Below are 144179 nucleotides of genomic sequence, written 5' to 3' on the forward strand. Positions count from 1 at the left end.
GAAGAGTTGAAAATGGACTTGCAAAACACACTGTGAGTTAGATCCACAGCTGGCTTGAATCGGCACAGCCCTCAACTTCCGTGGAGTTACACTGATTTACCCTAGCTGGGATTTGACCCGGTGTTTTTTCCCTCCTGCCTATCTGCAGTTGATAAGTCTGATCCTCTCCACTGGCTCTATCCAAGTTGTCCACTGGCTTCAGCAGGAGTACTAGCTGTACAAAGTAGAATTTTCTGTTTCGAGGGAATCCTCTTTGCTCTTCTTACCACAGCTCGACATGATTCAAGTTTTTTTTTTTCTCCATGTCTCAGTGCAGTGTGCCCTGGAAAAGTTTGGAAGAAACCTGTTTGATTAAAGGAAAGAGTTTTGTTTTTTTAAGGATATTGTTAATCATGCAAACCTGTGGGGGAGGTAGTGCTTACACAAAGACAAGATCTTAATGTCTCGTACTGGGTTGTCCATGTCAAGACAAACCTCTCCTGATTGCTTACACAAACTGATGTTTCATTGTAGTCCATTGCTGAAATTGGGGAGTGTCAGAACATTACTGAAATGTCTCCTTCACGCATGTTTTATTCTGTGACATTTTTAAGGTACGTTTATCAGGTTGACTTCTAACCATTGTTTTTCCTCTCGCAGACTGGGTGAACTCCTGATGACAGGCTTGTAGTTTTCATAAGCTGGCAGTAAACCATGTGGATGAACAAACAAACAAACAAAAATCCCCAACAAATTCGCAATGAAAATCTCTGGGCAAACAGCCCTTCCTTGTGATATTGTCTAAGCTAAGCAGAAGCCTGAGGGGATGAAGGGAGGAGACTTTTCTGCCAAACTTAGTAAAATGTTGCCCCGCAGTTACAGAGCATGCTCTTAGTTCTTACTATTAAAGTCCCAGACAATATTTCAGTTACTTATCACTGAAATCTTGGCCTTTGGATAATAACATTTAATTTTTTTACTCCCTTTTAAAGTGACTAGCAAAGGTATTACGACCAGACTGGAAGGATAGGTGGGTTAAACCTTCTGGTTTTGGACTAACCTCTGGACTAAGGATGTCTTTCTTACTGTCTGCTCTACCCAAGAAGAGGAAGTAGAAGCACATTCCTCCCTCCCCACCCTTTTCTGTAGGCTGCTTAATGCTTTGGCAGCATCCAGGAGTTTCAGTGCACACACGAATACATTGGGTGGGATGCTGATTGGTCAGAGATTCAGGTAGCAACACCGAGTAAAGTACACATTCAAATCAAATGCACATTTGAATTAAGAAAGAGCAACCCAGAACACACTTTTCTTGGTAATCTACTGAATAATGCCCTTCTGCACAGAGGCAGTCTAGATACTGGTGCTGCTAGCTGTTGAGTAATGCAGTTATTAGGGCATCCTGAGCACCCATGCTTAGGCATCATACTTAAATTCTTGAACAAGAAGAGTTGCATCTCTAGATGCAGTAAGTAGAAGAAGGTAGTTGCATTTCTAGAACTGTTTAAAAATAACAGTAAAATAAAATAGCAGTAAAAGTTGTTTTATGAAGAACTAATACAAATAAACAGTATGTATAGATATCAGTAGTAAGCATTCATTGTATGGGGGGGTTTATGCTTAACTTCTGGGATTGTACGTGCAGTGTTGTTCACACAGTAATTTTCATGCTGAGAGACCACACATCTACTACTTTTAACTATCAAAAATTCTTAGGCCTGATCTCACCATTTGCTTTATTTTCTGAGGGATGCAAAAGGCTCGCTCACTGCTGGAAGCTTCCAGTCCTCTAGGCATGAATTAATGACCATTCTTTCAGCCTGTATAAATTGGTGTATGATCTTCTGTTTCTGTTTAGCTTACCCCAACTCAGGTGCAGGTCTTGAAATAATTTCTCCCTGTGAGTAATTTGCTACTCAAAACTGATGATGGAAAATGCAGATAATTTTTGAAAAATGTATTTTCCAAATACAGTTAATTGCCCATATCAACACTAATAGCATCCCCATAAGATAAATGGGGTGACAAAGTCTGTTCTTGGTAACAATGAAGGCATGAATTCTTTGCTAACTGGTTTGGTTTTGGTTCTTTTCTTTAACTAAAAAACTGACAACCTGTGATTTAGAATTCACATGATGCCCATTTAAAGGCTATTCATGGTATCCAGCAATTTCTGAGTAAAAAATTTTTCAGTTGCTACAGTGTGGGAGTCCAGGTTGAGAGAGGTGGTGCTGGGTTAACAGTTGGACTTAATGGCCTCAAAGTCTTTTCCATCCTAAACAATTCTGTGGTGTTGTGAGTGTTGGTGATCATCTCACTGACAGAGGCCAGTGATTTACATCTCCCGTTAGCTTACATGGGTCCGTGTCATCTATTTTATGTCTTAGATAGATCCAGCTCCCAGACAATGGGGTGTTTTTTTTGGTGGTTTTTTTTTTTTTTTTTTTTTTTTTTTTTTTTTTTTTTTTTTTTTTTTAAATGGTATTTGGGAATACCAAGGAAGGGAAAGGAAATGGCTTTTGAGAGCACTAATTTCTGCCAAGCATATTGGCGAGTTATAATATCTACTGTTTGAGCTTGTTTTCCTCCCCTCCTTTTTTGGTGACATACTTGAGTCCCATGAGGTGGAGATGTGGATATGTTTGTAGCTGGAGTAGTGTTCTGCCAATTTACCTATCACTGGACACTTGAATAGTACCTAAAAAGAAAGTGAATAAAATTTCTAGTTGCCCAAACAAATTATATGGTTGATGCAGACAAATGGCAGTTCTCAGGTGTGATTCAACTCATCATGTTAAGCTGGGTGGCTGAACTAAGGGAGTCTCATTCTGCCCTAAAAGTACCTGTTTCTCTTAGTTTGCCAGAAAGTGGGGCAGCATCACTAAATCAATTACGAGATTTACATATTGGGGGCCATGGCAGCTTAAACCCCCTGAGAGTCCCTCCTCAGCCTTAGTCCAATACGAGCCCTGTAGCTGCTCTGCTCCATCAGTTATGTCCATCTAGTTCCTCAGCTGCCTAGGTTTATGTGAATCACCTTTTTTCTTGCTTCTTGGAGTGCAGCAGGAAGCAATTTTTAGAACAACGGGCACTAAAATTAGAAATAATTCAGTGGCACTTTTATAGTAGCCACATGCAGGAGTACTTGTTCCGTAGTAGTTTAACCTTCACAGTATCATAAAATAGCTGTAGAGCTGGCTTTGGTGTCAAGATGAAATAAATTTATAATAATGTTTAGTTACCACATTTTGAGACCATTACACAGAGCTATTCCTGCCAGTAGCTTTTTTCCTGACTCCATTAGATATCTGGACTGGGAGAGCTGGCATAAAAACAAAACCCAAACTGTTTTTTTGGGAGTGGGTTTTGTCTGATAATTTTTTTTCTCCCTGGGAATATTGTCCATAGTTGATCTGGATTAATACCCAAAATGTAGTATGTTGGCCCTTTTTTCACTTCAGGCATTTTAAATCTGTTCCAGCAAATATAATCTTTTCTGGGTTTTGCAGCACAGCCAACCTTATGAACCTGTTCAGTGTTGATGGTTCATTAATTGCTCTGATATTTTCATCCCAACCACCTTCTTAGCTTATTTTGTTAGATTTTTTTTCCCCAAAGGCTGCAGCTTCATGATTTGTGTGATTTAAAGACAATGAGAATCTTTATTTAAGACAGTTCCTAGCTCCCATTGTGGCAGAAGAGTCTGAAATAGTAATCTGACGACACAGAAATGCTCAGAAACTGGTAAACAAATGGAATTAAAGCCATTTTTACTCTCGTGATTTTTGTTGAAGGGTGGGGATGAATGATTCATTATGTTCTCTTTTTTTCTTTCATTTTCCTAACACTTGGAATCGGCAATATTGCATTGTAAAAGCCTCTAAAGATGTTCTCTATTAATATTATGACATCCAAACAGAAAGCCAAATCTTTTCTCTTTCACATGGGCTTAAACCCAGAAAAACACCAGTTATTTGTGTACACTGATGGAACAGAATAAACAGACAGAAGATGCTAAAACTGCTACAGTGATCTGTGGATTTGTCCTTTCAGGTAAAACCAGGGATTCCCAATCCCAAATTTTGTCTTGCCCAGTCTGTGTTTTGCTGATCCATTCCCAGGTCAGAAGGCTTGTGAAGCTCAATTGACACATGGAAAAATTACTTTTGGTGAGCTATGGAGAAGGGCAGTTCTAATTCTGGGAGCAAGAGATATGAAAATGGGTTCCCTTGATGACTCTGTTGCCTGGGGACAGAATTCATAAGCACCTGGCTCCAGGCAAAGGTGGATTTGTAGCAGGAATAAGTGGCTCTGTGCACCACAGCCTTTCTCTTTCCAATGTCTAGAGCTTCCTTCTGGATTTTCTTCCCTGAAGATCAGCTTCTTCAGGTGTATGATGACTTTTGTGAATCATGTTCCCTTTAATCTCCCCAATAGATGGATAAAATCTAAAAGGTGATTTAGAATTAAGAGGAGGTCAGACAGGATTTTTATTTCAGTTTGATCCTTCCCCCCTCACTGCAGCCTGTTTGTGAACTTGCCTCACCAGGCCATACTCTGCTGTGCCACATTCACACACCGGTTTCTTTGGGACCACTTTTGGCTTTGTACCTGGGCAGCACAGCGCCAAGTACTAAAGGTCAAAGTGGTGGCATCCCAGGCTCCCCCTAACCAGATTCAGATGCACAATCGTAAAAGGCTGTTTTGTGCCCATGTCAAATTAAAGAATAGTGTTTTATTGTTTTCACAGACTCAAAGTTTGTAAGGCCAGAAGAGGATAGTCACATGACACCAATTTTAGAGGTGGCATGTGTGGGAGGCTTATCTTCCCAGACATCTCCAAAGCAAGGACAGAGGGCTTTGTAGGAAGGCTCCTGAACAGAATCTCCTTTGCTATGGAGGGAGTGTAGAAGATCTGCTTGCCTCAAATGCATGTCAGGAGGCAGTGGGAATGCTTTCCATTGGGATCATCTAGTTCCTCCTCTTTCATAACACTGCTAATAGGATGCCCTTGGAATATTTATGGTTTAGGGTGGAACACATCTTTAACAAGGACATGTGGTCCAATTGAAAAAATGAGGCAATTTCCAGACTCTCTAAAATAAACAGGAGATTCATCACATATAATAATGTTGTTCACGTCTTCCCTCTCTATTTTTCTTTCCCTAGTAAATACAAACATATTTTTCCTGGCTCTTCTTATGCATTCCATTTGGTAATGAGGGTTTAAAGAAAAAAACAGAGTGACCACACTACTTTGAAGACAAGCACTGGATTTTAATGTTTGTGCAGACTGTGTATTAAGGACCTAATATTCCAAGGAGAGGCCAGCCTCCTGCAAAGTCATGCCTTTCCAGACCCAAAGACTAAACTAAGCTCCAAAATTAATATTTAGACTTAATTTTAAGTGGTCTATAAAATCAACATGGAAGATACTGCATCTTTCAGCCTCCAGGAGCTGATGTCAGCATCCAGGAACACAGGCATTTCCAGTATTTATGGGCTGTCCAATACTCATCACATCTGGGCTGAAGTCAGTCTGAACCATACAACTGTGACTTTAGATGCTATTTAGTAATGCTATAGTGATCAGTGAAGAGTGTTTCTTTCACACAGCCTGTGGACTTGGCTCCATGAAGTTATTTATTATTATTAATTATTATTTATTGATCAATAGAAACAAATCCAGAATGTGTTTGAATAAAAGTGTATTTTTTTGACAGAGAGAACTAACCTGGCTTCAGGTGGCTTTCTACTGACAGCACCTATCAATAGTCTTCCACGTACCACAAGTTCCAGAAAAAGCAAAATTATTATAGTCAGCTTTTTATATAATGTCTCTTGAGAAATTTTCTGAATATAATGCTAATAACAATAAGTTGCTTCCCATCTTCCTTTAAGAGCTGACTTTTCAGCATGGCTGAGCATTGTGCAAGAGATACCCTTTGCTGCTGGTTGCAGCTGCTCTGTCCTGGGACAGAAGTTCACTCGGAGACAGGAGGAGACACCTGTGGGCCCTGTAGCTCCTTTGCCACATTCAGCTGTACCAGCAGTCATACAACTGAGGCAGTTAAGGAAAAAAAACCCCAGACTACAAGCTGAATTGTAATGGCAAACCATCCACTCCTGTGCCTCTCCTTCTCATATGTGGGTGGTTAGTTAAAAAGGGAAGTGGCAAAGGGCCATTTGGTGGTAGCATGTCCTGTGTCACCCTATTTGTTCAAGCTGGAACCATTGAAGTCCCAGTGCTGTAGGCTCTAATCTGAATGCCTGAGATCTTTCATTTGAGTGCTTTCAGTCATGACTTTTGGGTCACTAATGTTGATAAAATGGAAACTATCATCATCTTTGCCAAGGTAAATAAGCAGTATAACCAAAGACTTTACTGTTGTCACCATCCCGATAGGTGTGAATGACTCCTGAATGGCTGGGAGTCTGGGAGAGTATGTGCAACCTTGTGTAAACTGGGGTTGTTCCTGACTGTATACTAGAAATTGAGCAAGATCTATTAAGGAGCTGAAAATAATAGGTCATTGTGGGGCCAGGAGAGCTGCTGTGTTGCCAGAGCAGCTGACAGCTCTTGCTGTTTGTGGAGCAGATAAATGGTGGCCTGGCAGTGGGAGGATGGGTATCTCGCTGCAGGATTGGTGTGGGGAGGTGCTGGCCTAGGAAAGCAGCCAGGCAATGTGTTTATTGTCCTGTACTCAGCTCGTGCTTGATAAGAGAGGTAAAAGGAAGGCAAGAAGGGGATGGATGCCCTGGTATGGGATTTAGGATGAATCTCTTAGCAAAGGGGTAGAAAAGAAAGTGTCTTGGGTATTCATTTATTTTGTGATCTTTTCCAACAAAGGTTTATCTCTCTCTCCCTCAGTGAGGTATCTTCCTCTGTGTGGGAATGCTAACTTTTGTGCTTCATCTTTGCTTGCTTTCTGTTTCTTTCTCTTTTCCCTCTTGTCTCCTTTCATCTTCATGCCTCTTTGTCCTGTGACTGTATTCCCCAAATCGCATCCCACTCTAACCTCTTCCTCCACTCCTACCTGCCAGAAGGATCACCAGAGGAGAAGGCAACCTTTGTTGCTCAGATCTCTTGCTAGATTTTCCAGGTTAGACCAAGTTATGGTTTAGTTAGCAGAATCAGTGAACCAGGGAGATTGCCTCTCCCAGTTATTGTTTTAGTCTTTTGGAGATGTGTCTGAATTCTGGCCTTCCCCACTGGAAACAAACTTTTCCTTTGTTTGAATGATCAATTTGCATCTGTTATGGGATGGACTGTTTTGTCTCGATGTGTTTAGCAGAGTTGGCTGAAAGCTTCTCAGCTATGCAGGGAAAAGAACCAAAATTTGACACATTGCCCTATAAATAAAGGTATTGGCCAGGTGTCTTCTGCAATAAGAAAGAAAAATACTGAGGAGAAGATTCTGGCTTGGTATCCCTATAGTTGTGGTGGAAATGTGATTGTATGAGGGCCAAAAAGATCTTCCCTTTTTCCACAGCAGGGTCCTTACCTTCTGGCCTGGTTTTCTAGAGCTTTGGCAAAGGGAATAGAGGTGCTGGAGCTCGTGGTCATTTGGCCATGTCTGGTTGCCTGCTGCTCTAGACAACTGCTTGCTTTGCCAGTGGCTGTAGCTGGTTCTGCTCTTCGTTTCCCCACTGTATGTTGGCTCCTGGCTCAGATGGCCCAGAGATACATTGGTAAGGCTGTAGGAGCCTCGTGTGCCAGTAGAGTATTGCTAGCCTGAAAATGTCTGGGTCAGAATGGGTACAGAGGGAGTGCTTTTCCAGTTTAGGGAACCATTTGTAGTTTGAACTGTCATATTTTGCAAGAACCTGTCATCACTTTTTGTGTCATAGGCTCTCCAGCAATGTTTTCCATGTGCAAGACTGATTCTCTCTCACCCCCTTTCTGCCTTGTTTCACAGAAAACTACATCAATTCTCCTTTTCTTCCTCAGGCTGTCAGCACCCAGACAGTGGTTCAGGTCTTCACTCTTTCTATCCTAGGACAGAGAAAAGACAATATACAGGCAAAAATTCAGTGCCAATAGATGAATAACTAGAAAAAGAAGGTTTTTCTGAAGAAGATCAATCAATTAATTGATTAATTAATTAATCTAGCCACTTGATTTTAAAACTTCCTTTGTAAAGCACCTTCATGCAGGATGGGGTGGGGTGAGGTGGGGAGGGAAAGAACTATTGATGATCTGCTGTTTATTTATTGTGCCATTGTGGATTGAGAACTGGCTGAATGGCAGGTCTCAGAGGACTGTGATCGGTGGCACAGAATGTGCTGCTGTGTCCAGCTCTGGGTTCCTCATGGGGGAGCCATGGAGCTCCTGGAGTGAATCCAATGGAGGACAATGACAATATTTAAAGGACAGGAGCATCTCTCTTATGAGGAAAGCCTGCGGGAGCTGGGCTTGTTCAGCTTCAAGAAGGAATGACTGAGAGGACACCTCACCAGTGTATGTAAGTATCTGACGGGAGGGTATCAAGAGGATGTAGCCAGGCTCTTCTTGGTACTGCTGAGCCATAGGATGAGGTGCAGTGGGCAGAAACTGGAACACAGGAACTGCCCCCTGAACTTGAGAAATAACTTCCTTACTGTGAGAGTGACTGACCACTGGAACAGGCTTGTCAGAAAGGTTGTGGAATCCCCCTCACTGGAAATATTCAAAAGTTGTCTGGATGGCCTCCAGTGGCCGCTTCCAACCCAAACCGTTCTGTGATTCTGCGACCTGTGCTTTTTGTGAGGACCTTTTCTAACGTGCAGAGCGCAGGGTTGCGTTCCCGCAGTGCCACGCCGGCATTCCCGGTGTCCCCCGTGCCGTGTCCCGGAGCCCCCGAGCTCCCACGCCCCGCTCGGCGCGGCCCGGCCGGTTCCTGGCGGGGCAGCGCCACCTGCCGGGAGCGCCCGGGAGCGCCGCGGGGATGGATGGATGGATGGATGGATGGATGGATGGATGGATGGATGGATGGATGGATGGATGGATGGATGGATGGATGGATGGATGGATGGATGGATGGATGGATGGATGGATGGATGGATGGATGGATGGATGGATGGATGGATGGATGGATGGATGGATGGATGGATGGATGGATGGATGGATGGATGGATGGATGGATGGATGGATGGATGGATGGATACTTGCTGGTATGTGTCTTTCCCCAGGCTTGGGAATCCAGCGCCCCGGTGTAGTTCTCAGGATTCCCACTGTCTTTCAATCAAAAAGTTCCTGCCTGTTGCAGCAAGTGGTATCTGCTCTGATGAGCCACTCAGCTGATGAAATATAATCACCTGCCGTGTTCTGCGCCTCTCACTGGCAAACCAGCCTCTTTTCAGCTGTGAGACACAATTTTCTCTTTTTAAATAAATATATTTAAAATTTTTATTTGGGAAATTATTTTGGTTAAATGATTAATAAGGTGCTTGGCTTTGGTTGGGGCCGTTAGAAAAATGCACTCAAGACTTGACGGGGTGTAGGAAATAAAACCAGCAATTTCTCCAGTAAGTAAGTTCCATTAGCATGACCTGAGAAGAGATGCAAGATGAGGCCACACTGAGCTCTCTATAGGACATGTTTTGACTTTGTTGCTTGGGATATAATCTTGTGTAGGAGAGGATAAGGGAGGGAAAGAAGCTTCACTGCCAGGCTATGCATGGCCAGCAAAACTGAATCTTTCTGCTGCAACTCCTTGGATATTCTCATGTTTGTTGTGATGCTATTTTACCTTTGATGGAAATATGGTTGTGTAGACGCTCACTTTTAAAGGGAGTATTTTGTCACAAAGCAGACTGTCCCTGGCAATGCCTCTATGTGCCCTGCTGGGGAGATGAGGAACTCTTTGATTAAGGCCAGAAGTCAGCGCTGGTTTGTTCCCTTTTTCTTTGCCCTCCTCCCTGCATGAAGTCTTGCCTAGTTCCTGTGTGCTGCCCAGGATTCTCACAGCCCCTCAGGAGAGTTGTCCGGCCATCCAGAGTCACTCTGCTAATGTGAGGGAGGGCAATGTAACTTGGTCAATGCCAGTTCACATTTGCCCCTGCAGCAAAGCCGAGTTATCCCGTGGCACCCTAGAGCTGGGCAGTGCAGGGCTGCTTCCTTTTTTAAGGAACAGGTGATTTCCCTTGCTTCTCTCACTGTTGGTGCGGGCTTGGTAACGCAAACCTGTCACGGGACAGAGCAGAACAATTCTCTGAGCTCCACTTCTGCGGGAGCCTCTGTCACCACCAATCCCTCTGCCACGAGGACACTGAGCCACAGCGTCCAGCTGCTGTCAAAACCTCCTTTCTCTGTGTCATCTGTCCCTCACTGAGGCGGAGTCATGCGGGCATCTCCCCGGTTCCCCCGCAGGGGGAGCGGCCGCTGGCGCAGGGGAGCGGGGCCGCTCTCCAGGGTGCTGAATCCCGCCCGCCTCCCGCTCCAGCCTCGGGAGACGCCGCGGGCTTCCCGTCCCTGCCGGCAGCACGGGAAGGGGACCAGCCTTTGTGCTCACCCCCCTGTACTGCACAGCCGTGCCGGGAGTCCCCTTGAGCGTGTCCCGCACCGGGGGAAAAGGCGGTTCTAAAGTGGCAGGCAGAGCACGGAAAAAGTAATTCTCCCTCCTACCCTCCCCTTTAAAAATCCCCCAGCCAAACATTGAAAAGGAGGCAGTTGTGGGCTTTGGGATTTTTCGTTTTGTTGTTTTTTTTTGTTTATTTCTTTGTTTTCCACTCTTACGGGCTGTGGTGTCTGGGCAGAAGTCATTGGAACAGTATTGGAACCCCAAATCTACGGTGCAAGCAGGACACTACTAATGTGCCTGGGCAGGCTGTGTCACAGAGATGGTAGCTAGGGCTGAGCATAACAAACACGTAGGCAAGCAATTGAGGGTTAAACTGGCATGATTAGGGTGACAAGAAATTAAACGTGAGACCATGGATGGCATACTGTCTCTCTTTATGACTTGCAAATTAGAATGGAAATTAAAAAGCTTGAACACAGAGATCCCCACGCCTCCCAGACACGGACAACTGAGCAAAAGATTGTCTGTAGCTGTCTTTCATTAAGTGGGTCAGGCTTTCCTTCCCCTGACCTTCACCAGTTGTTTACAGGAGGGTTTTCCATCTCCTGTTGGAGATGGGTCATGAAGAGGCAAGAGAGCAAGACAGAGCAGACCCGAGATGAGCTCTGAGCTGCCAAGCCCAGGCAGAGACAGGAGAGCCCTCGCACCAAGCTGTTTTACCCAGCCCTCCCTATGACGCAGGTCATGACCTGGGGTTTACTAAAGCCCCTGCTTTGCTCCAGGCTTGTGAGATCCACGTTGTGGCCTGCATTGCCCTAAGTGCAGGTGGGACATGGTTTTGGCATGGCAGGGAGCCCCTTACTGTGGTGGGAACTGAAAAGTGGTTTTGTAGGCTGGGCTGGGCCCTGCAAGACAACAGGTGTGGTGACGAAGCACTGTTGAGCAGTAATGAGCAGATGGGCAGAGCTCCACACAGAGGCACCCAAGTGCAGAGCTGGGAGGACAGCTACCCAGAGGCAGGACGGAGTTGGCTAGCCCGACTCACCTCGGGGATAGAGAGGAAATCTGCCGCTGGGGGTGATTTTCGCCACTCTTCTCTGTGTGTTCTCCCTGCCCCTTCTGGTGCAGGCATATCCCGCCTGCGGAGTCACTGCTGGGCCATTGCAGAGCCAGCCCGGAGCTGGTACTGGTATGCTCCTCACTGGTGAGAGGGAGAGGGCCGGGGGCTTCTCCAGACGCCCTCCCCCGGGCACCAGGGGTGTCCCAGGCAGTCGGTCCAGCCCTGCAGCTTCAGCCCAGCATCCCCAGCTCCCCCGGGGTACGAGGTGCGAACACGCGCGGGGGAAGGCGCGGGGCTGTGTGTGCCTTGCACGCCGGTTTCACCGATACCATCGTTACTTTCTCCGCAGTCTGCAAGGGCTGAAGTTTCCCTTGATGGTCTCGGCTGCCCGCCCCGCAGATCAATTAAACCCAGAGCCGGCCTGATCAACATAAAGGGGAGGCCACACAGCAAACAAACAAACCAACCCAAAACAAACGGGCGCCCCCGCGGCTCCCAGGGGCCCCCCCGCGCCCCCCGGGCAGCCCGCGGTGGAGAGCGCCCGGGAACGCCCCGAAACCTGCAGCGCCCCGCGGAGAAACAGCTCCCCTCTACCCGCAGGGAGCGGGTCCGGACACCCCGGAGCCCCCCGGCTGCCCCAGGGGCCTCGGGATACCCGAGAAGAACGGGGCCCGGGGAAGCCGCCGAGGGGTCCCCGAGGGGTCCTGCTGCCCCCTCTAAATTCCGGGCTCCGCTTGGTTTGCCTCGGGGTCGGCTTTGAATCGGGCTGTGCCCGCCTCCCCTGGCCACCGTCCCAGCCCGCTTCGCCATCGCTCTCTTTAAAGAACCACTCATTTATCGTGTTTTCCTAATTATGTTTTATTTAGCTATTCATGAGCTATTTGGTGTTACACTGACTAGGGTTATTCCTGCTCTGCTTTCCTTTCTTTCCCTCCTCCTCTTCCCTCTCTTTGATGTCCTCTTGCATATTATACAAACAAGATCAAAAGCTACTTTTACCACCTCCGCCCACCTCATACAATATTTGTTACGGGAGAAAGTGTGTTTCGGGTCAAAACGCTGGCTTGTTAGAGAGAGGTACTACCAGCTGAAACCGGGGGAGGGAGGGGAGGACGGGAACGGGGGGGCAAAACATCAAGTACATGAACTTTAAAGTGAGCCCTATTACCACGTTGTTTAAAGGTCTGATCGTGTCAGGCATAATACTGAAGAAAAATGTTATGTTGGACAAAATGCTTATATTTTCCTGCTGTATTAATGAGAAGCTTGCCCTGGGCTATTTCCCCATCTCAGAGGGCAGCAGATGCAGAAAGTCCTTGGGGAGTAGATCTTTGAAATTTCATCAGCATTCATGGGTGACCTAGCCTTTTCAAGCACAATGATAGACATGATAAATCATCTTTGCAAGGAATTCTAATTATCCTTTATATGGCCAGGTTGCCTCTCAAAAAGCAGATATCTAACATTTTTCCATATTGCTTCCAGATTTCAGTGAGGGTGTCAAAAGCCTTGTGCCATCCTTCTTCCCTGTTGCTGACCATGTTATATGACATCAGCCCTAAACCCCAGTGTGCTGGAGTCAAACTACTCTATTAAGTTACACGCTTGCCTGTATTGAACTAAATTTAATTCCTTTCCTCTCTTACCCAATGAAATTATGTGGTGCAGTGTAAGATAGGATTAGAAGTATATCATTATAGCAATTAATACTATAATGCCTCCATGATTAGTGTGCTACATTGAATTTCATGGATTTTTGCTCACTCTTGCCTAGATTTCCCTTGGGTCCTCTAGCCCAAACCATTGTATTCTTAGTAAATTAAATGTGAAATCACAGCAATATACTTAATAAATCCACTATCACCTGTATGGTGTATTAATAAAGGGGTCCAGTGCAACCTGTACAGTGTCACCTTGCAGCCTGGGATGCACACACTGGGAAGGCCATTTCCCTCGAGGTGGGAGCTGCCTGCCACATCCCTCCTCACATCCCTCCTCTCCTGCCCAACTTTCTCTCTGCTTGCAAAGCAGACTCAGGGGAGCAGACCTGTGGGAGCCCAGCACTGCTCACCCCAAAGCAGGGCACAAGGTGGATGGATTTAGGCTTGCGGCTAGCAGGCAGAATGCCTTGCTCCATGGTTATTTGTGGAAGGGAATGCATTGCAATGCAGTAACCCCACACTGTGCTTGGGGACTTGGATTAAATCCCCCACCCAGGGAGGTTCAAGCCTTTTCCCACTCCCCTGGGGGAAGAGGTGGGGGTCTTTAAAGAGAAGCTTGTTTGAAGTGGCCCTGATGGAAATGGGGTTATTTCAGAGGTACAGTAATGGCTGTCTGGTTATCTGCAGCCAGGGCTCTGTGGCAGGGAGATAAGATATTTATTAAGAGACCCGTTTTAATGCTCAGGGATTGCTTTCAGAGGACCCAAGAAAAATGGACTTTATCTAGTATATTATTATGTACAGTCACCCTGTTGATGTTTTACTTTAGTTTAGACACCATGAATAAAAGGTAATAACTTTCCCTTCAGCTTGTTTATCGGCAAGACACCTGAGGGCAGTGAGGTGGGGAGATATTTGCTTTAATAGGGGTGATTAAAGGGAGACTCTCCAGGATTAGGGGAGAGGCTGGGGTTGCACAGGACCCTCAGTGCCTGACATTCAGGGCATATTTTAGACCCAGACCTTCCTAGGAACTTTGCCAAGAGTCAGGGAAGAGGGATAAACTGTGTTGGGGAAGGAAGGCATGGTGGGCTCTAGGTGCCATTAGAACAGGGAAGGCCTGGGCTGTCTCTGAGCATGGTGTGAGTGCTTAAATTTGGTTGGTCTGAAAATGTGGGGGGTGGAGACAGATGCCTCAGGCCTTCTCCAGAGCAGGCAACAAGCCTTCCTGACCTGGCTGAGTTTTTCTCTGCTGTTGAATGTTTCCAAGCCAAGGTGGGAAATACTCCAGTGACTGGGAAATGACATTTCATGCTTCTGGTTTTCTGGTTCTGGTGATGGGCACTGTTCTACCTCATGCTGAACAACTGAACTGCGTGCCTGGGTGGGGACACGTTTTAGCTGGACCGTTGATGTCCATACCACCATTTTGCTTGAATAGCTTTTCCTTCTGCACTCCTCTTCACCCACTTATTCCTACTCCCTTGGTAATGAGAGACCTTCCAAGCACGGGGATCTTCTGTGGCTGGGGAGCATCCCACTTGTGCAGGGGAGGGTGGTGAAAGGCTTTGAATGCATAGTGGTGCACAGCAAGACCGGAGGCTGAGACAGGGGTGGTGGGGGGTGAGAGGGTGAGTTTGGGCAAGGTGGCCCAGGGATTGAGTCCCTTCAGACACCATTCCCAGATAGGTTCTGGGACCAGCTAACACACTGGCATGTCTCTGGTCTGATAGCTGGACATCAGGAAGGAATGCAATGAGGAGCCAAGCAAAACCTTGCACCTTTGCTGTAAGCATCTCACCACTCCCACCCTTCTCCCTCCCAGCACTGCTTTAGTGCCTGCCTGTTACATCTGTACACCTCCATCCCACAGAGACACCCATTAACCCACTTTCTTCATCTAACACACAGAATCATCATGAGCTGGGAAGCCCAGAATAGACAATTGAATAAATTCAGTATAAACTACGGCGACCTTTCATGGCCATAGAGACTTAAGACTTCTCTCTTTTGTCTCTTCTCTTCCTCTGTTTCCTCTTCCTCCCTCCCTCCCTCCCCCCTCCTCCTTTCCCTCAATTCCCCTTCCCCTTCTTCATTTCTATCCCTCCTTTCCTCCTTCCCTCCCTGCTCCCCAGCAGCAGCCACTGTCCCGCAGCTCCCTCCCGACGTGCCGGGTGCGGTCGGGCCAGGTTTCGGGGCAGGACCTCAGCCCTGCCCCGGCCGCAGCTGCAGTGGGAGCAGCGGGTCCGGCTGTCCCCCGGCCCCCGCCCCGCAGCAGCCGGTGTCCGGGCGGGGCAGGCGGCGGGGAGCCGGGATAAATAGATTATTCACCTCCCTTGCACTGCAGGCCATATGAAGCTTTTGTCAGGGGGGGGATTATTTGTTTAGCGGGAAAGTAAGTGAGAAGGGATTAGCGCTTTGCCCGGAGCCCCCTCCCCGCTTCCATGCATCCCGCCCGCCCGACGGGATGGGCCGCGCCTCAGCGGGGACCCCCGAGCCCTGCCCGGCCCCCAGGCTGGGACACGCAGGGAGGCCGGGCAGGAGAGGCAGCCTGCGGGGAGGGCTGCCCGATCCGGGAGCAGCCATCGGGCACCTGTGTCTCGGCCCCTCGATGAGGAGGAGCTCGCTCCCTCCCGCCGTCCGCACCCACTGCAAATACAATTAAGCAGTAGGGAGAAAAGAGGGGGAAGCTTTTTGGAGGAGTGAAAGACCGCGTCCCTTCCGGAAAGTGCTTTACTCTGCTCCCTCAGGCTTTCCTATTTTTTTTTACCTTCCCCTATTTTTTTTTCCTTTATTTCTGCGCGCGTCTTTCTTCCTTCCTAAACTGACTTCCACTGGCAGCTTTTCCCTCCTTGCGCTCACCCCGGAGGAGGAGGAGAAGGAGGAGGGAAAAAACAGCCCACCAACCCAGCCACTAAACCCACCCAGCAGTGGATGGGGGGAGGCAGGAGGCTCGTAGTGCGGGTTCCTGGCCAGCGGGCGGTGGGAGCCCCCTCGCTCGGCGAGCTGATGGCCGGCGGCGGGGGAGCAGGGCGCTGCCGGCCCCGCGCACCCAGCGCAGCGCCGGCCCCGGCCGCGGCCCCGGCGCCTGCGGGGCGCTGAGGGCTCCGCGCCCGCGCTCGCTCGTCAGGCAAGGTGCGCTGAGAGGGGGATAAAACGGGAGGAGGGAGAGCGGCGGAGAGCAGCAGAGAGGCAGGGAGACTGGCGGGTCTGCCCCGGCTGCTGGCTACCGGCTACCTCATCCCGGCGGCGCATCCTGGCACATGACGGAGTAACTCACCCGCGCCTGGCTTTTTTTACTTTTCCCTTTTTTTTTTTTTTTTTTTTTTTTTTTTTTTTTTTTTTTGGGGGGGGGTTTTTTTTTTTTTTTTTACTTTTAAGGGGGGGGGGTGTTTTCTTTTTTTTCCTGTTTTTTTTTTTTTTTCTTTTTTTTTTTTTTCTTTCTTTTTTTCCTCTGTGTGCGTGTGTGTATACAAATACATCGCCTCCGCTCAGGGAGCAGGATATTTCAAACCCCAAACTATGGCTTTTCAAAAATCGCCCGATGCCTCCAACGCCACGAGGAAAAATCCCAGCCTCCTGGAGATAGGAGCCTTGTGCTTGGACTCGGAGATCATCTTCGGCTTCACCAGCCACCTCCTGCGGAGGAAAGCCAGGGTAAGGGGATCTTGCCGCGGCCGGGGCAGCTGGGGCCCGAGAGGGGGTCGGGGGCCGGCTCATGGGAAGGGGGTGTCAAACTTGGCGGTGCGAAGTTGCGGGCGGCCGTGTCGGGCAGGTTTCAGCACCACGAACAGTCCTGGCAGCTCCGCGGAGCGGCGCGGGAGAACCGCGCTGCCAGACCCCTCCTGGGGCTTCCCGTGGGGACCGCGGCACCTTATGTGACCCCGGTTTCAGATGGCGAGTGGCGGCACCGCATCCCGCTGTTTCTGAGAGGGTTTTGTACTTACTCAGAAAAGGAGATGCTCAGCCCCGTAGCGCGGCTCAGCCCAGCGTCGGCCGGGGAGCCCACCCCTTTACCCCCCGCCCCGTCCAACCCGAGCCTTGAAGCCGCGGGAGGATTTTGCAGGCGTTGTTTGGGTACAGGAAATTTCGGAGCAACTTCCCGGAGAGCAGCATTACCCCGAGCAGGCGGGAGAAGGGAGCCGGGGCGCGGCGCCCTGGTGCGTGTGTCCGTGCCAGTCCCGGTTGCCCGCCAGCCCCAAGAGGGGCACACGGCAGCCCCCGGGTGCCAGCCCGCTGTCTCCGCTGCGCGCCGGCCCCGCCAGCGCCGCGCGCGCGGGCCCGGCCCCGTGACAGACAGCGGCGCGCGCTCCGCTCTCTGGGGGGAAAAAACTAAAAACAGGAGAAGAGTGCTAAATATACGAGCGGCAGCCAAGTAGACAATTAGCTGCGAACGTTAATTTCTCCATCTGTCAGGTCAATTTTCGCGTGTAGGAGCATCCCGTCGCGCCCGCCAAGCGGCGGGAGAGGCTGTCCCGCGGGGCCTGTGCCCCCCGGCACCGCGCATCTGCCCGCGGAGCGGCGGCACCGCATCCCAGCCCGCGCGGGAGGGCGGCAGCCGCGGGCCGGAGCGAGGGGAGCGGACCCCGGCCGGACCCTTGACCCTCGCTCCCCCAGCGCCGCTCTTCTGACTGCGCGCCCTGCGGCGGGACCGCACCCCGCGCCCGGCCCTTTATTCCCGACTCCCGAGGAACTTGGGTGTTAAGAGTGTGAAGGAAGCAACGACTTAAGTCACACTGATTTATCACTGTTCCCGTAGGGTCTCTATGAAATGGCATCTTTCTCCCCGCGCCGCTATCCCAAACCTAAACCCGAACCCCAGCCCGCCCCGGCCGAGGCTCCCCCGCCCAGTCCAGTCCCTCCTCCCCTGCCCTCGGAGCACCAACTTTTCCCGGGGTGCCGGCGGGCGGTGCTGGCAGGCGGGGGTAGCGATCACAGTGCAGGGGGGCTCTCTCTGCCCGCGGTGCGGGGCGCGCCTCAGGGCTGGGCTTGTCGCCCACGTCCCCAGGGCATGCACCCTTCGGGGTGGGGCCGGTGAGGCGCTTCACACACGTGCTGGGAGAGGCGGAAAAGTTCAAGCGGTGGCGGAAAGGAGCTGCCTGGGGCGGGATTATTTTTTCCCCCCATATATATGTGTTTTCCCACTCTTTGTGCTCGGCGATGCCCACTTCACCACAGACGCTGCCCCACGCGCCACCAGCACCCACTCGCGCGGTGGCGGGGAAGGGGCCCAGCAGCCGCGTCGGCATCTCCGGGGAAGCGGCCGCCGTCACCCGGCGTGGCCCCGGGGGCCCGGGCTCCGGCTCCGGCTCCGGCTCGGCTGCCCCGTCCCGGGCGGGACCGCGGGCGTAGGAGCATCCCGTCGCGCCCGCCAAGCGGCGGGAGAGGCTGTCCCGCGGGGCCTGTGCCCCCCGGCACCGCGCATCTGCCCGCGGAGCGGCGGCACCGCATCCCAGCCCGCGCGGGAGGGCGGCAGCCGCGGGCCGGAGCGAGGGGAGCGGACCCCGGCCGGACCCTTGACCCTCGCTCCCCCAGCGCCGCTCTTCTGACTGCGCGCCCTGCGGCGGGACCGCACCCCGCGCCCGGCCCTTTATTCCCGACTCCCGAGGAACTTGGGTGTTAAGAGTGTGAAGGAAGCAACGACTTAAGTCACACTGATTTATCACTGTTCCCGTAGGGTCTCTATGAAATGGCATCTTTCTCCCCGCGCCGCTATCCCAAACCTAAACCCGAACCCCAGCCCGCCCCGGCCGAGGCTCCCCCGCCCAGTCCAGTCCCTCCTCCCCTGCCCTCGGAGCACTTTTCCAGCTTTTTTTGCCGACGTGCTGCGGTGCTCTGGGTCCTTCCCCGTGCCGCCGTGGGGAGCTCACTCCTCCCTCTCCCATCTCAAACTTCGTTCCCGTCTCAATATGGGAGGCAACATCACCTAGAGCGGCAGCACGGGCGGCGGGGACCCGATCACTGTTGGCACCCCTGACCCCCGCCCCGCTATGGGCGCCCCGGGCCGGCCGCGCCGCCGGGCACCGCGCCGCCCGCACTAGCGGAGCGGGGCGCGGGGCAGGGGAGCATCCCCCGCTATCATGATCGCGGCCGCCGGCAGGAAGGCTCTGGGACTTGATCCCTGGGCGCCGGGGGTAAGTTCCTACAACACTCATCTCCTCCCCGCGGTTGAGCTTTTCCTTAGTTTTTTTCTTTTTTTCTTTTTTTCTTTTTTTTTTTTCCTCGCGAGGAGGGTGGGAGCAGCGTTGCCTCCGCGTCCCGCGTTGCTGAGCTGTGCTGTCTCCGCAGGTGGCGGAGGGGAGCGGGGTGCGGGAGCTCTCCCCGCGGAAGAGGCCGCCGGCCGCCGCCGAGGAGGAGCGCTGCGCCAGCCGCCCGCCGCCCGAGGGAGCGGGAGCCGCCGCGGGGACCGAGCCGCGGCCGCTGGAGCGGGCGGCGGCCGGGGGCTGGTGCCGGAGCTGCCAGGCGCAGCTGGCCGAGCTGAGGAGGCAGGCGGCACGGCTGGCTGCCGGCGGCTGCCCGCCCAACGCCCCGCCGGTAAGTGCAGCGCCCAGCCCCGCCGGGGGTCGCGGGGGGAGGGTGGGGGGCTGGAGCCTGGCCCCGGCCCGCACGGGGTCACAGGTACATCCCCAAAGGATTTGGGAGGGGAGCGTGACGGCAAAGCCGGTGATTTCCAACCCGGGAGGGTTCTTCAAAAGTTCAAGGATTTCCCCGTCCCGGACTTCTATCGAAAAGCGAAACTGTGCGGCTGGACGCTCAGCCGCTGCTACAGCCACCGGCTGCCAGAAACAGTTAAAAATGAAACAGGGAGTTTGGGGACAGGAGAGAAAGAGCCGAGGAGCGGCTGTGCAGGTGCCGTCCGGGACGCCCCGAGAGCCCGGGTGCCGGGGGAGCTCCGTGTGCCCCCGCAGGACCCGGGGCCGCCCAGCCCTGCTGGCACTGCCCCGGGGATGCCGGCTCGGTGTTACGACTGGGATTTGGCTTCATCCTTACTAAGAGAAGCTGCCGGTGACAGGCGTTCAGCTCCTCCTTCCGAGAAGCCCGTAAAGTGCAGCTGAGAATCAAACAGTTGTGTCTGTGGCGCTGGAGGAAACTTTGAGTGGGATGGATGATTTTTGAGTGGGCTGTGCTTTTGCCCTCTGGGTACTTGAGCGTGCCTGCATGGCTGCGCTTACTCCTGTCCTTAATGTCCCTCGGGCAAGCACTGGCTGTGTCATTTTCCTCCAGTTTGTGCTTGCACGGTGGCACTTAATGCCTGGTAGGGAATGGAAAGTGCATGAGGATGCCAAGAGTTTCCCTCTTACACAGGTGCAGCTTTATTAGCATGTATTGTAATTGTCTGCAGGGTTTTTTTTTTTGTTGTTTTTTTGTTTTTTTTTTTTTTTTTTTTTTTTTTTTTTTCCTGTCAGAGGCTTTTGTTATCCTTGTTGCTTTTTCTTTGTCAGAGCAGGTAGAGCAAAGATTTTGAAAGGTGAAAAAAGACAGTCTTGATACAGAGTCTTGCCTAGACATCTGAAGAGATCCTGAGAATTAGCTGATGGGGCAAAATGCAACAGAAGGCCCGGAGATTCTGTTTCAGAACACACAAAACCTGTGTTGGGGTTTTGATAACATTTGGAAGTAATGTATTGTTTTCTAAACAATGCTTATCTGGATACTTGCAAGAATGGGGGGGAGGGTCTGAAGAGGAAGCCAAACCCTACTGACCTTCGTTTTCATTCAGAGAGTTCCTGTATGATCTACAGAATTCCCATTGAATCTAAATATAGTTTTGTTTGGAAGTGCATTGTGGAGCAGTGTCCGAATGCACAGTGAGGTTTGCATTTTCAGGCCAGATCCAAAGCCTTTTGAAATCGACAGGAATCTCTCTTTTGGCTTGTTGGGCTAGGAGTAGGCTCTTATTTCTGTACTGTAAAAGGTCACATATCTTATCTCATTGGATTCAGGGCTGTTGGACCTTTTGTTTTCCGAATTGTTGCAGATGGTGGAAAGAAGTTTAATTTCCCTTGTGAAGTGCCTGAGATAGGCTGCTTCAATGAGGGGCACAGAAACCCCTGTTCCTGTGTTGGGGTGGGCCTCTGCCATAAAGAATTGGGTCCTATCTGTGAGCGGATCTCTGCCATGGGAAAAAAAATTCCCAGTGTAGGAGTCAGGGGCCTCAGCAGGTGTTCAGGTGAGGAGACCCGTGAGCAAAGGCCTGTTTGTGTGGTCTCCTTCCTGCAAGTCTCGGGGGACTTCCTTGATAAGCACTCGATGATGGGTAAATGAATCCCCGCTTTCTGCAGGGTTTCAAAGCATGCCCAGGAAGGTAATAAAATAGGAGTTATCACGGTGTCAGACCCTGGGCAGCCCTGAGCACGGAGTAACAGGTAGCCAGAGTTCACTCGCTGTGCAGCATGCAGTAAGGCTTGGTGGTTGAAATGTCTTGAGAACTGCATTCTCTGACACTTGTGAGACCTACTTGCAGGCTCAGATTCCCTCTAATCCTGGCGTGGTGAGCGGCTCCTCAGGAAGGAGGATGCAATAAACAGTTGTCCTTGCTGCCTTGTGAGTGTGAAGTAGGCTAGCGGGGGATAATAGGCAGGGGCTCGGCTACTCAGCTGCTGTGAATTGGCCGTGCGGTGGGAATCTGATGCAATAGGCTGGCAGGGTGAGCACTGTGTAATGTTTGTGCCAAAAAGGCAGCTTGCTCGATCCCCCCCCCCCCCCCCCCCACCTTGGTTAATTATATAACAAGACATCTGAAAAAGCAGCTCCTCTCTGTTAGAGTTTCATGCCCATGCAATGCAAGTCCCGAGTTTCCTACAAGCTCTTCTAATGCGCTGTCAAACTAAGCAACTACTGGATGAGTAAACACCAGAAGGCTACTGCTTGGAGCATGCTGCTCTCAAAGGATTTACCTCCTTTGCCTTAATAATTAAGAGATCTTTCAGCACAGATTCAGAAAGGCTTCCACACCTGGTTGCAAACCCTTTGGAAAGGTGGGTGGGTGCCTCGGAGATGAAAGAAGGGCTAGTTTCCTGCTGTTGATATCTTTCCTGATGAAAGAGTGGAGGTGTATTCTCATGCGTGGGGCAGCTGACAAGGGGTTGAATTCACATTAGAATAGAAAACCAACGTACTGTTTGCAGTCTGCAGGGATAACAAATCTAATTACTTGAGAGGGCTATGATTCATACAGTTTGTGTTGTTATCCTTTCAATTAGACTTATTTAAAATATATAAATAATTTAAAGTTTCACTGCTCAGATGATGTGCATTGATTACAGAATACTGTTAGTTGTTTGTGTGTCTTCAAAGTCCTCCAAATCTCTGTGGACAACTGATAAAAAGATACACCTCTTTGCTTATGTTAAAACTCTTTAAACAGTCTCCCAAACACAAGATTTACTGCATCCTACACTCTCAGTTCCCTGCAGTTTACTGCTGCTGCCTTTACAGTTTTCTACCACAGTGAGGCCTGTGTGTGAATCAAAATGTGATTTTCATTAAGTGTGGATGGGGCCAAGTAAAGTTTAATCTGAAATTATCCCAGATTAACATTTTGGTATTGCAGTGTTGGCATCAGTTACTGGGTCATGTACTGAGCTAATGTAGGAGGGAAAAACAAGGTGCTTTGGTTTATCCCTAATTGAAAGTTTTGCAGGCTGTGTCCTTGGAGAGTTGGTAATGGGATACAGCATCTCCTACTGCCAGAGTTCTGGCTGGAGTGGGGAGCAGGTTGCTGTGCCTGGAAGTTGTTGCTGTTGGCAGCTGTGGGACAATCCATGGGAAATGAGTTGGTGGTCTGTGTTTCACTCCCAGTTGGCAAATAGCCTTGTCACAAACCACAATTACCACTAATTAGCACCATTGTTGGCAGTTTCAGGGAGACACTGAGGGCTGAATGGGATGTAAATTAAATTAGTAATAATATTTCTTAGCACCTAAATTCTTCATTGTGTTTCACAAATGCTAATTAATCAATTTGTGTGATTGCCCCTGTTAGGTAAAACCCAAATATGCTGTCATTTCTGCAGAGGTGTGTCAGACTGAGGTGTGTGTCTGCACAAGGAAGGGGAGAGGCAGGGACTGTTCAATATGAGAGATGTGCTCCTGTAGCTGCATTTCTGGAGGTAAACTCTGTGCTGCCTCTGGCACAGGCAATAGCCTTAAGGATATACAGCTACTATAAAATAGTTTTAGCTAATCCCTTATGAGCAGAGGAAAAAACTCTCCTGGAGTTAGGAATATGCACACGGATGCAACTACATCCACAGAAGGGATTTATACTGGTGTGAATATTTTGGTTGTAGCAAAGCAATGTTTGTGCCCAGGTGTACTGTATTGGAAGAATTTTTTATTGGTACTGAAAGGAGGCCAAGACCAGCAGAAGTTCACTTTGAAAGGGGTTAGCTTTGATCATCAGCCCAGGGGTTCAGACACCACATTTCACTTGTCCCCACTCCAGACACCCCCAGTGTGAGCAGTTTATACTGTACCTACTGCCAGTGCAGGCAGGTGCTAGAGGCAATATTAAACATGGCAGAAACATTAATTTTGTGTTATAGCTTGGGCTCAGGAAATTCTTTCTGTCTTAGTTTTTAAGAGCTTATTTTCTTCCCTGTTCCATTGTTTTGTTCTAAATTTTACCCCTGTTGCATTATCTGCACTGTGTTACATGAGGCACACCACTGAACAGCTTCCAAGGGCCTGAAGGACAAAGAAGAGAGAGCGTGGCTGAATTGCTGGTGGAGTTGGCAATTTTTTGTTCCTCAATACCTAAAAAAGCCCTGTATTCCCAGCTGCTCAGGTAAACTGCAGTTGGGTACAAAGGATCATGCTGCCAGCTCTGGTCTGCCGGGAGCCTCAGTGACCAGGACAGGTTATGCCTTTGTTGCTGATGAGCCATGAATCATTTGAGGGAGCTAAGCAAAGTCCCAGCCTGCTGTATCCATGTCAGGGCTCATTGTTACACCAGCCAGAGTTGGAGGAAGAACTTTTCCAAGAGCTGCTGCTCTTGGAAAAAAGGGAAGATGACAGTGGCTTTAGATGTACTGTTTACATGGATTTGTCTTACCTGTGCAGATGCCAGACAGTGCTGGACTGAACTCCCATCACTTCTCCTTCTGCTCAAAGTGATGGTCTGGTGGTGGCATCACCTGAAGGGGAGATGAAGAACAGAGTTTTGGGATGGGCAGGCTCTTTCCTATGGGTTTCTCTTGTGTGCTAAATGACTCCTCCCTGTTCCCACCAGCAGCAGAACTAGGGAAGGAGGGTTTGGTAGGATGGATGTTGACTGCATTTGTTCTCCCCATCCTTCTGCATTAATCCCAGCTGTTCCCTCCTTGTCCCAGATGACTCCATAAGAGGCATCATCTTCTCTGTAGCTGCACACACTGTTTGTTTGACAGTAAGCTTGGACATCTGGCTTCTGCCAAGCAACTAATAACACGTGGATACTGCCCAGTTTCTCTCATAGTTTGTGGAAGTTGTACGAACTTGTTCTGAGCCTTCTGCCTCAATTTTAGATCATTTGCCAGGTCAAAAAGCTGTTAAGAAGGGCTGTAAGTAAGAAGGATGGAAAGAACGACTGTGCAGTAGTTCTAAGTGCTTTGGAAAGCCAGGCTGAGAGGAGAGGCATGGGATTGAGGACTTGATGTGTGAGAGTCAGGGATGCTTTGTAATTCCCACCATGGCCACTCTGATTGCCTGCTATCAGCAGGGATTGAGGCAAGGAGAGCTCATGTGATCCCTGGCTGGCAGTACCTGTCTCCTCACTGTGCACAGGATGTTGGATGCACAGGAGCCTGTGCTGCAAGTGGAAGACCCTGGGAGAGGGCTCTGTGTCCTCAGTGTTTGCCTGCAGGGCTGTGCTTTCCCTGAAAGAACAAGGATTCAGAGCATATGGGGGCTTCTTGCAACACTTGAGGTGCATGTGGAATTGACCTAAGGTTTTAGGAGCAGTCCCCGCTGAATTTTCCTGCCTGTGCTCATTGTTTCCTGTTAGTGTGTCAACCCTTACTACTGGGGTAGCCCTTACTGCCTGGAATTTGGGAGTCACAATGGTGATACAGCTGAGTCTTGGCTAAGTTTGGGGTCCTCTGTTACTTAGGGGCTCTTATTTTCATGGGAGTTCTCTCTGCATCTGGGTTGATATGGATAAGGGGAATTGAGTGGGAGAGCTGTCTTTTAAAGATTGCTCTCTAGAGGAATCCAATTTTCATGGCTCTTCACAAGCACTAAATGCACCTTAAAATGTTCTATATTTAACATTTCAAAAATGTGTAAGTGGAAGAGTAATGTCTTAGTTAATAAATATGAAACTACGGGGCATTTTTTTAAGATGCACATTTCATATTTAATTTTGTGAGAGAGACTCTTGCAGAGACTTGGCTGTGGAGTGCTCCAGGCAATGAGCTCAGATGTGGATTTCAGGTACGTGTGCAGTCTAATAACAGGGTTAGTGACAGCACTGTGTCAGATGTGTTGACACGAGCAGTTCCGTCTTTGACGTGGCGCAGTCGCTCCTGGTGTGACGGGATAGGCTGCGGAAACTAATTGTAATGAGCTTGCTTTAGACACTTAGGATTTTCAAGCATGCCCTTTTAAAATACAGGTGAGAGGGATTATCTTGCAGTTTGGATGCTGGAGGCAAGAGACCTTCTCTCTGGGGGATCTGGAGTGGGGGAGTGGGGATTGCACAATTAGCTGAAGGTGCTGTGGTCTCCCGGGTAGCTGAGGGTAATTAGTGTTTCTCTGGCTCTTTCTCTGGCTAATTCCTTCAGCACCCTGCCCTATTAGGGGAAAGGGAGGAAACACATAAACCATTTCAAAATCCCAGGGGGTGGAAAAGAGCATCTGCTGCTAACATCTGAGGTTACTTTGAACCTGTTGAAATATGTAGTAGCTGCTTTATTGTTTTTGCCAAGAGTTTCCACCTACAGTGATCCCAACCTCTGACTTGTTAACAATGAGGTTGTTGGAGGCAGTAGTCATCCTCCTCCTCCTCCTCATCCCTGGCTCACAGCAGCTGATAGTGGCTGCTGCTGTGGACCTGGCACTGCAGGGTAAAGGAGTGGGCATGACTAAAACCACTGGGATTTTCTTTTTTTTTTCCCCCTCCATGACCAGGATTACCTACAATGTTCACAGTTGCTGCACGTGTCTCCTGCTGCTTGGGTACCCCAAAATAGCTGCGCTCTTTGGGCCTGAGTTGTCCTTGCCACAGTGAAGATGTTGATGTAGGGAACAGCCAGTTAATCCCTGGGTTTTCAGCTGGCAGATGGACATTTTGTCATGAAAAGTGAGCAGAGATTTTGCTTCACCCTGCTTAGACAGGGAGAACCTCTCTGAAAGCATCTGCATATCTTATGGAATATTTTTCCATGCCAACGCTGTTTCCTTTCTCAACATTGGATTACCTTCAGGAACTAGTTCTGTTTGGATATTGGTCACACTGAGTACGGCAGGCAGCTGTCCTCTTGGAAGTACTGTATCTGTTCTTTCTTATTTACTGAAAATCAGTGGAATTTGACTTGTCTGGATTTGTCTCCTTGTCCTCTGACCGCAAACCTGCAGCACTAGAATAGTTATTTTGTATTTACGTGTCCAGTACATCCCCAGGTGGAAGGCATCATTAAGAAGGTGGGAATTTATTGCTGGCTGTGCCTCTGATTGGGACCTGCCTGGCTTCTTTTACAAGTGTCTGCTAATTTTGTATAGTGACTTATCGGAGAAAACTTGGGCCTTACTTCAAGGAGAATCATACCTCCTGCTGCCTCTGTTAACAGGAACTGTCCCACTGCAGGGATGCAAAATCTGAATTAACCCCCTGGGATCTGTCACTGAGTTTGTGAATTTGGGCAAGCAGTTTAAGGGGCTTAATTTCTCCTTTGCTCAGCAAAGAGAAAATGCTTCCATCTTTTGTTCATTTGCAGTAAAACCTTTCTTTTTGGTGGGGACTCTCTCTTGCCTGTATGGCATTAAGTATCATCAACTGCTGTTAGTAGAGCTGACTGCTCCAGAAATGTGCATAACAAGAATATATAGCACAGGGACACAGAAAATAGTGGACTCTGTGACTTCCAGCTGAACTTTGAGGTCAGGTGTTGGGGAGGGGTTTCTGGAACTGGGATCACTGCAACAGCAGAAAGAGCTAAAAAATCTGGGGACTTCAGGTTAACTGTGAAGGTAGTCCTGAAAATCTGCTGGTTCACCATGAGAGGGGTGGTGAGGCTGTGGAAGGAGACTGAAGGTCTGTGGTGTGTGCTCAGTTGAGGTGGAGTTTCAGTAAGCAGCAGGTGTCAGATCAGCTCTGGGAGCAGGGCCTAGAGCTGTGCTGACACTACCCAAAAAGGTTTTATCTGCAGACTGCACAATGCCTCCCTGTGATGGAGCTGGAAAGCTGCCTTGTGGAAATGTGGTGTGGCCTTTTTAACTGGGGGCTCTCAGTGGCTTCAGTCCCTCCTTCTGCTGTTGAAGTTTATGCTAAGGTGTATTAATTATTAGTTTTTCGTTAAGAATGTTTTACTTTTAAATTGAAAGAAAGCTAAATTTTATAGAGGAACTTAAGAGCAAAGCTTCAAATTATTATTGCTGTCATTTGGAATATGGGATATGGGGATATGTCACTTAGCAGGAGTAATATATTCTTCTCAAGGATATGCTAAAGGGAATGTAAATCTTTGGCATATAGTTCTTTGGACTGACTTTGCTTTGAAGCTCCTTGAGCCTTTAATACATAGCTGGCAGATGTTCATTCTCACGTTGGACAAAAAATGTTTGGTGTAAATATATCCACCTATTTTAGGCAGCATAATGCCATTGTTGTGTGCTTGTTTTGTCACCAAGAGTCTGACTGCTGTGCACATTGCCCTAATGTACAATGAATCAGAGAAATCTCAGCTCTTGCTCACAAAAAGAGGCTTAGGTGAGTACAACCTCCTTCTTTGAGTCAAGTCTTAAATTTTGTCCTTGATCAGCATTCCTGGAATTTGCAAGCTGCTCAGAGTTTTGGCTGGGGCTGGGCTGCTATTACCAAACATCAGTACCTGTGCAGGACTGACTGGAACACTGGACAGCTGTGGGAAGATGATAAATTTTCATTTTGCTCTTAGCAAATCTTCCCCTGATGGTGCTGAGGGATTTTACACTGCTGGGTGAATGGGATGGGAGGCCTTCTGTACAAAACTGAAATGTGATACTTCTGGCTAGGCTGGGCATTAATTTGGCTTTCAGTATGAAAGGTGAAAGAGAAGCATTAGTCCTGGTTCTCACAGCATTCAAAAGGTTATGTTCAAATATGTTTCCTGTTTTATTGCAATGTATAATTTGTTACAATACGGTTTGTGTTGCTGTGTGTATAAATTTATCAGTGCTGGTTATGCTGTAAGAGGGCAGCGTTTGGCTTTGTGTTTGAACTCATTTGGGATGTTAAATGTACTCAGTTTGCATTGTATTCTGGTTTTATTACCTTATGTTGTTCTCACTGTATTGTATGTTGTAGCATGTATTTACTCCTTTTGGCATTGCTGCTGTTCTGGATCTCAGACTAGAGCAGTTTCCTGCAGCTTGCATATGGCTATATCAAGTAAAAATTTCTTTTTAGGAGTTGCCTGGTGCTTTTGCATGGCTGTTATGTGGCTCCTGAGGAGTTCAGGAATGGTGTCTATGCCCAGAGTACATCACATGGCCTTCAGCAGAGTGGTGCTGCTGAGTGGTTTGGAGGAGGTGAGATTGCTGAAGTGGTTGAGATCAATGGCACTATGCCAGCCTGGTGGCACATGTCCAATTCCCACCCCAAAACAGGGCAGCGGGAGCTGTCTCCAGAGACTCTGTGTAATGGGACAGTCTTTACAATTGTCAGAAACTTGAGGACTAACAAGTGGCTTGTGTGATCAGGAAATATGGCCATCCTTGTTTCAATCCCTCTACTCCTTTTGGGTCACCCATGGTGTTCCCATAGTGCTGCGTGACTCTGGGAAACCTGGTTCCAAGGAAATGCTCGTTAATGATGAGAGACAAATTTACTCTACAAAATTTGGCCTTTGAAGGATGGAGGTGAGGGGACAAATGTCTTTGCCACTGTCATTTCTGGGCAATACTTGGTGCTACTTCTCTGGTCAGTGAGCAGAAGATGGAAGGGCTGGTTTTTCCCAAATACCCTTTCTAGAAGATTTCCTTAGACTTAGTATGATCTACAGGTACTGCAGAGCTTTTGTAAGATATCTTGCAAACTGTGCTTTGGGCCAAACGTGGGGCAGGATTTGGCCTACAACTATTTTGCCTGTAGCTTAAAATTCAAAGTTAAACCCAGAATCTGTAGTTAAAGTGTTCAGGTGTTAGTGTAACTTGTGTAACTGTGAACTATTTGTCTTTCTCTGGAAATTTTGTTGTGAAGGCAGGGAAATACATTTGACATTCCTCCAACAAGCTCTTACAAGGGTAATTTTGTGTGAATGATTGAGTGGCATGGAAACACTGTAAGATACTGTCCTTTTGTGGATTTTGTAAAGAGGAGATACAGCTGAAATAATTCATAATATGCACAGAATCTCAGCAGACTGCTGAGATAGCTTCTTTCGGCAATTACCTGTAAGAATAAAGTAACAAGTGTTTATTATTGATACTCACTTTTTACATATTAAGAAATATTTCTTCTGATACTTTTAGTTTTTTATTTGTAGGCTCCGAATGACTGTAGAGTAAGACAAATATGTTCAAGGAAGAAAAATATATGAGTTAATACATTAAGTTTACATATTTTTCGTTTGATGGATTTATGGTTTTTAATTACATCTTCATGTCTTGCATTGGGATCCCTGGGGGCCCTTTCTGAATCTCATACTTGTACTCTTGTACACATGAGATGCTTTAACCTGCCACCTCGTGCAGTCTTACTGCTGCTTGACTGACCTCTGCTGAAGTTGCTTGTTATTCACGTTTAAAATCTGAGACATCCAAAAAGAGCTAAAGATGAGAAGAATATTTGTGTGGTTGAGAGAGTTTCTCATGGTGACCTGTTGTGAAACACAGGCTGTGAATGGGTTTCTGTGATTTTTGTGTGGAAGGTGGAGTTTGTGCTCAGCATTTGCTCAGTTGATCACGAGGAGCAGCACCCTGGCTGAGTCTTGCTGGCTCCCTGAGGGCAGTTTGGCAGTGGGAAGTCATCATGTCTTTGGTAACAACCCTTTGGGGAGCCATAGCTGGTTTCAGGGAAGAGTATTTTCATCAATACATCGTCCTGAATGTACATCTCCCTACTTCTGTCTCCGCTTACATGCGACACTGGATTTTCATTTCCTAGCAGTTTGCATCGTGGTTCTTTTATTGACAGTGGAATCAATAACCTGTGTTAACAGGTGGAAAATGAAGCCTGTTTGCTCTGTGCAGTTTCAGTTGATTTACGTGGGTGAATTGCAGAGGAAGCCAGACTGCAGAACTGGTCAATGTCTGTGTTCCAAATCCATCTCTCTGTGTTGGTATCATTACCTCTGTCTGCTTTTCTCCAGCACATCCTCTTCATTTTTCTGTTCAGTGGGAACATAATTGCCTGTTTATGTGTATGTGTGTGGAAATAGTGCCAGGATCTATTTGTTATAACTGTGGTATAGCTTACTGAAGAGGCAAAAAGCCCTGGCTGACAATATTCAGGCTTTCCAAAAGAAACTTGCTTTTGGGACTGACAGGGAGTGTGAACATTCAGGCACAACTTGAGCTCCTGTTCACAGATTTGTGCTGTATATTCTTTTATTATTCTGGTCATGGTTGCTCATAAGCACATGCAGCTTAAAAGCAAAATAACTCTATTCGTGCAGTAAGAATTTAGTTGGGTTTAAGCTTCTTATTGCCAAGTCTTTTGATGACACCAAAGATGTGTTATATGCAGGGTTGGCTTTCCTGACTCACCCTGAGTTCTTCACTGAGTGTTTTATTCCTGTGGGAGGGTTTGGCTCTTGGAGGATTGGGTGCAGTGAGAAGTGTGGAGTAGATAGTTAAAGAACTGAAATGCAGAACACTAAACCCTGGGAAGTGAACACAAGTGAGAACACAAAGACATTGTCCTCTGAGGTGATTCATTGGAAGTCCCTACTTTTTTGTTTTATTTTTACGATTTTTATTTTAATTTCTCTTGCTAGGATCATAGAATATCGTGAGTTGGAAGGGACCCACAAGTCCAACTCCTGGCCCTGGACAGGACCACTCCAAAAATCATACCACACTGGTCCAGGCTCAATCTGATTTTACCTTCTTGTGACTGGAGCAACAGTCCTGTTTGCCAATGTTAGAAAATTGTCCGTGGCATTCTGTTCTTCCAAGAGGCTGTGCTTGTGCTTGCTTTGGGAAAGCTGTGTCACTAAGCATTATGGTAAGAAATGGTCCACCTGCTGCTAAGGAAGTGAGCTGAAAAATGTCTGGTTATTCAACGAGAAAAAAACAGAGATTCACTGAGTGAAAAACATACTTATTTCTGTACCTGAACAGGATTTCTGAAGTCTGTCCAACAACAGAGAGTTAAGGTAATCCTGGTCTTACAGAGTGAGTTAACCCAGGAGTGATTCTTGGAGTGGTCTGTCCAGTGAGTTAACCCAGGAGTTTTGTAGCTCAGCTGAGTACAGTGCAGGAGTGACATCAGTGAGAGATTAGAATAAGCTTTGTTATCTTCAAAGGCTGTTTACTTAGCGGCTGGGGAATCGCTGTGTTTGTAGGCAGAGGTAGGAAATGTCCTGGGGCAGGTGGGAGCTGACAGCATTGCGGAGAGCCCGTGGTGTTTCTCCTCTTGCATCCCTGCATTGCCTCCCAACCTGCTGGCTGCCACTGCTTTTGTGTACTGCACCCATACAGAGGTCTTTAAGAGATTGCCAAGGTTATTTTGGAAGCTAAACCCTGAACTCAAGCAGTATCCTTCATTTCTACGAATCCTGGAACAGTATTGCTTGTATTTTTCTTACACATACATATCTCCAAATTTTCCTTAAAATAATGGTTATAGGTACTTTAAAAACCTCAGAGTTGAGTTCTGAGGATAGTTAACCTACCCTTGGGTATTTCAGCTATTGCTTATTATCACAGGGAAGACAATTTGGATTTAGGTTTTTGGAGGATTCTTGTGCAGCTCTTGGGTCTTTTCTGCAGAATTCCTTTTGACAGCAGTTAGGTTACATCTGATCTCCAGAAAGAGGACAACCTGATTTGCAGATTTATGTATAAAAACTGCTATAAACTTAATTTGGAGCCCATTGGGATACATGTCCCACATGCAAGTGTTTTGCAAGTCCTTTTTTTCTGAGGAAAACGTCCCTGTAAAAGTGGTCTTGAAAGCGAATTTTCGCCTCATTGGCATTTTTCAAAAGACAAAACACAGATGCGGTGTTCCAGCCAGATATATTTTTGTTCTCGGCTGTTTTGAATGCTCATTTGATGTTAAGTCTTTGTTCAATCCAGTCCTATGTCATTAATGACTGTGGAGTAAGTAGGTATGCAGAGCTGGAGGAAATCCTGTTTTATGCATTCCTATTCTAGGAGAGCCTCAGAAAGACTAACAATAATGCAGCTCAGTGAGGTAATGGGTAAACATAGTAAGAAATAAAACGTGCTTGTTCCTTACTGAAGCAGAAAAATAGCTTATGAAGCATGATGTTGTCTTTGATAAGTGTAGATAATGTGACCTGCTTCAATCTGTGGATTAAGACATTAACTGGGGAAGGTGAAATGGCTCCTTGTAAAGAACCTGTCCCTCTGGTTGGGAAGGAGGTGTCAGCAAATGCTGAGGAGGGATAAGGAGGAGCAGGAGCCCAGTCATAACCCATCAGAGTCACAGGAAAGCTCGCCCTGCCCTCGGTGCTCAGTGAACTCCCTCCCACCTGAGGTCGAGGGTTGTGTTGTGCATTCAGCCTTACCCTGACTCCCAGCTTCCAGTCAAGGGGTGGGTGGTGCAAAGCAGAGGTCTGGTGGAGCTGGGGTCTGTAGGTGTCCTCTTTATGGTCCTCCCAAGATGCTGTGGGAAGGAGAAAACGGGAGCATCCTTCAGCTTTTCCTTCCCTTTGCTGAGTGAAGTTTAGAAGCGTTTGTTTCCAAGAGGAATCAGGGTTCTTGTAGGAATTTCTTCATAAAGTTCTTGAGGAAGTTAAGACTGAATTTAGAGCTTTTGATCCTGGTCAGTGGATCCAAATTTCATCCTGATTTTGTGAAATTGTGTAGTTTTTCCATCATCCAGCTTCCACAGCAGCATCTGAGCTCCAGCCCGCTCACGCTGTGCTGCAGGCCTCCCTAGGGGCCCAGGGCAGTTCAGCTAGCATTACATTTTTAGATAAGCTTACTCCATTTAGCACATGCATTTTGATCAGCCTGTGATTGCAGACTTGCATGCATGTGTACCAGAGCCCTGGTGTTGGTGTTCCTTAGACATGCACTGGTTTTATGAGCATTAACCTGGTGTGTGCACTTCAAGCCTATTTCGAGTCCCTCTCTACTTTCATATTTTTGGCTGCAAAACAGTAGAGATCCCTTTTCTTTGAGTGAGTAGGCAGAATCATACTTGTGACATATTTTAAGACTGCTTAGAAGATATAAACTTATTTAAGTGGTTGTGATTTATCTGGTTTTGCTTTATTTGATTCCTTAAATGTCAGCCACTCTGAACGGTTCTAGGATTTTCCTCCTTTATTTGGGAAGTGTCAGTTGATGAGAAGGCAGCTGATGTGCTGAAAGAATCACTCCCTTAGGAATTTAGTGTGTGAAGTGTTTAGCTGGGAAGAAAGCCCTGTGACAATTACCCTTTTGTTTTTGTTTTCTTTGCTCCCCCCCGCAACCCCCCAAAAAGCTTCGGTTTTGCCCTGCTGGTTTAATGGTTAAGGAATGCTGCAGCTCAGCTGTGCAGTGCCTTTCAGGTGAGAGTTATCTGAGGAATGAGAGGGATCCCATGGGAATGACTGCCTGGCACTTGGTTGACCTAATCTGGCGAGTCTATTCATAGTCCCGGTGCCTGCCAGGAGAGCATCTGGTGGAGCAGCAGCATCTGCTGGGGCTGTGACCCCTTCTGGTGGGTGTGTGCCTCCCTACCTGTCTGCTGGGTGGGGCTGCCTCCAACTTCTGCTCTCCTGTGCTCCCGAGAAGGCAGCCCCTTCAGGAGACCTTGGCCTGGGTGGAAGGAGCTGTTGGAGCAGGAGGGAACTGGGACACCTGAGCCCATCTTCTGTAGAGGAGCAGCTGCTCTGGCTCCCTTAGGCACACAGTGCTTCTTGGCGCAGTGTTTAGGGGAAGGGGTGGAAATGCATTTGGCATCACGAGCTTGTAAATGCCTGGTGGAAAGTGCAAGGTGGGAGGTGGCTTGGAGCATCTCCCTCTCCTAGACCCCACTAGTTGTGTACTGGCTCCAAGAGGGGCTGCAGGAAGGATGGAAACCATCCAACTGCTGCTGCTTTTCAGAAACACTTGAGATCAGAGTCTTATGAGTATGTATCACCTCTCATGTATCTTGCTTGTTTCAGGTTATGTTGTGATGGCAGTCCTGATCATTATCTCATTTTAATTTTCAAGAGCATGATGTATGTGGATACACCTACTGCGCTCAGAGATTTCACCGTGAGATTAGAGACATGTTTAGGAAATTAGTAATGAGAGAAAAACACGTAATTAAAAATGATATCAGTTTGGAAGCTCATCCATCTTCAGCCAGCTTGCTGGAAGAGAAAGGAGTCTTACACAATACCTAGTGGTGGGAAAATGCATTTGGCTCTCCACATTTTAAACAGGAAGGAACTATTTAAATGACAGACTTACAATAGTAATTGGGGCATTCACTTGTGAACACTGGATAACATATTGTAGCTGAATAATTTGCAGTAATTCTGTATAAAGTTAAGGCAGCTCGTGTTATATTTGTTTACTTTGAATGATGCCTTCACACACTTTTTAAAAACTTACTTGGAGCCTTTCTAAAACAATTGGGTAATTGTACTGAAAATAGGATTCATATTTTGTGGTAGTCATATTTACATATGCCAAATATCGTCTGCAACATTATGAGGATGCACACTTAACAATTAATTTGTTTCCTGAGATATGCAATTTTATGTGAAATGTCTTAAATTCAAAATCTGCAACAGAATTCTAGCTCTTCATCCCCGATGAGCATTATAAAGTTGCCATATGTCTTAAAATGTGCTCAGCACAACTGCAATTGTTCAGACTGTGAATTTTGTGTAATTTTATGATGAAATCCTTAGTTTAGAATAATTTTATTCTTTAGTAGGAGAAACACCATTTGGTCATATATGGTTCATTATAAAATGTGTTAACTTTTGAGCATTTCAAACACTACATGTGCTTCATTTGAGTTTTTATGCCATTTTTCATGAACAATTAGCAGTACCTTGTTGTCATTTTGGTCATGAAATGCCCATAAACTCAATTACCTTCCTGTTTGGTCTCACTTACAAATACACAGAAAACCCAAGCAGATGTCAGAGCAATAACCAGGTGTACATTGTAGTACTTTGCAAACTTTTAATTGCTGCAGGGTTGTTTCCTAGTTAATGGCTGTGTTTATTAAGTGCTCCTATCTGTTGTACCTTGTTTAGGAGTGTACCTTACATGTGGTGTGCTCAGGCTGGTTTATCCAGTGACAGCCTTGGAGTAACCTTGCAGAGGGATGTGCTTTTTCAGTTGTGTTGTTTGAGGTGTAGTTAGCAAACCTGCTGAATTGCTCGTGGTGTAGGGTCCTGTGTAATCAAGTACTCTGTGATCTTTGGCTGGGTGCTGGTGGTGGCTGTTGACTGTCCACCTCCTGAGCGGTGGTGAGTGTTGTTATCTGGGAGGGTGGCAGTGAGGATGAGGATGGTGTGGCCAAAATGACTCACCAAAGGTCAGCAGTTTCTGATGGTGCTTGGATCAGGGAGCCCTTAGTTGGTGGCTGAGGGACCCTTTGTGTCTCAGAGCTGGAGGTCAGCAGCTGTGGTGGAGAGGGTGTGCAGCTCCTTGGCATTCCCTGTTGTGCTTAGCCATAGAGAACTGGCCTTGCTGGAGGGGTGTGAGGGGAAGCAGAGTCTTTCTTTACAGCCTCCTTGGGGTCTGTGCTGTTGTGCATGAATGGGGAGACAGAGATATGGACCGAGGATATCTCCAGTTGCTCTGTGTTCACTGCCCAGAAGCAATGGCATGCAGGAAAAGGAGACCCTTGATTCATGACCCTGTGCAGTCCTGCAGATTTGTGGCCAGGCCAGAGTGCCACGATTGGTTCTGAGATTATATTATATAGTGTTATATATATAACACTATATTATGTGTTGATGAAACAACAAGAGAGATCATCTTTTCCCAGGAATTAAATAATTGCTTCCTGGATGAAAGGACCCAACATCTGGCTCTTGGGTTTCATGTATTTTATCATGTAGATGTAACTGTTTGCTTTGTTCCTGCAGTAATGTTAACCTCCTAATGTATGAAGCTGTTTCAGGTCAGTGAAAACCTGCATATGAATCTTTATTACATGTATTTGATTGTCTTTAACTCTTTATAAGATATAATTAGCACCCTGTAATCATATTGTGGTGCTGTTTCTGTGATTACCCTGGTAGTTAGTGTGCAGTGCAATCCTGGTTTTATAGACTGGAGCTAATGCTGACTTGATTGGAATAAAGGACAAACAGTGGCCTGTGTTGCTGGCCAGGCAATTTTGTCACCTTTCTGCTGCCCAGTTCCATTGCCTCCTGCAGTTCCGAGATGTGGCTTCTGATCCAAAAGCTGTGATCTTCAGAATGTGGTGCTTCAGGTTGGAGTGGAGCCACTTTCAGCGATGGTGTCTGTGATGGGAGGGAGGAGGAGGGTTGTGGCAGGTCTTCAAGGCTGGTAACTTGGCGAAGCACTAGTGCCTAGAAATGTTTTGATCCTATTGTAATGAATAGCTGCTAGTTCCTGTTGTTGTTTCTGTTTTGATTGAGTGCCCAGCTGGTGTGTGGTGCAGATAGGATGTTGGGGCAGGGAAAGGAAGTAACTGTCAAAAGTGCATCTCCCTCAGGAAAGCAAGAATGTGGAGGCATGGTAGGATTGGGGTTTAAATAGTACTTATTTTTCCTTGGTTTTCATAGTGCACTGACCATATGCAATTTTCCACATGCCGGGTAATGGAAAATTGGCCCCAGAGGAATCACTTTGTAAGTCAAGTTTGGGATTATAAAATCAATCACTCTTGGGTCATTAATTGATGTGGAAGATAGGCATTTCCCATACAGTATGATAAGTTCATTGGTTTTCTGGCAGGGTGTGTGCAGTGCACTGTTTAGCCAAAGATATTCTTTCCTGATTCTGTTGTGAACTCAGGAAAAGCATCAGGTCATTTACAGCTACACCCAAATTGTGGGTGTGTTTCTGAGTAGTAAGGGGAGGGTGGAGGGAGTTTCTCATGTCGGATCTCTATGTGCTTTATGAAGTTTGTTTTCTTCTCTTTGTGGCATAATAGCAAAGCTTGGCAGCTGTGTGGGAATCATCAAGATGGATTGCTCTTGGTGTTAAACTCTCCTATCTCTGAGCTTATATCAACACTACTCTTCTTCCAGCAGCAGCATCTGGCTCATTGGCAAGCTCTGTGGACAGCTGTTTTGACCACTCTGGAGATGCCTCTGGCTGTCATGTGGCTGCTGCCTTGGCTGTGCTGCTTTGTTATTCTAGCTGGTCCCATTTCTATTTATTTACTTTTTGGCTTACCTTTGATTCTGATCAATTGCTCCAGAGACTGTAGTCTTGAATAAATCTTGCCTAACACTCTCATGCAGGAACTTCTAGGAGGTGCTGATGTTAATTTATTTCAGTGACTGTTTGCTGATGGAGCTTGGAGCAGTAACATCCCAGCCTGTGCCTTCTGTGCAGGTTTTCCCTGTGAATCACAGCATCAGGCATGTGGAGTAAAACAGACATCTTTGAGCATATCCTGCATAATGGCTTTCTCTGAGACTGGAGCTGCAAGCATACATCAAATATTAACAGTGCATAGTTGGTGCCTGGAATGGTTCTGAGAGTCCTGGAATCAGCCATGTGGATTTTTCAAGTTGACCATTGGGAGCAGGGTTTCTGGCCTTGTTGATATAAACTGTCACAGGAGCAAAGAGTAGTGTGTGTCAGTTCTGGATTTATGTCCTCAGTTGCTGTCCCTACCTGCTTGATTGTGTTTTTTATTCATATACTGTGTACTTTAAAAACATTATTTTTTTCAGAAATACTGTGGGTCTGGAAGACACATGGGCTTAAATAAAAGTGAGTGTTTCTTAAAATATTAAAGCATCTATTTTCATTAAAGAGTCCTGTCAGGTTCACTACTTCTCATGACTGAAATTAGCAGAGCTGTGATGTGCAGGAGGTGGGACAAGGTACTTACCTTCACTGCCCTTTAGCTCTGATGATCTCTAGAACTGCTTCAGTGCTGTCCACAGTGGGGGCTATTTGACAAACTGTAACATTTTATAAGGATGTTGGCAAGGATTACACAACTGGTTTTAAATGTGTATTTACATCTGTAATGACAATACTAAGGCATCTTGGGTGTCAGGGTTTTTTTAATGATTCATTGCAAATTTGCCACATAATGCCGAAAACCCTTGTTTTAAAAAGAATGGGGAAGACTTCACAGAAAGATTTAACTTAAGCCAACAGCTATAAACATGCATTTCATGGGCATTTTATGAAATAGAGAGGCAGGCTGGTGAAAGAGGTCACTGCTAATTTGAAATTAGGAACAGGGATGTTTCAATTTAGAGGGAGATGTAATGACTTTGCATTCAGTATGAATGTTGCCATGGATTTCTTTAGGGCCCAGGTCTCACTCTGGGGCTATAATTTCTATTCTTAAAAGAACCCTTTCTTCCTCTGTACTTGGCCTTTTCCAGCAGGTGATGAGGCAGCTTCTTTTCCAAGGTCCCAGAACACAAATTAAAATAAAAACATCCTTTTATGTAGTACCTTCAATTGAACGGAAACATAAATGTATCCTATGATGTTAGGCATTGTCTACAGTTGTGGAATTTCTATAGAGGTAACGTAAGATACAGTAAATGTTTAAGAGCCTTGTTAAGTGTGACTGGTAGGAGAGCTAGTGCCTTTCATCTCTTAGCTGCTGGTTTTAATAGGATCTGGCTTGAAGGGTTTTGGAAGTTGTTGCCAGGTATTTGATTGCTTTTGTGTCTCAGGAGACAAGGCTTGTTTTGTGTACGTGTGAGGAGCCTGAGAGAGTTTGCAGAGGTGTTTTTGCCAATCATCTGTGGGCATGTCTACGTGTGCCTGTGTTATAGGCAGATATAAGCTCACTTTGCCCATGGGTTTAATATGTTTATATCCTGTGCCTTAGCAGAGTTTATAAACCCTATTAACAAGGCTTTTGAGATGCTTTGAGCATGGGCAGAGTGGGTTTTTGTCTGCCTGCGGGCATAGCCCCATGGATTTATGTTTGTAGAATACAGACCTTGGGCAAAGGGAGCTGCTCCTCTTTGATTACACCAGTCCTTTGCATGGTGAGAGGTTGTACATCTTGCAGTTTTCACAGGACCACTGCAGGGCTTCCTAACAAGAGGGTTACAGGTGGATGTTGATCACCAGACTGTTGTCATTCCACTCATGTGAGCGTGATTTGTTGGGCTGATAAAGGCAGTTCTTACCCAAGCCCTTCTTCTGAGGGCTGCTCTCAGTCTGTTCATCCCCAGCCTGGATTGGTGCTGGGGCTTGTCCTGACCCAGGTGCAGCACCAGCACTTGGTCTTGTTAAATCTCATGAGCTTCCCATGGAATTGAGCTTGTGCAGCTCTCTCTGGATGGCATCTCATCCTTCAGGTGTGTCAACAGCACCACTCAGCTTGGTGTCATCTGCAGATCCGCTGAGGCTGCCCTCCACCAGCCTTTATGAAGATGTTAAATGACAGTGGTCCCAATGTGGACCACTGAGGGACACCACTTGTACTTGATGTCCATTGAGATGGACAGAAGGGAGTAGCTGGACTTGCACCTTCTAATTTAGGCATCTCATTTGGATTCCTAAAGAGCTGGTCCCTGAAGTTGTAGGGAAAAAATGTAGCAATATTTTGAAATTGAATAAATGTAGTTACTATACTTAGTATCTGTAAAGGAGGATTGAAAGTGAGATATAAAATGTAGCATAAATAATGCTAAAAGATAGTTTGGGGTGTGGTGAAGATGGGCTGTATTTGACAGAAGAATTTTTCAACGTGTTTAGAGGGTCACAACTAGGACAAGAGGTATTAAATTTTAATATAGGAATGAGGCATGTTGGAAAACTTGTGAGCAAGATAGTGTAGGTTACTAATAGTAGCTAACAGTCATCTAAGTAGAGCAGTGTTTTGAAGTCCATGGCACTTGGACACCAGCAGCAAGTCTGTGCACAGATATGTTACCCATCTTTCCAAAACTAGTATCACAGGGTTGGGGAATGAACTTCAGATCTTTAAAAAGTAGTCCAGCTTTCTCCACTGGAATGGGTTCATCTATCTATTGATCACCTCCTACAGATGTTTTTCACCTGCTCTTCAGAAATTCTCAGAAGAAGAAGATTTCTCAACACCGTTCTGTAGCAGTTGCCCATGCTCACTCACCTTTGATAGTTTTTCTTGAGTTACCTTTGCTTAAAAGTAGAATAATTTCCTATTTTCCTTACCCAAGTGGATCTGGAAGGCAATTTTTTACCAGTCTCTTTGTAACCACTTTTTGTACTGAAGGATTCTGGTTTATTTAGTTTAGAAGAGTGAAAAGTAATCAAACTCTTTTAACATCCTAAAACATTTTTGTTTTTTAACTGCTATTTGTCCTGTAGACTCTCCTCAAATTGTCTGTCTCCAGCTGTTTTATCTGGCTGGGGTCATATTTCACCCTAATGGGATTCCATAGGAGGATCACTCAATTCGTTGGGCAATGTCCTCCACCTGCAGAAATCACTTGGGATCTGAATATTTATCTTTCTTTCTAAGCTGGGGTGAGCAGAATGAGATCAATTACTTCTGTGCCCTGGCATCCTATCTGAAACTGAGGGACACCAATGGACCTTATCCATCCTAGTCCAGAGATCCTGAAGATACAGGACCAACGGGTAGTTGGCAGCAGATTTGTGAATTTACTTGCTGAAGTTGTGCTGCTGAAGAGTGGTATTTAAAAAACCCATCCAAGAATCCATTTTAAAAAGCTGCTGGACAAGCAGCTTGGAGAGGGAGGTGGTGTCTCATACATGCCACCTAGTAAGCAAAGGAACTGAAGCAGACTCTTCAGGCAGAGTGTGGCCAGGCCAGTTTGTGGTTGAGGAGTTACAAATGCTCTTCATCATTCCTTGACTATTCATCCCTGTTAGGGTTTCCACCCCCCCCCCCCCCCCTTTTTTTTTTTTTCCTTGCTGAAGTCCAGGCAAGGAGAAAAAGTTAAAACTCAATTCCACTACAGTACTTCCTAAATTCAAATGTAAACCCAAAATTTTTCAGCCAACAAGATTTTTTTTTTTTTGTGAAGCAGTCAAACTGATGCAGTGGAACTTAATTAAGATGAAGAATAAGTGCAATCCAGTGTTGTAATAATAAAAACTGCATGGTGTGTTAACTGTGCACTGTATGCAGTAATTTGTAGCTTGCAAGGAGTGCACAATGGACAGCCTTTTGGTTGTGAAGGCTAAATCGTTTCTGTATGGTCTTCAAGTATTCATTTACCAAATAATTGATAAAATGAGCAAGTCAATGAGACACTAAGGGAGTGTGGTCCAATGCCAAGTGCTGGTTTCCATAGTTGATTTTAAACCTACATTATGCTAATGATGTTCATTTGGAAAATGTGTCCACTCCCTAACTTCTGCCACTCAGTGTTCTCTTAATTGGATTCAGATGGTTGGAGTGAAGCAGTGGTAGGGTTCATATACAGAGGAGTGTTCCAAGCAATTTTTTTCCCATGCAGTCTTTCTAAGTTGGAGTTGCTTTCACTGTGGCTGGTGTCCAGCTGTTCTTGAACTCCTTTGTCAGAGGTCTGTCTGATACAAATGGGCACGGTTCTGCTGGGACAGATGAAGTTATGATCACTCAAACGTTCTGAAGATCTCATCTGGGGCGTGACTCCTCTCCCAGTCCGTTGGGCTGGCTGGGCTGGGTTGCTGGTCAGAGCTCATCAGTGAGGGAGTCCTTTTCACCAGGCTCACAGTGCAATTTGTAATTCTGGAAACACAGGCTCTCGACTGAATTCTAGTAGTAGGAACAGCCTTTTGTTTCCCATAAAATGATATTAAAAGTTGGTGTTTCCAAGGCGTTTTGACAAGGCAGAATGTTTCTGTGCAGTGGTGCTGTGCTCTGATTTTCATCCCTATGCTGAAATTCAGAGCTATTCTATTATCTGGGCAGCCTCACTGAACTCAGACTGTATGTGGAGTTGGTGGCATTCAATGTGGTAAAATCACACAGCGTCATTTTCCCAAGTAGCTGTTCTAACCCATGAACCCTTGGTTGCTTTGAAGAGGAAAGAGAAGTTGTGACTTTTTATGCAGTTGTGACTCTAATAGGCAGAGTTTTTATAATCTGATTTACTGTGCTCATAGGCTAACCAAAATTTATTCCCTGGTTTCAAAGAAAAAATAATTAGGGATGGAAAGCTCTTTATCTTTTAAACAAAAGTGTCTAATTTCTGTAAGAGGATTTTGTCTGAATTTCTGAGTCAGCTTCATCCAAGGGGCTATTTCTGAAAGTAGAATCAAATGAAGGCTTTTCAGACACCAAGTATTGTGTGGTGATAGATATGCAACTATTTCTACGCATACTTGCTGCTGTTCCAAGTGATAATACATTTCTGAAGGTTTATAAAAGAAATAAAAGGGAAATTAAAAAAGACACAACGTGTGCTGGAAGATGGTGTTTTCAAATCAGTACTGAATTTACATTGTGAAGTTATAGTAAGCCTCAGAGCCAAGAGGGAAAATTAAAAGATTACTTAAAACCAACAATAAACATGCAAATTAAAAGTCATAAATTTTAAATGAAGTCATACACTATTAAAAATAAGCATAAAATTGCATACTAGTTTGGATGTGTAGTTTATAGAACACACCAAATGTTAAAATTGGATGAAATTAAGAAAAACATTTTGCAAAGGCAAGTAAAATATCTGTTTAATTAGATTGTAAAGAAAGAAGATTAAAAGTAATATTTTGTGAAACAGTAATTACTGTTTTTCAGAAGTAGTCAGGTTCCTGTGTGTTGATCTAAATTTACCGGTGATAGCAGATCTCTTTGGGGTCTTTTGTTTTGCTTGTGTCTTTTAATTAATTTAAATGGCAACCACTACCTTTATTTTGTTTTCTTTGCACTGAACACACTGCATGGCTGTTTGCTCCAGTACTCTGCCAGCTCATGAAAGCAAATCTGGGAGATCAGCTCATCCCTTCTGGTTCTGAGAGGTTAAAAGCCAACTCATTGCAGGGGACTATACAGCAAGATAACAGGAAAGGCAGCTGAAGCCATTGGGAGGTGGGCTGAGGTGCTGATGGGAGCCTGAGATGTAAATAAACCAGATTGCTCTCATTTCCTCTTTCCACTGTATTATGCATTCCAATAGCACCATTCATCTTTATGACAGACACCTATTGCTTTAACTTTACTGCAGGCCACTGAAGTACATTAAAGTGGGCAGGAAATGGAAATAAATAGAGTTCAGTGGAGCTGCCGAATAACTAAACACGGCGCAGTCATTTTTAGTGCGGGGTCACCCGGTTTTGAGCGGATTTATCTTATTGCCTGGCTTTTGTTAGAAAGATGGGCCCTGTTTAAAAGAGATACTGTGTCATTTTTTATATAAGTAAGAAAATGTGCTTGGATTTTTTTTTTTTCAAACTCTTGAGGATGCCAGAGATGAAAAGGAATTGGGTTGAGTCTCAGCTGGGTAGAGTCAGGGCATTATGTCTGTGTGCACTACCTCAGGTCGTGGCTGGAAACAGAATAATGGGGTTGGAGATGTGAAGAAATCCAGCTAGGAGGTAGAATGGGAGGAGGGCCACAGTCCATTGGCTTAAATTAACCTTCCACCTAAAGGTAGTGAGACATTACTGTAAAGAGGCTGAATGGAATTAGGCCTTAAAAATGTATCTACTTTTTCCTAATGCCTGCACATATTGCTCACTTTGGGAATGTGGATTACTTTCCTGCTTGTTTAGGGGAATGTTTTCAAGGACAGTGAAGTTACAATGCAGGTTCCAGATACCCTTAACAAGCAGGAGATGGGACTTCAGGTGAATTCTGTTTTTGTGAAAGCTTCATGTGTTTGTTTTTCCTTGATTGTTTATATTCTGATAAGATAAGGTTAGTGACTGAATGAATTCACAACATGGGTTACTTGAAGACTTAAAGCTCATATTTTCACTCCCTTGAGATTAGTCAGATAGTTGGAAACTTCTCTTAAAAAAAATCATTAGCATTGGTTTTTTTTTTCCCTTGATTGCACGGAACACTCTCTGGGCTTGCTCAATATAGTGCTTGCTTTTTTTTGTTTGTTTGTTTTCACAATGACTGCTATATAGTTGAAAGCAGGCATCAGCCTTCAAGGTATTTGTCAATATAGAAGATACTTGGGAATATTTCACAATGTCTTGTAAGATAAAAACTAATTTGTAAGCAGTGTGGCAGAGATCTGGAAGGACAATTAAGACAAAAAATCATTAACATTGATTCTTGTGCACTGGGATAGTACATTTCTTTCTCCAAAACCATATTTTTAAAATGTTGTTCACCTCAATCTGTATTTAATTATATGTTTCAATGTGACATTCAGTGACTCTGCTTTCTCTTAAATTATATTTATATCAAGACATTAATTCAATTCAGTACTGCTGCAGATACACTCTCACTGCAGAAACCAGTGCCAGGCAAAATTGTGAGTAATTACTGAGGATGGTTGTTGGCAATTTGACTTTTCATCATTTGTTCGCCCTCGTTTGTTCACACTCTGTGCATAGTTCCTCGCTGCCAGGATTAGGTTACAGATGGGTGGGTATTACTTCAGGGACTTCTTAAGTGAGAATCCAGATGCTGTGCTGCCTCCTCTTCTCTTGCTTAGTTTGGGAGTAAGAAGTCAGTAGCTGCAGGTAAGATTGAAAGCTCGTGTCTTTGTTTCTCGTTTTCAGTGGAAAAAACCTCTCTATTCTTTCTTGTTTAGTTGAACAGAAAATCTAACTGCTAACTCTAAGTACATGGAAAATTGCAGATTGAGCTATACTTTCAAAATAGTTTCATTTAAGTGCAGTTATGACTGATAAAGTGCTTCAACTTCTCAGAATAGTTCAGGTCCAGGAAGGTAATTTGGTGTTTCATGCTTTGAAAACCTGGCTGTGGCTTTGGTCTCTAAGCTGTAGCAGGGATTTTTGGTGATTGTGGCCTTTGGCCACGTCCCAGTTGCTTTGAGTTGCTTCGAGTTATGTCTGCAGTTTCAAGGGCAGGTCTGGGGATGTAGTATTTTACAGCAGTGAAATGTGGGTTTTGTTTGTGTGCCCCACATGCAGCACATGGTGTCACCCCACCAGCTGGGACCCTGCTGGTCCTCACTTGCTTTCGTGCGGAGACGCAGAGCTGAGCTCTTCCATCAGAGAGGGAAGCCTCAATTACAGAGACTGCTTCCTTCTCGCTGGTGCAAGTAGCAGCTTTTGATGTGCTTTCAAGTCTGTGCTCCTTTTCCCTACCCCTGGTTTCAGAGTAAAGCCTGAAGGCAGGCTTCAGGCTAAATGCTGCAGTGCTGAAGGAAGTGCGTGTTCCACCGTGTGTTCTAGTGGGAGCACAGTCCTGGTTTTCCAAGTTTACCATCCTGCCCCGCTGAACTTGCAGACCATTCCTGTGAGCTCCTCTCATGTGGGCAGTTTGCATGTGTGTGTCTGAGCTCCCAGCAGCAGCTGGCAAGCTGGCTTGTGTCTCTAAGAACTGCTTGCTGAAAAGCAGTGGTAAATTCAGGCATTCAGGAGACTTGTCCTCATATAAGAACATGCAATTATCTCATAGCCTGACTTTGCTGGGGGCTGCTGGCCTCTCAGTTCCTAGTTGGACCATTTATTTTACAATTCTAACAGTCTGTGATGTTTGAATATCTAAAATTTGTATGTAAAAGTTAACAAGCTGAGTCTGAACTTAGGGTTTTGGTTTCTGCAGTGGGACCAGGAGCTGTAAATGATACAGCATCACGGTATTCTGCTTATCCTGCTTGTTCAGGAGGAAAGAAGGGCATTTAGAAAGTAGGTGTGACAAAGACAGCATAGTTTATTTATGCTGTGGAGGAACAAGAGAGTCATGTTCTTTGTAACACAGCAGACTGAAGAAGTTTTGGAGCACTGTTTGGAGCAGAGCCTTGTGTTTTGTATGTTTAATTTTTGTTCCATTGCCCTCAGCGATTTGCACACCCCTTTGTTTGGCTCCCTTGTCTGCTGGTGGAGCTGTAGCAAGGATGGCTCTGGCTGCTTCACCCCTCCCACGAGTGTGTCACACATTTGGTCACTCAGGTTTTATTTCTTCCCTGTGTTAAACACGAGAGTGTAACTCCCCCCCAGCCTTGTCAGGGTGTGAGCTGCTCAAGCAGGGGCTCTCCAGGACCAGGCATTGTCACTGGGCAGGAAAACCTCTTTAATGGGGCTGGCTAAACTTTTAAGTTCTGGTTAATGTTTTTAACAGTAACTTGTGTTTCCTCTGGCCTTCACGCCCAACCATTAGCCAGGTGTTTTTGTCTCTCAGAGTGGAAAAATAAAAGTAATCTAACTGTCCAGCTGGGCTCTAACTGAGGTGCTGGAGAAGGTTGGCCACTATGCCAACTGGGGGTCACAGAGGCGGGATGTGTGGGTTAAGAGGCTCCTTGTAAAGCTTGGCGACACATAAGCGTTGGAAATGAGATGCCTTTTTCTTTTACTATAAATAACTTATGAGGTTTAAATTTGGCATGCTATGTGCCTATAAGCTTTGCTCTGTGTAATTTTCTAAATATATATATTTTAAAAATTTATTTTTGTTACCTCCCTTTAATATGACATAGACTTGATTTCTTTGTAACTGCAAGACAGGCCTGACTCTGATCTGCCTTATGCTGTAAACTGTGTTTATGGAGCTAGAATTGGGGTCATTAATTTTCTTTACATCAAAAGAAGTAATTTCTTTTAAATGAGAAGCCTGTTTCACCTAGTAATTCGCTTTAATTGCTTATTTGAAACTTTTGACATTTGATAGCAATTTAAACATTGCCAGATGAGGCTCATGCAGTTGGGACGTGCAGGTGCTTCCGTGTGTGCCCAGCTTGGATCAAAGGAGTAAGCCCAGGGATGTGCCTGCTGCAGACGGGGTACACGGTGCTGGAAGGTGCTGTGTTTTGGGGCTCTTTGAATAGATGCTGTGTGTCAGCCTCAGCAGGTATTTGCTCAGGGGGCTCTTCCTTGGAGGAGTTTCTGAGGAGCACTGAGCATGGTGCTGTTTGTTTTTCTTGGGAGATAGACTGCATGGCCTTTGTTTTACCCGAGGCTAAATAGAGCTTGCAGCACTGAGTCTCTGTGTTTGTTTTTTTTTTTTTTTTTAAAGTCTAACCAATACCACTTTCTGCTGAAGGGATAGAAAAAAGTTTCTAAAATATTAATTACTTTTTTTTTTCCCTGACTAATACCTCTTAATTTAGCATTGCCATCTTCTGGGAGGTTTGGTGGGAAAGAATTTTCTTCCTCATGAGGGTAAGCAAATGGTGCAACTTCAAAGGCATTTTTAGCAGGATCTAAACCTCAATAAAAAGAAGAGAAAAAAATGAAAGTGTCTTTCACTTAACTTTTTATGCTGATTCACTATTGTGAATCAACTTATTGTTCAGCCAGTGGTAGGAGAAGCTTTTCTTAGCCTGAGAAGTATTTTTTATCTTAAGTCAATAAACAATAATTTAGATTATTGCAGAAAGAGCAACTTTGGTTAATGGCTTTTGGCTGTGGAATAATGTGATGCTAGATATACTTACAGTGGTTTCTATCAACACTCTGCTGTGTCTCGTGAGAGATTAAAACTATTGCAGGAGTAGTCCAACAGCTGAACATGAGATGATAAATTCTATGCTGCTGCTGCAGAAGTCAAGCAGTATTTTAGTACTTTCTGAATTCAGAGCAAAGCCAAAGCACCAGTGCCAAGACTTCTTTAAAGAGTTTTATTGATGTGCATTGTAATTAAAGCCAGAATGAGTTTTCTAATAGGACATTCATTTCCTAGAAAGCAATTGCAGCTTGGCATAAAGTAATACATTTTTAAAAACAAGTGCCAATCTGGGGATATCCCCAGCATATGTTGGATGGCTGATTTACCAGCTATGTGTGTCCTAGTTATTAACAAGAAAATTAAATATTTTCATTTAATAATTATACAAATAAACCTTTGGCTGTGCTGTGATTTCATTAAAACCTTAATTGTTTAGAGAGCTCTGTGAGGGTGTGTGAAGTTGGGTCAGTTTTACTGCCTGGTGTTAGTCTCGATAGCAGATTTACGACAGGGCTGGATTTAATCTCTTGACTAATCTTTACAGTAGCAGGCCTGGGATGGGAGGGTGTTTGTGTATTTCAGGAGATAGGTAACTCTATCTGTGAAGTGGAAACACGGTGCTGGGTTTTAAAATGTCTGAGCAGCCTTAAAATGAACTAGCCAAGGGCTGATGGGGAATTGCTCTGTGGAAACAAAATAGGTGTTGCTTTTAAATCAGCGACTTCGTGTGCGCATTGTCACACCTTCACACATGGCTGTAGGCTCAAATCTATTTTTCATTAAAGCAACTGTAGCAGAAGGGAATATTGCAACCATCTGGGTTGCAGAGATCAGAAATAACAGTCCTGTGGGCAGCACCATGTAGACTGGCTTTTATGCCACTTGATTCATCATATATGAAGGTAGGGGCAGCAAGATGTTTACCAGGTCACGCATTAATTTTGCAAAATACTTTCAAGTCTAATTTTCCTTGGTTTCTGATGGTGGTGTGCCTTTGAATCAGGTGATGATATTTGTAGATTCAGCATCTCGGCTAACATTGTTCCTGAGCATGGGAAACACGGGCGCTGTAGATGTCTCCAAAGGAGAGTTAATTAGAAGAATGAGCAGTTATCAAGAACACCATAGCTCCACTGTTTAATTCTGATGATAATTTTCATGCTGGGTCTAATACAAATGAATTCACTTATGGTTTATTAATCCACTGTGGGCCTGTTAGGGTATTCAGCAGGAAAAATGCTGAGAGTTACCAGAACAGATTTAAAGTACTTCCGTGAGTGGAGAGCAAATCAGAGAGCTTTATTTTTTCCTCTCCTTTTTATCTTTCTGCACCGCTTTAACTGACTATGTTTCCCCCCGCCCTTTCTTCACTTCTTTAGGACCCACGATTATCAGCTTTAATTTTTGACAAGCTTCAAGTGCCTGACTATTTACAGAAAAACAGGAATGAAGGAGAGAGCAGATGTGAAACTTGTGCCACTCACTTGAATCAGCTGAAGCAGGAAGCCATTCAGATGATGCACACCCTCAGCCAGGCCAGCTACCCAGAGATGCCCGACCTGCCGCCTGGAGCCGGGGCAGTGACCAGCATGGTACCCAGGATGGTCACTGTCTCTTCCCAGAGGGACCTGCCACTCATTGCTGGGCAGGTGGGCAGGCAGCCTGGAAAGCCACCCAGTCTCTTCTCTGCAGCAGAGAGGAAGAAAGGACTCGGATGGTCTCAAGGCGTGGGCAGTTTTCCCAACTCCAGCGTTCAGGTGACGGTGGCCCCCAGCGGTCTCAGTGGTGCCCTGAGCTCTGTCACCATCCAAGCTCAGCAGTACCTCGAGGGCATGTGGAGTATCTCCAGAGTGAACAGCTTCCTGCCTCAGGCTTGTCTGGTAAGTAGTGATAATTCAGCTGCTTCGGTTTTGTTTGCATGTGTGTGGACATAAAGAGAGATACAGATAAAATTTGAGATCTATACATATTTATCCTTGTGTGGATCAGCTAATGGTATTCTAAGCCATGTTTCAAAAGCTGAAGAGTTAGAGCTTTGGAAGATGTTCTATCAAATGTCATGAGGAATTTGCTTTCTTATCTCACATGGTGAGATCCTTTCCTCAGATGTTTTTGCACCTATTTTAGCTTCATGTATGCAGGTGATGTTATTTGTCTGTCACATATGTGGTAGCTACTTTAGAAAAACACTAAAGGCCAAGTTTGTCACACATGAAGCTCTCGGAGCTTCATGGGATTATATCAAAGGTGAACTTGACCCTCAAGTCTAGTGCTGAGCTTCTAACACTGTGTGCAGTTCAGCAGTTGCTGTTGATGGACTGTGATGCACAGCATTAATCTGCAGCTTAGATGTGTTGCAAAACAGTTTGCTGCTGAGTAAGGGGCTCAGGAGGTTGCTTCAGAGCCACATGCCTGTAAATGTCACTGCACTTGGATTTTCAGCCTTGATGTTGTTTTCCTGTATTCTGCGTGCATTGTAAGAACTCTTGTGGGAAATGGAAAAGCTTTGTAGAGGTGCACGTTACCTTTAAAACCAAATTTGTTATGTGGCTATCTATGGAGCTGTGCTAAGAAGGACACAGTATGTGGCTGGTTTTGACTGAGATTCATTCCTGACCAGTTTTCAGGTAGTGAATGGGGGAGTGTATGTAATAATGAAATGTGTACAATTTGAAGTAATGGTTTTCACTTAAAGATGACATAACAGATCTTGTGGGATCAGGTGTTTTGGTGCCAAGCAGCTTTACATTTAACATGATGCCTTATGTGCTGTTGTATGTAAACACTACCTAATATTGCTTGGTAGCTTCAGCTGGTTGAGCTCCAAGATCATCAGATATAAATATTTGAGTGCTGCTGTGTAACATTACTTTTTCAGGCTGACTTGTGTTTCCTTCCAGAAAAGGCTTGGAGACTTGATTCCTCCCTCCCATTCTTTTCTCTCTTAAGGAAATTTGTAAATTCACATACATTCCATCTCTGAGGGATTTAAATCCAGTGAATCTCTGCTGACATCAGGTCACTCACTAAGAAAAGGGAAAATGGCCCATTCAGCTCTTCATAGTTTGTAAGGAACTTCTGCTAGGAGAGCTTTTCTCTAAAATGTTGCTCCATGAATTAGGGATCAATTTGGCGATGTATGGTATATGATGTTACCTTTAAATTGCCTTCTAAGTTCTTTATATATCACAGAAATAGAGAAGGAAAAATGGGAAAGCTGCTGGGCTAAGAAGCCTGCACTCTGACAGCAGAAGTATTTCCATTTCTCTGCTCATTCTTTGTCTGCCCTTATTCTTGTCCTAAATAATTCAGTAACAGCCAGCTGCAGATTTCTTCCTGCTTAACCATGCTGATTGATACATGTGGCCTTCCTTAACCACTACACTATTCTAAGATAAAACTGTTGCCTCATTTAACCCCTGTGAAGGAAAAATGTGTATAATGCAGCAGAGCTTAAGTGTGATTTAGAAATGTGCAAAGAAACTCAGTAGCCTGGAAAACGGTGACCTTTAACGAAAGGACAAACATTGAGTGTTGGAGGCAGCTTGGATGTGATCCAGTCATCTGCAAGGATCGTTTAGATTTATAAGCAGTTTTTGGAGGGAAGCTAGTCTTCAGTTGTTTGATCTCTCCTCTCTCTTTATTTATTTTATTCATTTAAACCCAAATGTAGTTACTGAAGTCTGTGAGTGCATCTCTTTCCAGATGGTGCTTCTTGTGTCTGTCGGAATTCTTCCACTGCTGTTTGTATTGTTAAGAGCCTTGTGTCTGATGAAGTTGTTTGGGTGGGTGAGGCAGAAAGTGCTTCCCCTACGCTCTTCCCCTGAGGAATCACAGGTGTTGAAGGAAATAGGATTGGAGAGATTTCAGGAAACAGCTAGTCTAGCCCTTGTCTAGGACAGTATCCACTGCAGGACATTCTTGTCCAATGCTTATCTTGCATCATTTTACAATTTTTCAAAGACTAGGATTTTCCCAGTTCTGTTGATTCTCTCATTTGAACTTCCTTCCCTATTAGAAAAGTTTGTTTGATTTATTTACTTTTTTTTTTTTTTTTTTTTTTTTTTTTTTTTTTTAACTGGTTAGGGAGATAATTTTGTCTTTTCTTTCCTGAAGTTAGAGACAGGGTTTAGGTTTCAGATTAACCCAGAAGAGAACTGTTCATATACGTACTTTTAGTGTTGTCTGTCTTTAGTAATACTTCTTGTCTTGTGGAGCAAAGCTGGTCTGGCTAGATGAATTCTGGAGCAAGACTACTGCAGTAGAAAGAACAGCATTGAATGTACTATTTATTAAGTGTGACTGGATTTTAAAGACTTCAGCCCCCGTTTAAGCAATATACTGCACAAATGCAGAAGTAAAAGATGGCTCTTTTCCCAGGGAGCTTCCACTCTTGGTTGTGACACCAGTTATTTTGATCACCCTGTAAATACTCCTGTTTCACTGGGGATCTGTACTTGGTTACACTTTTTTTCATTACCAAAGGGTGCTTGAAACAGGTTCTGAACTCCCTGGTGGGAGGCTTCTACCCAGTGCCTACCCTCCCAGTGATTTAACTCACTACTGCATATGGAGTGGACATGATTAATTTTAAAAATTTGGGAAGACAGAGGTAAAGGCTGAGGTTCATCTCAAGTATTTTTAATTGTCAAAACCCCAGGTATTTATTATAACATAAGTACTGAGGCTTCCTTTGGGGCTGTGAAAGACCAAGAGGCACTTCAAAGAGATGCTTTGTCCTTCTCATCCTGGGTGTCTGTCTTGGCCTGCCTTGTCCACCAAAGGTGCCTGTGGCTTCCAGCTGGTGCTGCTAGAGCCCAGGTAGGTCATGTGGAGCGAATCCTTTTTTGGATGCAGCCTACTGTGTCCCCCGTGCCTTCTGGGTGTGAAAACACACCCTGGTGTACATCTGCCAAACCTCAGGAGACCTTGCAGCCGCACACATTTATCCAGGATCCGTATTTTTTTATTCATGGTTAGTTCTAATAGTGGCAGTAGGGGAATTGTCTGTGGAGAGGAAAAAAAAGATTTCTGCTGCTCTCATCTCCCTCCCCAAACTCGCGTGTATTACCTTGTTATGTCACTTACAGTTGTGAAAACACTTCTGGGCTGAACGCTGGGGGTCAGAAGTGCAGGACGTCGTAAATTTTTAATATGTGTTTGGAGTTCAAGTGTGAAAAATCCATTATATAGATTATAAATTTTTTGAACAGGAACGTGTGTTTGAAGCGTAGTGCGGGTGCTGCTCAAATGAAAATAATAACCATGGGCTTTGGGAGCTGTAAAGAGGAGCAGTAATTAAGGATCTGGAGGAAGGTTCAGGGAGGGGAAGACTAGGATTGCAACCAAGGTGCAAAAGGTGAAGATGCAATCAGCTGCTTTACCCAAGTGGCCTGTTGTGAAAAATTACAAAAAATAATCACCAGTAGCAGTGATGAGTTGTCTGAGCAGACAGTGAACACAGTGGAGGGGAGGGAGCTGGTATAACTCTGGGTAAAGCAGCTGATTTGTGCTAGGCACCTGACAACTGTAATTAATAAATAGTTTTATATTGATGTTTTCGGTTCTTGACCTGACAAGTGACTATAAAGTTACTACTTGAATGAAAAAAAACCCATTAGCAGTGCTCAGCACTGCCACCCAGTTTAATGCAAAAGGAGAGGACTGAGGGGAGTTTGGACTTCCCAGATGTGTTGGAATCTGGCTGAGAATTAGAACATTAAAACCACTGAAAATACCTTGTACGCCTATTAGAAATATCTGCATTTATTGTGTACTGTGGAAAGACAGAGGTCTTACTGTATATTTGAAATTGACTGTGTTATTATGCAGTGTTATGTACTGCATAAAAGTGCTAAAGTAGCCATGCCATGTGCTATAAAGACATCTCAGTGAAATAGAGCTTATTTGCAAATTGCTTTTCCTTTCATCTTACACAAAATGAAATGCTCGTCACACTGTATTTCTTACTTGAATATATACAGTTGGCACTGGTTATAAGGCAAAGTGTTGTGGCTCCTTGAACACTTACCAGTTTGTAAGTGGATTTAAAATACTAAAAAACGCACCATTAAGAAATTGAAAAAGTTGGAGAACTAAAAAATTTGAAGTGCCTTAAGTAACACTTTCCAAGCCTATATATGCAAAATGGTAAAATTATCAAATGTGTGTTCCTGAAGTATTCACAAATTTAAATTTAGGTATGAGCTTATTGCTTGGGTCTGTGAAGTTCAGAGAGGGATGATTCACCCACAGGACAGCACATATAAAGGGGTGCATAGACTCTAAAGTTAAAGAAGTTATGTTTATTTGTCTTATGTGAAGAACCTATGAGTTATTTTAGTCACAATTCAAGCTTTCCTGTAGTTTGAGTAAGTCTTCTGCTTACCTTAATCTAAACCAGATGGTTTTGTCTGAGAGTAGTTCAGCCTCTGTTGACTTTCCTTAAAGCCTCTTTGTTTGTTTATAGCAAGGGTGACTTGCATTTTGTTTGAAAGATGCAATAAAAAGCTGACTGTGGAAAACAGAACAATGACAAGATTTACTTTCCAGCATTTACTTTTTTGCTTTGATAAATGTCATGCCGAATGGATTTTTAAATTAATTTTTAAAACCCTACTTGATAGCTTTCTCAGTGACCTTTTATTAATACAATGTGGGAAATATATTTCGTAATGAAACAATTAAAATACAGTGCGTTGACCATAAATCTTGTCCGTGAGACATATGGGTGTCTCTGGGCTTTGGGACGTTTCCAGACTCCACATATAACATCTTGATCCTCAAGAAGTCAGTGTTAGACAGATGATGGGGCAGGGACTGCACAGAGGCTTTTCTGTTTTCTCTTCAGCTCCAGTAGTGTTGGTGTCACTGTTTTTGTAGAGGAAGTACATAAAGGAAAAGGGGGTGGCAAAAATTATTCATTTTTGAGGTTGGTGTTGGTCGCCCTCCATAACAAGTCTCAACAGCAGAAGGAAACCTTTTGGTCCAGGTTACTAAATGCTTCCTCATACTAACCTAATTTACATTCCCATGGAAAAGGCCTTTGCTGTGGCTGCTGCATGTCAGCTGGGCAGTCATGCCTTGCTTTGGGCTTTGCTGCCTTGGCACATGCAGAGGGAGGGGTGTGATGTGGGAGGACAACCCTGCTAGTCAGTGAGACCCTGCCCAGGGGGACCTGTCACTGAGACCCTGTCCCAGCAGCCAGGGAACAAACTGGCTTGGGAAGAGTGGGTTGGGAATTCAGCCTTAGACGTGCAGCTGGAAGCATAGCCCTCTGCTTTGTGTAGGTAATGGGACCTTTGTGCTCTCTTTTTCTAGATTGTCCTGTGTAGGGTGCTGAAGGTGAAAAGGAGGTTACTTTTTAACGTATTTCCAGGTATCAGAGTGATACAGGAAAAATATTAAGAGTTAACAGAAAGGTTATTGGCTACAAGATGGAAATGAGCCTTTTCTTGGGTGAGGGTGTGGATTGCATTTCTTTTTATTGTGTTTGACATTTCCACCATAGTGTTGGTTTTACAGTTGTGGGACAGGGTAACTGTTTGAGGACTCAGACCCTCTTGTGGCTCACATTACCACCTGAAACCAGTTCTTTTGATCTTTCACCCCTGCAGGCTAAGCAGTTGTTATTACAGCTCTCATGAGGAAACAAGTCCATACTTGCCTCTGTTGACAATTGAAGTCAGCAGGCAATAATAAGGAATGTTTGCCCAGACTTCACCTGTAACTCATCAGAGATAGATTTAAAACAAGCAGATTTTAGAGATTATGTGGAAATGATAATCAACTGGATTTACCTTTGGCCCACAGTGCATTCTCTCATCTGGCTATGATGTATAAGTGTGTCATAAGCTACACTAAATACCCCAAATACTTAAATTTTCTACTCCTGCCTTTCAACTTGATTCTTAGGCCTTTTGTGCTTACTTTGACTTTGCTCTCTTTAGCTTCTCTTGCTTCCTGCTGGTCCATTTATACTCTGAATTTGCTCCACTATAAGTCCTCTGGTGAGCTGACAATCAGTGCATCCCGTGCCATCCCAGCACTAGAAGTCACCATACAAGGAAGGTTCATACGTTTTGGCTGAAGCTCAGAAGTGGTGTCATCCAAGATTTGAGAAAGAACAGCTTTTACAAGGCTACTGTTGCATGGGCTACATGGGTTAAGGGTGGGCTGCAGATGAATAATGCCCTTTGGCTTCAGAAGTTAATGCAGCAGAGAAACCAAATAAATTCAGGCTGAGCTCAGATCCGAGTCATGTGCAGGCTGGTGGAGGGGAAAGTCTTGCAGTGGTGTCTGTGTAGTACATGAAAGGAACTGATTTGTACACTGTGTGCAGGTAGGATTGCCCAGTTGTCCTGCTTGTGTAGAACAGTATTTGAACATCTTCTGTGTGAAAGCATCTCCTATTGTTTTGTGGCACCAGTGGCTGAGCATGGGGCAAAAATTGGTGCTCTTTGTTACTTGCAGATAGAGTCACTGAAGTGCCCTGCCTGGTAGCCTCTGACAGGAGGTTTAAAAAGCATAAATAGAAAATGATGTATCTATTTTTGTGTTTCAGCACTTAGGAGAGAATTTATGATGTATGGATAGAGTTCATAGATATTTCAAGCATTTCATATGTGTGTGTTTAATGGAATGGATTGCCACTTTAGTGAACATAGCATCAAATCAGCTCTGTTAATTGAAAAAGATTTTTCACATTATTGCTAATGATGTGACACAGTTTTGTTAGAGATGGTGCATAAAATAGCACTACTTCAAGTGACATTAATGTATGCATTTAAATTCCTTTTTTCCCATTTACGTGCATTATTGATTTTATTTCATTGTTGAGCAGCTAATGGATTTATAATTTGAATACAGTCACTGTAATCAATGATGGGATTACTAGACTTATAAATAGAACTTTAAAACTTTGATGAGATAATTTCACAGTGACATTATAGAGAGTGGGCTGGCCAACCAGGAAGACTTGAGTGTATGAGGTCCTCCACAGGCAGATAAGAACAACCTCATGTTTAGAAGTCCTGGTCCTCATGAGGGACAACACAGCAGGGTGTAAGTAATGTAGGAGGTTCCTGGAATGTGTTAATGATAATTTTCTTCTCCAAATGACAGAAGAGCCAGTGAGGCGATGTGCTACGCTGGACCTTGGTTGTGATCAGTGATGCAGAGTCTGCTTGGAGCCCTGTAGCCAGTGGTGTTCCCCGGAGGTCTGTGCTGATTCCAGTTCAGTTTATTGTAGTCATCAATGCCCTGGATGGAGGGACAGTGCACAGCCTTAGGAAGTTTGCTGAGGAGGAATGGCTGGTACCACAAAGTGCTGTGCCACCCAGCAAGTCCTGGACAGGATGGAGATGTGGATAGAGAGGAACATAATGAAACTCAACCAAAGCAAGTGCAGGGTTCTGCAGCTGGGGAGATTTAACCCTGTGTACCAGTGCAGACTGGGGGCTGACCTACAGGAAAACAGCTCTGGGAGTCCTGGTACACAACAAGTTAACCACGAGCCAGCACTGCCCTTGTGAGCAAGAAGGCCAGTGGTATTGAGGACTGCATCAGGAAGAGCATTGCCAGCAGGTCAAGGGGGGTGATCTCTCTGCTCAGCCCTGTCTGAGACCACACCTGGAGTGCTGTGTCCAGTTCTGGGCTCCTCTGTTCAAGAAAGACACAGAGCTCCTGGAGAGGGTCCCATGGAGGGCTGTGAAGATGCTGGGGGGACTGGAGCATCTCTCTTAAGAGAAAAGGCTGAGGGAGCTGTGCCTGTTTGCCTGGAAAAGAGACAACTGAGTTGATTCCTCTGAATTTGCATGGCTGCTACTATTTCACATCTGGATGAGTTTGTTCTTTTGTGATACCTTATGCGAAGGAAGAATTTGAAAGGTGCTGTAGACATGAGTCTGTTGCTGTGTTGTTGCACAAAGATAATGGATCTGCCATTCAGAACTGTCTGTTGTGAGATGAAGTTGTGCAAGGTGATGAAGGGGTACAAGTTGTACAAGTTTTGTACAACTTATCTGTACAAGTTTTAGGGGTCAGGTGGCAGTGGAAGGATAAAGAAGGGGAGAGTGGCCCTTGTGATGCCTGGCTTGGGAAAGGTCTAGGTTTAGTTTGTTAATGCAAGGCAGCTGTGTGGACATCCCCTTGAGTCCTGTCAGCCTCTCCCTATGACTGTGAGGTACTGATGGGGGGATATGGGAATAGCACAACCTCCTGTTGCTAGTTATGCTGAGATTCTCTAGAAAAGATTGAATGGGAATGATAAGAACATTAGTAATATCCTGCTGAGTCTCAGCTGCAGCCTGTAGCCCAGGGCTGTCTCCAGCAGTGAAGCTGGAAATGGTATTTAGGGAGAGCTGTGGCTGCTTTCTGCAGTCTGCTCATACTCACCAGCATGCCCAATTGGAGAATTCACAGGGACACATACCTGTCTGTTCCCTTTAGGATCTGTTTAGGGACCTGCTGTCCAGGAATTTATCCAAACCATCTCTGACCTGAAACACTCTCTAACTCCACAGCCTTCTCTATGCCAGCAGGTTCCATGAGTTCACTACCCCAGTGCAAAGAAGTATTCACTTTCATTCCATTTATTCAGTACCTCCATGACTTTGTAAACCTCAGTCAGGCTGTCCTCAATCTCCCTTCTCCAAGCAAGAGAAGGCTCCCAGCCTCTTCTATCTCTCCTCCTGGGGCCGCTGCTTTGCACAGTCACACTTGGGATTTTCTTCTGTAATTCCTTATTATTGGCATTTTGTTACTTGAAAGAGCTTTGGGACATCTGCAGGCTTGCAGATATCACTCTAGTCATGGTGAATCATTTCTGGGTTACATGGCCCCAACACTGGGAGCAAACAGCAGGGTCAGCAGGAACGAACACCCACCAGAAACGAGTGTCATCTGCACAGCTCTATCCCTAATTTGGGACCTCGGTGTCATTCAGCAATGATCCCAATGATGACAGCTGTCCTTGTCTTTGCAAACTTAATGCTCCTTCATGAGCTTGTCTGTAACTGAACCTTGGTCCCTAAATATGGGTGTAACAAAGAGCCAGTTTTCCCTTTAGATAATGCGGGCTTGTACCTCTTCAAGAGAGCTGCTAGTCAATGGGTGCCTTCCATGTGGTAGCTGTCAGGCAAATTGATCCCAAGGGATGTTCTTTTTAAAGCAGCTACATCTAATATATAAGCAGTTCAAGTGTGATTGAGATAGAAATTAGGTATGACAATCTCCGTCCACCTTTGCTTTATTTGATGACACTGTATGTCAATCATTATAACAATACAGTGATTTTAATGAAATTGGGAACATGGTAATTTCTTTTGCTGAATAGAGAGTAATCAAGATGTGGTGAGATTTTTGTTGAGTTGCCCAAATCATTGAGAAATGCTGTCGGGGAGTCAGGAAGATGAAATAAGTTCTGCCATTTCAAAGCTCTGCATGTCTCCTGTGTTTAGTGGCTGTTAGAAACACATCTGGCCCATGGAAGTCAGTCCTAATGGAAAAGCATTTGTCTTGTTGTAGGAAACTCAATCCTAAAATGACAGAAATTTGCATTATTATGAACCTGTTAATGAATTCCTTTGCTTGCTCTTATCAGCCTTTGACAAAAAGCAGGGATTTTTACTGTATATTTGTCCATTTGAAGCAATACCCAGGGAAGTACACAGCTAGATTTTTTGGCTTTGGAGGCTGTAGCTATTGTAATAGAAGTCAACAGGGAGGGCTCTGGGCAACACTTTCTGATGCTTGCCTAGAGGCGTTAGAAGAACAGTTCCTCTAGCCTGGCTGTTTTAAATGCACTGTACATGAAAAGCCCTGATTTGAGAGTGTTAATGTGCAGCAGGCTCTATGTCCTTGCTGGTAGCTCATTTCATGACCTCCTGACTTTCCCGGTGGTGGGTTTACATGTGCAGATTGGAGGGTGTTCATGTGACTGGTGGTCAGGTTGCTGTGAAAAGCGAAAGAAAAAAGAGCATTTCTTGCTGTGTCTTTGGTTTGGGTCCTGAATGGCTGAAATGTGAAGGAATTGGTCTGTCACTGCCTGCTGACATCTTCACACTGCCAGAGCCCTGCCTGCAGGGATTGCCCACATTCCCAGTCTGAAGGAAGGAAAGAATGACGTTTCATTTTGTAGATTGAGGCCTGACCAGAACCCTAATAAATTCTTCAAGGACCAAGTAGCATGGTTTAGGAGAGATCTGGGTCAGATTGAAATCAAAAGCCCTTAGTCAGAAGGGAGAAGCTGCTGATTCTCCATCCTGGTACTGCCAGGGATGTGCGTGCTGGATGTAGCTGCCCAAAAGGCTGAGGTCCTTTCTGCATGGAGCACAGACTGCTAAGGATTTTTGGTGGTAAAGATCTAAACCTTAAACCTGCTTTAATTATTTAAAAAGCAAGTGCTCTGAGGCTGCCTTTGGATTGCCTATATTACTTTCCAGTCTGTGACAGCAGATGGGCCTCCTATTTCTATTTAATTCTACTTCTCTATAATTTTTCTCCTTCTGCCTCATCTTCAGAGATTGATCATAAGCCAGGCATTAGCAACTCTTGTAGCTGAAAAACCTTGTTTGAGAGAAGGGGCATTATGCTCTGCATTTGATTTACTTTGAACACAAGATGCATATAAAAGTCTGAAACTGCAGGTTTAGGCATTCCTGTTACCACATTGCAGCTGCAGGTTATAAATGACTACAGTAGTGTGTTGTAGTTATAAAATGCCCTACTTATTTTATAATGAGCCCTGGCAGAAACAATGCCAAGTGGCAGTAAAAAGTTTATCCAGAACATGTTTCACTTCAGCCTGGCATATGCTGCCCTGTTAACTTTATGTCAGGAGGAGTCAGTCAGGAGGAGACGTTTCTCACAGGAGATGCATGCAGGACTTACCCACGCCTATGGGAAAGAAGGGTTTATAGTGTAAGCATTATCCAGAGCAAGATTTACGTCACATTTGTTCCAGTCAGTGGTAGCAGGTCATAAGAGCCTTTGCATGAATCATTTAGGTGGAAAATTATTGTTTTATCATATGTAAACAGTAGGTTTAATATTTTGCAAAATGGTTACATCAAGCCGTTTTTACAGTTTAATTGACTGTGATGTTCTAGTCAGAAAGGGAAAAAATAGTAAGTTCTCAAAATCCCCTGTCTGCATGCTAGTCAGAAAGGGGTAAAAAAAGTTGGAAAAAATTAGTTAGGGGAAAAAAATCACCAGTACAAACTCAGGCTGTCCCAGAGCACTTAGTGCTTCACCTGCACTGCCCTGTTAAGTGCCTTCATTATGGGACCAATTTGAAGTAAAATAAATTACATTGATTGTGATTCTGATAAACAGATGTGTTACAGATTCATAGAAGTTCTTGTAATTTTCTTCATTCCCTCGTTAGTGATTCTGTTCTCAATACTGTTTTGCAGCTGTATCCAACCTTCTGGTTTTCTTCTGCCATGACAATATTATCCTGGGACTGATCTATTTTTATAGGTTTTTATAGTCCCGTGTTTTTCTTTCCTGTTACCAGATGCATATTTTGCATGGATTCCAGAGACCCTGTGGCATGACCTCGTTTGGCTTTTTTGGATTCCTGGACATTCTCTGGACAAAGGTCAATGTGCAGAGAATGGAAATACTCAGAAAACTGGAAACATTGTGGCTTAGTTTTTGGCTCTGCACTTCAAATGTGTAAAGAGCTTGTTAGAATTGTAATTGTCCTTTGGATGGTAATGGCCAGACAAAGTCCTGTGGATCTGGAAATTTTATCTAGGGCCAACTTCTTTATAGTGTAATTTTGGACTAGTCTGACTTGCTTAAACCTGGGCAGATGTTTCCTGCCTTCTAGTCACAGCAGTGAGCTCGTGTGCTGGGAATTGGGGATGAGACAGGGGGTGCCCCTGTTCTGCCCAGGCCACTTCCACCTCCATAGCCTGAGGATGTCAGGTTACCTCCATCTCATCCTGCCCTTTCCCCCAGGCTTTGGCCCTCTCAGCTGGGAACAACTCATGCTGTAACTGCTTGTTGTGGCCCTGCCAGCTTCAGCTGGGTGTGTGGATGCTGCCAGCTGGGAATGCAGTGTGGCTGACTTGTCCCCATGTCCTCAGGATGGGTGCTGGGACCTGGTCCCAAAACCCTCCTGTCCATGGCACAGGCACTGACATGAAGCACGAAGATATTGCTCATTCCTGCATGTGCAAAATGCTTGGTGTGACATTTTCAAATGTCATCCTTGCTGTGCTCTTACTGGTGCCAATTTTCATGTGGTTTTGGAGAGAGTAGAGGGACGGGATCCTATAGAGCACTTTTGGAAAGTCTTCCTTTGAGGTTTAGCATCCTTCCAAAGGGTTTTTGGTTTTTACCAATGGCTTTTGTCCAGCAAATATTTTCTGAGAAAATTGAAACAAATCTCTGGATGTGGTGACCTATGACATTTTAAATATTCAGTGCCGTCAGTAACACTTTGTAGTGACAAGGTTGTACTTTCTGCATTTGATCATTAATGATTTATGAAAATTCATTAAACGGAGAAGCACAGTTCCCTCTCAGCTGCAGTCTGGAGCCTTCTCTCTGTGCAGACTCAAACACTTAGAAAAGTCAAAAGTTGTTCAAATTCCTCTAAAGAATTCTGTTTTCCACACACAGTCCTCAGAAAAATATTTGTTGAGATAAGGGAGGTGTATTTAGTTTAAAAAAAAAAAAAATCAATCCCCTTTCTTTTTCTGTGATGTGGTAATCTGGGGTGTCCAGGCCCAGGAGGGTCCCATTACTTGCCTTTAGTTTTCTTGCCTCAGGGTAAATGACCTGGACCTGACAAATTTCCTCACAGCTGAGCCTTCCTCATCACCTGAGAGAGGTAGCTTCTCAGGGCGAGCTGCATGTGGCTGTGCTGGAAAATCCTGTCACCTTTGAATGGTGCAAAAAGTCCTTGAAATTAATCCTAAACTTGGAAGAACTTTTGTTGTTTTTCATCCTCTCATCCGTCAGCAAAACTGACGTTACCTCTGTGTTTGATATTAATTGGGTAGTTGAAGACCATAAAAATTATATGGGTTTTCTTCTGCCTTAGTCTTCTGATGATTTTATCTTGTATACCTTCACTTTTTGTTCCTTTACAAGAATCAGTGCCTTCTTATTGGCTTCCTCTCATCCTCTTTTTATGTTCACACAAAACTGAGAATAAAACTTACAGAAAAAGAAAGTACAGTTTGAGTTTTCAAATGTGTTTAATGTGGGAATAGCCACATTTATCCAAATTAGATACATTGATTTGGAAAGCATATTAACCATCTGCCATCTGAAATATCAGGTTTGATTTGGGTATTTCAAGTTACATGCCTGATATGTGCACAATCATCAGTCTCGTAGAAATGTAGGCTTTTAACTTCTCATAGAAATAAAAAAGTGATGTAAAAGGAATGTGTGTTACACATGGCTTGTATTTTAAGCGTGAATAGCTTTTACAGGAATTGATCTATTAACAGATTCCAGTCACTTCTAACAAGTTTGTTACAGTTTGCTGTAAAACGCCATGAAGTTTTGTGCTAGCTCTAAAGATTTCATATTTAGCTTTAGATCATGCCATCATTTAGAGTATGCATTAATTAGTGTGATTGGTTAGAAACATGTTGCTGTTCCTGTCTTTTTTTTCAAAATGTTGCTTGAACACAATTCTCTTTGTGTCAAGGTCTTTTGTCTAGTGTAGCCCCTGTTGAAAGTGAGTGAAGAAATATGTCTTGGCAATTTGACTTGAGCCTGTAATTTTGAATCTGAGATAGCAGCTTATGTGGCAGAGGGTTATGGCTGTCTCCCTGACGGAACATGGGGGACTTTTCAGACACATGTCATCCTGCCAGGGCTTGCAGGTTGGGTCTTCCTCTTGCTGGCCACTGCTGCTGAGCTTGGCAGTCCCTGCTGTGCCACTCTCTAGGCTCCATGTGCTGGCTCCAGAGGTTATGGTGTTGATTTTTTTTAATTTGTAAATTGATGAATCCCTATAAACTCCACTTGCTGTCAGCGCTTTGTGTCAGTTCATGTAACTCAGAATTTCAGATGTCACTGGATTTTACCCACCTGCGTGTTGTTCCACATGCCATATTCTTTCTGTGACTGGTACAGGTCAAGACCACACATTTGTTGCTTCAATGCATTAATGATCAAATACCTGCTCTATTGACCCCCTCAAGGTTCATTACTCCATCACTTAGTTATAAGCAATTAACCACGTGAGTGGTTCTTATCCTTTTCCAACCTTCTCTGTTCCTGGCTGTCATTGCCAGTAGATCATGGATAAGATGGACAAACTCCCTTTTTAAAGTACTTTTTCCTTCCACACAATTTCTTTGTGCCTGTCTTGATCTCTAGCAGTGCTTGGTCATTCCGTTTTCATCACAGAGAAATCTGATCTCATGAGATTCCTGCATTACAAAGTGAAGGGTTTTGCAGAGGGTTGTTCAAAGTTTCCAGGTTGGCTTCTAGTGTCAGTAGCTTCAGTAGGATTAAGTTAATCTGCATGAATGAATTTTGTGTCTCAGACTCTGATCTCTTTGGTCAGGTCTATAAAAGTACTTTTTTTGTGTAGCACTCTATGCTAAAGCATTACTCAGCCACTCCATAATACTGATAATAATACTAATCTTGAAAGAGCAGACCTTCAAAAGAGGTGGGTGCACTTTTTTCTTGTTGACATTGTTGGGAACTGGGACTACAGCACTCAACCTATAGGAATGAGTCCAGATGAAACTCCAGACAGGCTTTCATACACCAGTTGAGCACTACTTGGGTGGCAAAGTTTTTTCCCTTGGTGCCTAATAACTGGGTTGCCTCAGTTCTCATGAGAAAATCTCTATTTGTGTTGTCAGTGTATGAGAAAATTGAGGGTGTGTATGTAACTGGGAGTGCCCTATTGCCATGTCTGCATATCTATAGTTGTAAAACATGATCTATGGCAGCTCAAAATTTAAATTTTGGTGGCATCCTAGGAAGTACCTAATTGTGCTTGCGCTTCATTACAAGGCTGTCTCCTTTCCTGGAATCTATTTTAGCTAATTAGTTGGAAATGTCAAAGTAGTATTTCAGATGACAGAAACATCATATATTATCATACATGAAGCAATTAACTCTTTTGACAAATATTTATTGTGGTGTCATCTTTAATTAAATCTTCAGGACTCCCAGACAGAGAGCAGGTTCTTCCAAAAGAGAAGAGGCTTCCCAGCACTGTCAATGAGCATTTGACTGATGGGGCTTAATTGAGCTCAGTACTTGAAAGAGTTGGTGGCCTAAACATAAAGATATAGACCTGACACAATTTCACAATACAGATGTCTAAAATTTTGGCAAAATCTCAAAACAATTACCCCCTTCCAAACTGTGTCTCAGACAATGCAAATGCTTTTTGCTGGAGAAGATGCATGTCCAGTCTCTCCTGTTCTTCCACTGGAATGGTTTTCAGGAGAAAAGTGTTATACACTTGTGCTGCTAAGAAAAATAATACTGAAAAACAGGGCTGTATATATTTTTCAAAAAAAATCAATTTTCTTTTATTTAGTTCTTGGCGTTGTTCATGTGGAAACATATTACAAGTGTGACTGTTTGGTTAGCTCCTCTTAAACAGATAGGTCTTGTAGGTGATGTGCCACTGAGAAATAATTCTTGACAGTCATAACTGAACCAGATAAACAGTTCTGCTAGCTCCCAAATAACACTGTAAAACAAAAGGGTTCTGCTTATCATTTTCCATTTCTTCATGCCTGTCAAGCTATTTAACTGTGCATTACTCCTCACAAAGGTTCTCTGTGTTTTTCTGCTCCTCTCTGCGGTCGTGGTTTTGACTTTCTCTGTTGCTGAACCTACTGTGGTACACTTGTCCCCGTGATCACTCCTCACCTGCCGCTGATCTTCGCCCTCTCCCTTGCAAAGAGTGGCTTTGGAAGTGCTGTGTGAAATTTTTCCCTGTCATGGCCATGTATTAAAGTGTACTAACCTGTATGTATGTTTTTATGTTTAGCAGGGGGAAGCAGGACCAGAAAGCAGCCGAGATGTTGCCAGTGCTCAGACCAGCTCAGGGCAGCCCAGCGCCGACCCCGCGGGCACGGCCGCGCCCCAGAGCGTGGTGGCTCCAGCTGGGGTCTCGGCAGGTACCTCGGCTGCAGCTTCCTTCTTCATAAGGTACTTCCTCTTTTTCTGGTTTCCATGACTGCTCATGGGTCTTCAGACAGCTGGGAAATGTTATTCAGTCTTTGCCAAGGTACTGGTTGCTGAGGGGTGGAGGTGGTCACCTGGTCGTGGCTGTGGCTTTCTGCTGCTGCTGGAGAGCAGGGATGGGATGGGGACACCCAGGTCTGGGGACCTGGAACCTCTGTTGACCAAAAACCCAAGGAAACCTGTGTTGGGCTTTGTCTAGTCCTTAATGGCCATCTTCACCACAAGTCTGCTATTCTGTAGATTTCCTTGGAGCAAAAGCTGAAGTAACAAGTCTTTTTCTCTCAGATCTAGATTTAAAAAAAAGGTATTTTTTATACAGTAGCTTGGCCTATGTGTCCAAATAAAAGTTTTTCCATGGTTGGTAGAAACAGTTAAAACAGTTTGACATTCTTCTTTTAGCAATAGCCCAAAACAATCTTTTTTTTTTACCCCCATTCTGGTGTCTTATAACAAGAATATGTTAGTTTTGTTTGGATGTTTGTTGTAATTAGCAATGTTGATTAAATGTAATACACTGTCAAGCAGATGGTACTTAAAACAACAAAACTCAGGGCTTTGTACTTGCATTCCAACTCCTTTTTTAATTCTGAACTGAACATATTTTGAGACAATATTGAAAAGCGTATGTCTGTGAATGGCACTAAAGTAAAATTTATGCAGAGAATCCCTCGCAGAATGTAATCACAATGGTAATTATATTGTTTCCTTTTCATTGGTCTTTAAGATGTTTTATACCATTAAATAAATGATGTTTACTGTAAGTTACAATCTGACCTCAGAAAGAGCTTGACTTTCCAAGTTCTGTTTTTTTAAAAGAACATAGTACAATGATTTGGAGTGTCAAATGCCTGCATGTCACAGTGTGTCTGTACACTGAGGTTGGGAAATGACTGCCCCGAGAGCACTGTGTGTAAGTTAGGGGATTGTCTCTGTGCTGTGGGTTTAAATCAACAAAGAGAAATGGTGGCCTGCAGAAGATGATTTGTTTCATTCAAAGATAGGTATCTGAAATAATCAGTGGGAATGGAAAAGAAAGGCAAAGGGAGAAGCTCACACATCTCTTTTCTTGTTCAGTTACCTATGCAAGGACAGATGCATCCTTTTCAAAATATTTAGGTAGGACTGCAGCACAGCTTTTGTTACTGTATTTCATATTGTGGATATGATTTTAGCTTAATCTACTTTGGATTTATTTCAGTGTTAATTTGTACGTCATAAGAAAAATTTTGGAGGCAAAGATTTTTCCCCTTTCTGGGGAAGCCAGAAAATAAAATACCTTCCTTGAAACTGAGAGAAAGAAATCAGTGCCTAATAGTATGAAACAAGACCCAAAATATTTTCTCTCAGTGATGCTTTTGTCACAGGTCGGCAAAACTCAGTTCTGTTTTTATTGTGAAGTGAGTGTCATTGACTTAATTCAAAGATTCTTGAAGTCAGCAGCAAGACTGCAAATGACATCATTGTATGTTGGATCAGGCCCTAATTGCTTCTCATGAATCTGTCTTTTCCTTGAGTGAAGCAGAATTTTATAGCTTTAGCAGCTCTGTGCTGGCTAAAACATTTTAAAACCCCATTAGTACGTTGCTTATTCCCTACCCATGTTTCCTATATTCAAAATTGATTCTCTTGAATTTTTTAACTGATGGACAGAGCTGATGGAAATTTTTGTGCACAAAGCACTTTTGTTTCTTATTCTGTTATTGTTGAAACACAACAAAAAAATGTCACAATGATTTTGTGGGGGAGAGCGATCCATCATTGATCCCTGGCACTTGTAAATAGGTTGAGCAGATTCTCAGATGGGTACAAGGGCATGGCCAGGCTGCTGCCCCAGCTTTGGCAGTAACCTCAAGAGAGGTTCCCATTGTTCCTTCTCTTTTGACTCTTCTGCCATCCATTGGGACCTTAATGGATCAAAGCTTCCATGCTGAGTCCTCCACCCTCAAGGCATGCAGTCCTCTCAGCAGGAGGGGAAAGGAAGAGGAGGAAATCCTCGAGGATGAGTTAGAGATGACACACATACTGGCAGATATGGCTATCACCAGTTTGGGGGGGTTTTGTTCAGTAAATGGGCTCTCAGGCTTCTTTGCTTCAACCCTTCCACTCTGGTCTCCTTCTCTTTGCACCATCCAGCCTTGCACTTGTTGAGGAAGAAGGTCATCCCTGCCTTGACTCTTTTGCACTTGTCTCTCCTCCATCTCTCTGTTCAGCTAATCCTCTCTCAAGAAGCACCTGGAGATGGAAGAAGAGTCATGGCTGTAGTGTCATGTTGTAGTCCCCATTCATTGTATTTGCTGGGTTTTTTTCCATACTGAAACTCCTCAGCCACTTGAAATCTGAACTTCATAGCAAGGCCAGTGTGTTAACTCACATTATGCAGAGCCTGGCAGATTTTGTTCTTATTCTCTACAGGAATAAAAGCAGTTAATATATTGACAATCACACAGACACACATATATTTATTTTTTTGCAAATCATTGGCTTTTCTTTGACCAAGTCTACTGAGGACCTTCAGCTGTTTACATCCTCCTTTTGTAAGAGTGCAGTGGTTGAAACTTTGGCTTGTTAAAAGGGCTGTTTTGCCTTAGAAATAAAATTGCTCAGCAAAAATATGCCTATATGTTAATGTACAGTGTATTTGGGTGCAGGGTTAGTTACTTTGGAAGACAGACTTCATAGGGTGCTTGTGGAAACTGCATCTGTGATTTTCTGAGCCACAGCAAGACTAGATACATTTTTTTCCACATGAATGAAGTATTCCAATCTTATTTTTCATGAAACAGCATTCACTGTGTTTGTACAGGTCCTAGCACAACTAGCTTTTGGGTTGTGACATGGTTTCCACATGGTTGCCACATATAAATGCCTTTTTCACATTAAAACTGGAGTTTCTGTTTGTTTGCAGAAATAACACCCTTACACTCTTGCTTGTGGACTGTTTCATGCCTGGGAAGGGAGATCCATGCTGGATTTTTTTGGTTAGTGGTGTGGTTTTTTTTTTTTTTTTAACTCCAGTTTGCTCCTTGATGAGAATCAGTTTTGTGTTTGTAAGGTCACAAACTCCGAAGACAGGACAAAGGGTTCATGTCCTCAACTGGAAAACAACAGCTAAGAGATGCAACAAAAAGGATACCTGGTCATAAGAGGTCCCCATGGTTAAAATGAGTATCTTTAAGATATTCTTTGCAGGGAATGCACTGATTTTTTTAAGCATATGTGCAGCCCAAATCTACATATTCATCCAAAGCTCTTTCTCATTTGAATGTCATATTTAATTTCTTCAAGCTTAATTATGTTCTGCTCTAAAAAAAAAAAAGTATTTTATTCATTACCAAGAAATGCAGAGAAGCGCTAAGTATTCAAAATCAAAGCCAAATATTAAAGACAGCACACAGAAGCGTATTAAGAAATTAAATCAGTTTTAAGCTTTTTTCCTCACTGTGATCTGTCACCGAAGGAGGAAAGCTTTGATTAACATCTGACTGTGTCACGCAAGCAAATTGCCAGACATTACTCAGTGGTTGTGTTACCAGAGGATTTAGCAGAAAATGGAGCTTCTCAGTAGGTCACTGGCAGAATGAGAAAGGGCACAAAGCACAGCTGAAGTTCATGGATGGCTGTGAAGAGACTCCCAGTTCACCCTTACATTTCAAGAGAAGTTTATTCTTGCATTCTTCAGATTGAAGAAGAATGCAGCTGGCTTTGTCCCTTGGTATGGCATGAACTGTGCCTTGCCTAGTGCTCCACACTTTACACCTGTTTCCTGGTGGGTTTTTTGTGTTAGGAGCCTGAACAAACTTTATATTGCTAAGGGAAAATATGTGAGACAGTTGTAGGACCCTTCTGTGGGCTATGCTTGCAGCTAAGTAAATATTGGCATATTTTGTTATAAAGCTGTAATAAGCTTTATAGCCAAGTTGGGTTTTCTTGTCACGCGATCAGCGGGGGAAGAGAGGAAATGGTGTTTCCAAAATCAGGCAGGAGAAGGGCAGCAAAGAGGAGAATAAGCATGCACTTGGGAAGAGGTTAATGGTCTCTCTGACAAAAAAGAAAATACCACTCCCTTGGGAGAAGAATCAAGACCCCCCAATAAATGGAGCTGTCACCATTAAGGTGCCATTTCCGCCTGCTGGTGGCTGGTGACAGTGGCTGTGCAGCTGGGTGGGCTGTGGTGTTTGGACAGCGGGGATACCTGCCCTCAGTGCTCGAGCTGGAAGGAAGGTTTGAGCAGTGACAGGGCAGCGAGGAGGAATCAAAACTGTTTAGAAGGAAATATGTATCTAAGCAAGCAACCCTGAGCAGCACTGAGCAGAAGATAAACTGCATTAAGTCCCTCTTCTAAAATTCTCGCCTTGTTTGATGTTGATCTTTTCAAACTGGTTTGCTGACAGGGTTGCATTTGCTGCTGTGGGACTGGTGCCTTTGAAGGGGGAAATAACTGTGCAGTTGCAACTCCTTTCCCTTGTATCCACCTGCTTTTGTTTGAAAAATTAATCTTCCAAACATAGCACTTGTTAGTTTTCAGGTTTCTAAGTTACTTGCGATGTTGCTGGGCTTTCCTAGATGAAAACCATTTAAGATAATAAATCCAGAGAATCACAGTGGTGAATCACACCCATTATCTTTCCTTTCTCGTCATCCTCCTGCATGTTTGGGAAAGCTGTGTCAATTTAGGCATGATATAAAACATTGCACATGATACGCTTTTTGAAAGCAGATTTTCTTAACAAAATATACAATCTCTGAGTAGTGTAATTGAACATCTGAAGAGTTAAAATAAGCATAGTTGTCTTTTACTGGAGTCAGGATATTCCATCATATTTTAATGCCTGTGAATTTGGATTAAAGAATCTAATTATTCACTAATGAGCAGTAATGGTACATATAAACTAAGGGTCACTATCCTATTACAGGCACCTGATGGTTCACTGATAAGCATTTGGTCATTAGATTGACCATAAAATACAGTCAATAATTGAGGTTACTCATAGAGCAGGCACCTTATCAGCTTTAGGCATGGTGGGACAGCTTGTCAGTACTCTGTGTCCTGATTGTGCTGTGACTGAGCATATGATTAGGGTATTGAAGCAGTTTGTATCTAATGAAACTGCAGGAAAGGCATAGCAATATTAGCACAACCACTAAATGACTAATGTGTTTTTGTTCCAAGCCTTAGACACTTCAATTAGTTCCAATAAACTCTGATCTAGTGTAGTGGTAGGCAGAGAATTCAGATATTTTATGTACAAGCTTTCATTATACTAGTCAAAATTTGTAACATTTAGGGGACAGATGAAATCTGTGTGGCTTTGAATAAGAAATGGTGGAAATAATAAAGCTTGGCATTACTGGCTTTACTTCATTTTTTTCAGTTTTATTTTTGCATCTTTTAAATGTAGTATACTGAGACAATGCCTCAGTGCCTTATTTAAAAGATGAAGCTGCTGGCAGCAAATCAGGTGTCCACATTTTGCTTTAAAGTCCATTCATGCAGTTCATGTAGGCTTGTGCATATAGATCTAAACTTAGAATGTGTTCTTTAGCATTTTGTACCATATGGAACATTAGTCAAATAGTCTCATCTTGAAAGCTTTTGTAGAGATATTGATTTTGCTGTGCTTCAAACTGTTGCAAAGAAAATAACCTCAGAACCTATTCTTTTATGATTTTTTTTTTCCTTGAGGATGTCTTAACTTTCATAAATTATTTAATATGGTGAAAGATGCAAAATGCCTTTTGTCTTTCTGAACTGCTGTTCAGGCTTCTCTGATGCGACCTTGGAAAGTAACCATAGAAACATGTTAAAAGCATCAACTGAAAATCAGTAGTTCATTTTGACAGTGATGCAAATTCTGTGAAAGAAGATTATGATGTATTAGGAACACTTGAAGCATATATTACTGCTAACCTGTTAAACCTGATTATTCTATGACTATCAGTACTTTCAGAATTTAATGCAGGGAAAAAAAGCAAAAAAAAAAAAAAAAAAAGAACTTTTTTTTGTAATAAGTTGCCATGTTTAAGATGTTTCTAGGTAAATCACTTCAGCCTGTCATTCTCTGTCCTGTTAAAAGCAAGAATTACATTTCTGCTAAGCTTATAATGTGGCTCACAGTTTCCTGTATTTAACACCTGTAAACTTCTGCTCAGTACCCTACTGGGGTGCATGGGTATCCTGGCTTTGTGCAGAGCTGGCACAAATTAAATCTCTTTGACAGATAACAACTGGGTTATGAATAAGTAGTAGTTCATCAAAAGGTGAAGAAAATCTGTGATTCATTGGATCCTGAGTTAGAGATTTTTGTGCTGACCTGTGGTAGTTAAGCTAGTCTGTGAGGCTGAAACAGAAATCCCCTGCTGCAGTTGCAGGTAACCACAGTAAATTCTTGATGAATCATGGGTCAAGAGAAGAAGAAGAGTCTCTTGTTAAAGCTTCCTCAGTAAGCATAACACCCGCCCAAGAAATCCTGTGTTGATGTCATGTGGGAAAATTTAATTGGAACTAGTTACCTCAGAAAGTGGGGTGTGAGCCCTTCCTGACTAGGGCTGCTTTGCTCAAACCCTCTGCATGGTTTGTCCCTGTTTCACAGTGCCATAGCAGTATGATGGGAGCTGCAGGGCTCCTCAGGGATGTGATGGCATTAATGCAGCCCAGCAGCCCCTCAGTGCACCATCCCTTCTTTGTTAAATGCCCCAAAAGCCCCTCTTTCTCTTGCTACCATTTGGGCACTGCTCAGGAACGGTGGCTGAGAAATTTGCAGCTTGAGGAAGAGCTGTAGATGTGCAGATGAAGTGGAGCATCCAGCTGTTTCAGGGGCTGCCAGATCTATAATTAATGTTTCTTCCTTAATGAGTCCCTACTCTGGATTTAGAGTAGAGGACTGGAGCAGCCTGATCCCTGCAGGAGGATGTGTGGGGCTGGAGAGGGGATGCCCTCTTGTCCCCCTTTTCCTCTCTGCATGGAGGCAGGGCGAGCAAGATGTGCAGATGTGCAAATGGAGAGGGAGCAGGTGTCACCAGGGGCTGGCCTTGTCTCACCATGCCGCTCCACGCTGCTGGAATGTGGCTGCTCCTTGTCCCCAGAGAGCAAATGTGACCTGCAGGTCTCACAGTGTGGTGTGGGGACAGGGGATGGAGCGGGGTGTGAGGCTTTGTGCAGTATCTTGTGTCACTTAGGGCAGCTTAAGCTTTCCTAGTTGCTGTGGCAGCATAATACTGCCTATAATTAAGGACAAACACAGAGTGTATGCTTTAGGTATATCCCATTTCATGTTAGCACGTGAGGAGGATAAATTAGGAGATAAGCCTGAATTTATTAGGCTTTGTTCTTGGAAGCACAAATGACTCTCAGGACAGCGTGTTTAACAGCAGAACATCATGTATCACTGCCAATACAGCATCATGCATTTACACACTGCATTATTGGTATGTGGTGAGCCAGGCTCCCTGCTAGGAACAGCTCATCTGTGATACTGTGAGCTGGCAGGGCAGAGATGAGACCCTGAGCTGTGGTTCAGCAAAGGGAGAGGTGAGGAACCTGGAGGAGCTGAGAGAAGAGGGAAAGTAGAGTTTGGAAATGAATAGTGCTGAGTTAGAATGCAAAGCATGAAAAGGTCCCAAAGGGCAGCAGATCCGGGGTCAGGGTATGCCTGTTGGTTTAGAGGGGTGAAGCACTGAATGATCAGCCAAGGTGGAGAGCCCATGGTGAGGGTTTGACAGAGTCTCAGAGGGACCTGGGTGGTGAAGCAGGACTGGGCATCTGGGAGTTACTGCCTTGGAAGATGAAGCTCCTGCATGGAGTGTTAGAGATCATGGTATGGAAGAGATCATGCAAGACAGCAGTGTCAGGGAGATGTTTGCAAGGAGAAGCCTCTGTTGGACAGCACAGGCTCTAGGACTTGTGTGGGAGCAGGTTGGACTGTGCAGGAGGTGGCAGAATAAAGCAAGGAGGGAACCTGGTGCCAACCAGATTGGCAAGAAATATGAAAAGGAAGAGGCACAAGAGGGGGAAAAGAAAAGAGAGGGAAAAATGGATCTAGTAATGTGGGGACCACGTGATGAGGTCAGGATTTTGGAGAGGATGTTCTAGGTCTTAATTTCAGCTTGAGAGCAGAAGCAGAATTGGGGCACAACAAAGCACTTCCAGTATTCTCTGTTGACCAAATGCCTTAAAGATCTTTATAATTTGAGGCCACACCTGAGGAAGTCTGATTTTTGTCAGCCCTGAGTGCCTTGATGAATGATAATACAAGAGGTTCTGGAGCAGCAGAGGCAGCCCTCCCAGATGATGTGACTTTTTGAGCTGCTGTAGGTGGTTCAGTGCAGACAGTGGTTGCAGCAGTTGGGTGTTGGATTAGCTCTATATATTGAGGCATTCTTGATGCCCATGAGGAAGAGAAAAGAATAATTTAAAACAGATGTACTCACAAGTAGGGGAGAATATATGTCTTCAGAGCTACTAAGGTTTGCATTTATTTATGGGTGTAAATGGTGGTCAGTGGATTTTAAACTAGGAAAAGCTGGAGTCATGCAGATATTTCTTCTTGCTTTGTCCTCTCTTGGATCTCCTGCTCACCTGGACTTAATATTTTCTCCCTTAATTTTAGTTGGTTTTTTCTTTTTTTTTTCTATATGACCCTTTATTTTCTCCTTCCTGAATCCCCCGCTGAATACACTTGATTGTTCTGTTTTCCTGAGTGTATGGAATCTCGCTGCTGCCTAGCTACCAGCATCTCTCTTTCCCCTTGGATTTTCCCTTTCTTTCTGCCCTTCCTAGCTTGTCAAGAGGAGAACTTCTCCTGCCTCCCCCTCAGGCCAGCCCTCCCAGTCTGCCTGCTTTTTTGGTTCCTGGACTCCTGAACACCAGCGCTTGCTCTGACTCCGTTATTTGGGGCTCCTCAGCTTGGCAGCAGTGGCAGCTGCACTGGTGGTTTTTCTGCAGTGGGAACGGAGCATTCCATAGGTAAAATGATAATGGTGACTTTCCTGTGGGGATGTAATTTGACAGTTTGCACCTGTTTTTACAACTTTATTAGTGACTTTCAGACTCTTCCAGTAACATATTTAACTATTTTAATACCATTGTTAAGACAGAGAGACTTAGCAGGTGAAATAGTTTTAAATCAGACTGATGGTTAAATTAGTATTTAGTTTTTGTGGCTAACTTGGAGTCACTCTAACATTCAGCTTATGGTGTGCAGGATGTGGTTTGCAGGGCAGATGGACTTTGAAGTGTCACTGTCTCTTTTCAGAGCTAAACTGCTTTGCTTGCTTGTGCTTGTCGCAAAACAAGACATCCCACATTATCATTTATTACAAAAATAAAATGTCAAGCCAAAACAATGCACCAGCACTATAGCTGCAGTGCTTGGTCAACTGCAGGATGACTCTGATGCTACTTTTTAATTCTCTATGAAATACTGAATTTTGGCTTTCTAAAACTTTCTTTCATCCTTCCTGCTGGAGTATGGAAGCTGTTTCTTTTGGCACGACATTTCAGAAAGCTTAGCCAGTATCTCTCTCATCATTAGTTAGTGCTGCTATTGGGTTTGCTTTCTGCTTTGTTTGGCTTTTTGTGTCCTCAGTGTTGGAGCACACTTATTAAGAAGCACTTGCCCTCTGGAGGAAAGGACTCAATGGATGTTAATCAGCATATAATAAATCTAATCTAAATGTTATTAGTGAAGGTTTCTGGACTTCAGGGCAAGCTTCAGAATATTGTGTGATAATGTGTCTCAAGCAGGTCTTCAGGAGTTGCTCATTTTTACTGAAATTTGAAGTTGCCATCTTTGGGTCAGAAATAGTCAGATCTCTCCATCTGCAGTGATGGAAAAACATGCATCTCAAATTCTCCTGCTAAGTGCTATTTTAAAGGGCGCTGCAGTATCAGCCTGTTATACCTCTGAGAAGTATCACTTCAGAACTGATGTCACTTAAATAAATCATAGTAACCCTGGGTTTAGAAGCCCATGTGTCCCTCCTCTGTTTAAAAATACTCATTGTAGGCATACCACTTCTGTACTTGGATGATTTCCACTGCATCATTTAGTGCTGTCAGTGACCATTTAACTCACTAACAGTAGGAATAAGTAAATGCCCCCCTGAGAAGTTGTTTGCTTGGCAGTATAGGTGTCAAGCCTTTGACTAAGCATCTGAAATAAAACCCAGCTGAAGTGGGAATGGATTCTCTGTGGATTTTTTAGATGTGCAATAAAATATGGAACTGAGGGATCTGGAATTGATGAGAAAGGTATATCTGTGGGGATGGTGTGTTGGGTCAAAGGAAGGTGACAGGAAAATGTAACCCACCTCAGAGCTTTTATTGTAAAGAAGGCATTGTATTCACAGATGGTAACTTGTATTCAGACTGCTATATGCAATCAGGAGCATGGAAATACAGAATTTTCCTCTCTTTTGGTCCTTCTCTTTCCTGTCAGATATTTGTTTGAATCTGGTGTTTGAGCCCTTGTTAGCCATGTCATGTATTTTATCTCTCATCTTTTCCACTTGTAAATACATCTACCTCTTCCCTGGAGCAGCTTGAATGAGCAGAATGATTTTTGTACACCAGGAGCTGATACTGCAATGCAAAATTAAGTAATCAATTTAAGTCTTATTTCAATAGTGAAGGGCTAGTTAACACCATTGTTTCAGGTGCATTACTTTGTAGTTTTAAAAATGTCTTTCTTACTTTTTTTTGACAGAATACAAACGAGACTAGAATTCTATTTTGCTCAACCTGACTATTTCATGCATCTGTGTCTTGCTGGCAAATAAGTCCAACTTTTTTTTGCCTAAGGAGTGAGCTTAGATTGATGTGGCTCTGGCTGCTTTAGCTCAGTTAGCTCATGAAACAGAGTGGGGAAATATTGCTGACATTCAGGTAGCTGTATTTTCAGTGCACAGCTATCCATGCAGTGTGCAGCCTGGGAACTGACATATTTCTGTATTAAGTGTTGACAGTCTTGCTTACTTAAAGATTAACCTACACAGGTTTTCAGCAGTTTGTCATATGGTAGAGTTGTAAACAGCGAGTGTGGAAGTGCAGCAATATGTTCTTCTGCTCTTGCTTTGTTTAACATCTTTAGTGAGCAGAGCTGGAAATGGTATGTGGCAGGCTGCTGTGACTAGCTGTTATTCTGATATATTTAGATATATATGTGTATACATATATATATATATATATATATATATATATATAAAGTCAGTTCCTCAACGCTGATTCTGGCTGCTGAAGCAATGTTCTTTGGCCAGAAAAGTATCTTACATCTACAAGCTGAAGAGAACATGGAAGTGACAATTTTGTAGCAGCAACCTTAGAAGCCGCTGGTTTGGGAGAGCAGGAAAAATGGCTGGAGTGCAATTGACAGTGCTCGTGAGGATCTGCCCTTTGGTGTTTCTTAAACTGGGGGAAAAATTACAGAGAAGTGTGGTGGAAATTTCTTCTTGGATACCTGTATGCAAGTTGCTTGAAAGCTCGAATGTGGGTTGGATTGGTTGCTTCTGTTTAGTTAATAAACAGCTGATGGAGGGACCACCTCTTGGTTCTCTACAGCTTGAGGGAGCTCTTCTGGTGTCAGGAGTACCTTGCAGGTTTGTTTTAGCTTCTCATCTTCTGGAGATTGTTTTGAGTTTGTCCCAAAGTGGCTTTGCCTGGTCTGTACTGTGCCTGAATTCAGGTGAGCCTTGATTATACTGATGCACAAAGCCTTTATTCCATACTTCGTGAAGTTGTGAATAGAGCTGGGGTCAAGCAACAAGGATGGTCAGAAATCAAGGAAACCTGACCTGTGAGGAGAGGTTGGAAGGATTGGGACTTCTTGATTTGAAAAGAGAAGACTGACTACAGTGTGGCAGTGGTTTTCATCCAGGTAACAGCTGCTGCAGGAGATGGAAATACGCCCCTCTGCATGCCTACTGGTGAGGTAGGGGGAAAAATAAGGAATGGGAGGCACGAAATGTGAGTTTTCTAAGAGTTAGAGTAGTTAAAAACTGTCTAGTAAAAAACTGTGAGACAGTGATGTTCCTAATATGTCAACACTGCTGCTTGCTGATTTTAATAAGAGATAGTAAGAGAAAATTACAAGGTCAAAATGAGAGGCTGAAATTCAAGTTTGAATTGCAAGATTATGCTATGTGCATGAGGCAAGGCATAAACTTTGTCTGGAATTGGAGATCCTTGCTCTCACAGTGTAAGTGAGGTAACATCCTCGAAATATTAAATATGGTTTGACATTTTGGAATGTTTCAGAATAATGGGTTTCTATTGAAACTTTATTACCCTCACCCATTATAAAAATGCCATTGTTTGAGGCTGTGCATTGTGATCCAGATGAACTAATTATTTATTGAGGAAGTCAAAACACAGAAATAAGGAACATTAATTGTTTGTTCTTCCTGGCAATGATTCTCAGCAACATTGCTGGGACAGCTAAGCAAACAAAGGTTTGGTGTAGAACTTGTGTAATGATATGAAGTGGGGAAAGTGTTGTGTCTTCCAGAAGTTGTACATCCATCACAGGAACCTAGTAAGCTTGGGGGAGGAAGAGACCATACCCTCAAAGTTTATCATATGCTTTATAAGTGGCTTCTTGGATAAAATTTTCTCTAGAAATACAGATGGTGCCTGTCCTTTCCAAGCCTTCATGATGTATTTAGACATTCCTGGTTTTCTCTTTAAAATTATGTTTTTTAGCTCACATTGTGTTTTCCAAGGTGAATGCTGTTAGTGGAAACAGATGCCTTGTTGGTTTTTAATTTTGCTTATGATTTTGTGTAGCAATGGCATTTTTTTTTTCATTGTGCTACCTTTCTAATTTTTGAACTGCAAACCAAACAGCAATAGCAATAAAAAAAAAAAACCAATAATGCCAACCAAGTTTGTCCTGTGAGTTGTGGAAGGCTTGGGACAGGGTGCTGGAGAATGTATTGTAGGACATCAGTCTATTTGTTGCCTGTTTTGATGAGTGATTAAGGAAACAATAACTGGAACTGCAGATAGGATGACAGGCTGTGACTTTCCCACTGCTTCCTTTGGAACTGGTTGGCAGCAGGAAAAGATTGGGATATTGGTTATGTGAGGGGGTTTATGCCTTGTTGAGCTGAGAACTGGGAAAGTTTGGGAAAGCTTTGCTTTAAAGTCGACCGGTTCTCAGTGTAAGCCTGCATCCATAATTTTCCAAACCTAGGAGATGGCTCAGAATCAGGATAAAAATCACTTCCATGATGTCTATCAAGGTCACGCCAAAAGTCTTGAGTAAGCATACTCTTGTGTAAAGTCCAGAGTTCAGGGTATTCAAGGCTTGGACTGTACACTTGTTTGGCCTTGACCCTTTCAGTGAAGCCCTTCAGCATTTTCACAATGTGAATAATGATAGTGATCTCTGAAAGATAAGACTGGCCAAGAACACTAAAACTGTTAATATTTAATGAGTCATGTTGAAATGAATGTGCAGAAGTTTTCTTTTATTATTCTTGTCAGTGGAGCTTAATAATGGGAAGCAGGAGTTGCAGTTCTATTTCTGAGTTCTGGCAGAAAATGTACTTTTGTCCATGAATGTAGTGTGTCCATTAAGTCCTCTGACTTTATCTCAGTTGACTCGTTTGTAGTGCATGTCCCAAAGTATATTTCATAGCTCTCTTCCTTCTGAAGGTTAATAAAATTCACAAAGTTTTAAGAAAAAAATTTATAACTTTGCATAGTTACGGAAGTTTCAAATCTAATTTTCTTTTTTTTGGTGGAGAAATTATGCTCAGAAGGAGTGCTTTAAGGATTTAAACTGTGCTGTTTACTTTCACAGCTATAATGTGCAGAATGTGTGCAGGGAGTGTAAGCTAGCAGCAGCTTGCTGTACATCAGAATATCTGAAATGTCATGCTAACAACATAGGCAGAATTTAAAATCAAAAATGGTATTTCAGTGAGCAGGCTTTGTAGCTGCTGTTGTTGCACAGTCTTGTTCCCTAGGTGCTGAGCATTATGTAATTGATCTGGCTGTGGTTTTCCTCCCTGGTCTCATCCATGCATGGCAGAAAACCTAGTAATCTGTAAATCATGTGGGGGAAAGAGCAGGTTAGAGCCTGTCCCTTGTCATTTGATATTTGAGTGCCCCTGCATGTGCCATATATTAGTTTTATTTTCTACCATGACGCCTTGCTATGAGGAAAGAACTCTCCAGAGCATCTTAAAAGACATCTTCTATTAAAGAGGGAAAGAGTTAAGCAAAATGCAGACAGTAGATCTCACAGCTGGAGGTAAAAGCAATATCCATGGATGTCTCTCATGCTTTAATTGGAAGAGAAGCATGAGAGTGTGGGGTTTAGTTTGCCTTGTAAGAGTGTTTTGTAGAAGAGTGGTTGTGAAGGCTGAACGGGGAAGGAGAAGATAGGTGGGAAGTGTAAAACTCTTAACAGAGCTATGACAAATGTTTGGCACATGCCAAATGACTGTAATGTTTACATTTTGTGTAGAATTCCCTAAAGGTCATAATTTTCCCTGGGGAAACAGAAGTTGATACTGAACAAGGTCAGGCAGCCCATTGTGGTGCTGACAGTGTGTGTGAGGGCCTCCTGTGCAAGACTGAACTTGAGAAAAAGAAGCAGGTCAGGCAACGGACATGGCACCAAATTAGCTCCCTGCAGAAAGTGATCGGGTATGAGCTCGAGTTCTTTCTGGTGCTAGGCAAAAAGGGCTCAGTTCAGGAGAGCTTTTACAACCTCTCCATGGAACAAATCCCCCCTAAGAAAAGGAATTCTGGAGAAAAGACACAACTGAAAACTTAAGTGTGAATTCAGGAATGTGTTGTTGGATAAGGACTTGCAGAAGGTCTGGCGCTCTGGAGTGTCTCAGGACTGGCTCCATGTAAATGCATCCTCTCATGAATTTTACTGAAGTAAAGAGGTTTGTGAAGTTAAATTCTGCTTGATTTATTTGGGCCCATGTCCAGACCAGCTTGGCCTATATTTTGGCCTAATGAGTAGGTGGCTGGCATGCCACCAAGTGTATTGCTTGTTTTGCAAGAAGCACATAGGGATTGATGAGTGTTTCTGTTGAGCTCTTTGCCTGGACCTGTCCAGGAGCCCAAGCAGAGCATGTGAAAGGAGCTGCCCAACTGGCTTTCTGTTAAAGAACTGACTGTGCTTTTTACAGGAGCTGAGGATGACTATTACTTGAATTCATATTCGTAGTCTACAGTTTGCTAGTGATGTTTTGTTTTGCCTGAATTGCCCTATGCTTTCAATTAGATCCTTACCCTTTCCCTTTTAGAAAAAAACCCAAAACAACAAACAAAATCAAACCCAGCAAGCTGTTTGATACTGCTTTTGCAAGTTTTCTGTGGTGTTCCAACTCCAGAAATAACCTTGTTTTAATGTCAGACAAAGCCATTCTTGCATTCAAGCACAGAGAGGTTGTAATTAAGCTTTGTGCACTTTTACCTGACAAGAGATGCTTTTTAACTGTGAATCACACACATCATTATTAGTGCAGTTGGCTGGTTGCCTATCAAAGCACTGATTATTTTCTACAACAGCTACTCCAGTTCCTCTCCTTTCAGTTTCCTGTTATCTCACATGGACATCAACAGTCCCTTTGCCAAATTTCTTAGTAAAATCATCGCCCTCCAGACTCACAGGAAGAGGATTTATCAGCACCACAGCAGTTAATTGCTTTAGGTAGCATATGCCACTGTCCTTTGAACAGTGGGGAGGCAGGAGGGTTACACACACTGTCAGAATGAACTGGTTTGAAAGTGGTTCTGTCTTGGTGCAGAAGTTAAGGTAATTAGTAACAGATTCAGTATCTTGGATCTGCTTATCAAAATGTCCCACAAATGTGCTACTGAGGGGGTTTTGAAAAATGCTGTACTTCTAAAAAGTGGCATTTTCTGTTCATTTTTTGTATGCCTTGCTTAGCTTGGCCTTTTTGGGTGCAGTTACTCATTGAGTGTAGTGCTTAGCTGCTTGAACACACAATTCCTGAGTAAATTTGTCCTTTGTATCTCATTCTCTTTCATGCATGTTTCCCAGAGGAGCTCCTTCAGCCAGATCTGTTGCAGAAGTAATTATTTCATCAGGATTTAATGTATATCTTGATTGCTCTTTGAAGACATTCTCTTGAGGAGTTTTTATAATTTCAACAAGGGATCATAGCATGTAAACAAGAAAATAAACATTATCTTTCATATTAATCAACAAGACAATTAAATAATAAGCAGGATTGTTAATTGGTACTTGGAGATAGATGCTAATGACTGTCTTGAGTTCCACAATGACAGTACCAACAGGTAGAGACTCTTTTCTGCACAGTAAAGCTGCATATAATTTAGGAGGCATTATGGTTTTAATGTGCAGCTGCAACCACAGTGAAGCTGTGCAACTGGGTTCCTGGTGTCCTATTTCAGCATATGTTTTCCTACTGAATGAAGTATTAGCAAGGGGATTTGAGATGCAGGCAGTTAAATCAGTTCTCATTGCCACCAAACTCTTGAGGTTCTGTATAAACCCACGCTTGTGGTATTTTGCTTCACTGTGGGATGCAGTTCCTGCTGGTTTCAGGGTGCAGAAGGAGTCAAAAGCTGCTTCTTTCCTCAAAGGCAGAAGTCCAACTTGTTCCTCAAAAGACAGTGCCTTTGGGCTCCCTCTGAGTTTGGAACTAGAGCCTCATTTTTTCATCACACGAATCTTTGTATTTTTCTAAATACTGTAGTGTTTATGGAGGGAGAAGGAAGCATGTAGGGGGTCTGCATCTCTGGAAGTTGAAGTAAAAAGGTTCAGGAGTTTAACACACACACAAGTTTTGGAATATAGAGAAAAGGACTGGGAATTTTGGAGATCTGTATTGAGAGTCCTGCTGTTGTAGTAACTAGCTAATTTTAACTTGTGTCCAGTTTTGCTCCTCAGACACAGCCAGTTCTTTGTACTGCTGCTCATTTGAAGTCAATAGTGCAGTTGGGAGAAACTGTGCAGCCCTTCTCTCTTGGTGCTAATTTTTATTTCTAACTTAGAATGAATATAAGCAAAGGAGCAGTTTCCCTCTCTGATCAGTTTACTAAGCTGGCTAAGCCCGAGGCTGCCTGACAATGCTGACAAGATGCATGGCAAGGTTGGGGTTCTAGATTTACTCTTAATTTGTTATGACAGCAAAACACTGCCTTGGTTTCTCCATGGGTCTGTTGCTTAATACTTCACAGATGCTAGTGCCAATTTGATCTCACTGAAAAGTACTTGGAGATCTTGGGCTGGATGACATGAAGAAAATATAAAGTAGTCATTTTATAAAGATACTCATTTGTTCAAAGTGACAAGCCCTTCTGTTGCAAGCATGGTGCAGAATAGTAGTTTGTCCCCAAAAGACCTGCTGGCATCAGCAGTGTGGTCTCAGCATGTCCCCAGAGGCTGGCAGTGGGACACCTTGTGCTTTTGCTGCCCTAACAGTCTTTCAAAGGAATGCTGGAAGGCAACAATTTGGATGCTTTTGTGATATTTATCTGTGGATGGACTGTCTACTGACAGTTTCAGGATGAGATCACAAGTGTCTTTTTCAGATGGTAAAGCTCTCCTTGACTTTGAGAGAACTGAGATTTCACCCTCATTGCCATGCCCAGTTGCCCAGCATGTGCTTGCCAGCATATATATTTTATTCTGCTTAAAATAATCACACTGCAGGATGAATTTTATTTTCTCACGTGGGTTTTGATGTAGGGAAGAGTTTCTGTTTTAGTTTCTTGCTATATTGTTTGGTGCTGATGGGGAATAGCAGAAAAAACAGATTATGCTCTTATTTTACTCACAAGGAAGAATGTTACAATTTTAATTGTATGTTCTAATTTTTGCTCCTTCTTCATCTTTTATGTTTTGAAATTCTACATTTCAAAAGCAGGATCATTATCATTCAGCACATTAAAGCGTGTCTTTTTAATAGCTTTCCATTTTAATGCAAAAGAATGGAACTGGGAAGGCAAAACCAATTTGTCTAGAAGGAAATTTCCTGTTATCCAAGGATTTTCTGTGCAGCCAGCAGGAGAGGATCTTGAGCTCGCCTGACTTGGAGTGCTGTCCTCTGCCTTGAGTAACTTGTAGAGTACAAAGAACCACTTTCATAATGTTATCACCAGCAAAGTCCATCTGGTTCTGCCAGTGACAAGGGGATTATTTCAGGTTTTTTTTGCAGCAGTGTGATGTTTTTTAGGATTCAGACATCAGGCTGTGGGGGGAAAGAAAGACAAGTTAGATTATAATTGAAATTTTATTGGTGGAGAAATTAACTGAATATTTTGCCAGTAATTTTTCTACCCATATTTCCTTTATTAGGATCCTGATGACACTTGCTTGTCCTTATGAAATCAGATTAGAATGCAGTGACTTGATTTGTTAAGCAGGCAGTGATGTCAATGGGCATCTGTTTGTCTGATTCAGTTTCCTGTTAACACCTAAGTAACATTGTCCTTTCTTGCCATTACTTTTATACAGAGCAGCACAGAAGCTTAACCTGTCTTCGAAGAGAAAGAAATGCCATCCGCCCCTGCCACACACACACGACTTCTCTATTTATGCTACTAACTTCAGTGGCATCCTGCAGCTCTGTCCTCCCCCAGCACCACCATGCCTTCTGAGAGCTGTGTCCAAAATCAAGGACAACCCTGGCATTGGAAAGGTAACTTTGGATTTCCATATTTTAAAATATTTTTCTGGACAATTTTTAACTGGGCTGGAAGCTTCCGGCCTAGAACAGAGCTGGATCAACTCAAGGAAAGGGTCTTGGGATAGAGAGAGAGCCACATCCACTTGAATGTGCCTGAGTGCTGTTACCTCCTGTGGGCTTTGGAAAGAGTAAGAGACAAAATTTCCTTTGGCATCCAAACCCAGTGGTCCAAACAGGCTTCAGCTGTGGAACAGTGAGTCTCTGTGCTGCCAGCAGGACTCAGGCACTGGTGCTGTCTCTCTGCTGAGGTTAAGGAGATATGCTGAGGGGGCTTTGTTTCCCTCTGCTTCACTTGTCATTGTAAGAGTATGGAAATGGAGTAGCAGTCTCGCCAACTTAGGAAATGCAGCACCTTTGAAATTAAAAATTTGGGCTAAGTTTATCTAAAATTAATTAAAATACAACCCAATTACTTGGAGCTTTATTCATATTTATAGCTGTTTAATCTCTCACACAACAGAGTCTGAATACTTATTTACATAGGGTACAAGAGATTAGTGTTTGAAGATAGAATTGAAGTGTGTAGTGTGCACAGGAGAGCTAAAATATGCACCTGGAGTAACTATACAAATCAGCATTAACATAAAGAATTTGTCAGCCTGAATACCTGGAGCTGACACTTGCTCACAGAGAATACTCCGTATTTCCTAACTGAGTTTGTGCTTAATGGAAAATAAAGGGGAAATTTGGGCTGTTTTAAGAAGGTGAAAAGTCACAGAGGAAAATGGATTGTTTGTTTTTTTCCCCCTGCTTTTCCAGTGTCTTGGAAAAGAGGATGTAATGATGGAATACAGTAAACCTGGCACAGTAATTTAGACATGCCCAGGTAGAGTAGGGTTTGCTAAGGAAGGTCCTTTCTATATGTGAGTTTTAACAAAACCCTTTTTTTGTGCCTGTTTTCTTTTTTTTTCTGTGTGACTCAGTACATGGCTGTGGCCCCAGGAGTAGCAGGGAGCACTGCCATTTCTGAGGCACTTTGCCTTAGGAAGACCTTTAAAGTATGACTGTATATCCTTGTGCCTACGGCTCAGTAAAACTGTCTCTGCCCTTGTGTGCCTGCAGCTGTGTGTAGCCAAGAGCCTACAGCCTTTTTCCTGTGCTGTGAGGGCACCTGGGGGAACTGCCCAGCATGACTTGTACCTCGTGGAAAGCACTGGTTTATCTGGTGTCTTCAAACAGATTAACTGGGTCTGTGATCAAGTGCATGATTCCAGAGGGCAGGAGATAATATGCCTTGGGTCATGTGCTCTGCCTGCTGTTTTCATTAGTGAGTAGAATGGAAAACTTTCCAAGGGAAAAGCTCCACTAGAATTCCAAGGATATGGCAGGAGCCTGATCAGCTCAGCTGTGGGAGCTTCTCCTCCAGCACAGGATATGTCTGTCCGTTGACCCTCAAAATGTCTGTTATTTAGCTCTTGTCTGAAAACATGAAAAATATAGAATCACAGAATATCCTGAGTTGGAAGGAACCAACAAGGATCACAGAGCATTGAAGATTCTGTTTGTTGTGCTTCTTGGGGATGGTCCCTGTAGGGCCAGGAGCTGGACTCAATGATCCTTGTGAGTCCCTTCCAACTTGGCATATTCTGTGAATCTGTGAGGGGTCCAGCTGTGTCCTTCTCACCAAGTACTTTTTGACCACAGTTTGGAAGAATCCTGTGCTTTGCTGGAGAGGATAAGAGCTCTCTGTTAATTGAATCAGCCCTTTAGTTCTTGAGTTGAGATTTAGAGCACCCAAATGGTGATGGGGTAGTCTAGTTACCAGTTTTAATGCTCCTCAAAACCCAAAGTTGCCATCTCTGAAACACAATGTAAGATAGGCAGTACCTACTAAATGTCTCTTAACACATTCCTCTTTTACAATTTTATAAATATCAGTGTTTGCCTTTAAAAAAACCCTCCAGCAATACAGCTTTTTCTAAAAATTATGAGTCAGCACAGATGTGTCTGAATTCTTAGTACTTGTGATCCAAGGAGAAGTGTCACTCCTCTATAGGTGTTCTTTAGTACTGAAAATTCATAGTTTCACCTTTTCTGAACAGTGCCAAACAGCTTTTGGTGGCATTTAGCTCACTATGCATTAACACTCCATTATTTCCTACTCATTGGCTTCTGCTGATCAAGATTTACTCAGCTGGTGTCTCATGATGAGGGTGACAGGAATAAAGTAATTACTTTTCTTCCTCGCTGCTTTAAGTATCACAGCAATCAGTAAACACTGGCAGTTGTGCTGTGGTCCTCTCTTAACATCAGTCTCTCTTCTAACATCTTTTTACTTTACATTCCTCCTGGTTATCATTTTCCTCACCATCTTCGTGCAGCCTGTCCAATAATGAATATAAGATACCCATATGGAACAGAATCAGTGATGTATTCTGGAGTCACTTTTTCCTACCACAGCATCTGTGGCTGTGGTTGGTACTCTGTTGTGGTTTGGGTGATCATTCCCCTGTCATCAGTGTCCCTCACTGTCACTGTGTGGTTTCAGTGGGTTAAACAGCTGGTGGGGCAGCCTTTTGCTCCCTCACCTCTGAGGAGAAGTTGTTGTGCAAGAATGAAAAACAGAGTAACAGGTCCAGGTAACTTGCAGTGTCCAGGATGCTTCAATGAGAGGAATGTGCCTCCCTTTATGAAAAAATGAGGAGATGAATGATATGCCAACTGTGCCAAAATACTATTTATTCTACATAAGTAGTGCTTGAATACTACAGTGACTAATTATTGTTTGTACTGACACATTCTGTGCAGTGCCATTTCTTGTAAATACACTGGAAGCTTAGAGTAAAGTACATGTTGAAGCATTTACAATGGCAAATATGACTGGCTTTCTGTATTGTCTCTGCAATGGTAATTTTTAACATTTTTTTCATCCAATGATGAAAAAAAACTCAGGGTTGGTTCAACACATTTTAAGAGACACAGAAACAACATGGAAAATGTGATATAATTTTTGGGGCTGTCATGGTTTGACCCGGAAGTAAGGTTTTGGCAAGTTATGGTCAAACCAATCAGTGGCCAAATTTTAGATTGGCACCTAGTGTGGCCACTGGGGATGTGGATACGCCTCTGAGAACACACAGGGGTTAAAAGCAGAGCACTCCCAGAGAGACTGGACCTCTCGCCTGCCCAGCTGCGTCTGGGTGGGGGAGGGGGAAGGCCTGCGGCTTGAGGAAGGGAAGCCGGAACCGCTGCGAGATGCAGAGGTGGAGGAGTTCCTGGGATGGTTTGGGCAGCCCCCCGAGAGAGAAGGATAAGCGGTCGGGAGGAGAAGGGGTGGGCAAGGTGCCCAGCCGCTGCCAGGACAGGCTGTGCTTTTAACCCTTTTAGTGTTGAGACAATAGAAGCTGTAAAAACACTGATCCTCTTCAGCTGGAAACTGAGAAGGGATGGAGGAGGGGAAAGATGAAGAAGGTTTGAGTAAGGGAAAGAATGCCAGCAGATAAAGCACCCGAGATGGAGGAGATGATTGGAGTGGCTTTAGCCGGACTTTTCTCTTACATAGCCACGGGTGAAGCCAGTTTCTTCCGTTAATGCAGAGACTGCTCCTTGGGGGAGGCGGCTGGCCAGGCGCCAGGAATGATAAGGCCGCGAGGAGAAGTCGAAGGAACAGAGACTGAGGGGGAGGGTGTGGTGAACCCTCGGCCTTCAGCGAAGAATCTCCGTTCCTGAGCCCCAGGCCCCAGGGGAGTGAATATGGGGGGGACAGGAGTCCCAAATGGTGAGAGGCGGCCACGTCTTGGAACTGGGCGGAAAGCATTCTTAAAAAACCTAAGGAGTAGTTTGGATCCATGGACAGTGGTGAGAGCACTGGACATGGAAGGGGAGACGGTCACCATGGCAGATTTCTCTTCGAGCAGCTGCTGTGTGTGACATGGAAGCACAGAAGTTCTACTGTGTTTCCAGGGGGAAGCCGATGGCGAAAGAGGGAGACTTCTCTCTCTCCTGATGGACTGGGGGGTGCTTGTGTGAAAAGAAAGTATTGGATTGAGAATTAATGTGTTAGAGGGGATTTGAATGTTAGAGGACTGGGGGGAGGAGGAGGAGTGTTCTGAAAGTATTCTATTGTGGATTATTGTGTGTATGTAGTTTTCCCCTTCCTTTTCGTGTCTGTGTAGATTAATAAAGTGTTGTCTTTTCCCTCCATTCTCAAGTTAGAGCCTGCTTTGTTCTGTTCCCGGGTCACATCTCACAGCAACCATTTTGGGGGATACACCTTTCATGGGGGCACTGGCACTGTGCCAGGGTCAATCCATGACAGGGGCCAACAGAGAAATAGTTATTCTGAACTGGGTGATGGGACAGTTGAATCTAAGGAACTGATTGAAAGTAGCGTGTGGACTATCTTGTGTTCTGTTCAAGAACTGAACAGGTCCTGACAGTGGTTGTGGGACCTTGTCTTGAGCATTTGAGCACACTTTTGGGGAAAGGAAGAGGCATGAGTTCTTGCTTTTCATAAGCTACATGGCTGCAGCAAGTGCAGTTACTGTGCATTGTGAGCACTTCTGGGCAAGGCAGGAATGTGGAGAGATTGTGATGGCCAGTTCTTGCACTTGCACTCAGTTATTGATTATTTGAGCCCAAGATCTAAATTTATTCTTAATTTCACATCATCATCTCCATGCTTATCAACCAGTTCTTCTGTGGTGAAATTGCTATACAGCTTTTATGGTTGAATAGATTTGTTATTAGAGACTTACTGCAGCAGAGAGCCCTTAAATGTCTTTTGCAATTTATATTTATAATTTCTCACTGTTTCAAGTAGTCTTCTGGAAGGTGGAAAATAAATGTCTTATTAATTTCTTTTACATTTCAGAAATACCAATTTTTTTCTGCTTATAACAATTTCAGCAGCAGTGTGTGGACTTCTCCTGTGATACAAATCTTTAATTAAGCCTTTTGCTTAATTTTCTTTAGTAAGATTGCAAAATGTTATACACTCTCACAGGTACTTGCTGGGGTTGTCAACACACAGGAATACCAAGCAGGGAAAAATTGAAAAAAACGCAACAATTTAAAACAGCAGGTCTGCCTTGGACCTGTGTTTCATATAATCAACAGAAATCAAAATCCTGCACAAAGGAAGATCCCTTCAAAAGGGATCAATTCAAACTGGATACTGAAAGGAATTTTCCACACTAGCTGATAAACGTTACGTAGGAAAATTCATACCTTTCTCTTGAATGTGCCAAAAGCATCAGAGTCCAAACCGTTTAGTTGAATCCTACTTAAAAGGCAATGATCCAGTGCACTATGATTCTTGTAACTGAATCATTTTTGTGGTCTCTCTGGGTGTTATTAAATTTAATGTCAGAATAGTAGGAAAGACGTCTGAAAGCCATTTAATATTGTCACTGGAAAGAAGTTAGATTATACTCAATTTCTGACATTAATGTGCTACTTAAGATAATTTATCATATTGTGGTATTAAGAAAGACATCCTTTTTACAGTGGCTGCTGTATAGCATTCTAATGGGCTATTTTTCTTTAGCATGGTGTGAAGCCTTTTTCATGCAAAATGTTATTTTCTGGGGTTCTATTCAGCTCATTCTTTATAATGCTGCATCACTTACAACAGCAACTTTAAGTGCTTGTCTCTTCCAAGGATTCTGTCAATTTTTTTAATGTTAGAATGACAGAATGCTCCTATGTGAGACAATTGAAGTGGAGCATTTAAAGGGAGCCTGAATTGTCAGACATGTTTCTTGGACAGGTATATGCATCCTGCTCTCCATTTATGAGTTTTAGACATTTACTTCCATTTATGCTTTACTAAGCCATAGCTAAGGTACTGCTAATATGATTTACTGATCTTGCAGGGCTGTCTTAAGTGTGCTGTGTGTCCCATTCACTGATTCTTATGGTGGTTTGATGATGGATAACAAATAGGTACTTAATTTTGTCATCTTTACTGCTCCTTGTTCCCTAATGACTGAAGCATTATTTCTGATATAAGTCATGTTTCACACAGTAAGCCTATCGATGTAGGTACCACTGTATCATCCAAGCTACTTGCATCCCTGCCAAAACACCTTGAACTGCTTAAACAAAAATGTGAAAAAGTGAGATAAAAATACGTAAGTTCTTGTACTTTGTTTTCACCTTGAAAAAATGAAATAGTATTCCTTCAGGTTTTCTGAGAGTACAGAATCAATTCTTTTTTACAGAGCACTACATAGAAGTAATTTTTTTAAAAAAAATTTTTGTTTTAGGTTCTCCCAGGGGAGCTAGATGCTCTATGCTAGTGTGGCAATTTCACATATAAATTTGTCATCCATTGGTAGTGGCAGTATATGAAAGGCTTGTAAGAACCACCCACGGTAAAACAATTTAGCAAGGGTTATATATCTGTCAGTTACAATTAAATCCATGAAAAATATTGGCTCTGAACTAGGACTTTTGTAATTTGATTTACACTGTAGTTGAAAAATAAGTGGTTTCATTGGAAAATGGTCTTTATTCAATGGAATGGAATCTCAATTCCTTGTAATTTCTTGGTGAGAAATCTTAATTCAGAATGGTGGGTGTCTTAACGTAGTTATTTAATTAACCTGCTGTTATACGCCATTTTGTGAACATTGGACAAAATTAACTTCCTGGCTGCACAATGCCTGTCAAGGATACGTGTTTCTAGGGAATATTTAGTGTCCATTCAAATTTGTTATAATGACATTTATTGCTAAAGACCAAATTGCTTGTTCATTTAGGGATTATGATACCACTGTAATGCAGAATATGACCAGCATTTTTAAAATGGATTCCAGTATATTGCCAGCACCTTCCCAAAATACAGAGTTAATTTTAGTAAAAATGGCTTGAGCACATGTATTTTAAAATTTTGCATGCTTTTTAATCCATTCCTTTTCATTTTTTTCCTTCTCATTATGTCTGATGTGAAACTTGACAACTATATATGCATGAGATGCTAACAAAGCATCACTGCAAAAACATAAACACTGCACATCCATTGATTTCGAAGGAGGTACCATATGTTACAGTTATGCCTGTGCTAACATACTTGGCTGGGTCAGGACCCTAATTTCCTCAACATTCAAAATGCCATGGAATCTAGTCATTACCTAGTGAATGAGTGGAGGCTTCTCTGTCTACATGTCTGTCCCTAATTAAACTGTGTAGAGTGTTTGACACCCTCCACTGAAAGGTGAATGACCAATTTTCATATATATATATATAAATTTTTTTTTTTGTATTTGTTGCCTAAAACGTGTAGTAGAGGTCCATGGTAGTCTTAGAAACAGAATTCAAATCATCTGGTTCTTCAGCTGTGAGATGGTCCTTCTCCTTTCTCTGGTCTCAAGAGTTTAAAGTCTTTCCATCTCTTTAGCCTATGGGGTAATAATCTATGAGAACCTGATTGGCATTTGCCTGTCTGTTTCTGTCTAGAATTATGTGGAATTGTGTCATTCTCTCTGTTGATCAGTGGCTCTTTTCTCTGCAAATTCAGGCTTGGACATGATTTCTTCTGGGACAACACATGTCTCTCTGGCCTTGGAGTTTTGTATTCTTTCATGTGTGCCTTTGTGATACTTCCATTCAGTTCAGATCCAAAAAATATGGGCCTTACTAGATAAAATTGCTAGCTTGCCTTTGACCATCCATATCACCTTCAACTGTCAGTTGCTTCAAATTTTGGGTTCCACAGGTTTTTGGTCTGTGTCTTCCTTTTTCCAGACCTGCTTTCTGGTGCTGACATACTCGTGATGCTCTGCACTGTCTTGAGTCCTGAAGCCAGCCCATTATTTTGCTTGGTGTGACTCCTCTGTCCTGTTCTCCTCCACCCAAGCTGGTTCAGTGTGTTGGGGAGATCTGGAAATTATGAGCCCTCACCAGTGGGTCACGGGGCAGTGCTGGAGAAGGTCACAGCATGGGAACAGTGACTCCACATTGCTGTGGGGCAGAAGGGCTCTCCTTGTGACCCTTTGGTGTGAGATGGAGTAGCTGGTATCAAAGGAGGAGGAGTGCTGCAAGGGGAGGAAGGGCTGGTGCCAGCCAGGATGTACATCCCTCAGTTTCTGAGATATTGTGGTGTTCAGGTGAAAACTGTTAAATACCCATCTAGATTTGACTTTCATAAAGGTTAAACATCTCAAGGTCTGGAGTTTTGTCTCCAGGCTCCAACAGGTTACTGACATTTGAGTGAATCTGTGATTCTCTAGGGATCTCAGCATCTAAAACTTTATGGGGTTTTGCCCCAGAGTCCTCCACATAGCCTTGTCTTCCACACAGAAGACTTTTCTTTCTTCCCCCCCCCCCCCCCCCCTTTTTTTTTTTTAATTCATCCTTTTGCTGATTTGGCTCCTTAAAATCCCATATGTTTGCATAAAACTGGTGATTTTTGTTTTTGTGCTTCAGCATCCATCCCTTAAGTTTGCCCTTGCATAGCTGGAGCAAATGAATTCTAGTAGCTGTTTTCTTTTGCCACCTTTCTTTGCCCTGACTTCCACTGTGGGCTGACAGATAAACTTAAAAAAAATAAAATTCTTTGATTGCTTGGAAACTATCTCTCACCCTTGCCAGTGAAGGTTAAAATGACACCAATTGTTGTGCTGGGTGAAGAGCCTCTGACCTTATGCCACCCATTTCTAGAGCTTTTCCAAATTAGATGCTACTTATTTATTTTTTTAAATTTTTTTATCTTGTAATGACATATTCAAGATATATTTACCATCTTAATTTCCCAACTATTTTGATTTTAATAGTATTTCCTTCAGCAATTCTGCTGACCTCCTGGTTTCTGCATATACAGGAATTTGGAAAAGTTCAGTAATGGAGTGTGAGCCCCCAGTGTACAAACCCCACCAGATTAGAGTTAGTTAATTAATGAGATACTTCAGTTGTTTCCATGACTTAGGCTGTCTTCAGGCACTGAGAAAAATGTTAATAATGTGCAAATATTGTGATATTTATGTTTCTTTTAATTTTATTTACAGAAATTGAACTCAAATACAAACCTAGCCTCTTTTTCCATCAACATCCTCATTAAAATAGAGCCTCTATCCAGTATTCAGTGCCTGCATGAATGTCCATGTACAACATCTTTATATACTTCATATTTATAAACTTTCAATTGTAATTTTTGTGTTGTTATTTGCATTGAAGAAGAAACAACAAAAGGGGGGAAAAAAGGTAGTAATAATACTGACTTTTAGCAAAAAGGGTCATTCCCATTGCAGGATGAATGTCTGTGTTAGCTCTCCTTAAGGAATATAAAAGTTGTGGAATGCCCTGTGTCTGAGATGACTTTTCTGAAATCACCAGATTTGTATAGTCTTTTCCTTCTTTGTGTTGTCTCTCTCCCCCTTCATCCCCAATCCTTTTAGCTCTCTTTGATTCCCACCCCCTTGACCTGTTCTTTTTCCTTTAGGCCTGTCTTATTCTTCCATTTCTTGATTCATTCTCCTCTAAATACCTTTCCTTGTGTTTCTTTGCTTTGTACAAATGCAAGCAGTAGCTGGTACCACTGCAGTAGGAGATGACCCCAGAAACCTAGACATACTGTCTAATAATTGCCCACAAAAGGTGGGGTCTTGAGTGGGCCTGAAATTAATTGCACTCAATTCCAGTAATTCATTTTCCTAAGCAAATAAAAGCATTAGAGTGCAGTCACTGCTGATTTGCTCCCTAGTTATGGGTCAAAGTTACTTTCAAGTTTATAGGCCCTGTGATATCCTGAATCCTCCCCTCCCTGCGAGCCGTTGTTTCTGGATGATTTCCTGCACCACATATTGCTGTCTCTAGAGGTGAGCATGCCTTTGTATGAGAAGCAGATAAAGAGACCCAGAGAAGCTGCAGTTAAACTGCTCCTTAAGGCAAGAGCCAAGCTGGCTCTGTAGTACTCACGCTATACTGTTTTCCTGCAGTATTAACTCCAGAAGAATACTGGGATGAACTTCGGAGCTGAGAATATAAACCTGTCACTTAAGATTGGTCCTCAACCACAGGCTTGCAGGAAGTGTGAGAAGCATAAACAGTATTACATCAAACCTTTCCTTTATACACACAGAAGCATGTGCATGGACCTGGGATCTGCCTGCTCTCAGTTTTTGCTCTTGTGAAGGGATATGTTTGAGTAATCTTTGTGCTTGATGGTCCTTCCATGAGCATTTCTGCTTTATTTCTGAGTGAAATCAGCCTGGCTCAGTATCATGAATGAATGTGGCACATCATAACTCTGCAATTATTGATAGATATCACTTAGAGATATATTTAGTGGGCAGGAACACTGAATATGAAATCTGTTTGTCTACTCTGCAAGCCAGCTTTTATACACAAAACACTAAAAGGGGAAGTCCCTGAAGCTGCTTTTCTCTCCCCCTCTTGCATTTGTCTTGAAAGCTCACTTCTATTGTAAACATGAAGATGACCCTTGAGACTGTTAAGTTTGGGATTTGATCCATCATGGGAAGCTATTTTAGTATCTTTCTGATTCAGAGAGGTGGTCTTAAAAAGCTAATTTGTGACACAAGAATTTCCTGTGGGTGAAGCCATCATTGTGTTTAGGGGGAGCAATGCTCTGATGGAGGTAACTTGCTGTTTAGGTCAGGAGCAAGCCAATTTTCCTCTTATCTAAGCTCTGGCTGCTATAATCTAATAATAGATGGAAGAGAGAACAGAAAGGACTGTTTAGATAAGTGCTTTGAAAACAGCATATATTTTAAAATTCATTTTAATCAAGTGACCCTGAAGTGGGCATTTATACTTACATATATTTATATGTTTAGGTTTTGTTTCTTTTTTTTTTTTTTTGCCCTGAGGGAGGTTATTTTTTATGAGCACCTTGGTAGCATGTCAAGGTTGAGCTAGCAGGCTAATACACAAAGCTGGCTTCATGCAGCTTTTATGGGGAAACAGCCTTGAGTGTGTCACCTCTGATGCACTTTGCTTTTGAGGCAGCTGTTTCATTTATTCTAAGGTTTGCTTGTTTTCTGGGACTGTATTTTCATATTTGTTATTACTGTGAAAGGTGAAAGAAAAGAAAGTGTTGAATCAGGGGACAGCTTAGTCAATAGGTAGAAGAATTTGCTGCTATGTTTGATGGAGCCTCCTGCAGTGTTTATGGGAAGGGTTGATTGTTTCTTAACCTCTTTGTTTGGAAGAAATGTTGGGGAAAAGCTTTTAGAGCTGCTTTGTGGAAAATATTTCCTTTGAGGGGGCTTGAGGAATTGTGTAGGGATGCCTGTGTGCAGCTTAGCCCCCATAGAGAGAAGAAGATGGAAGAATGGGACAGTTGAGAACTTAAATCTTTGAATTTCCTGCCTCCCCAGCTGGCAAAGGTAGGGACGGTTCAGCATGGTGCTTCCTGCTGCTCCCACATCTGCTGTGGATCACTCTGGCTTGGCCACTGCATTTCACTGCACACACTGGGTGCAGATGTGTCTGCTGTCAGCTTTCCATCTTGTCTGGTACGAGTGTCCCTCAGTCCCTGAGGGTGGCTCAGCCTGCTCTGGTCTCTGCTTGTTGCCTGCATTTCACATGCTGTGCTTTGCTGAAGTAGATTTTCAGCTTTGGTTCTTCCTTTGCCAATATCTCTATGGACACAGAAGTGAAGGGGAGGTGATGACTGTAAAGTCCATTTTTTGATACAAAGAATGTGTTCATGGAGTAAGTACACACCATTTTAATGGCATAATGTTCTTTAAGTAAGTAGGAGTCAAATTATTCTGGCACATTTAAGGTTACATTTAGCAAAAATCTTACTGAAATGGAGAATCATTCTTCATGAGAGACAAGTGCTTTTGAACCCAGCTTCTACATGCAATATCCAGGTGAGGGCTAAAAGTGAGCCTGACTCATAGAACCATAGAATTGTCTAGGTTGGAAAGGATCTTCAAGACCAAGTGTAGCTGTTAGCCCAGCACTGCCAGGCCCACCACTAACCCATGTGCTTTAACAGGAGAGGGTGTTCCCTGGCTCAGCAGCCGTGTTGCAGAAGATGAAGGTGCTGATGGGTGCTGTGGACAGTGCATATGTAAATTGTTCCAACTGTGGTACATTGCAGCCATGGAGGCTCTTCAGCCACCTGGTTAACTCTGGTGCTGTGAGAGTTGTCTGGTAGTTGAACAAGGAGATTGTACTGTGGTTCAGCTTGTTACTGAAACGTTTCATACACCATGGAAAAAGTAATCCTCACTGAACACTGCTTTTCTGTGAAGTCTGATCTGCGGGGCAGTTCAAGAGTTGAGGTTGCACCTGTAATAGTAATTTACTTCAGTGCAAGGTGTATAAAACATGCTGACATGGGAGCATTTCATAAGTCTAGATGGTTGTAAGTGGGTGTGAGGCAGTATTTCACAGGATTTTCAAGTAAGAGTATGATTTCCAGGAAGCTTAAAAGAAGCAGGTGTGCAGCTGTTGCTGAATTTTCCAGAGACCCAGTCACTTGACTTCCATAAGGTGCTTTGGAAATCACAGCCAACATGTTAGAGCTTTCTAAAGACACTGTCTTCAAAACCTCTGTGTAGGATATCATAATTTGTAGTGCTGCAATAGAAGCATACCTTTGTGAGAGGTTTCTTTTCAAGCTTTTTGACCTTTTAGTGGTTTGTGGTTTGATTTCTTTTCCTTTCTTTTTTTCCCCCCATTAAATCTGCAACTAAGCACTGGAGAGCCTAGCAATGACAGCATAAAGGCAACTGCCTGGGACAGTTGTAAGGGAGACACTTTTTTATTAGAATAATATGAATGAGAAATTGAAAGTTTCTAGACTTATTTCCAATGCAGTAGGTGTCTGAGACTTGTGTTATTCAGACTGCTTTTCAAAGTGTCCCTTCGGTCACACTGAGTACTTGAAAGGCAGGAGAATAGAATTTTCTTTCCTTTGGCATCGTGTTACACCTGCAGTGGATCATACTTGCAGATCAGACATTTATAAATTGAATTGGTAAAACTGGAACAGCATCAACTGAAGAGACAAAGTGAACCTTTGAAACCTAATTAGTTCAGTGAGGACCCCAGGCTGGAAAATCTGGCTCTGTTTTTGTCCCACGGTTGTTCTGACACACCTCAACATGACAAACAAACGCATCATGGGAAGGGGAGCGGGTTTGGGAGGAATGCTTTGCATATGTTTATCTGTAGCTGGGAACTCAAGTTGTTGCTTTCTTCTGAATCCTTGCAGGTGAAAGTGATGGTAAGGATTTGTTCCTCTCAAGGGACACATGAAACGTCTGAATCCATGTCCTTCCTAAAGGTAGACCCACGAAAAAAGCAAATCACATTTTATGATCCAGCAGCGACTGGGCCTTCCAATGCAGGTCACAGAAGAGGTGTTGTTGCTGTCCCAAAGATGTTTGCCTTTGATGCAGTTTTCTCCCAGGATGCTTCACAGGTACTGGAGTCACTCGTGTAAACCTCTTGAGTCTTCTCTTGGCCACTGCATTTGATTGCCTGAGGAGTTCCTTCTGTTCCTGGGGAATTTTATTTGAATGAGTTGCCTTAATGCCTGGAAAGAACATGGTAATTAATAGACAAGTGGGTAAATTCTTACATCTTCTGTTTAGTTGAGATGTAAAATTAAGGAATAATAGCTAGAGAATTAGATTTGCTGAGGAAATTACCTTCTTGTGTATTCTGTTGTTAGAGAAAGGTGGCACACAGTCAGCCTGAAATCCAGTTTCTATCCAGCTAGGTTTTAACTCATTTGATGGGACTGAAATAAAGTCCTTCCTCACAGCTTTCAATGGGAAATAAACATATGCTTTATGTTAAACTAAATGCTGTTAGGAGGAAAGATAAAGCTAACCCCTTGGGATTGTTACACTGGAACAGGGAGCTTTTATATTATCTGCACCTTTTCCAGTTTATTTATGCTGTGGTTTTGGCTGATTATTTTATGTTGATGGTTGTGCTGATGGTGGTGCATGTCTTTCTTGCGGCCTGCAAAAGGGAGCTTTTATTCAGTAGTAGCCCCAGACCTGAAATCTGCTACACAGACAGGATGGCTGGTCTTTGAGAGGATTGGAGTCTGCTGTATATTCAGTGAGGTTGCCCCTCATGGGCGTCTGATAATTCCTTCTGTGAAAAATCTTTGGTTCAGAAAATAAAATCCTAGAACAGCTTTAAAAATAACTAATTCAACAGCATTTGAAGAACTACACCAGGTCTGATTTGCTGGAAAAAATTGGGCTGAAAAATATAGTGAAAGGTGAAAATGATCTATTAATGTTGACAAAATATGACAAGGTTTAATTCATAGTCCCCTCCTCAGATCTTTTGCTAGGGTTTTGTTTATTTTTTTGGGTCCCAGACTGTAGATAAGAAAAAATCTATTGAGTCTAAATTCTAGACAAACTAGATTCCTCCAAAGATGGGGAATAGCTTCCCCCACACATCAGTGCCCAAAGCGCAGGTGACCACATCCGAAAGCTGTTTTTAGACCCTGCATAAGTTCAAGCAGGGTCTTTGTGCAGAAGTATGCAGCAGGGATCCCAACATGAGTCCAGAACTGGAGTTGAGGTTTTCTTTCTTGTGCTGCCAGCCCTGCTGCAAGGTGCTGGTCACAGCCTGCGTGTCTGCTGGTTTTGGCACCAGTCCTTCAGGCTGCTGACCCCTGGTTTGGGATGGCTTTTCAGCTCCTTGTGGCAGGCCTGTTGGGTGGCCTGTTGTGATGTTTTTGGGTGACATTGGTGACTGCAGCCCCTTCTGTGGAGGTGTTGTTGCTGGAGGCAAGCTTCTGCCAAGCACCTGCAAACAGAGCCTTATCATTTCACTGTAGTTACATATTTACAGCAGCCCCCTCCCCTGCCCCCAGTTGCTGTACTTAATCTTATTGTGTGTTTGAAACCTTCCCTGACGTGGATAAACTGGTTTTAGCACAATCAAGTATTTTAGCAAGGTTTCTTTATTGATGATGATGTTTCCACTGGAAGAGGAAAATGTGATACTATGAAATCTTATTCAGGGATCTTAATGCATTTTCTCCAGTATGGATGTCTTTTTAATTCCTGTGAGCTCTCCTGAGTAGCTTAATTTCAGTGAAGTTGCTACTATTGCTAAATAGCCTTGGCTAAGCTATTATACCAGCAGGAAGCCTGGTTGGATAGAATTCAGTTTGCTACATTAGTTATAGAATCAATATTCCAAGAGAATAGGTTTAATAGAATTGAAAACTGTTTTAGGCTGTAGTAGCATATTTTATTATTTTTTAAGATAGCGTAGTTACTAAAATAATAGGACTGATGCCATAAAAATGGGGAGAATATTGTGCCTCAAAAATATTGAGTCATTCATTACATTACAGAAGAATAGTAAAAACCACAGCAGTATATGCTCTTTCACTTACTTGTCTCCAATTTTTCTTTCAGGCTGAGGTATGCTCTGGAACAGTAGCAGAAGTAATCCAGTCTGTTGTGAATGGTGCAGATGGTTGCATATTTTGCTTTGGTCATGTCAAGCTTGGTGAGCTCCCAAATTCGTTACAGTTAATTACTATGTCAGTCTGGTAATTACATGCTGTCAGCTCCTGGAACAATAAACCTGGAGTATATGAATAGATTAGAATTTCTTTTTAATTAGCTTTGCAAACTTATCACGGTTTATTTCTGCACTGTGATTGTAAGTTCTAATTTGAAAAGGTAAAATGTAGCATCAGATTAGCTTATTCAAGAGCAAGTTTATGTAGGTGCATTGTGATGAAAATCAAAAGATCAGAGATGTTTTTAACATTAATTTACTGTGGGTCTGGCTTATGAAACTTGCAAACCTAATTGAATAAATAGTCATGGATTATTAATTAAATACTTGGAGTTTTTTTACCTGTTCTTTTTTCCCTTATCTGTGCAGCACATGGCATTACATGTAATGCACATGATGATATCAGGTGGCAATATGAAGACACACTGCCTTGTACAAGAAAGGTTAATTGTGTTTATGTTTGTCTTTTCATTCTAGGAAAATCTTTTACCATGATTGGGAAAGATAACTCCACACAAAGCCTTGGTATCATCCCCTGTGCAATTTCTTGGCTCTTCAAATTGATCAATGAACGTAAAGAAAAAACTGGAACTCGTTTCTCTATTAGAGTATCTGCTGTAGAGATCAGTGGCAAAGATGAAAACCTTAAGGATTTGTTAGCTGAAGTAGCCACTGGCAGCCTTCAGGATGGCCAGTCTCCTGGGGTTTATCTGAGAGAAGATCCAATATGTGGAACCCAGGTATAATGAATAGCACAGCATAGATTTTTCTGAGCCTGACTTTCTTCTACTTTTTATTTCCTTTTATCTGACAACAATTATGACAACTTTTAAGCCTGTAAAAAAAATTTATTGCTTTTAATTTTTAAGCTCATCTCCCATGGTGTACATATTTGTTTCTCTTAGTGCCCTGGAGATTTAGCGTGTTCAGCAAAAAATAATAAAAAAATGCCCCTGTGCTAATTAGTCATGTTCTTGTTTATATTCAAGCTTCAAAACCAAAGTGAGCTAAGGGCCCCAACAGCAGAGAAAGCTGCCTTTTTCCTTGATGCTGCAATTGCTGCCAGAAGCACCAGCAAGCCTGAATGTGAGGAGGAAGATAGGAGGAATTCACACATGCTCTTTACTCTTCACATATATCAGTATCGCATGGAGAAGAGTGGCAAAGGAGGAAGTATGAATGTTCTTACCTTATTGTTTATTTTTAAATTATGTGGTCTTGCATTAGTTTTATAAATAATTTGCAATTAACTTAAGAAGAAAAAATTGAACTCTCAAGCCAGTTGAGTCACCTTTAACTTTTGTAGCTGTGACTAATATCTGGTTTCCTTACAATTAAATATTAATGTAGCCATTATCCCATGCTGTATTCATTATTCTCCTCATTTGAATGCATTTTGAATACCAGGTTTGGCTTGAGTCCATGCAAGAACGTGATGTACAACTGTTTTTCCCCTTTTTGTTGTAGTGTCTGGAGGACGCAGTCGTTTGCATCTCATTGATCTGGGGAGCTGTGAAAAAGTGCTGAGCAAGAGCCGAGATGGAGGAGGCTCTCTGTGTCTGTCTCTCTCTGCCCTGGGCAACGTAATTTTGGCCTTAATTAATGGTGCTAAGCATGTGCCATATAAGTAAGTGAATTCTAAGTCTGCATTATCTTAAATTTGTGGCTGGTGTTACCTGAGAAATGGATTGCATCAACAATTTACTGTTCACCTAATATGAAGTTAAAGGAAATGCTGTTAGAGAGGGTTCTGTCTTCTTTTAAGGTCACTCCTACAGATACACGTATCTTTCATCTGCTTGCCCATATTAACGTGCACACAGGTTTTTAAATGTTCAGGTAACATGAAATTCTTAGTTAGATGGTTAAAAATGGTATATTGGTATACTGAATTTGGGTGAAGTGTTGGGGAGGGTTTTATTGTTGAAAAAAGTGAGGGGAAAATGGCTAAGATGTTTTCTTTCCTTCTCTCTTCTCTTTGTTTCCTGAATTTGGAATTTCTGGCTGATCTCAGCCAGCTGGACATTAGTGAATAATTGAATCTAAATTTCATAGGATTTTCTCTTCTTTTTGAAAATGTAAAAATTGTACTGAAATTTTGGAAAATAATTGAGTATTAATCAAGTATGGTCATCAAAGGTTGTTATTTCTGTGTGTCTTTTGGGATGATGCATCTTCTAAATTAAAAAAAAAAAAAAAAAAGACCACCTTGTTGCACATTAGTTTAGCAGAAGTGAATGTTTAGGTGTGTTCCTTTGTAGAGTGTCTGTGACAACAATTTTGTGTCAAACACACCTGTGGGGAGCCCAGCTTAAAGACAACAGCCACATTGTAAGCACTCTTACCAGAACTTGGCCTTCAGTCCTTAAATTTAATTGCTGCTTGTCTTAACAACAGCACAAAGTTATAATGCATTATCAATCATGTCATTTCACATATTTATCTAGTGATGCATCTCAAACAGGTGGGTTTTTTTTCTTTCTGTATTAAGCAGAGAGATATTTTCCTCAGGCTACTTGCTAGGCTTGTGTATGGAGTAGAGGATGGATGGGTTAGAATTAGGGAAGGGCAAATCCTCAGCTTGGTCACCTACTGTGGTTTAGTGGCCAGACACAACAGGAGTTCCCTCAGGTTGGACCTGCTCACGGAGCTTCCTACTCCAGGGAGCCATGGGGAAAGATGTCTTGGGGACCAGTGGAGGACAAAATGTCCCTTGTCTTATCAGCTTTAGTGTCCACACTGGAGGCTTTACATCACCAGGAAAGCCTTCAGAGATAAGTTCTGCTTCCCTTTTGCTATGTCAGAGCAGACCACAGGTAGCAGAATGGAAAGTAGATTAGTTGGGGTGACACTTCTATTTCTGGTACCTAACATTGTTATATCTGTTTAGAGATTTCTTACCATTTCTGTTGACTTCTTTTATTTCTTATTGTTAAAAGTGTTTGCATAGAGCTCACAGAGTGTAACTATCCAAGTACTAAGTCTGTGCAGCTGAAAATACAGCACTCATGAGCTCTTTTGGGTAGTATGGCCTAAACCTGAGAAAACTAGTTATCAGTCAATTGTTTGACAGTTTTCTAAGCAACAAAATGACTAACCATACTGTAAATACACAGGCAGATAAATTAAAATATTGGTACCTTTGTATGTGTACATTTAGACACATTTTAAGTGTGGTCAATAACAGGAACATATTCCTTATCTACATGTACCATGTGTGCATGAGAGTAAAAGCATAGCTTGTGGTGTAAAATTCTACAAAAAAGGTGTAGGTTTCTTTAAACAATCCTAGTGTTTTCATTTTTTTTTGCACAGGGACAACAAGTTGACTATGTTGTTGAGGGAATCACTTGGGAACATCAACTGCAGGACTACTATGATTGCACACATTTCTGACTCCCCAGCCAATTATGCAGAGACTCTCACAACTGTTCAGCTTGCATCACGAATCCACCGCATGAGAAAGAAGAAATCCAAGGTTGGTTCACAAACAAGCAGAAATTAATTCATTTGAAAATGAGTTTTCCTAACCTCTCAGTAGGGGAACATGGGATTTCTCGATGGTAGGAAGTAATACAAAATGCATAAAATCTCAGGAGAGGAACTGACAAATGACTTGGCACTGAGCCATCATGCTGCCCCCAATCCTGTATCCTGAAATTCCCTTCTTTTTGTTTCAAACACATATTCTTTCTTTGCTTACATGTGGAACTATCTCAAAAGCCTCTATCAATATTAATTAAAAATCAATAGAAGAGGAACAGAAAACTATTGAAGAGAATGATAATGCATAATATTTAATGGAAATTATCTGAAAAGGTGTGATTGTTATATTATTACTAATACAGTAAAATCTATGTAGCATGTTATTTTAATTTACCTTTCCCTCTAATATTTTCCCACTAGATGTAGTTATGATAATATACACAAAGCATAGATTTTATTGCAGCCTGACCTTTTAATCACTTCTTGTACATGTATATACTTATTTATCAATTGCTACTAATAAATTTACTGTTGTTATTTGCAGTATGCATCCAGCTCATCTGGAGGAGAGAGTTCATGTGAGGAAGGACATGTCCGGAGACCGCCCCATTTGCGACCATTCCACCCTCGAACTGTTGCTCTTGACCCTGACCTTCCTGTCATGAATATATCCAGTGATCCTGATTATTCCTCCAGCAGTGAACAGTCTTGTGATACTGTCATCTATGTTGGTCCCAATGGTGCAGCTTTGTCTGACAGGGAATTGACAGATAATGAAGGTCCACCGGAGTTTGTTCCCATTATCCCATCCCTAAATAAGAAGAGAAATAAAGATAATTCTGCTGTTAGTAGGAGTTCTGACAAGGACCATTTCAAATGCAACACTTTTGCTGAACTGCAGGAAAGGTTGGAGTGCATTGATGGAAGTGAGGAACCCATGAAATTTGCTTGTGGAGAAATCTCTGTAGGGTCCAATTGCAGTCCTGTTCCTGGAAGTACAGAAAATGCACAGTCTAAGTTGATAAAGGAAAAAGTATCCTCTCCTTCTGGAGGACTTAAGAAACCGATTCTGCAAGAAACTGCATCTCCCAAAAAAGGATATAACCTTCCTTTTCAGTCTGTTGCACCAAGGGGTGGCAATAGCAACTGTCAAGAAAATAGCACACCTCACTTGAAAGCAGAGCTTTCCAAGCTGCAGAGCAGAGCTGACAAAATAATAGACTCTGTCCTGGAGGGGGAGAGAGAGACAATCACTGATTCCCTGCAGACTTCAAGGTGTAGCCCTTTGAGGAATCCAGAGCAGAATAAGGCCACAGCTGAGTGTGTCACTAAGGAAAAGTCCTTGTACATGAAGAGACCCTTGCCAAGCCCAGCGCCTCCCCCTCCACAGCAGAGAGAACACTCCCCAGGCTCCAAAGCTGAGAATTTGGAGCCTGACAATAGCAATGCAGTTCGGACTCCTCCTGTGGGAATGAGCAAACAGATGGGAAACAAACCTGAGCAAAACCCTTTAGGAAGCACATTCCTTGTTGGTAGCAACACGCAGAGTCAGTCAAGTGCGATAGAGGTACACAGCTTCAGGTCAGCATTCAGAGGGAAGTGTTTTGATCGGGATATACTGACTACCACAGTGACTTTGCAGCAGCCTGTTGAGCTGAATGGAGAGGATGAGCTTGTTTTCACGGTGGTGGAAGAGCTCTCTATTAGTGGAATTATGGATAATGGGAGACCTTCCAGTATCATTAGCTTTAACAGTGACTGCTCCCTTCAGGCCCTTGCATCGGGTTCGAGGCCGGTCAGTATTATCAGCAGCATAAATGATGAGTTTGATGCTTATACCTCACAGGAGACTTCTACTGGTGTAAATATTGATATTGTTGTGCCCTTTTCTAAGGATCCCTTTACCAGCAGCAGACGTTCCTCCATCAGTTCATGGCTTAGTGAAGTCAGCATTTGTACAATTGAAAGTGATGGAGCCCAGTCTAGTGACAGTTTTGTCGCACAGTCATCTTACAACTGTAATAAGTCTGAGGAACCCTTCAACTTGGACTCATCCCATTTATGTGTCCCCCTGAAAAGTGCTCTGAATGACAGTGGATTTTGCTTCTCTGAGCTAGAGAGTGAGAGCTTGAGTTCCAGCAAGCTTTCCTCAGGCATCAGTAAAAGCCCTCAAACCTCTGAAACTACCAAAGCATCTCAGATAAAAAGTGCTTTTTGTGTCACTGATCAGCCAGTAAAAATCAAATTTAGTAATTCTCGTGATGCGCCTGTGATAGAAACAATACATTCTAGTCTTCCTAGGAAAACAAAAACTACCTCTTCTCCAATCCACAATAATACTGTCCTCAGCTATAAAGAGCTGCAGAATCCACATGGTATATTTGAAGATCCTTGGCTGTTACGCACCGATTATCACTTGGAAACAAAACCTGCAGAGTCGCTGCTGTCTCCAAAACCTCACACGTTTGGTACTGAGAAGCAGCCAGAAAAAGCTGCCCAGGGTTTTGGCACAGAGTCCAGGCCAACAAAGTCACAGACTATGCTTGCCTGTTCACAGAGGGTTGTGGATGGTTGTGAAATGGCCTGCAAATCCTCCAGCGGAGCTGCCAAGAAGTCAGAAATTGCTATGAAGATGCCACAGCTGAAGAGAGGAGCCACCACACTGGGAGTGATGCCAGTGTCACACGCTCACAGTACTTTGCCTGAGTTTGTGACCCGAGGGAATTCGGATGCTCCCCTGGCCACTGGCAGCTTGAAATCGTCCCTGGGAAAGAAGAACGCACCACAGAAATCAACTGTGTTGGCCAGGCCAGGTGGGCCAACACCTCCAACACCTCCTGTACGTAAATCGAGCCTGGAGCAGAAACCTGTTGGTCTGGGTAATGGTGGGGGGAAAGCCTCTGGCCTGGACTTTGCCAGAGCTGCCATGCCAAAGGCTGAAGACGAAGCAGATCTGCGGTTGAAAGCTGGCTCTTACTTTAGTGAAAGTGCCAGCTGCAAGATGAACTTGAAGGGTGACCACTCTTTGCCCAAGATGACATCCAGCTTAAAGGTGAAGGCATCAAAGAGTGAAACTGTGCACCGATATGGGAGTCACATGTCTCTGGAGAGGTGTGACAGCCTGACATCGGTTGGATCCAAAGCGAGCGTGGTGAGGGACAGCGGGAGCACTGGCAGCAGCCGTGCGGGGCGCTCTGTCCCCAGGCTGGGGGTCCCTCCTGTTGCCTCCAGTATGGGTTTACCGCTGCCCTTCACTGCCCCTGCACCTGGTAAAAACAACCAGGCAAAACCCACAGCTAACCAGAAGGTGCAAGCCAATGGGAATAAAAACCGGGGCCTCTCTGCCAGTGGGTCAAAATCTCTCAGCTCCTCTGTGAAGTCCCTGGCACAGCCTGCAGGGAAGGGCTCTGGCATGGCCCCTGGTGGGAAGGCAGCTCCCCGTTCTGTGCAGCCTGTCAGCGGCAAACCCGGCCGCGGGACCATCATGGGCACCAAGCAGGCCATGAGGGCGGCCAACAGCCGCGTGAACGAGCTGGTGTCGGGCGGCTCTGCCAAGGCGGGACACTTCCGAGGCTCCACCGACTCTGACAGCGGCAATGACAGTGGCATCAACCTCAGCGACGAGAAGTCGCAGATGCCGGTGCTGCCGTCTCCCTACAGCAAGATCACGGCACCGCGGCGGCCGCAGCGCTACAGCAGCGGGCACGGCAGCGACAACAGCAGCGTCCTCAGCGGGGAGCTGCCGCCAGCCATGGGGAGGACGGCTCTCTTCTATCACAGCGGGGGCAGCAGCGGCTATGAGAGCATGATTCGGGACAGCGAGGCCACCGGCAGTGCCTCCTCGGCACACGACTCCATGAGCGAGAGCGGGATGTCCTCACCGGGTCGGATGAGGAGCCTTAAATCCCCCAAGAAACGGTCAACAGGTAGGACACGAAGGGGCAGGCGTTCGCTGGTGCTCCACTGCATCCTGAGGATGGAGGCGTTTTGTGGCATCTCTGACAGAGAGGAGGCTTGGAGGGAGCTCAAAGCAGGGAGGTGGACTGACTGCATGCACTTGTGTGTGCATGTGTATTGCTGTGACAGCAGCTACTTGTCATTTATTTTACTTCAAAGCTGCAGGTGTGACACAGGTGCTGTGGTGGAGAGGGCAGGAGAGGTGTGGGTGCCCCGGGGTGCCGGCAGCCTCCCTGCGAGGGAGGAGGCAGCAGGTGGCTGCCGGCAGGTGGGGGACATTCCTTCCTCCCTCAGCAGGGCCAGGGCCAGGGTGGCCCAAATAGGAGGGTGTTATGGCTGGGTTGGGGTAAGTGAGGTGCAGGCTGAGTGCTGATGACTTTTTGTGAGGATTGAGTGAGTGATCCTGGAAGACTGGTGAGAGAAGGGCAGTGAGGAGAGGAGGAGCTCTGCTGCTAGGTGTCTGTGAGGGAATGCCAGAGAGGCAGACTAGGACTGTAGTTTAGAAACAAAGGAATAGGCTGGAAGGGGAGAAGAGAGTTTGTGAATTAATGAGGATTGCTGAATGTGCATTAGATTACCCTAAGGTAAGGCTTAAAGCAGTAGGGCGTGTATGTAAGATGCAGTGACTCTTAGGCTAATGCTACTACCTAATCACAACATTATTGTATTGCACTCTAATAGTATTTATATTAATAAATTTTAGGCTGCGTGTGTGGATACTATATGCAGTAGGAAACTGACTGTGAGAGTTGCTTGGAAGAGGCAACTCTGGCTCACTGTGTCTGACCATGCCAAGAAAAGGTGGGCGTATGGGGGCCGGGTCCCCTTCCCTCTGGTGCTTTTTGTTATTGCTCTCACTGCTGGTGCTCATGTGAGTGCAGCTGCAGTCCAAGTGTATTTGTAGTCAGCTTCAAAATCTGGCTCATATGGTTGGTGTTACAGTGTTCATTTCTCAGATCTAGCTTGAGATCCTGTGGTAGTGTAATGAACCGATGGCAACCAGTGCCAGGTAGATCATGACCAGCAGCCTCCTTCAGCAACCTGGGCGTACTGACTGGTGGAAATATAGTAGGAACTAATATCAGCAATGTGCTGGGTCTGAACTTATGGTTGGAAAGTGGCAATTACTGCAATCCCTGTGGATACCCACGATGCTCAGTTCTGGCAGTAAAACCAAATGAATGAAGTTGATCTCATGGGACTTTCTGGTCAAGGAAACGGAGCTGCTTCAGCAAGTGATAAATCATTTTGGAAACTTAGTATAATATTTGCTGCTCTTCTCTTTCCATAGCATATCTGCCTCTTAAACCTTTCCCACAAATCAATATTAACAGCTGTATAAGTTGCACACACATTGAGAAGGCATTACCCACAGATGGATTTGTATTTGTTCTAGCCCCAGGAAATACTTATAAGGTCTTTAAAAATGACAAACAATTTCTTTTTCCAGTTGTAATTGCTCTATATCAGTAAATTATGTATTACTTTTTTGGAGTGCCGTATACTTTGAGAAAATAATGTGTTTTATGCATGGAATGCGGTTTACCAGGAAGTGCATCAAATATTTTTTACAAGAAATGTTTGGCTCAGACCTATTATTGTTCTAAAATAATTGTAATCTTTGCACATTATTAGATATTCTTGGAGTGATTTATGTAACACCAGACTATGTTGGAGTCTCTGGATTGAAGGACCCATCCTACTCCCATGTATGTCACTGTAAACCATCTCCTTATCCTGTAATAGAGAAATTATGTTGATCCTGGCTTGTACAGTGGAAGGAGATGAAGTTCGCCTGCTTATTGCATGTGTTTGACCACATCTGTTTGGTGTCCTCCTCAGAGGGATCTCCTGTCAGCAGTTACAGGGTCAGGGTTACAGTGTGTGGCTGTGTCCGAAAGGACAGTAGTGGTGACTCAGGCTGAATGGATTGGGGTTGTGAGAATGATTTTGTAGAAGTAGAATCAATTCCCCTTTTGAAAACATTCACGTTTTGTTCTTGTGACTTAGAAATCAGCAAGGATGCAATTAAGAATGAGAGATGTTTTTCTTAAGAATATGTAAAGCAGGTAACTTTTGAAGTATCAGTGGAGGTGTTTTGCTATGAGGGTACCTGCTGGGATTTTGTCTTCATTTCATGTTGGAGTTCATGATTTATCTGACAGCCTTGACTTGTGCTTACATCTCCTGTAGAGGTCTTAGCCCAGAAGTTATTTTGGCATTTAGCATTGTCCTTTGAGCAGAGCTGCCTTGTCTGTTTGATGTGCTCCCTTTAGTAAGAGCAGAAGAAACAAGACTCTTCACCTCCAAGTTAGTTTTTAATAAGAAGAGGCAATTAAGTACTAAATTTATTGTCACCTAATGACAGCTTACACTTAGTGCTACCTTGTGTCATTTCAGTTTGTTTCTAGTGGCCTTCAGCCCTCCTCTTCTTAAGGATTGGGCTGCAGGCTTGTTAATGTTGCCTGACCAGCTCTATGCATGTACTCATGCTTGAGGCATGTACTGTAAAGGTCAGATTTTTAGAGAATGATAAGATATTTAATAATCACAAAAAACTCGCTGGGAACGAGCGTGCCAAGTCTTGCATTTTTGAAGGATGTAAGTCAGTCTCTGCTTAGTGAAACTTGAACCCTAGCAGAAGGATAATGGAACAGTATGATTTTCTTGGAAAATCTGGGAGCATTCTATTGAAGGCTCCCAGAACTGGTGACTTTTGTCATGCACTGAGCTTCTGGGTGCTGGTGCAAATGTGTGAGATGTCTCAACATTAGAGGTGCTCAAGTTGCAGCTGGGTTGATGCCTTCTGAATGCCTCTCAATCCCACAAAATCACTGAAAACTGTTGGTGTTTATCACCCTAAAATAGAAGCAGTAGTTTTGGAAGGAACTGTTTGAGCCTTGCAAAGCACTGCAGTGCAGTGACAGGGATCTTAGATAGCCTTGCTTGGCTTTAACTGAGGGAGCAGAAGATTTCCAGACATGTAAGTCATTATCAGTATCAGTTTTAGATTTTTCACTCTCACTGCCTTTGCAAGGTAATGAATACCATTGTAGTCCACCAAAGAAAAATCAATCCAAGCAAAATATTTCTGCAAGGAGAGAATAAAGAACTGATGTTCAGACATCTGCTTTGGGAGAGGAGCTGCTGTTGCTCCCATCTGGGAACCAAGTGAAACCTACTTTGTCAAGGCAGTAACTCAGTTAGCAGCCCGAGGGTATTTTACTAAAAGGAAAAGATCAAGAAAAACATTTCTTCCTGAGTATACTGAGAACCTAGATCTTTCTTTAATTCACTGCAGTATGTTCTGCAGTGTGTTAGTCTCTTAGAGCCTGAGGAATATTCGTTTTTGTATTTTAGGTCTCCAGCGGCGCAGACTGATTCCTGCACCATTGCCAGATGCTGCCTCCTTAGGAAGAAAACCCAGTGTCACTGGCCAATGGGTTGATCTACCACCTTTGCCAGGCACTTTGAAAGAGCCATTTGAAATTAAAGTTTATGAGATTGATGATGTGGAACGATTACAGCGACACAGACAAGAGGAAACTGAGGTCAGGACATATTTTACAACTGTAGACAAATTACAATATACAGACAAAGTCCTTGCTTGAATACCAGAATGGTGTTCAGGAAATTGAGTGCAATTAAAGTACTATAATTATTAATTTTACAATTCATATGTTGGGGTACCCTTAACACAGAAAATTAAAATGATTACTGTCTAAAATTAATTGTGTCTAACATGACTGATGGTGTAAATGGAAGTTACCAATGAATACATTATGAGAAAGCTTCATAATCGTAGCCTGGCTGGTGGAACCTTACAGCCTCCCTCAACGACAGGGTCATTAACTCTTTATGTAAATGACAGGATTTTGTTAAATCAGGGATATACTGAGTTTGACTTACTTGTAATTGGAAAACACTTCAGCTAATTCTATTTTAGAGACCAGAATTCTATGTTCTACTTATGCCTTTTTCCCATTTCTTTTGTAATAGCCTTTCCAGGATGTTGAGAAGGTAGGAATGCTTTTTAGAAAATAAGAATTCATGTTTTAGTGTTAACTATGACTCTGACATTATCATTAGGTTGTGTTTATCATTTTCACTACTGGAAAAAAAGAATTATCTACAAACAGTAGTAATTTCAGAATGTGTTAAGAGATGTTTGCTAATTCAGAGAAGTGCAACAAATGCTCAAGTGATGTAGCTTGCAGTTTGTCTAGATTAGAATCCATTAATGTAAACTTCAAATAAAAAGGCCCCCCAAAAACCCATAAAAACCCCACCAACCTCACAACCAAATAAACCAACCCACCTGCTCACTCTTACAAGTAGTGAGCTGGGAGCAATTTTTGTCAGACTGTTATAGGCTGGCTCACAACAGGAAAATTCATGGAATGGTCTTTCTGTGTCTTAAAAGGGTCTGATGTATTTCCATACAAAGCTGAAGATACTAGAGAGGCGCCAGCAGCGAATCAGGGAAATAAAGGCAAAGCACGAATTTTTGAAGGAAGAGTTAGAAGAGACAAAATGCAGGTTGATGATGGATCCAAACAAGTGGAAAGAAGACTGTAAGTATTTTGCAAAAACAGCAGTATGATCAGCCTCTAACAGATTTTCATCATGTCAGCATGCCCACTGAGAAACTTAATCACTTGCTAAGATATTTTGCTGAATTGAGTCCTAAAATACTCTGTGACTCAATCTGTGTTTCTGTAATATGCTATTTGAACAAAAAAAAAATCCAAACAAACCAGAAGAGAACATTAAAATGGTGCAGTTAATATTAATGTGGTTTTTATTAGTCTTTTATTATTCTTCTTTCCAAAGAAGGAAAAAATTGTTTCCATATATCCATGTTATAGCTGGGAAATTGAGGCATGAGATTTGTTCCCAGTTGTGCATAACTCAAGCCTCAAGGTAGAGTTTTATTTTTGCTGAACAAAGGGGGGGAAAAAGTCTTATTCAAGAGACCTAAATTTTACCATGTTAGCTGCTTTTTGATAGAATAATGTTTTATGATAAGCTGTTTCTCTTACTCAGTACTTTCTTGTCTGACAGTTGAAGTGGATCCTGATCTGGATAAGGAGTCACAGGAGTACCTGGAGGCACTGGAACAAGTGACAGAGGAGCTGGAGCAGTGTGTTAATCTGTGCAAGTCACACATCATGATAGTGACGTGCTTCGATATCGGGATAAGCGATGCGCAGGATGGAGTGCGGGAGGTGGAGGTTTGAGGAGAGGTTTCTCAAGGGACTGGGGAAGTGAGGCTGGGTTGTCCAGCATGAAGAAGTAAACTGAAAAAGTAGCTGGGAAGTGAAGGAGGAAAGGTGAAGACTAAAAAGCAACAATGAATGTTGTAAGAGAAAGAAACAGCTGAGGAGTGGGAATGTTCATAAATCATTTGGTGCCTCAACGTGACCTGAGCTGTACAAAGGTAAAAGTAGGAACAAGTGTTGCTTCTACCAGAGGGAAGTGAAGCAACTTAGTACAAACCCTGATGTTAATTAACAAACAAACGTGAAATGGAAGTGCCTTTAAAGTTCATTTGGTTTTCATTTTTGTATTTGGTGCTAGAATTAAAGCCAGCAAACCTAAGCAGACCACAAAATGTATTCCTACGAAATATTTTATACTGTATAGTGTATTTATGACTATATGTAAAAACAAACAACATTGTAGCAAAAGCAATAAGTAAATTATGTTTTCATACCTGAACTTGCCTTCTTGTTTCATAGAAAAGCTGTTTTATGTAGCAGAATTAAAATTGTATTATAATTGTTTTCTTGTTTAGGGTTCAAAATATTTTTATGAACATTTATCTATTGAGAAGGAGTATTATGGCATTTTGAGATGATTGTTTTACCTTCAGGTTTTGTATTATTGCTTTTTCAGATCAAAATAAATGTTTGTTTTCCATTTTATATATACATATATAGATATATATTAACTGCTTACCTACTTCCTTGGTTACTAACCTCACTTTTCACAGACCTGGTCTTTTTTGGAATCGTAAACTTTATGTGAGGAAGTCTACAAAGGGCACTGTGGTTTGTTTTGGTTTTCTTTTTTCCTCTTTGACTGCAGGAATTGAGAATTATGTTTATTACCAAAACCATAAAACAAGCAAAAAAAAGGAGCAAAAAGTTTTTGTAAATGTTAAGTTAGGTCCATATTTTTATATAGTTTTGACTATAAATATAGCATTTGCATTTTGAACTTTTAAGACAAATAGTATATCTTTTTACAGTTTTTCTAAGGAAGGCAAACCCTCAGGATCAAGTTTATACATGCTGCATGAGATTTGTGCTTTTTTGAAGGAGGCCACTTAAGTGTGGAAACTATTGATAAATTGTTGCCAAACAAATACTTTTGAAAAGGTTTAATAGTGTATGTAATACCACATTTCATAATGAATCATATTTTCTAATCATCTTCCTTTTTATGGTTTTTTCAAATCCTTTGTATAAATATGTATTATAACAGCTTGCTTCAGTTTTTATCTGTGAATAAAAGATACATCTATTGTTACGAGTGCTGTTTGCTGTGTATGTGATTTTGATATTCAGAAGAGGGAGGATGGTCTCTGATACACTGTGTTAAATGTCACATTGCATTGTCTTTTTGCCCAAGAGGTGTGTGACTGGGAACAGAGTTTTGACATTCGTCATCTTAAACCAATCAGGAAGGAGAGACAAAACACCAAAGGGTGAAATAAATAGCAGTGATAATAACTTATATTCTCTTAGCACTTGATAGTTTACAGAACAAAGACCTGCAGCTCACATACTTGTTTTCCCTGATGAGAAAAAGCAATTAAAAATGGGTCTGAAACCACAAGAAGACTAGGAAGTGGAATCAAGCCCTGGGCCCCACAGGTCCATCATGGCAAACTGCTACATCCATTTCTCTGTGGCACTTCTGTGTTTGCTCCAGGCTGGACAGCATCTGTGCCTGGTCCTCAGCTCCTGGTGCTGGCTGGAGCCTCCCAGGCAGGGTTAATGTAAAGCTTGTGCTTCTAGTGACACCATTTCTGTTTTCCACCCATTTGGCCAAAAGGCAGATCTGTGGGAAGTTTTCCCCTCCCTCTTTTTCTCTCCCTAGGTAGCCCTAACAGCATGGCATCCATGCACTGTTTGCTTATCCTCACAAGAAACCTGTGAGGTGGGATAAATTCCTTCCTCCTCATTCTGCAGCTGGAGAAGTGGGAGAGTCAGAGCAAGAGTTTGATGCTTAAATAGCTTTATGACTGCATGGATTACAAAGACTGCCCTTTGATTTATCCCTGGAAAAGGGTGCACCATGTTTGTTTACTGATATTTGGCACTGTGTCTGGTTGTATGCAAGGGAATATGGCATCTAGAATTTCTGGAGGATCCCTTTGCTGATACCCTTGAATACCAGCTATATTTACTGACTTGTAAATTCCATCTAAATTTACTTCCTATGTGCAGAAAGTCACGGTTCTTCAAATATAGAATCAAAACCATGTAGTGATTCAATACACTGTGGGCTTTTCAGAGCAAGGATTAGATAAATAAAACCAACCAAAATAAAGGAGCAGCATGCCAAGGAACAAATATTTATTAGCAAAAGGGAAAACCTCCACAAACATGATGGCAAAAAGAGAATGTATTGATGAGGAGCTCTGCACTTGGTGTTTGGTTCTGCACTGGTGCCATTGCACTGTCCTCTGGAGATGCGCATCTCAGGGGTGCTGTGGCAGGATGAGTGACCTGTGGGACCTCTGAGAACTGGGCACAGCAAGGCTGGGCACACTCTTCTTCAGGGTAGCCTCTAACACCATCTTGAATGGACCCAAGGGGTTTTATTTCTTTTATTTATTTGCCAGCCACTTCATCCTCTCCTTGGGGGTCTTCATTGTTTCTCCCCCATCCTGGCAATATTACCATCCTCTGAAATAAAAATCAAGCTGCTAATCATCTATCCCAGTTTTGATAAACCTGATAATTTAAATATTCCCCTGTATAGTGTTTGCTGATCAGACTTGCATCCTTTGATATTTTCTCCTTTGTCTCTAACTATGGTTATGTTTGCCACAAAGAAACAAATGAGACATTTCAGGGCTACTGAAATGCCACAGCAACATGGCAATAATATGAATATTAAATGCATTTAGCCTCTGGCTTGGTGGCACAAAGCAAGCCTGAGATGCAAAATAAGGTGAGGCACTGATGAAAGAAATACAGAGTTTTCCCTATGCAAATACTGTTCTTTATTGGTAGTTGGGGGTAGTAAATTATGTCAGGACCTGAGATAATCTTTTAGCTTACTGTTTTAGCTGTTGCAGTTCTGAACAGCTAAAAATTATACAAATAAATACATAATTTATTATTTGAGTCTATTTTACAAAGACTTAATTATATCAGATTACAGATAATTTCAAAATTGAACTGGGTGCATTATTTCATTCCTTGTATATTTAAAATTTGATAGTTTAAAATAGCCATTAAATTGCACACTTAAACACCTGATTATATTGAGCTTGTTACAGTATCAAATAAAACTTAAGAAACCCACTGGCTTTGGAGAGCTGCCTGAATAATTTGGGCAGGGATAGTTCACACTGGAATTCTTTCTCCTTTGCCTGCAGTTCTTCCCATGAAATCCCTCATCTTCTCTTTGCTGGGGCAACATTTTCTAGGTCCCTTGATGGCCCAGTTTATCAAGCAGCTCACATCACACCTATTTCTCAGCAACAGGGGAAAAAGAGTATTGACAGCTGCTGAGTTTTTTGGAACTAGTGCAATGGTGATTCAAAGCTTAAAGATTAAATTTCAGGGACACAATTTCCCTTTTCCTCAAACTTCACATCTCACTAGGCTTCGCAGGGAGGCCAGAGGTGAGCTTGCCTGTGTGTGGGGGACAATGAGGGGAGAGGTCCCCACTTGGTCAGGCCTATTTCAGAGGAGATGATGTATGGACTGGAACAGAAATCAAGTGAGAAGGCAGGACTCTCATCTGGTGACCAGGGACTGGAGAAAGTGAGGAGGAACTTGTGTTCTGGACATGGCCTCCAAGCTTACTTTTGCCTTTTCCCATTCAATGATCATGGTTCAATACATAAAACTACTCCTGGGTGATGGGATTTCAGCTGGGGACATTGCTTCAAGTGTTTGGAGTTGCAGTTAGTACAAACATAGATTCTCTGCAGAGAAATAAGATGCTCTGTAGACAAAAACTGGTTTAATGTATGTGTAAACCCTTTTCCCATGCAGTGCTTCTGGTCTAACCAGTTCCAGCTAAGGCAGTTCTAGGACACTGTAACTGCAAGATTGAAACATCAGTTCTAAAAGAGAATGCAGTAGAAATATAAGATTGTGAGTTATTTTCTCAGTAGGCAGAAAATGTTTCATTTATTTCTATTTCAAGGCACCCTTATATTCTCTTTCTAGTTATAAACTCACGTTTTCCAGTCATTTGCATTTTATTTTTAAAGTTATGTGTGGAACATAACTCCACAGGCAGCTGTTCTATAGTGTGGCTATAGGCAGGGTTTAAGACAAAAATGCTAGCTATAAGATGACCTCTGTATCAGATGTCCAAGCTGGCAGAAGTGGACATAAATAAAAAATGCTTTCATATTTGGGACCCAGTTCACTACAGCACTTAGGCATCTATTTAAGCAAGCAAGTAAATTTGGTCTGTATCCAGCAAAACATTCAAATTTTGGCTTATATCCCATTGACTTGGATATTTTATTTGCTCCAGGGTTTCAGATGGTGTAAATTCCTTATCAGTGGTTCAGCAGGGCTACCCTGACTTATCACCAGATGAAAATCCTTCTAAAAACATTTTATTTATCAGTGGTATTTAGGAGAAAGGAAAGATATTGATGTGCAATGATATCACAAGTGCAAATTAGAAAGCAGAAACTGCCTTCCAGGCTGCTCCTGTATGTAGCATCTCATGGCTTCATGCAGAATTTGACTTGCAGAAATATGCTTGTGGAATACACAGAAAGAGACATAACCCTTGACAGTGTAAAAGCTCAGAGATTTATTATCAGGCCTGAGGGGAACTGCTGGATGATGGGGTGTGTTTGGCATGACAGTGACCTTAGAGCAGCTTACAGGGAAGCCAATGGCTTCACTCCTTGTTTCCCTTCCCAAGAGCCTCCCCACAAGCAGAGGGTGGGTGGGACAGCTGGAGGATGGAGCCAAGAGGAGGGGAATATTTCAGAGCAACCCACAAAGGGACTCCAGGTAATGCACTCCCTCAGCAGCCTGTCTTTTACCTTATTTATATGTCTTTTGCTTCTGAATTTAGATTGAGACAGGTCATTCCTGGTTTTGGTATTTTCCTGGGACCCCCATATGAGACAGAAGGGCAGGTATCACTGGACTGCATCTCACTGTAGGGTGGAGAGTAAAGGGGTGCTCTTAACAACAGACACAAATAACATTTCTGCCATCTCTCCACTGCATCAACACTTATTCAGGACCATAATTCACTTGCTGCACTTTTATATTAATATTCTCTCTTGAGACTAGGACCTTTCAAATCTTGCTTATAAGGAGGTCTTCCAGACAGGTTTTGTTTGCTTTGTCCTCCAAGTGGACAGCCCAGGCCCTGGCATGAACCAGTACAACTTCATTCTGCCAGGGTTTTGCTTCATTTATTTCTTTGATGTAAACATTTCTTTGGGAGCTTCCTATTAGGTCTGGAAAAGGACAGCAGCAGCTCCTTTCCTGCTTAGGCTTGCTGAGACAGCTAAAAGAGCTTGCCCTGACTTTTGAAAGACTAGGTTTTGGAATTCTGCTTTGATTTCAGTAGGAAAAGACCAGGTCACTAGTTAACTCCTGGCATCTCTGGTGTTAAAGCAATATTAGATGACCAGAAGGAGCAAAGCCTTCATTCCCAGGGTAGGGGAAAAGCAGGTCCTGCCTCCTTGTTGTCTGGCTTTGCTAGCAGAGGTCAGCAGATTGTCTCAGAGTATGGCCTTCAGTGTGTCAGGGATCTCATCAGGCTGTGGAGTTCCTGCACATGGCTCACGTGCCTCTATTTAAAGCACATTTTAATTGATCTGACCTTGTATAGGAAATACCTTTGGAGTCCTTGTGTGCTGCTCTCTGGGAGGCAGGCACAGTGCTTCAGGGCACAGGCAGTAGAGAAATAAGCAGATATTTTAGAGTTTGGCCTTTGACTGGAAAAAATGACTTTTAAATATTGTCTCACCGAGACCTTTCCCTTTGCCTGCAACCATGACCCTCCATTTGTCAGCACCTGGCAGAGATACACTTACAAATGCTGCTTGTTTTGAAGAGTGCCACTCATTTTGTTGTATATTACCATTTAAATGAGTTACATTTGTACCTAAAGGCTTCAGTCTCATGGGGCTAAGTGCTGTACAAACACAATTTTTTAGCCTAAATGGACAGGGAATGAGAGGGAAGGACAAAGTGGACTACTGTGTTTGCCTTCAAATTGAGCTCATAAAAGATCTTAAAAATATGTCTCTTCCAATGTCCTTTGCTGAATACAGAGAAAAACATTCAGCTGTGGCAGCTTAAACCCTACAGACAGGTTCCAATGGGCTGCCATTTTCAAACTGCTCAGTTTTCAAAGTGAAGATAATGTTACTTACTTATGCAACAGGAAATGAAGGAGAGCTTTGATTCAGCTTTTGGGGAGAGAAATAGAAGGAGGAAAATGTAATGATGTGTACAAACACATCCAGAATGGAAGAAAATGCCAGTACATGCATTGTGCACTTCTTTGCAAAGCTGTTCATTCTGGGCAAGCACAAGGGAGTGGAGTGTGTGGCTCCCCTGTTTATATCCTGGGTCACATTTCTGCTCAGCCTCATACCAACCAAATCATTTGCAAACCCCTTATGTATAGCTTTGATGTAGAAATTTTCTAAAACACTTTTGCAAGCACAATGTTTCCCTGTTTTCTCCTTCTCCCAGTTTTTAAGTGTTTGTCAATTCTTGCTGTTTCCTCTTTGGATGCCTCACTTGGTCTCTGATCTGCTCTTTAGTATCTAAACTCTCTCTCCCTTTTCTTCCTGCTCTTCTTTACTAATAATCCTGTTGTAAATGCAGTTTACTATTTGGTGTTGTGCAATGGTAGTGAAGTTTATTGATGGGGTTGTCCTTGATGGAGGGGTGACCCAACACAAGCCAAGATTTGAAATAGCATTAAACTTCAATGACAATGTCTCACCAAATCATTTGCAAACCCCTTATGTATAGCTTTGATGTAGAAATTTTCTAAAACACTTTTGCAAACACAATGTTTCCCTGTTTTCTCCTTCTCCCAGTTTTTAAGTGTTTGTCAATTCTTGCTGTTTCCTCTTTGGATGCCTCACTTGGTCTCTGATCTGCTCTTTAGTATCTAAACTCTCTCTCCCTTTTCTTCCTGCTCTTCTTTACTAATAATCCTGTTGTAAATGCAGTTTACTATTTGGTGTTGTGCAATGGTAGTGAAGTTTCGTGATGGGGTTGTCCTTGATGGAGGGGTGACCCAACATAAGCCAAGATTTGAAATAGCATTAAAGCATTAAACTTCAATGACAATGTCTCACTTATGTTTCCTCCAAAATGAGAACTAGGAAATCTATCCAGGTCTAGGTAAGTAAGGTCTTCCAGTATACTGACAACACACTGACTAGCTTACCATAGCAACTAATGATCCCTTTTCAGTTGTGTAAATTGTAAATATAGGATTGAATTTTTTTGTAAAATTAACCCTTCCACAGTGTGGATGTGTGCTGTTTGAATCGCTGATGCTATAAAATCCATTAATGTAGTAGGAATGTATGTGTTGGGAATCTTGGCTCTGTGTGCAGCCGGCATGCAGCTCTACAGTCCTTGTCTTCCGAGGCCTCTCCCCATTAGCAGTGTTAATGATCAGGCTGGAAAGGAGCACGGCAGTCTGACAGCTCTGTGTGCAAACTAACCGGGACCCTTTGGAAACACTAGGGCCCTGCCTCCCTCTCCCTAAAACCTCTCTCTGCTCTTTGCATGGATGCAGCTGCTCAATAGTTTTCCAGCTGATGGTGACTGAGGGGCAAGGCTGCTGGCAGCACTCGAGGACCAGTGCAAGTTGTGGCATGCATTTCAAGTGGCTGCCACTTGTGTTGCTGCCTACACAGAGCCCCCAGTGCTTTGCAGGGGGTGATTTAGCTGCAGCCTACCCCAGCAACACGCTGCAGTAGTTCTGCTGTTTGCATGTGGGTTTGAAATGTGGCAATACTTCAACAACGCCAGCATGGCTCTGTGTTTACAAAGGTGTTGCATCAGCCTTGCCTTTGCTGTGCTATCATCTTATCAGAGTGAATGAGTGATGAGTTTTGCCAGCCTGCAGTGCACTGGCACGAACTCCTCTAAGGAACCTGCGGCTCCTTTTCCTGTCTGAAGTGCACCCACGTAGGCTGGGGAGGGTCAGTGCATGACTGAGCAGCTCCACTGGTTGACAGAAATATCTGTGGCAACCAGACCATAACTCAAGTTCTCCTGCTAGTTCCCAGTCTTTGGGAAGTCCTGGGGATAGTTTAGCAACGTCACAGATGTCCCTGCCAGCATGGCAGAACCCTGTAGGCCCCCTGAAACCTGCCAGTTTTTGTCATTACTATGCTGCATTTGCCATTTTATAGGTTTTAAACCATTAAATGTCAAGATGGGAATTTTGTTGGCATTTACATGCATCAGATGATGAGCACTCCCATTGCTCTGGGGGATGCGAGACTGATGAAGAAATAACAGATTTCCCTGTGCATTTGGAAAAAGGAGTGAAAAGGCTGTAGTCTTTATTTGCACGCAGAGAGGGGAGTGGTGACCATGTGGAAGGACTCAGCTTTGTACTGCAGCCAGCTAAAGTGACAACTTGACAGCCCTGGCAGTGTGCTGGTGACTCACCACACCTATCAATCCAACAAGAGCTGGAGATTTGCTCTGTATAAAAAGAAACTGCTCTTTTTATTTGCTTTATGTTGATTTTTGCCTCCCCTAAGATGCACTATGAACTAAGAACAGTGGTAAGATGTTTCATGCCTTAGCAAACCAGCACCCATTTTGTCCAAACCAGAACTTGTCCAGCGGCCTTTGAATAGAAACACTGTTTGCTTTTTATATTGGGTGTTTCAGACATGTTCTGACTGCATCATAAAATGACAGTAGGGAAACTGGAGAACACTACAGCAGAAGAGAACCTGTGCCTGTTAGTAACTCCCTCTGAGTTGATTGTTCTGCACTAGGCCAGCACCATTCCCACACACCAGTAAGAGCCTCAATATTAATATTAAAGCAAGAGGGCTTTTGTCCCATGGCTTGCACTTCAGGCTCTGCATGGTATCTGGCAGGGGGAGCAGATGTAGCATGAGTAGCATGGTTTCTTATGGACTTAAAACCCCCTCCCACTAAAGTTGATCTCCTGACATGCTCCCAGTGACAGTTCCAGCAGACAAAAGGTGACGTGTGCCTTCGCCAGTGCAGAGCAAATTGTGTGCTGGCTGCCTGGCCAATTGCTGCCACAGGGATAGTGAGATGCCTGACTTGCCTCCCCTTGGTGGAGGAGTTAATTTCCTCCTCTATCTCACTGCCAGTTTTCATGAAACCCTGTGGGAATGTAATTATCACTGAGATTTCTGTCCTTGATCAGATTTGTTTGATGTTGGCCAACCCTTCTCCCAGTTACTGCAGAAAGGAGGAGAGTGGTGAGATGTACAGTGCTATTGAATAATAGAGCTCAGCAGTTAGATGCTTTCCTATGTGCAGTATTTATCTAAATAATTTGCTTTCAGAGCTGAGCATGGTATTAGAACAGAAAAATACACAATGAAGCTACACAGTCCTGAGTGATTCAGTGACTTCTTGTCCTAAACCTGAGGTCATCTGCCTATAATGAGATCTGCTTATAATGAGATACATCTGGAATAGGATTTTGCTATTCTCAGTAAATAACACCTTTCTCTGCTTTATTCCCGGGAATGAATTGTAAGTAGCTGAAAAGAGAGAATATCAGTGCAGCCAGTCATTCTGTGCTCTGTGGGGTTAGAAAAGCTGAAAACAGCCCTGTCCTGGCATTTGCTTACGAGGATTTCTGACAGCTCCAGATTCTGGTTACAGATTATGCTGGCACAGATTTACCTAAAAGTACACTCAGACAAATGTTTGAATTTACATCAGTATTGATGAAAAGAGGATTTGGTCCTCATTCCTTCATGCAGGAAATCACCTGTGTTTTAGAAAGGATGCTCACACAGTCTTAGCTCCCCACCATGCTTCAGGAGGCACTTCTCTAATTTACAGGCTTCGTGCACATTATTGAATGGTACCGAATTAACTGGAGGTGAAAACAATTCTAGCACATTTCTTCAGCTGCTGGCAATACATGTAACTCCATTGTCTTTAATAACAAGTGCTAATTTTACACCTGTTAAGGACTTGATAAAGAGCGGCTTGGCAGCGCTGTGCCTTCTGGGGTAGATAATGAGCCATTTTGTATCTCTCAGTCCTGGCTTTCTCACTTGCTTGTGCTGGCTGGAGTGCTAGGAGGGTGAGATGTGGATTTTATTTGCTGCCAAGGCTCTTATGTTATTATTCTGCCTCTCCTTTGCTGCTAGTAGCCATATGGGTGACTCTTCTGGGAATGTGCAGGCGCTGTGTTTTGACTTACAGCCCTGTGTGAACGGTTTTCTTGACCTGCATGATAAATCCTAACATGAGGAGAACATTTGAAAAAAGTCTCGACTTGCACATACCTTTGTCTCAAAAAGTGAAGGGAGCTTTGGAGGAGTTCTAGTGAGAATTTTTTGAAGTCAGTAATTGTATGGGCCATCTGCTGTGAGGGGGAGAGCTGAAAAATGGTAGGTATTGTCTTAAGTGTGCGTAATCCAATTTTTTTTGTGAATGCAGCCTTTAATCACCACTCTTGCAAAGTGAGGCATCTGCTTCTGAATTTAAGTAGCTGAGACTAATCAGACTAATTCAAGTCTTTCTGCAATAGGCCTAATTGATCAGCCTAATATCTTTGGAAAAAAAAGAAAAGAAAAAGAGAATAATTGTTTATTTATATTACTCTTTACAATAATGAAGATGAATATTTTAATCTCTTTTTAGGGTAGTCTTGAAAGTTGATATAGAAATTTGTTTACAAAATACACCTGTTCTTATTTGTTGCTACTTCAAAGCCTGCACTATGCTTAAAGAGAGAAGAAAGTGCTGATGTGTGTATTTCCTGCTGGAGTCCTCTTATTCTCGTCATAGTGCAAAAAGTTATGTTAGTTTGGAATACAACTTAGCCTGAAGTGTGTGTGAAGTATTCTAATGCAAATTGCTAATTTGAACTGAAGTATTTAGTCTGAGCAGAAGTTTTCAGTTAAGCCTTTTCTCGTGTATGTCAAGCCTTCTGACATGCATTCAGTAGGTTTTGCAAATATTAAAGCAAGCTATTATTAGAAAAGTGCTATTGAGGGTAAACTGAGGAAAAGCGAAGGCACAGGAGTTAGCAAGGGAAGTGTGTCTTGGCTCCTTGTTCCTCACTCTGGCTGTTGGAAGACACACCACATCCCACAGCTTCCAGTCTAATATTGCCTGGGCCTGCCCAAATGTTTTTGAATCAAATACAGAAATGTTATTTACAGGACAAAAATGCACTTCTGAGAAAAGGGTGCTTATCACTGCAGCACTAACAAATCTGAATTCTCCTCAACTTGCCTCAGGTAGAAATTCACTGATATTTTTACAATTGGATATTGTCACATTCCTGAAGAAAGTTGATGTGGATAAGATGATTAATTTTGTTATACATATAGACACACATTCAGGCAGAAAATTGTGGTAGCAACACCATTGCATTGCTCTGCTTTGTGATCTTGTTAAAATAAGGTGTTTTATTTGCTGGTGTTGAAAGCTAGGACAGACCCTCCCCCCCCTTATAGCTTCAGATAAATCCTGACATTTCACACAGACCTAAACCCTGGACAGATTATTAACCCTTGAGTGAAGTCTAATGCATAGTGAGTTATTCATATACTTAAGTCTTTATCTTAATTATTGTTTGCCTGCTGTATTAGGGAATGGCTTAATGTGCCAAGTGCAAAAAGCATTTCAATTCAGCAAGTACCCATGGCACCAGAACTTCTTTTTAAACATAGAGAGAATAGCTCTCCTCCCACTGTCCTTGTGATGATAACATAAAAAGAGAGGAAACCATAGTACTGAACATAACAATAAAATAATTCCTATTGGCTTGTAAGGCTGTAGTGGAAAATAATCAAGGGAAATGACACGAGTAAGCCAGTGAGAGTTAACTTAGAAAAACCTGGCATTATACAAAGTCAGAAACATGAAAGCTTCCAGCTTGCTTTATTTCACTTAGTTAATGTTTTGCAGAGTGTTCACATGTGTGGTGCTGATCTGAACTAAGATCTAGTCCATGGAAGCCTTTCATAAGGTAAATAAACCAACATCCTCCAAAGAATATTTAAGCATAGATAATAATCTTGGCTTAATATGTCATGAACATTTGTTACAAGTGTTCTCATCCTTTCCCCTCCTAGCTTTTACAGAGACAGCCTTATAACATTTGTAGGATGTATCTGGAATGTTTCTTAACTCCTGGAAGTTGTAGCACAAATATTTTTTTACTAAATGATGTTACTTGAACAATATTTTTGACTTCTTCTTTTCTTTGATGTAGCCAGGAAGCACATTGCTGTCCCTGCAGTGGTAGAAAGGGATACCTTGGTCTCACAGGAGTTGCACAGCCCAAGATGTATTTTATCACTTTGAAAAATTAAGTCCTGGGACGGTCTTGGTCATTGTCATGGTGCTTTCATGTGGTTTGCTATTCTCTTGGTGCTGTTGTTGGTAGTCTATCACATTGTAATGCTGAAAGGAATTTATACTCAAGTGCCTCATCTATTAGTAAGCAGAGATCCAGTTCTGTTTAACGCCTTACTGATGTTCAGGATGAGGGGATTGAGGGCATCCTCAGTCAGTTTGTTGCTAACTCCAAGCTGGGTGGGAGTGTTGATCTGCTGGAGGGTAGGGAGGCTCTGCAGAGGGCTCTGGACAGGCTGGGTTGATGGGCCCAAGGCCAGATCTATGAGGTGCCAGCTCCTGTCTTGGGGTCACAACAACCCCTGCAGTGCCACAGGTTGGGGACAGAGTGGCTGGAAAATGACACAGTGGCAAAGGATCAGGGGTGCTGTTGACATGAGCCAGCAGTGTGTGCAAGTGGCCAAAAAGGCCAGTGGCATCCTGGCCTGTATTGGGAAGAGTGTGGCCACAGGACCAGGTCAGTGATTGTCCCCCTGTACTCGGCACTGGTGAGGCCACACCCCAAGTTCTGTGTCCAGTTCTGGGCTCCTTATTTCAGTGAAGACATTGAGGTGCTGGGAAAAGTCCTGAGAAGGGCAGTGGAGCTGGACAAGGGTCTGGAGTACCACTGAGGAGCAGCTGAGGGAGCTGGGGTTGTTTAGCCTGGAGAAAAGGAGGCTCAGGGAGGACCTTATCGCCCTCTACAACTGCCTGAAAGGAGGGTGTAGTCTTTTCTCCCAGCTAACAAGCAATAGGATGAGAGGAAACTGCCACAGGTTATGCCAGGGAAGGTTTAGACTGGATATTAGGAAAAACTTCTTCACAGAAAGGGTGGTTAAGCATTGGAACAGGCTACTGGGGGAAATGGTGGAGTAACCACCCCTGGAGGTATTTAGAAGATGTGTAGCTGTAGTGCTTAAGGACATAGCTTGTCAATGCTGGGTAATGGCTGGACTGAATAATCTTAAAGGTCTTTCCCAATCTAAATGATTTTATGATCTAGGGAAATCTGTTAAATGAAATGTCTGTAGTGTTGCTACCAGACACAGCTTGGGCACTGGGCTGGAGGTGGAACCAATGGCACTGATGGGTCCCTTCCCACTCAGCATATTCTATGATTCCAGGGGATGTTTAAACCAGGGAGCTCCTTATGAGCTGAGAGGCTCAGAGGGGCTTTTCTGAAAAACATAGGGCCTGGGCAGCCAGCGAATTTTTCTTTCTTTTGCATATGCAGTGGCAGAAAGGCAAGGAAACTCTTTTGAAAGTGAAGGAAACAGGAGAATTAGGAGAGATAAGGTGAGAAAGGTGAAGCAGGCCGAACTGTACCAAAGCTGTTACTGTCAAGTAGTGGGGTTGCTTGGATAGCAACTAATGGGAGCACTATCTGTCCTGCTATTTGGTTGCAGTCTCTACCATGATACCAATTTTTTTTTTACTGGAGTTTGGCTATGAACTGGATTTATTAATATGTGAGAATATTCTTCCCACCTTCAGTCTGACGTTACCATCCTTTCTGAAGAGGAGATCATTATATTTGACTCATCTCAGCAGTCTGCAACAGCAGGAGGTAGAGAAGTTGTTGTCACTCTGAATAAATGATGACTTGGTTTGAAAGTCAGCTCTGACTTAACTTACAATTTCCTATCTTCTGGTGTGCAGCCACTTTCTGCAAAGAAACAGCATTTGAGAGACAGAAGCGATGAGACTTCTTAGCAAGAACATGCAATAGAGTCCTCTTCTACTTTAATACTTGCTTAATAATCTTTCAAGGCCCAGTTCTGAACTCTGACCTAAATTGCCAAGATTGGAGTATTGCTGGTGTTTTGAGAATAGAAGCAGTTTTACACTTATAATTCTTCTCCTCCAGGCATTTTTACCATCTCCCTTAAAGTGATTTAAGGTTGCTATGTGTCTCTACAATAAGTGATCTTCAATTTAAAATGAAGTTAAGTTTTGATTTTTGTAGAATAAGGAGGTTTGCACAGTTGATTCAGTCTTATTCATCTGCAAACACCTGAAGAGATAGAACTTTACAGGAAAAATGATATATTTACTCTGTAGCCTGTGTTGTGGAGAGATGTGATTAATTTAAGGGTCTTTCTCTCCCTGCTCCACACTTCAAGCTCAGGTCTACCTGAATAAAGCCTAACAGATTTGAAAGTAGCATTTCCAACCCTGCTCTACTAAATTCCTTTTTGAGGAAGCTCTAATCTGAGCATTGCTTCATAAATATGGTACTGTCTGCAAGAGTTCATGAGGTTCTTCTTGCATATAATTTTGCTCATGAATCATAAATTCAAACCCTGGCATTTAGTTAGGGTGTTGCAAACAAAACCTGCACACCTGCGTAGTGGTTTAAAAGAAGCTGCATAATCCATTCACTTTTGTCCACATCTTACAATTTTCCTTGCTGGTTAAATCCATTCTCTGTTCTAGTAGTTCAAGTCTACAAAGGCTAAGGTAGTTCATGTGGTCTTAAAGCCAAGGTTTCTTCTTTCTATCCAGGTTAATCCATTTCAGCCAAAATTTTTAGCTGAGGCATTTAGACTCCTTCCCTTACAGAGCACCATTTGATTCTGTGAATGTCTTTGTAGGGATTCTGACAGATGAGTACCTGGTTAAGAGATAAAGGGAAATCAAGATGTCCTTAAAACTGTTTTAGGTATTTCTTATGTTGGAATAGTTTTGGTGTTGAAAAGCTTTGAGAGAATTAGACTAAATGGGAAAGAACTGGGATACAGGGCACACAATTATGGTTGTTTTGTTGGTTTGTGGGGGTTTTTTGAACACAGACACTTTCTGAGATTTCCCATTATGGCAGAAATGTAGATACTTAAGGCTGTATCCTTATTGAAGGTAAAGCAGCATGGTTTTAGTGAAGTTAGACTGATACTGCTTCTATATGAGCTGTCTTTTAACTTGAAGTATTTTTCATCAGTTTGCAAAGCAAAATAAGTATTCTTTCTTCTAAAAGACTTTGTGTTCTCTGTGGAGCTTCAGTGCTGAGCAAAGAGAAGTCTTTCAATTTAAATAACTATAATTTATATTTATGATAATATGCTGAATTCTGTACCCCCTTCCATCTCTCGGAAGGATCTTAATACATCCTTGAGTTTTGGGACACTGTTTTATCTGGATGTAGAAGATGGATGCAGATGTCATGGGGTCTTTAATTTTGACTCTTTAGATTCATTCCCCTTCTTTCTGATTAATTTCTCTATGGGGTGTCTGCCTTTTACATCACAGCAAATGGAGTGCTGGGGGAGGGAGATGTTTCATCAGCAGCCTCTGTTTAATGTAACTGTGCTAGTCCTGTGAACTAAATATGCTATCAAATGTAATTCCCCTGGGATGAACAGACAGTGATACTGAGAGAGCTTCAGAAGAACATATACAGGAAAGTCTGAAAAGCCAAATCTTTCCCCTACCTTTTTTCTAAGCCTGATCTAGGGGTCTTTTTTGTTAATCTTAAATTTTTCTTGTAGAGAAGGAAAGGTATTTCAATGTCTGGTATGTATTTGACAGCTGATTGAATGAAAAGGTTGAAGCTAATGTGTTTTATATGCTGCAGCAGCCCTGGGAAGGTATCAAAGACAGGCTGAAACCAAAACAGTGCATTAGGAACCCACATGCATGAGGTGTGTTCTCTATTTAGCAAGTTTTTTGAATAAGTCTATTGATAGCACAGAACTGAAGGAATTCTGGAGTCAAAGCCAAGATCCCTCTGTTATATCACATCTTTCACATCTTTAATTCAATAAGACTAAATAAGATCCATATTTCTGCTTCTGTAGATTCTTTCCCCCATTAGTGTGAGGTGGGGTGGTGGTGCTGCTGCTGAAGCACGTGGGAATGAACATTTATCCTAAAGCTTCTCCCTGCTGGCAGAGGTTAGCTGAGTCCCACCAGCATTTACAAGACTTCCTGCAGAACCTTCTGTGTATTTCCTTGTGTGTCCCAATGCCTTCACTGCCAAGAAGCAGCTGCACAGTCACCAAGGGGTGTAGGACAGTCCACACGGCAATGAGAGGCACAAGCAGCAAGTCATGATGTGAAGTTGCAGTGCGCTAGCACAAACTTGCCCACATTCGTGGGGCTCCCACACTGCCTTGATGTGAAGTCATTTTCTGCTTTGAAAGGATAGGTGGAATATGCTGCTTTGTGTACCTGCACTGGGGGTGGTGTGTAATCTCCTTGGATTTACCTGTGCTTTAGTTCCTATTGTCTAGGACTAAGCAGTCGGCAATTAAAAGAGGAATTTTTTCCCCTTCTTACATGTGAAAAACAACATTGCTGCACAAACAGTACTGGCTTAGCTGTGTGTGGCTGGGTCTGCTTGACGCTTTCTATATTTATCTAACTCCTGTTTAATTAGTTTCACCCACTTGTACTAAGGATGAACCTCGAGACATTTGGAAGCGTGCCAGACACAAAACAAAAGGTGTATGGGAAAGAAGTGACTTCAGATCTCCCAAGTATCAATCTGGTGCTTAGCTATTATACTGCCTTCCTTTTCTTTGCTATAAAGAACACTTTGAATCTGCCACAGACTATTTAAAGGATCTGAGGGCAAGATACTTGGTTTCTCAATCTCTGTTTACTTCTGTTACAGTAATAGTAACTGGAATATTATGAAGCTTGTTGTGATTAATAAGCATCCTTGAGAAACCCAGTTGCAATATAGCAATGATGTAACAATTGTATCTCTACTGATCAAAAGGAGATAAATTTTAATGTGTTATAACTAGACTCTAAACTTTTGGAGCCAGTACCAGCAAAGTTCATTGCCCAGAAACTTTCCTGCTCTATAAACCAACAGTTTGGATGCTACAGTGACAAGCCAAATTTTTATTAACTAGAAGTATAATCAAGAATTTAACACATCCCTAGTCACGTGTAAAAAAGTGTTTTCAAAAGAAGGTAACATTCTATGAAGAGCTAGCAGTTTTTCTAGTATCCCTTTTCCAGTTAGAAGGGAAAAATCATGCATACAACTGCAACTTCCAACTGAAATGTTGAAATTTAGGTTCTGTGTGTGATGTTGGAGCTGATCAAGTGACCTTCTGATGCATACCAACCTCTCATGACAAATGTTCCAGTAAACACCCTACCCTGCTTCAGTGATTTAACACCATGGCTTCACTATCTCTGCTTTCCTGAACCACCTGCTGTGATGGTCTTGTGGTCAGTAGGGAAACAATTGACTGATCAGAACAGTTCTATCACAAAAAGGCCTGACTCTTGAATGACATTTTGTTGGGATTGTTAGGGCACTCTGCAGAAGGGCTGCAGAGGCATTTGTGGCACTTCCACTCAGTTTTTGCACTGTATCTGCTTTAATTCTTGTAATTTTTGTCTGCACTCATTGTCTCAGTCTCTAAAGCAAAAAGCCAGGAAAAACTTGGAAAGAACTGTTCTTTCCTCTCACATGCTGGGAGATTCTTTCTCAGTGGGTGGTGTTTCTTAGGCTCTCATAGATCCACTCAAGTGTTCACAGAGCCCACTTCTGATGTATTGTTGATGTTCCTCTTGCAAAGGAAGAAAGGACTTCTGATGTTTGATTTCTAATATCTTTAGAGTTGAAGAAATGAGTGTGCCTTCTCCTGGAGCCAAACTGCTGTTTTGTTGTCTTGGAGGGTAAATCAACTGCTCTTTGCAGCAGCTTTGCCTGTGGCAAAAGTTTGGGCATAAATCTGGAGTCATGTTTAGTAACTGTGCTTTGCAATAGCTCCTCCTGACACCATACAGGGAGTGCTTGTTTCACAGGGGAATGTCCACCCAGTTTGGGGGAATTGGACCCTTAGTTATTGCACATCCACCCTAAAAGCCACAAAATCATGCACTGCTTTTTTCCCCTGTTGTGACAATGTAAGGCACGCAAATCAGCAGGTTTAAACAGTGGGGATTTGCAGTGGTGACCTGTTTGAGTGGGTCATGAATTATTCTGTGATGGTGGCCTCTGTGGCACCTGAAAACAGCTGACAAAGTGGGCACTCGTTACGGACCAAAACCTCAGCCACTTAATATGTGAGGTTTTCCTGCTCAAATGTATTTAAGCAAGAAATATTTCTTAATGAAAGACTGATGGTGCCCCCTAGACCTTCTGTGCTACCCATCACCTCACTGGAGTAATTTTGACTGAAAATAAGGCAGGTTGAGACTGGAGAGTGGACACAATAAGTGATTTATTTAAGAAAAATTTCAAACCACAAAGCAAAAAACCCCACTGTGTTGTTTGTGCATACATGTCCTTTTTCTCAATGCCCAAATTAGTGTTCAGAAATGCGTATCATTTAGTAAGAAATGAAATGAAATTCTCCTGGCTTGTGAGGGTTTCTGATGACAGGCAGAAAGGTTAAAGCTGGTAAACTTGTTTTAAAAGCATGCTCCCAGATCATGAGCCTCTGAAAATGAGTGTTGGGTGCTTAGAGGAGCTTTATGAGCATGCTTTTGTTAAATAGCTGCTCTGATCTTGCTTATTCAGTCTTTAAATTAATGTGTAAAGGATGCCCATAAGCAACCAGCAGCTGAATTGACTGTGATTAGATGGATTATTACTATTACTCAGCCCAACAAGTTGCTATATGTTTTGTGCACTCAACCAAATTTTGCTGTGCAGGCAAGTGGAATGATATGCACATGGGCTATCATAAAATCCCTCAAAATATCCCAGGATTAGACAAACAGATTTATGGAGCTGAAATAGAATGGAATTGCTTGTGTTTCTAAATTAGTCTTTCTGGCATTTATGAACTCAAATAGCTTCTATCTCAAAATACTTTGTTTCAAGCAAGCATCAAGTCAGTTGCTCCTTTTTTCCCCCTGCTAGGAAATAAGAGTCAATTTATCAGAGCATCAAACGGATTAAAAAGACATTATTTGCTGTAGGGGCTCATTTAAAGAGCTCTGGAACTTCCACTGGGTTGCAGTGTTTGGTTAGATTCATTTCACAGAGTAAAACTCCAATCTCTTGGCTTTAAAATTCTTTAACTCTTTCTTTTGGGGTGAAATAACTAAGAAGTTCTAAAAGTTTAGAAGCGTGCAGATTGCAGGGTGTTTTGTGGCAATAAAGCAGCCCAGGAGGGTTTGCATTATATGATGAGGAAAAAACTTGGCATTATGGACTGTGACCAGGTCCCATAACCAGGCACTTCTTCCTGTGGCTGGGTGATCCAGACTCAGATTCCTTTGGCCTGCCTGCTTTAGGCAGCCACTCAAGGGATGGTCATGGGGTTAAGGTGGAAAACCTTTCTTAGTTCTGTAATTCCTGGAGAGCTCTGGAGCTCCAGCTGAGGTAGGAGCTGAGCACTTTGAGAATGGCAGGCAAGCCTGGCTTTGGAAAACAGATGTGTGGGTTTGCCAGTGAGATAGTGTGATAGCATTACCAAGCAGGGAATCAGAGCAGTGAGGCCAGGAACACACTGGGAGTGAAGGGAACTGGCAGGACCTATGGACTTCATGTCCAGCTCCTTTCCAGACCTTGGGGCTGGAATGAAATGTCTAGATACAGAGTATTCTTATACACAGATTCTCATATACAGAATGTGTTTTTATTAGCTGACTGGATTGTTTAGGTACCAATTTATCATGTGTTTTCGAGGAGAAACTTGCCTTGCTGCAAGACTGGAAATGGTCATTAAGAAAAATTCTTATTTCATAATTTCCAGGAGTTCTTTGGGGAAACTCCATAAGGCAGGGAATTCAAGCCACGAGTCAAACAGTTATAACACAAACAGTATTATTCTAACCAAGGAAGCCTCTTCTGAAATAAACTATGAAAACAGAGGAGAATATTTCTTCTTTAAGCTATTGTTCAGGAAAGCATTTAATAATTTTAAGGCTCAGTGACTGCAATGTGTCTTACACATATGTTAAAGTGTTTTCTTGACCAGAGGCATATTCCCAGTGAGAGGCAAGCACTCATGGACTATGTGCCTTGCTCCACAGGCCTCCTATTTGGTCTGAATTTGTATTTCCTACTGCAAGACAGTTATTTTTTATACTTTTTTCATTGGTCTGTTGGAGCCTGATAAGCTGCTGCTCTGACTGCTGGGTTTAGGAAGAGAAGGAAATTTTTGTATCCTACACTTTCCCTAATCTCTCTGAGTCTGGGAGAATGTATTTGTTGATGGTAGTTTGGGTAAGTGATAGCTGGGGATCAAGAAGGCATACATTTTGTGAGAACACAAATGCACTACCATGCTGTGGGGGTATTTTTGGTACAATTTTGTAGCAAGGCTGGATCACATTGTCATTAAAGTAGCATCTGCTGAATCTGGAGGGGAGGGCACCAGTGTAATGATGATTTTTGTCCTTTGCAGTGATTTCTGACCAACAGCTTACAGAGAAGATACTTTCTATGTATTTTTCTAGTCCTGTAAATCCCCTGCAGAGCTGTTTGTTTTCACATTTTGCTGCCCTTGGGAAAGCCCTTGGGAGCTGAGACCTCCCTGGTCTGTCGTGAGGAGCCCCAAGTAAGCTTTTATAATCAAAGTAGAGCAGGCAGATAAATGGTGGGAGATGAAAGACATGGAACAAATTCAGAAAGGCAAATAATCTCTGATTCTTCTTGCAGCACACACCTGAGCGTCTCCTGCACAAGCTCTTTCCTGACTGTTTCAAGAGCACATTTCACTTCATGCCGCATAAATGTAAAACCAAAGTCTAGGCAAAAGCTTCTGACTTGTTGGCCCTGAAGAGAGTGTGGCAAGCTGAAAGTGGGACTTTCTTGCTTGACATTTTTATCCTTTAACACCATATTGTGGTTTACCATGTTGATAAAGGTACTATGGTGAAGGAAATTCAAGAAAGGACACTTGTGTAGCCTAAAGAATATCCACTCAGTTGGTAAAACCTAGCTAAGTGGGTCCAGTGTCTAAGTGAATCTTCAGTCATCTTTTTAAAGCTTGAAGATCAATGTGTTTTAATCATATTGCATGCTATCAGTCAAATGTAAAAACAAACTTCCTTTCTAAAAGATTAATTTATTTCATTTGCAAAAAGCATACACTTAGTGTTCAGGAATTCTGATTTTTTTGAGAGCTCTTTGAATGTTAATTGAAGTAAGATTTCTATTTATATTTTCCTTTTATATTTTATTAGAGTTGACAGAGGGGGAAAAATGAATAGCCATCTGCTAATCAGTTTATTTCCCATAATGAAAACAAATGTGCAATTTCCCTAATCTGAAGGGCATAGAGCACTAACTTTACAGGGAGCCAGTTACTCGCTGTCCAGGGAGGCTGCTTTCATCTTGCAGGAATAGCTGTTTGTGCAGGACCTTGATTGTGAAATGCTGCTGCTAAAATCACCATGACTCTTTTCTGAAGTCAGAAGAGGTCTTGGTAGATGTTGCAGTGTGCAAGGCCTGTAATTCAGATATAATTACTACTGTCAGAGGCAGAAGGCTCTGGACCCATGTCTGCAGCCTAAAAGTTGTTGCTGAAACTAACCCCAACAAGCCCTGCTGTGAAGAAGTGCACAGCACACCAAGGGATGTGATAATGTGAGTGTGGAGATTTTGTAGCTGTGGGCAGGCTCCAGTAGCCTCACTTTCTGTGACTAAAATGAGAAAAAATTGAGACTCGTAGTTCTCTCCTCCACTGCAGCTTGTCTAATGCTACAGGAAGCATGGACTACAAACTAGAAGCTGTGCCAGGTGATGTCTGAGTAGTGAGAGTAAGCTCTTGCAAATCCTCCTTTATTTCAAGTACCTTGTAAAGTGGAGGTTTCTTTTCTCTGATCTAGTGGCTTGTAGCCTGCTAGCAACAAAACTCAGAATGTTCTTGCTTCAAAATTGAGTTTGGGATCTGGATTAAGCAGGAAAGTTAATCTGAACAGACAGGATGTCAGTGCCAGACCCTGTACGAAATTAATCTCTCTGCACAAGCACAAAACCAAATCAAGCTATCTCCTAACCTCATGGTAGAACAGCTCATATACCTAAGAATCTGTCTCTATAAAGGTGATAGTGAGAGAGGTAAAAATTTATGCATTGAAAATAATTCTTATTGATGTTTAATGCAGTCAATGAAGATGATACTGAAAGATTTCAGTGTTACTGTCAGGCAAATAAAAAAAAGGGCAGCTTTAGGATGCTTGTGGCTTGTGTTAGTCTGGCCAGCATCCTGTTGTAGGGAGAATTTCCAATATGAAAGTGTTGGTGTGAGAAGGGGAAAAAAAAGAAAAAAAATTCCCTGCCAACATGCTGGTAGAGGGAACAATTTTCCTTGCCAGCATCCTGGAGCAAGGATTTGTTGTTTTCTACCCGTACTCACTCTTGCAAAAACTATTTCAGCATATAAAAAGTCCATGCTGAACAGTGGTAGTTGTGACCCTTTTTGGTGCTGCTGTTCTCCTCAAGCAGAATCCAGTGAGGACCTGGCAAGGTATTCTCAGATGAATCAGTCCATGAGTTGGGCTCAGATGCTGAAAAGCAGCAGTAAAACTTTGTATGGCACTGATGCTTGTGAGAGCTGTGCTGGTCCAGGGTAAACTTCCAGGCTTGAGCAGATGGAAGGGAATGGAGGCCCAGGAGCCCACAGAGAGCTTGGAGAGGGGAGGACTGTAGCAGCTGGGAGGGAGGTAACATGAGACAACTCTTTCCATAAAATTTTGGGTGCAGAAGTTACATGCTGCTGTTGAATTGTATGTTGTGCTGCTTCCTGCTTTTGAATCTTCCTGCTATGGGAATAAATCAGCAATCCCAGTTTTCTGTCAATTTAGCATGATGACTGTGATTGTATCAAATGAATGCTTGAGTGATGAATACTGAGGAATGAAAAATAAAACCTTTCCAAGCAGATTGGAACCCTGTTATTTTTCCCCTGGCTGCTCTGGCAGAAGGCATGTCTGTGGAACAGGGACAGTAACTCATGTCAGACTTGGTAGCTTTGTACATCAAGCCTATGTGAGCTTAGCAGTGCCATTTGGACTGGCCTGCTGAGAGGCTGGATGAGGCTTGTCTTTTGGCACAAACTGAGAAAAGAACCATCAAATTGGAATGGAAATATGAAAGATCCTTCCTGCGTTGAAAGCTTTTGGAAGCTGCAGCTTTGTGACATGCCTCCTTCACAGCTTTGTGCTGTGTTGGTGATGTTTCCTACATGGAATCTGCAGTGAGGAGACAAGGAAACACATTTATCACTATGAGCACAGAGGTGTTCACAGTCAGTTGTTAAGGAAAATTTGTAGCTAGGTGGAAAGCTGTGGGCTTGGGAAAATATTTTACAGACTGTGGCTTTTGAGTATTGAGCATCAAAGACACTCCTGAGTCCATGGAAGGGTATGGCTTTATCTTTTAGAAAGACAGCAGCGGTATATTTTCATATTTGACCTCTCCATGTTAATGTGGAGATTACCTGGACTAATCAACAATATGACATTAGCTTAAAATCATAGTGCTTGTATAGCTTTTGAAATGTTTGCTTCCTTTTGAAGTCACTTCTCAGACTCTTCAAGTCCTCTAGGAAAAAAAAAAGGCAACTCTTCATTCATGGTTCACATTAGCAGCTTTAGTTTGGAAGGGTGTAGATGAATATTTCAAAGTGAATGTAGATTGTCTCAAACATGCCAGGGTTTGTTCAGCCTTTCAAAATCTGTGTATTTTTATATGAACTCTAAGTGCTACATAAGCAGAAAAATGAGCTTTATGTCAGTTCATATAGGAAGAAAACTGGCCAGGACATCCTGAACTAAAATAATGTGAGGTACCATGGATTAATGCTTTAGCCTGTCTGGACTAGAGCGCTTTCTAGTTTTTCTCCTTTGATACCTAATTTTAAGATTTCTCTCATGGCTGTCCTGGTGCAACCATTCTTGTGATCCCTGTCAGCTCCCCAGCGGCTTCTCTCCCTTTCCCGTATTTTAGGAAAGTGCTGATGAAGGAGCTATCACAGAAAAGAGATTCTCTGTTAAGTACTTTTTGGGAGAGACACTAAATCAGATTCTCTACATAACTCTGACTTTTAGAGATAAATCTTCCAGAGAACCTGAAATGCATGGCTGTTTTCCCCTCAGTGAATGAACCAAGTGCTAAATTCATGTGCAGTCTAAATCTGTGGCTTTTATTTGAACTTCTCAGCTGATGCCCGTTGCTGACATTTGATTCGCCTCCAGCCTGTAACACACTGATACTCAGGTATCTGTGCTTCACCATGGAGCTCAAGGGCAAGGACACAGATGGATGCAGTAAATCTTTCCACAGAGGGACAGACCAGCAGTCACTGGCTGAGAAGTGACCAGTGGAGGTTGTATGCATAGGCATGAATTCAAAGTTCTGCATGCAGTTCTGGCTCAAGCACATGTTTGGTGTCCATGTGCTTAGTGTGAATATTTTTAAAGCTGGATTTTGGCCCAGGTTTGTCAACTCTGAGTAGAATAAGCTGGTAGGTGAAGTTTTGGAGGTCTTTGAAATTGCAGCTCCAAGAGATTTCATTTTTACATCAATTAAGTTCTGGTAATATCTTCAGCTTGTAAAAAGGAACCTTGTAAGGAGAGGAGTGCATCAGTTTAATGTTCATATGGTAATTACCTATTTTGGGGTGACATTTAGTAGACTGAAGTTCACTGCTCTTCATTTTATCCTTTTGTATGAGTATTGCTGGAAAAGAATGTGTACTTAACATTTTGGGATGTGACAAAGGAGGAGAAAATTATAACCCTTGGCTTTGCTCTTTTGATCTTGTATTTTTACCAAGGTGAAAATTTAGTGTGAGTCAGATGTTAGCTACAAAGTACATCCAGGATATTTTTGGGTGGGACTTGCAGAGAAACTGGTCATTCAGATAGCAAAAGCATTTCTTTCATGGAGGAGAACATTTTTCAGCACCTATCAGTCCTTTGAACATTTGTGTTTATTTGGATTATGCAGCTGCTTTGCAGCAGCCAGGAACTCGGTTAAGTTTGGTGAAATTGGAAATGGAGTGAAGATATTAAATCTATGTTATGTCTGATTATACCTGAATGTGAATTTCATCTTTTCAGCAAATTAAAGGATCTGTGACTTGTTTTCTTTTACTGTTTCGTATGAAAGCCACATCAACACATCCATTACTTTTAAATGCAAATAATTAACATGTGTCCAAAGAATTATAACAAGGGTACAAACCTCAGTTTCAACCAGTGAAAACTAAAACCAGTAGTATTTACCTCCATTTTTATCCCTCTTCGTTTTAGTATTTGAGAATGAGCAATTGGACCTTTGAGAATTAGTGATTTTAATAACAACCAAAGTTAAGTTTTCTGGCACCTTGGGAGGATATGGTGTGTTTGAAACAGACTGAATGTCTCTCAAGGCTTCATGGGGGACCACCAGAACTACATCAGATGATCATAGCTGTTTCTTTTAAAATAAGTATTGCATACTCATCTATGAAATATGTTTCCTGAACTAATCATAAAAGCAAACTTTGCTGCTCAATTGAAGTGCCAGAATCTGTCTAGTGCAAATCTAGCAGCCAGAAAAGTTACTTTAGATTATACCAGCTTGAGGATCTATTTCAATTTTTATTGTTCTGATAGAGGTTTTGTCTGAAAAGAGGGGCAGCACAACTGGCTGCAGTTTAAAGGAAAGTATGCAAACAAATTTTTATGTAAATTTTTATTAGGTGAACTGATTTGATTTTAAAAACCATCAAATCTATTGAAAAGCCAATCAAATTAACCAAAACTGTAAAAAAAAAAAAGAATTATAGCTGGCGATTTCTCTAGCTGAGAATTTTTACATTTAGGGATTTTTCCAATTTATCTAAAATTGGTGTTATTGATTTAAAAATTAACAACAATAACAAAGAGAAGCTTCACAGGTTTACATCCAAATTCAGGTAGAAATGTTCACTTTGAAATTGAACCAGAAGTACTTTTAAAACTTGTACTTCCTCTAATGTTATGGGATAGTTTGTGTTGAGTTAATTTGAGGTTCTGCTTTGATTTTTTTTTTCATTATGAAAGTGAGAACCAATTGCTCACTACATTTAGCATATCTGTCATAGTAACTTTCAGATGCAGTTTCTTTCGGACTCTGAAACACCCCTATTAACTAAGGAGTGTACTATAATGCAGAGATATTTGCTGAATAGAAATGTACCAGTCTCATCTCTAAAAAACCTACTGTACCAGAAGAGGAAGATCAGACTCTTTCTTCTTCTCTAAGAAGAGGAGTTTTATTAATAAAATATTTCTTCAGAGTGTCTTGTAGTGTCAGAAATCAAAGGTCATGAAGGTAGAAGGCAGGCTTTATTTATTTCTATCCTGCTGCTCTAATTAAGGGGTCAGAAGCCACCAGAGAGTCCCAGTTCCTTTTGGTTCTCAGTAAGCCTCTGCAATTTATCCTGGAATGGGTGGAGAGAAGGGAGGATAAAATAGGCATATCCTTCCAGCTGCTGATCTTTTAAAGTCTTTGATCACTGTCTGCTTGATTTCTGTCTCCTTTGCAAGAGGAAGGAACAGTAAATTAAATAAATGAATTTAAATAATCATCCATCTGATGTAGAGAGGAGTTCTGGGAGAGGAAGGAAAGAGTGCTGCTGCTGCTATGAGTTGCAGAAAGAACCATGTAGCAGTTTCAGTTCTTAATTGTCTGTCTGCTCTTACTTTAATGTTTGTCTTTAACATTATTCAAATTTATGCATGCTTTTAAATTTCTTTGTTCATGTTTTTCTGTCTAAAAGATGTGCTGGAGAAATAAACTCAGGAGGTTGCTTAGGCAGTGAGTGTAACTGCAGCTGCCTTCTGGACTGTGCATGGAAGCAGGTGAATCTCAGCATCTGAAGGGAGTGTTTATGGACCAGAAGGTGGTGTGTACTCTGCATCAAGGCATTTGACCCAGGATGTCATGGTCTTAGGGTGCCTTTACAGGCTGGTGTGCTGCAGGAATCCTGGGGCTGTCCTAATGTGCAGCAGAATCATGCCCACTCTCCTTTCCTTGCACTGAGTACTTGGAATTTTTTGCTTATGATTGAGGCTGTGCTATATTGGATTTCTGTGTATATACATGAACACCTTTATGTACATGTGAGCTTGACTGGCTTTGGTAGATAATTGATTTACTTTGCTCATTAATTTGCAGAACCCATTGCTATGAAGACTGGGGCTGAGGGCTTAGACATTCCTGAAACAATTACACTGTCGTGGCTAAAGCTCAGCTGTGTGCAGGCTGAGGTTGGAGAAGAAGCGGGACTTTGCTCAGTTAATTGTGCTCTGCTTCCTGGCTGCCACCGGGGGTGTTTGGTTACCCTGTTTTGTACTTGCCATAAGCACCCGGGTGAATTGCTTGAAATGAAGGGTAGAGGGGCAATTAGTAGTTGAAGATTTGCTTCCTAATCCCATCTTCAGAGCATCAGGTTGCAAACACTACTTTTTGACTGCAGAACTGGTAACGTGAGTTATGTCTCAGCGGAGTCAGCTCTCTTACAAGGAAGTGCTGGTGTTTTAAGTTTTTCAGCTTTCATCGTGGAGCTTAATACCTGATGTTAATCTTAAAGGCCTGTCAGCCTTATTTCAAGCTACTATTTGAGATCCTTGGTTAAGCTTTTTGGTAAGTTTGAAAAAGTGGTTCAACTACTCTAATAATGTCTCCAAACACATGTGAGCATTTCTAACTGCTCCCTGAGTGTTGCAAATGCAGCTCATTAGGGTCTGGTTTTTTTGAAGGTGGATGACATTAACGGTACCAGCTGTAGAAGACCTGGCATTCAGCCTTTGGTTGATCTGTGAAGATAAATTTTATTTTATTTTAGAAAATATGTAAAATAAGAATGTGGTCTGGGTCTGCTTCTAGTATTTATCAAAGTTCCTTTTGAATAGAGTAAGCACAAAATTATACATTTAATTTAGCTCTTTACAGTTACCAACACTGTCAAATCTCTGAAACCATTATTTGGGGAAGGAGGAAGATAGTATTGATTGGGAAAAAAATTTTTGGGAAAATATTGATCTGGTCTGAGGTAAAGCGAAAATTCAATGGTGGACTGAAGGCCTGAACATGATTATGATGATTACTGTAGGAAGTGATAATAAATGATGTTACACAATGCACAACAAATATTTATGGCCAGGCTGGTGGCTGATTACAGCCTCCTGCAAGCATTCGAGAATTCATCTTTTAATCTTCTCTAGAGGAACCATTTTAGACAGAACCACTTGGGAACAGTGACTACAGCACCATGGAAGCTGTCGGTGTGCAGTCAGTCCATGGCCAGGTAGCTGATGTAGACATTGCATTTTATCACCCACCATTTTAACCTGTGCAGAAATTATATAGAAATGCTGGGTCCCCCAGCCAGCAGTGCTGAAAAGCATGAGCTTTGTGTTTGGTATGGGGTTGTAAGTGGCATATTACAGAAGGGCAAATGGAGCTTCTCTCCTAAGCAGTTTTTCTAAACCTTGTTAAATGCTGATGTTCCCTTCTTTTAATTACAACAAGCTGGCATTCATGGTAGTGTGTAATCAAGAAATTGAAGATTTCACAACACCTTTTATCCCCTGACATGTGGTGAGGGAAAACACCAGTCTCTTTTTATCCATGTGCTTCATCTGTCATAGGGCAAGGTTTGTCCAGTTTTCCCATGCACATAGGTTTTCATTGCTGGTGCAGTTTCTGTGAACATCCACATTGCCCATCTGTTTTTGTTTCTGAAGTGAACCTAATTGTACATTATTAGGTGATGTGTGCTAATCTACTGGCCTGTGCATAATAAAACAACTGTGCATGCATTGTAATGGCATATTAAGCTGAGTGGTGTTGCTTGTTTTGTTGTGCTTCTGTTGTTGCCAGTAGTTTCGGGATGCTATTAAAATGTATGTGAATCATGCCTGTTCCCAGGCCCCCATCCCTACTGCCAGACTTTGTGTGGGGCTGGGGTGACAAGTTGTGGTGCTTTATGCATGATTAGTTACTCTAAATAGTTTTCATTCCTATTTAATGTCTATTCTAGAATGGTATTTTCCTCAGTTTTTTGTGCCCCCTTTACTATACATCTTAATATCTTCCTCTTCCTTTATAATCTTTGTAAATTATCAACTATAGCCCCCCTGAAATGCTCAAGATTTTGTGCTCTTTGTATTCAAGGATTTCCAAGCTGAAAAATCAAATTGTGTTTCTTGGTTTTGGGCCAGTGGCGAGTTTAAATGTCACAGAGTGGTATGTTCAGACTTTAAGGGTAGAGCTGGTCTACTACTGCTTGTACATATTCAGTGCTGGTTGTGAATGAACTGTTAACAGGTCTGCTTTTTGACTAAATCAAGAATGAAAAGTAAAGAAAAAGGAGACCAGTTAAAAGCACAACAGGTAAAACGTGATCTCAGTAACTTGTAGTGTAGGTTTTAACCTGTACTCTTAGATGCAAGAGACTTGTGTTCCTTACAGTTTAAGGATAAAGCTGCCATTGCTGGTATTCAAAGCAGAATTAATTTATTTTTATGAATACGTAGAAAAGGTAGATAGTCTAGACATCCAGCCATCCCATTTTCATATTTACCAGATTGACTGAAGAGCTATTTGGTTTTGTTTTTAGGTTGGGATGGGCAAATGCAGATGCCTGCCTGAAATTTCACTTGTTTCTGCTGCCCAAGAGCTTCCCACACTTTTTTTGTAGTCAGAAGCTGTTAAAAACACATAAATCTGCATGAAGGTGCATTTTATTGGGTAAACTAGAATTCAGCTACCAATAACCCCCCTAAGGGTCCAGTTCCCAAAATGCCTCTCAGACCAAAACCTATGGATTCTCTAGGGATTCATGCCCTAAATGTACACTAATTCTTTTCAGAGGTGTGTCCATAAAACTTGGGGGAGAGATGGTCTTTAAATGTGGGTCTCTAGACATCTGACCATGTGTTCTGGTGAGATGGACTCTAACAGGCTTAACATGATATTTTCCCCTTTCCATGACAGCTGTTTTCAGGAACAATGCTACAAGGAGAAGAGTCAGTCATTGCTGGGGCTGAAAGTCTTGTAGAGTGTGAAGCACTGCACCCTCAGATAGTGGGAATGAACCATAACCATCCTGTACATTTTGGCTACCAAAGGTTTGGTTGCTTGTAGAGGCACCAAGTAAAGGAACCCAAGAGCTGTGGCTGCTGTTTACACAGGGTTGTAAGTGAATGAACCATGTGAAAACCCTAGATTAGTTTTACATTTAAGTGATTCTGCTTGCTGGTCTTTGAACACATTCTACTGAGATCTGCAGATTCCCACACTGAGGAATATCTTCCCTGTTTTGCCAAGGCTTTTTAAATTAGAGCTTCTGATTTCTGCACACATCCTTCTATTTGGCCTTGAAACTACACAATGCTGTTTTGCTTTCTTTGGGCAAGAATTATTTTCTGTTTATTCTCATGCAAAAGAAAGAGAATGTAGTGATAAATTAGTCAGTTCCTCAGCTGGCATAAATCAGCACAGTTCCACTGGTTGCCCTAATTTAAATCCAAATTTTATCAAATAGTTTCAAATAGGCTTGCAGA

At 42.9% G+C, this 144179-nt stretch overlaps 1 protein-coding gene across 1 annotated transcript; it reads left to right on the plus strand.

Moving 5' to 3' along the window:
* Nucleotides 1–19050: 19050 nt before the first annotated feature.
* Nucleotides 19051–114462, plus strand: KIF26A (kinesin family member 26A). The gene is made up of 15 exons (XM_041399427.1): nucleotides 19051–19336; nucleotides 19491–19736; nucleotides 49542–50042; nucleotides 66161–66321; nucleotides 84825–85008; nucleotides 98192–98401; nucleotides 100377–100470; nucleotides 100963–101225; nucleotides 101475–101658; nucleotides 101953–102112; nucleotides 103801–103963; nucleotides 104516–107897; nucleotides 111289–111479; nucleotides 112352–112502; nucleotides 112993–114462. Exons 1-15 carry the CDS (start codon nucleotides 19283–19285, stop codon nucleotides 113166–113168), a joined length of 6120 nt encoding a protein of 2039 aa, XP_041255361.1. The 5' UTR covers nucleotides 19051–19282; the 3' UTR covers nucleotides 113169–114462.
* Nucleotides 114463–144179: the final 29717 nt, after the last annotated feature.

The sequence above is a fragment of the Onychostruthus taczanowskii genome, unplaced genomic scaffold, assembly GCF_017590055.1.
Source record: "Onychostruthus taczanowskii isolate IOZ18803 unplaced genomic scaffold, ASM1759005v1 scaffold1, whole genome shotgun sequence".
Lineage (NCBI taxonomy): Eukaryota > Metazoa > Chordata > Aves > Passeriformes > Passeridae > Onychostruthus > Onychostruthus taczanowskii.

Bases quoted from the DNA above. Each gene is read 5' to 3' on its own strand.
- KIF26A (XM_041399427.1), top strand. From the start codon at position 19,283: ATGATCGCGGCCGCCGGCAGGAAGGCTCTGGGACTTGATCCCTGGGCG. The intron at 19,737-49,541 runs GTAAGTGCAGCG...TCACTTCTTTAG, and splicing joins GCCCGCCCAACGCCCCGCCG to GACCCACGATTATCAGCTTT. The intron at 101,226-101,474 runs GTATAATGAATA...TTTATATTCAAG, and splicing joins ATCCAATATGTGGAACCCAG to CTTCAAAACCAAAGTGAGCT.